Here is a 144179-nt window from a genome sequence, read left to right on the forward strand (position 1 = left end):
CTCCTCCTCTCTCCACATTCCAAGACAACGGCAGCGAGAAAACGCGCGCAGTGTGAGCGTCATTCTGAGGAGCAGCGAGGCAGCTTCGACGTTGACGCTGTGCCGGTGCGGGAAGCTTCCCGCTAGTGTGAGCGCGCCTTTACCGGACCCATCGCTCTGCGGGACGGCACAGCAGGCTGTCCGCGGGAGAAAAACCGGCTTGCGCGGGAAGCGGCACGCGGAAAACGTCCTGCGTTGCGCGTTTTCCCGCTAATGTGAGCGCGCCTGTACCTATTTTTCCCGTGCCGCTGACGAGAACAGCCAATGGGCGCCGACAGTGAACCGTGACGTCGGTCCCAGTTCAGTGACGCCGTCGGCGGAGGCTGCGCGCGTCCGGCCGGCCGGGCACTCGGCGGCTTCTTTGCCAGCATGAACATGCGACTTGAGACGGTGCAGAAGCAGCGAACAAACAAGTATAAGTACGTTTACTGTAGCCAACAGCTTATCGCTCGAACCAGCCATCCTCGAGACAAAAAGGGCGACGGGAGGGGAGCTAGCAGACGATCAAGACGACGACGCGAGAATCCTCGAGACAAAAAGGGCGACGGGAGGGGAGCTAGCAGACGATCAAGACGACGACGCGAAAAAAGGGTGCGCTTTCCAGTCTTCTCTGGTGTCACGTGACTATCCCCTTCTGCTCGTTCGGGTCCTCCCTCAGCGCCTCCTCTCTCCACATTCCAAGACAACCGCAGCGAGAAAACGCGCGCAGTGTGAGCGACATTCTGAGGAGCTGCGAGGCAGCGTCGACGCCGACGCTGTGCCGGTGCGGGAAGCTTCCCGCTAGTGTGAGCGCACCTATTTTTCCCGTGCCGCTGACGAGAACAGCCAATGGGCGCCAACCGTGAACCGTGACGTCGGTCCCAGTTCAGTGACCCCGTCGGCGGAGGCTGCGCGCGTCCGGCCGGGCACTCGGCGGCTGCTTTGCCGACGACGCGAGAAAAGGGTGCGCTTTCCAGTCTTCTCTAGTGTCACGTGACTATCCCCTTCTCTTTCTGCTCGTTCGGGTCCTCCCTCAGCGCCTCCTCTCTCCACATTCCAAGACAACCGCAGCGAGAAAACGCGCGTCATTCTGAGGAGCTGCGAGGCAGCGTCGACGTTGACGCTGTGTCGCTGCGGGAAGCTTCCCGCTAGTGTGAGCGCGCCTTAACAGCTGCCTATAACCTACCACCACTTTTGCCGCGGAGATAATAAAAGAAAAGCAATGACTAGAATTTCTGATTTTCGATTTGAAAATGAGTGGGCTGACATGTACACCGCCCAATAACAAGGCCCGAAGCTGATAGCAAACGAGTTGAAACTGACACAGCCGTTAAAAGGCCGAAAACTCAGTAGAGGCTTCCAAGAAACTGATAAAAAGTGCACAAGACTGCACAAAAGACCCACTGTTCGGAGTCCCTTCGGTTGACCCTCCAACTAGCCCGTACCACTGCGTAAGCAAATAGCGACAAAGCTCTCGAGTTCTAGCACCTGTTCTGATGCGCCTGCTCCTTCAGCACACTGCGCTCTGGGAGCACTTGTCTTCTAGTGAAAAGAAGCTAATAAATCGCTAACCTGCTCACAATTTTGAATGCGATCACTCAGAATCACGGCAATGAACGGCTACTCAGGTGGTCACCCTGGCGGTGTCGTCGCGAAGCCCGAAGGCGTGTCTCCTTTCCAGCCTTCATCGAATTCAACAAAGCCAAGCCAAGTCGCCACCGGATTCAACAAAACATTGCGTCACGGCGAGGCCCCGTCACGTGAATTTGGACTTCGGATCGTTCCTGTGGTTTCGTTTGTGTAGGCATTGCTTGCAGACGTGCAGTTTCGACCTTTCTTTCCTCAATACCAACGCTCACATAGCTGAAAAAATGGTGTTCTGCACTGCCTCAAACTGCAGTAACTTCACTGCAACGGAATGTAACATGCTCCGAGTGCCGTCAAGTAGCGAACGGCGCAAGTATGTATACTATACTAGGCCGTTGCGATCCGCTGGCAGACTGCCTGCTACGAGCTCCACGGACAACCCTTGGCTTTGCTTCGAGCATTTTGTTGGTGGTAAACGTTTCAGAGCGTTGTGCAAGCTTGAGAATTTGGTTAAGTAGGCTGTTTTCTCTCCTTGAGGAGCACCAATTTCTGTATCGGACAACTTCGGCCACAGCCGGTCTCGCATGACGGCGGCAGACGCGGTCGTTGGTGTGCAGATATGTGCTATTCGGCCTCCGTCACTACAGCTCGACAAGATGTTAAAGGACAGAACGAGTTATTCCTCAGAAATTTGTGCTGGATGCGAGTTGCTGGAATTCAGAGCTGACACTTCATGCCTATGCGATCACAACTGTCAGCTGCCGAAACGGCGACACCGGCCACGGCGGGGTCCCGTCGCCTGTGATTGCTGGTCGCCGTATATGTTTACGACCACTTTTAGGAATTATTAATTGTTATATGAGAATATATTTGCTAACTTCATGCCCAAAGTGAAACACACATTTTCACCAGCAGACCAGTCGACATGTGCACGCAGCAAGTATGGAAAAATTATAAGCGAGCTGTTACGTTAAGGTTGACCGTTTGTGTGGACCGGCATGTTGCAGTTATGCTTCTCCGTTTCCTTTGTGAGGAGAGGGAGGGTGACAGACAAGGTGATCGCATTACAAAGTGATAAGAATTATTCACCACCATTCTTTTCATACTCTGAGGCAGTAAGTTATGAGCACGGTAGAGCGTAAAAAAAATCATGCTTCGGCTGTTCCAGCACACACAGAAGCTTGATCAGAGTTGTTTTCAGCACATAGGAGAATTGACATCTGAGACAAATGTTATAAAACTGAACTGTCGCTGCGCAGCAAAGCATCATTTGAAAACTGTCTAGGTGCTGAACATGCATGTGAAGTAGATAAATGTCTGTGTCTATAGCTTACGTGTGATGCATTGCATGCTTGCATGTCGGAATATTGCACTGAATGGTTGACTTATTTAGAGAGACGTTGGTGATTTCAAGAACATGGCCAGGATTCTGGTTCATCCGCTCCTAGTTCACAACGCCGCCACCACGGGCCGCATGAAGTTGAGCTCCTCCTCCTTCTCTTACATTCTTCCTCCCGGTTTGAGAGAGAGACGCTAGTAAGCTTCGCCCATTGTCCGCTTTGTGTGTCCTCCCCTCAAGCCATGCTCCTCGGGAGGGGGGCACCCTTCGCGTTTCTGTTTTTTTTTTCCACCCAGCGTGTTCGAAACGGGCTGACTGTGCGGCTCCCCTAGTCTGTTCCTTTACTGCGGTGCAAGAAAAGAAGTCGGGTTGGGGTTGAAGCGGTGTACACGCCCCGTCTTTGTCCGACTTTGAGGGGCCATTTGTCAAAAACTACTGGCGGTATATATGCACATCACACAAGATATGGCTAAACGTTCCCAGCTATCACTCAGTGAGTCCAGAGCATAATGCGTGGAATAGAATTTTTTTAGCGCTGCACCCAACTTCTCCCCGTGGGACGGTCTATGTCTTCATGGTAAATGGTGTTTTGCTGTACAGAAAATCTGATGACTGGTGACAGAACAGAACTAGCGGCCGTATAAGCATCAGTGAGAACCTTGTGTTGCGCATTTGTTTACACGTCAGTGTTTTTATTTTTTCGAAAGAGGTTGCAGTTATAACCTGACTCACCATAATTGTCAAGTTTTTTCGCAACGGGGAAAAAAATTACGGACAACAATTAAGTCTACTGACGAGCTGTGAAGGAGAAAGCTTGCAGCGTGGTGTACGGCTGCGGCGATGGCGTGCTGCTCTAATGCAATGGCCAGCCAAGCTGATCAGTTCACGCCGCCCGAATGGAAGTTGATGAAGGCGACGATACCCAAACCCAGCTCGAGCCCCTGTGCTTCCTTTTTTCGAGTTGAGTTGTCGACAGAAGGACGAAAGAAAAAGCACGGGCTTGCTTACTGGCTCAATGCGGAGCCACGCCCAGCTGCCTGCGTGCTGATAGTAGGAGGTGAAAGATGGGAGTAAAGAGACAGAAGAAAAGCGCGCGCAATAGCCCGTAGGCCACGGGCCAATCCCGGAGGCAGCGCAATACCGGGCTGACCTGTGCCAGAGTGCGTTACGCCAAGCACTCCGCCATACTTTCAAAAATATGCGTAACACCAAAGCCTCAAGGGCCCAAATGAGATATTAAGCCAGGTATGTGAATGGCATCCCCCTTTGAAAGCGGACCGGGGATTGAGCCACACCCGAATGCTCGATCCTGTGCTTCCTTGCTATCGCTCCCCTTTATATTTCTCCTCGATATCATTTCCCTTTCTCCTCCGCCGGCTGCAGCTCGGGTGGTTAAGATATTAGATAGCAATTGCCACGGCCGGCAACATTATTTTCCTTCACTTTTGATGCGAAAGCTTCACTATGCTACCTCGTAACGATTTCGCGGTGCTTACGGTTTTGACCTTCAAGTGGGCCAGAGGTCAGTCCTCTCACGGCGTGGTTCGAGCGTCCACCGATATATGTGAGACAGTTACTGCGCCATTTCCTTTCCTCAAAACCAATTTTAGCAACTAACCTTGAAAGTAAAAATTGAAAATTGGTTTTTTGAGAAAGTAAATGGCGCAGTATCTGTCTTTCATATCGGCTGACACCTGAACCGCGCCGTAAAGGGAAAATGGAGGGAGTGAAAAAAAAAAGAAGAAAAAGGTGCCGTAGTGGAGGGTTCTGGAATAATTTAGACCACCTGGGGATGTTTAGCGTGCACTGACATCGCGCCCTATCCACTGAGCCAATGCGGCGGGTTCCCTTCGTGGGTGCGGAACCCACTTCGGAAAGTATTTTATTTACGAAACTTAATTTTTCTTTTTCTGATTAGGTCACGTGGTTTTTCCAAACCTCTGGGGAGGACAACGCCTGATTTTCCTCCTTATGAGCTGCTATGCTTTCGCAAAAATGAAAATATGCTGCCTTCTACTTACGAACGGCGCTGATCATTTTACCTAGGCTGCTTGCACACAACATGTGTTTCCTGCATTTATACACAAGTATGGTGACAGGTTGCTCAGCGTACAAATTATTGAATAATACCATTTAAACGTGTAACCATTTTCGGGATGCGCTTGTATAGGAATTGTACCTGCATGCACGTGACTTTCTGGCGCCCTAGTTCACTGCCTTTTTATGCATGTGTGTGTGTGTTGGGTTGAGTGTGTGGGTGTGCGCGCGCTCGCCACGGTAGAGTCCATTGCATGCAGTGGCGCAAAAACGCGGAGCTCCCACTTGGCTTGTCGCAAGTTTGGCTTGGTTAGGAGGGCGAGGGCCGGCTCAGGATGTGAAGCTTTTAAGTTCCATGGCTGATCACCGGCCTGTCTTATGACGTAGGGATAATGTAAACAGGAAATTCGAGAATGTAACATGCAACCAGATCCCTCGGATTTTTTTTTTCATCACATTACTCCGCATAAACATGTCCAGATATCGAGAACCACACGCTCGAGACAACACAGGCTTTCTGCGCGCGTGGTTTTCTTCCACCGGCCTTGAGGAAACGCGCGCGCCCATTTTCATACGACAGTAATTCATGTCCCCATAAAAAAGACATGCTATGCTTGATGAATCGTTTATCTTCAAGACAGTCACGTTTCCATGCCCGCCCCCCAAGTCGCCACGTGCTCGTCGGCCATGGCGGCCTCGTCGACGGCGACGTGCGCAAGCAGTCATATCGGAAAAGAGCGGGCTTTCTGCGCACCTATCCGCTCGCGTCAGCCGGCGCCTCATCAACCGTCGTCAGACGACGTGCGAAAATTATCTGGTAGGTGCACATTGGTGGCGGCGCTCACCATCGGGTGAAAATCGCCGGCCTCACGCCGTAAAAACGCCTCATGCATCCCGGCATTAAACGCTGTGGCTGAGCGGGGTTAAGATACTAGATTACGATACCTGGTGACATGACCAAGCGCCGTCACATGTCCGAGATGGGAGGTGCACTAGCGGGTGGCTGTTGGCTGGTTATACGGTCGAGTGCTCATTGCTCGCCGGGCTAAATGTTACGTCATGAGACCATGCGAAATAGCCTGAAATTTCGAACACAAAATATGCAGAGGACACCAAGCCGCAGAAAAGACCTGTTAATGCTATAGCATCATACCAACAAGGCGGAGTTAAGTGTTCCCCAAATTTCTTAATTTCAGCGCGATTTCTTTTCTTTCTTCAAAAGTACTGCTCATAGTGCTGCCGCAATGTGTAGTCAAGTCATCAATGTTGTACTTTGCGATCGTTATGGAGCGCTTGGATTTTGATGTAGGCGAAATGCTAGTGGTCCGTGTACTGTTCGATTTCAGTGCATGTTAAAGAACCTCAGCTGGTCGAAATTTCCGGAGTCTTTCACTACGGCGTTCCTCATAGCCTGAGTCGCTTTGGGACGATAAACCATAAACCAAAACGCATGGAAATATTATACGGCTTATGGAAAAGCGTGATGAAGGAGATTCCACAATTATTTTTGGGTGTGGCATAGCTATGAGGGATCGGAAAGCAAGCATTGCTTTTTCACGTTGTAAGAACTCGCTCAGCGGCAGCTGGAGCTGTGATGCGCCAAACATACCTTTTCACGTATTTGAAAGCACTGCCTGACAAATGTTTCAAAGACGATTAGAGATCATATAACGGCAGCAATGCGTCCCACCCGGTCCTCTTCGTTCCTTCTGTTGTTTTTCGTAACTGATCTAAATTGGGATCCAAGTGGAGACACATCACTTATGTTAAAGCTGAAATTTACTAACGTACCCTGACGCCCGGATCTACATGACGTTACTCACCAGCATGGTGACGTGACTCGATTACGACCGACGCTGAATACCCCCGGGAATTCGGTCCCCTCGCCGTCAACTGTGAACGCTGAGGCGGCCGCAGATAGAACATGCCATCGCAAATGAGAATCTCCAAAAGGAGGCCATATTAGGTTCAGGAGTGAAGTTGAAAAAAGCGAAAATTAAATGTAGCAATGCGTACATTCAGTTTAACTTCTTCAGCCTACCGAATTTCCTAACCTGTAGAGTGTTTTGCTCAATTCTTTGTTCCTGTCCTTTTGTGCAAGTTGCAAAAAAAATAACGGTGGTTTAGCTTTGGTTAAACCTGGAGTGACGCGATAGCTACAGCTGCCCGAGTGGAACTTGGTCACGTGACCAAACACGTGACCAACAACGTGATCAGCCGCACCACGTGACCAACCACGTGACAGGGTGGCGGCGCATCTACAGGGTGTCAACGCAGCCACAGGGTGGCGGTGCCGCCACCACCACGGCGCCGCCACGTTGAAGGCTCGAAATGCTGCCGTAATAATCGCTACAAAAACTAGTACAAAAAAATCAAAGCGGCAGTTTACTTGACATGACAGAATACATTTATTATCGCATCACATCATGGCGCAGAAAAAGTCTAAACGATACATTTCGACAGTTTGCTAGAAATACACAATGCACTTATGCACAGAACCAGCTTGAGAAAGTGTCGGTAGTAAATATTAAGTATGGCAAAACTTTACACTTTCTACATAGACGTGTACCACTTGCAACCGCCACACATCACTAGGCTGGTTGTGAGGAAAGGAGAGGTGCAACTTTCGCGCTACAATGAGGTCAGCCACATGAACCGCGCCGTTTCGCAGGGAACATAGGCAGCCAGAGGTGCACTGCGAAGGCATTTCAAGCGTGCACTGCAGTAATTTTAAAACACAATTGGCCTAATCTTGATGAAACCCAAAAAACACAAAACAACACAGCGTGGCGCGATACAAAAAATATAAACATATCATACATGAATACAGATACAGCGTGTAAATATTGCACATCAAGGAAGATTATCACAAATATGGCGAAGAACGAAGAACATTTACTGCACATATAAGTCGCCACAAGCACAAACAAAGCATTTCACTCTCGTTTAGTCGTACCAGCGAGAATGCGAGTTTTAGCATTGAGTGAAGAGACATAGTAAACCGTTCAAGCTGCAAGTGTGCACATACTGCACTACAAAAATTTTTGATGAATATTTCATTAAAAAAGTAAGAAATGATAAAAACTGAGGCATACAGACTTGTGGAACATCGCGAGCAGGCAATTGCTAATTGCAGGCAATTTTTGCTAATAGAAGTCAAGTCGACTGCTGAAAACATCGTTTTTCTCTTTCTTTGCGAAGCATTTCACGCAGTTTTTGAACTGATTTTACTTTCGTTGAAATGCCAGCAGCTTTCAATTCGGTCCGCAGTTCAACCGCGTCCATATCCTCGATGCAAGCGGGAGGTGTATCCTCGCGCTCCATTTCAGGAGCGCTTCGAGCCCTATTTGTGCGACTCTCTTCAATCATACCCTCAACCCAGTATGAACGATCGCGTTTTTTGTACGCTCGACTTGTTGTTACGTGCGCGCTATTCTCAAGGCTTTTTGCCAGCTTCAGCGCATCGGCGGCCGCATTCCATTTATTGGATCTTGCATGATGCAAATGCTTCAGAATATCATTCTTTTTCTCAATGCCTTCGCTCGAAAACCACCCCAAACACTTGAATTCTTTATGCTTATTTGAGGCATGACAGACAAGAATATGCATATATGGCGTCATTCTTTCAGCCCCGTAACCCTTATGCCCTCGTTCTCCAAGTTCTAAGTACGTTTTGTGGAATTTGGCTATTTTTTGCTCGATGCTTTCGCCGGTCGTGTTATGTTCAAAAAGATCAAAAATGCGACTAAGCATTTTCCAAAGTGAGATGATTTTTTTTTTCTGTTTCCGGGCTGAGTTTTCCAGTGAGCCTCTCTGGCAGCATTTCGAGCAGGCGCTCGCAGGAGTCTCCTTGAATACAGGTGAATTTTTTTCCTTTTCTTTCGTCCTGCCACAGTTCAAATTTTACACCACAGCTATTAATTGCCTGCACAATTGCTTCCACGTGAGTGCTCTTGGTGTTTAAGTTCGTAACTTTATCGCGGTTGTCTTTGTCCATTGCTTCGACAATCAATCCATCAACCAGGCGATTAACGACTCTAATGCGCATGTTTAAAATGTCTGGAACCACAAATGTAGGTTCAATGTTGAATAGGGGAACGACTTTCATTCCGAATTCTTCAACAATGCCGTCCTCCCTCATGTTTTTTAGAGTGCGCAGAAGAGGCGACTTATTACACTCCTCTGTGTTTGCCCCAGCTCTGCTTCGTTCCTTTAAATTAATACGACAGAAAGGACATGGGTGCCTAGAAGACGCTGACTGCAATCCTTGAACCATGAGCAAGAATTTTAGATCTGAGCCCAGACAGACTATGACGGGAACTTCCTGTCCCTCCAAGCTGACACTGCCCCTTTTCACAACACTGTTAACTTCGTCTATCAAATCCTTCAAACTTTCTCTAATCTGAAAATAGTTTTCAGAGACTTCGACGACTGCGAGCAGGCGATGTAAGGTATGTCTCTGCAGCCTCCGGCTGCTGTCGATCAGGAGAAAAGATAGAGTTGTCCAGCTTGTTCGTGTGCTGACTACACAGCCATCTCCTTCTATTTTGACCAAAATTGGCTGCGACCTGAGCTGTTCTCCTGTCATACCTCTATTCACTGCGTACTCCGCAACGGCAGTTTCAATTTCGTGCGCAAAAGACACCTGAGCGCCAGCTGCTTCTCCTAGGGTTTTAAACACAGCAGTGCTTTCGTCTAGTTTTTACCTGTATGAATTGATGACACGAAGCGAGGGTAAATTAGGAACAGCTGAAGCCATTTTTTTCCCAAAAAACATTGCTTACAAAGTGGTTGTCTAAGAGCGCGGTGATTGCACGGACGCTTTTCTTCTCGGGGGAAGAAAGATCCTGATAGTCAGTTTTACCATTACTGCGGTATTCTTTTTAGATTCCTCGCTCCACGGAGATTCCGTCAATGTCAGAAAAAGTAATTTTGTGCAGTAGCCCTCGAAGGTCTTCTACAACCAACTGGCATAAGTCCAAGCCATAGCTTTCCAAAATTTCTTCTAGCCCTTGAACTATCACGTTGCCTACAGAATGCAGCTTTCTTCTATCGGTGCTTTTCGAGCCTTCCCCGACCCTTTTTCCGCAGTTGTTGAGCAAGCGGCAGTTTTTTGCCTGTGATGACAGGCTTTTGTTTTCTTTTTGCAGCTGAAGGCATTTTGCCTCAAAATCCTGAATGGACTTACGCAGTTCAGAAAGAGACCGTTCTGATACACCCTCCATTCGCTTCACTTCTTCTTGTAAAGCTTGAATAATGATGTCCTTGATACTGTTATTTGAATTTTGAACAGAACTTTCCTTATCGAAGGGAATTTTTACATGGCGCTCTTTTTTAAGGAACCCCTCTTTTGCTCGGCCATTAATTTTTCTGTACTGAGTATCTACCTAGGAGCAGAGGCTTCTAAATCTTGTCTCTACTGCAACCTTTAAACTCTCTGGGATGGACATGCCAAGTGGAATAAAAGATGTTATTGTCTCAAAATAAGATTTCTCCAAAACCGTTTTGTTGCTAAAGATTTCCAGAACTGTCTTATTTGTCAATGTAAATGAAATTGCACATTCAGAAATCTCTAAGCGCAAAGCTCCCGAACTCATTTTTAAGAAATTCTAAACAACACAAATTGAAATGCAAGAATCAATACTATATCGAAAAAAAAAACAAATTTCCAAAACGTTTGCTGGCAACATATATGTGAAAGGCGGAAGGCTCACTATTTCTGTGGGTTAGGTTCTGCATGCAACAACCTTCGACACAAGGAACATTTGCAGACTTTCCACAGGATAGCCGTTTGGAAAGAGCTTGCAAGCTTTCTGTCGTGTCACAGCAGCCTTCACACGCACTGGGAACTCAATTGCCACTACACTGCCAAGTTTCGTTTCTCGAGTATGCCACCCAAAGGGAAGATTCAGCTTTGAAAAGTCTGACTCATTGCAAACAATCCAACCCCTTTCGAGCGGCCTTCCTTTCCTACTGAAAACCCATCTAAAGATGTCCAGGTCTATGTTCACCTTGACAAGCCCGCTGGATCGACGGCTGTTGGAAAGTTTCTTTTGCACAGCGTAAATTAATTCCTCAGCAGCAGCTTCCAGTCGTTGTGGCGATGGCTTGCTTGGGTGCTTAAATTCCCGGAGACAGGCGCCGTTCAGATTTTTTCTTGGTTCAACGGAGCAATGCCACTTGGATTATCCTTTCCATTTTATGAGGTATCCCTTGCTCTGTAAAAAAAAAGATGGCATGGTGAAACATTTAGCGCAAGAAAACTCACACACGCCGAGGAACGACAAAACGAAGCACAAGTGAACCAAAGAAAAGACAAAGGAAAGATATGTCACTACGAAATGAAGAGCCAATGAACTTGAATGGTAATTTATGCAAATGTTAACATATCCATTTGTGACGAAATGAGTGTCTTAGAGGACTTAAGTTACTGGGGATTGAAGGGTTTGCTCAAAATCTTGACCGCGTTATTTACCTTACTGGACTCAGGCTGCCCGCTTAGCGCGAAAAAATATATTTATGAAAAATGCTTTGTCTCTGGCATCATCACTAAGTTTGGAAGTCGAGTGTTCAAAACTGGCGGTAGTAGTAGTAGTAGTAGAAAACATTTATTCATAGAAAGGTAGGATAAAGAGGCGGGAAAAAAACAGATTTTGGGTGGAGTCCTTATTTCAGGACCCCAATGTCCACCGCAGTTGCTCTTGCTTGGGATATCAGGCTACGCTGGGTCACCAAATCGGAGCTGAGCAGGGCAGACTCCCACTGTTCCTCGGATTGATGTTGTCTAGTTCGGGGGGCTTGCTACCGGAGCAGCCCCATGTTACATGGTATGTTGTTGGAATTCCGCCACACCAGGGGCAGATTCCGTCGTATCTATCGGGAAACATGATATGGTATTTGTGTAGGTTTGGGAAGGTGTTCGTCTGTAGTTGTCGCCAGCCCCTCGCCTCTGCCGCCGTTAGCTTCGAGTGTGGTGGGGGATAGACTTGCCTTTGCGTTCGGAGAAGGAGGAGGCGTTCGCCGTACATAGAGGGAAGAGGGGTGACGTCGGGGAGGTTAGTCGCTCGGTTGGTGTATCTCGAGCTAGACTGTCCGCGGTCTCGTTTCCCTCGAGCCCCTCGTGCCCAGGAGCCCAAGTGATTTGGTGCTTGCATGTGGAATTTTTAACATGTGGGGTAGTCAGAATGGGAGCGATGGAGTGTGGAAGTCTGCCAGTGAGGAAGAGCCGACACGCCGACTGGGAGTCTGTAACAATTTTTAGTCCGTTTCGCGTGGTATCGCCGTGCTGGATGGTGAGACCGATTGCGGCCGTTTCTGCTACTGTGGGAGAGCAGTTGCGTAGAGAGGCGCTGGCGATTTCCTTGAAGTTGGTGTCCAAAACTACCGCCACCGCGTTCGTGGAATTGGGGTACATGGCTGCGTCGACGTATACAGCATTTCGTGCCTGTCGGTGTGTGCGGCGCAGGTAGTCCACTCGCGCCTTTCGTCGTCCCTTTTGTGAGTCCGAGTGAAAACTGGCGGTATACCAATTGCGGAGACATTTTGTTATAGGAAATCTCCCTGACTGCCGCGCTTTGGGGCCTCCTACTGTGCAATTTTACCAATTTCTCTAACACATTTTAGTCAATGAAAACCTAAAAACCTAAAGAAAACGTGACCAAGACACCTCTTAAGTTTATATTCCTCGCAGCTTATTTATATGCAAGCTAACAACATTTTTCCAAACATCAATAAACATATGCAAAAGAAAAAGGTTTGAATTTTTCTGGGCTCTCTTATACAGATAACAGCAGTAACACATACCAGGTGTTACAGAGAAGACTAAGTCATCATCAAAATTAAGCTTTCTCGGATTAGCTCAGCTAACAAAGCGAAAGTCGTCGGCGTTCATTGTGTTCATTGGTGTTGGCGTTGACAACTTTCTTGGTGATTTTGTGGAAAGGAAGGGCGCATATAACTGGACACCTGTGTAAGTGGGCGCCTCAATAGCGCTTTGAGGTACGTGATGGTGGTGAGAGAAAGATATGGGCTGCATGCATTAGCGCTGACAACGTTGTGGCACGTGGCACTGCAGCAATAGGCCGCAGCCTGACCAACCTCTCGCGATCAGCCATTAATTCAAATGCCACCTGCCAGGGTGGCAGGTTGGGCGCACTGTTCATCCAGTGTGCGGAACGCACTCAACGCTACAGATGCTAAGCCGCGTCTGCTTGCACGATACATCACAGCTCTCGCTCTCTAACAAGGTTCAGCAGTAGTTGAGCAACAGCTAATATTTTTTTATCCAGCTGATACTCGGCTAGATAACGTGGTCAGGCAGCAGCCGCTGCACGGCTGTGGAGCCCCTGCGCAGAGACGGCGAAGACTAGGCTTGGCGGCGCGGCGAAGTCACTTGCTGGGTTGCTATGGCAGCGGCGCCGCAAGGACGTTCAAGATCAAACGTGAGGTGACGGCGAAATCGCTCCGACGAAAGCAGGAAAAGCTTTCGCTTTTAAAATATGGATTTTGCGACATAGTATACCAGTGCCCGCAAACTGTAGCTAACCGGTAGTTACACAGTAGTTAACAGGCAGTAAACCGGCAGGAAGCTGGTTTACTAATTCTGATATTAACTTTTAACTATTAGTTAGGCGCCTAGTTGCAGTTAGAGGTAGGTTACTAATGTCCCTATCAGTTTTTAGAATTTCGAAAACGCGATTACCCTCATCGCAGTGGCTCGACAAAATTTGGCTACATCATGCGATGGCTCAGTGGTTAAGGTGCTCATCTGCTGTGCCGGAGTACCCGGGTTGGCACTCAACCGCAGCGGCTGCGCTTCTATGGAGGCGAAACGCAAAAGGCACCCATGCGCTGTGCAATATCACTGCACTTTGAAGATCCCTAGTTGGTCGAAATTATTCTGGAGCCCTCCACAACGGCACCTATTTGTTCCTTTCTTCTTTAACTCCCTCCTTCATCTCTTCCCTTACGGTGCAATTCGGGTGCCCGCCGAGATAGGCGGGACAGTTACTGTGTCATTTCCTCTCCTCAAAAGCCAATTTTCAAGAACCAGTTAGCGCCAAAATACATGCGCTTTCGAAAGCATGCAAGCAAAGAAACCTTTCCAGTGCGCGTAACTAGTCGAAACAGCCAAATTTTGTCGATCCATATGGCCAAAGGTAACCATGTTTTGGAAATTCTAAAAACTTATATGGCTATTACTAACTACCGGCTACAAATCTAAAATTACGACTAAGCGCCTAACTGCAATTGTTAAAAGTTAATTATTAAATCTAGTTAACCAGCTGAATAGTTAAAACGATTCACCGGAAACAATTCACACTGGTAAAGGCGCGCTCACACTAGCGGGAACTCGCAGCTCCTCGGAATGACGCTCACACTGCGCGCGTTTTCTCGCTGCGGTTGTCATGGAATGTGGAGAGAGGAGGCGCTGAGGGAGGACCCGAACGAGCAGAAAGAGAAGGGGATAGTCACGTGACACTAGAGAAGACTGGAAAGCGCACCCTTTTCTCGCGTCGTCGTCTTGATCGTCTGCTAGCTCCCCTCCCGTCGCCCTGGCAAAGCAGCCGCCCGGCTGGCCGGCCGGACGCGCGCAGCCTCCGCCTCCGCCGACGGGGTCACTGAACTGGGACCGACGTCACGGTTCACGGTCGGCGCCCATTGGCTGTTCTCGTCACCGGCACGGGAAAAATAGGTACCGGACCCATCGCTCCGCGGGACGGCAGAGCAGGCTGTCCGCGGGAGAAAAACCGGCTTGCGCGGGAAGCGGCACGCGGAAAACGTCCAGCGTTGCGCGTTTTCCCGCTAATGTGAGCGCGCCTTAATACTGTGCCGTAAAAGCCATATTTTAAAGCCAAAACGCATATTTTTGAAACGTCTTCCAGGTAACACCTGGTATTCAGAGTCGCTCAGCTAATGCTAAGGAAAGCTTGAAGAAACAAATGCGCGCGCTGCAAATATTCTGCACTTGCAAGGTTTAGGTTGTCATCTGTTCTATCCAAACATATTGTTGTGCGCTTATTTTTATTCCTCGAGATAGGAAAGCGAACCAGCTGCAGGTTTTTTTTTATGTGTCAAATCTTGCCGCTTCATTCCTCTGTCAGTAGGTATGCTATACTGTTTTACATCGCCCACGAGCGATTCCTCTTTAATTCGCTCGCCTTGCATGCTTTGCATCATGTCTACTTGTGAATGACAACGTATCCGGTAACACTGGCATGCGTACATTAGTAAATAAAGTCCTCACTTGGTCTACATTTATGTTGAAAATGTTGAGCTAAAGTTATGAATAACAAGAGAGATAGCGCTACTTGTTAATTACGTACTTCAGAAATATTATGTCCAGCAGAAGGCGCCTGCTGTATTTCTGCATTATTCGGACTTTTGCATGTTATCTCTTTAAGCTTCGCTAAATTATCTGCAGTGCCTTGCATATCCTTTGGAATAATAATACATTTGCTCCGATGTCTCCCTGTACTGCTTTTTTCTGGCCAAATGTTGTAATTTTACCTAATAAAATATGAGAGCACTACGTAAACCGCAATTAGCACCATGTAAGCAAGGGCCTTAAGCTGTTTGCATGCTATAAACATGAACGACCGGTCGTTGTGTACATTTTTTATGGTCGTTGTTTTATGAGGGTTTAACGCCCCAAACCGACTCAGGCTATGAGAGACGCCGTAGTGAAGGGCTTGGGAAATTTCGACCACCTGGGGTTCTTTAACATGCATCGACAACGCATAGTACACGGGGCTCTCGAATTTCACCTGCATCGAAATTCGACCGCCGAGGCCGGGATCGAAGCCGCATCTTTCGGGCCAGCAGCCGAGCGCCATAACCACTCAGCCACCGCGGCGGCGTGTCACGTGTCGCATGTGCAATGTTGAATGCTAACTGTGATGGGTGGCAATTCTATGTAGTAGTAGTAGCGGTGATTTTATCCAAATAATAAAAAGAAAAGAAGGGAAAGATTTTTCCTGCGGCGAGCACCTGAGCTGGGGCAGCGCAAATAAAGGGATATCAGTCAGATTAGAGAAATGAAATAACTATAGCCATAAACTATAGGAGGGAGAGTGGTCAGGAACTATGTACAAGTATTATCTTTACAAATTCGCAGTTATATGTCAGAAAAAAAAAACGAAGAAATTTTGAGGACACTGAAGACTGCTTGTGAAATCATGGAATGCGAAAGAATTAATGTTTAATCGTGGCCCTCGTGGATAGCTCCAAACGAAGACGCGTCCTTTGTTTGTTCTTGTTCCCAGATCATTAACCGCCACGGTGGCTCAGTGGTTAGGGCGCTCGACTACTGAGCCGGAGTTCCCGGGTTCGAACCCGACCGCGGCGGCTGCGTTTTTATGGAGGAAAAACGCTAAGGCGCCCATGTGCTGTGCGATGTCAGCGCACGTTAAAGATCCCCAGGTGGTCGAAATTATTCCGGAGCCCTCCACTACGGCACCTCTTTCTTCCTTTCTTCTTTCACTCCCCCCTTTATCCCTTCCCTTAGGGCGCGGTTCAGGTGTCCGCCGATATGCGAGACAGATACTGCGCCATTTCCTTTCCCCAAAACACCAAAGCGTGCTTGTGGCCTCGAGCGCGTTTGGTTCGCAACCTAGTGGTTGTGTCGAATTCTGCCTAAGCCTCTTATCTTCTTTAATCGAAACGATGACCCCACACTGAATTTGCGTGACAGTCCTTCCACACAAACCAAATCCACAGTGATTGCACACGCATGTAAGCTCTACGCTTGTCATGCTGTAGGAATTAAAAAAAAGTTACCAACAAGCTCTACAGACCGCCCTGAATTGTGTAATCAGGACATGCAAACACAAAACGTAACATGGACCGAGGTGCTTAAAGAAATGGCTTGGGAAGGTTGTTACTTACCGTTTTGGCAATGACTCTCTCGACCAGGTGGTACATCAAAACTTCAGCAGAAGAAAGTCAATGGACGCAGGGAACTGGCTAACCAGATGCAGCTGATGACAGACAGTAGCGAGACAGCCAGGTCCTGAGGAGCTTAAAGGATGCGGGAGACGAGGGCAAGGTGTATGGGGGGCGATGGCGGTTACATGGAACTGGCTAAGGGAAAATCTTCCTTCATTGGCACCGCCGAAGATGCAAGGGATCTAAATCTAGCTCAGAACGATCTCCCATGGCTCCGGACCCTGGTTTTAAAGACCTAGAAACCCGGCCCACCTCTTGCATCGCCCAATCAACAGCAAACTAACCCATCATTGGTTTACAAACTTCATGGCACGCCCTCCAATTTCGGCAAGGTTCAAACCCTCTCCCTGAAATACACAGCACATCTAAATTGCTATAAGAAAATGTAATTCCGGGAATGAACCCTCGAAATGCTTGGGCCAACAGGTTTACGTGCCACGCCCCATTCTTCCACAGTATTACTCAAACTCTCTCCCTTAAAAAGTAAAAAGAGAAACATATGAAAATACATCAAAACATTCCCATGCGGCTCCCAGCTTTACGCCAATTACCGATATTCAACCGATCGCTACCGCTGCGAGTAGTAGACTACTCGTCTTCGGGACGACTGTTGACAGGCGTGCCCGCAAAATCTGAAAAGAGGCGCCAGCTGAACACGCTTCAGCGTTTCGTTAAGCAGGCCCGCTTCTCGGGACCCGTTGGTATGCCCCATCCTCTGACTTCGACGCCGTCGCGGCTTAGACGCGGCGTCTGCTTGCCGCGTCCGCGCTGACCATGCGCTATGCTACGCTATCACTGCGGTGGTTTCCTTAGACGGGCGAAGGGGGGCGGGCGGTTTCGGGAAAACGTCTTGGCTCCTTTCCTCTGGCTCGGTCTTTGCCTTCGCCGGTCTATGCCCGCTTGCCTCGCCATGCACGCTTCCTGCTGACGGGGATTAACAGGGAAATCGCCGCATCTCGGCGCCGGGCTGTTGACAAACCCTCGGATGGTTCGAACCTCGGCTTTTTAAGCCCTCGTGTTGAAGACATCCGGGTCAGTGGCTGCAAACCATGGATGTAAGAAGCGGGAAGTGTCCCCAGGGAGCGATTGGATGTGCCACGACTCAATTAGAAGCCTCCTGTGCGGGTTAGCTTCGGTTTCCAGTACATTAGTGCCGTCAACGTCCATTCGGTGGTCGCATGCCTCGCAGTGTTCGGCCGCAGCGCTGCGGTCACGGTTCATTTGTCGGACGTCCGCTTTGTGTTGCCTCATTATTTCGGCGAAGTTCTTCGTTTCCCCTATGTACGATTCCGGGAAGACCGAGCAGGACATTTGGTATACAACCTCTTGGGCCCTTTCTTTTGGGTGACGGCCGTTTGGGGGGGGGGGGGGGGGAGAAGGCGTCCGATGGTGGTAGTCGTAAAGCCACTCAATAGACTGTGCGTTGTTAGCACCCTTCTTTACCGAGAATGCGTGCCAGCGTCTCGCTCACGCCTTTCACGTATGGAATGCAAAACGTTTCCACTTCTGGCGTGTGTTTCTTCCATGCACATGTGTTCGCCCCGGCTAAACCATTCTTATTTTCTGAGAATTGAAAATTGTCCACCCACCCCTTCCACCAATGCAGACACCTTTGCTGCGCCTTCGAAGCTGATTTCCCGGACTTGGCCGAATCACCTTTGACTAGGGAACAGTAGCACCGTTAGTGCGTGCCTTTCAGTGTCACTTTGTACAGCGCCCAGAAAAAAGCCTAACTAAGCCTGTCCTAGCACAGAAATCCTTCAGTGGTTTTGAAAGCCGCAGTCGTGATAACGTTTGCCGTAAATGAGATGTTTTTTTTTAGTTTTAAATGTCTTTCGTTGTGCCGCAGCCAAATTTGCGTTGGTTTTTGTCTTTTGCTAACCGATAGTATGTCTGTGTATTTTCAAACAACTATATTGACGGGATCATAGCATGCAGCGTGCCCTTGCCATCCGCACTTTCGTACGCGCTGTTTTTGTGAAGATGTTTAGGATCACCAAATAATTCTACACATGCTGGAAATATATCTTTCAGTCCTACAGCATCGCCATCGTGGAGAGACACGCTGCAGCGAAGACTACACCACACACATGCAGCACCAACTTCCTTTTATTACAAGAGTGCCGTATAGACATTAGGCTTTTCCATAAAAATCATGGGAGTCATGGACGATTAACAGAAAATCAACAGCTCAGCAGATACAAATCAACATAAAGACAAACTTTCGGTTAAAGTTATGCACACATGAGAAGACCCGTAACCGTCACAGCTAAGTACACTTAGCCTGTGAATATGCAGCATTAAGAAGACAAAAAGAAATAGTTACGAACAATAAACGACTCATACAAAGCATGCTCCTAGCAAACGCCCGGGAAGATGCCCGGCGCGCCAAAGAAAAGCGCGGTGATAAAGTAGAAGCTTCAAGGCACAGCCGTGCCATAAAACTAAGAGAAACGCGCAATAACAAATACCAAGCCCAAATAACGCATAAAATAGAACCGAAGCGGAAAACGTAAGAACCAAAAAACGTTACTGGTTACATGTCTTTCTGGTCGGTGCTTACGGTTTAGTATACGCGTACATTCCTACTAAATCTGAAAGAAGCGAAAAACGCTTTCTTTTATTGGTTTCCTTCCCAGTACCCACCTGTGATCAAAACGGTTACTATGAACTATTTCAATATATTTAAATGGCTTGCTTGCTGATGCTAACTGGAGATGTAATTCTTCCCCAAGGGCCTACCACCCACTCCGAGTCTTCACTCTTACAGATGAAATCATTTCAACTGCAACAGGTAATTTTAGTCGGCTCTTGATCAAATAAAATTCACGTCATGATAACATAGTTTTCCTTGACTCTCTGAGTCGAAACATTCCTGCAAGAAACTCAAATATACTGAAAGCTCTAATAGTTTGTTTTTCCCTTTTTCCGCTGAACACATTCAGGTTGTCAGGGCTCAGATGCAACCACGTCCTAATGAACTACGCTCAGTAATAGGTAAATTATAGAGCTTTAAAATAAGAAAAATGTCACCGCTACGTCAGCAGTTCATTTCGATAGCATCATACGTGACGACAACTCATCCGCGAATCGTTCAGCTCGAAAAGAAACTAACTTCGCTTGCTTCATTTTTAGCCTCGTCAAAACTAGATTTACAACAAGCCTCGTTACACCTAGCCTCGTTACAACTAGGAATACAGCATATATATATATCGTTCATAAGGATCAGGGAATTAAGGTACGTTGTTAGGAGAGCGTGAGGGGCGATGGCCGCTCAAACCATCCGCTTCTTCCTTTTCACCACCGCTAGCAGCATGCTCTATCAATGCAGCTCTAATCATTCATGCTATAGATACGTTCTCACCTCAAGTCGTAGCGATGCCCGGTACGCGAATTTCTACAAATGCTTTCTTTGAGCTGTCCTTCGGGCTGTCTAAAATTATTCCATCGGCAGCTATAAGTGCGCAAGCACTAATCCGGAGGTTGAGAGCCTAGAAAAATCATCTCTTGCCTATGTATGTCCACTGCGTCCCGAGCATAGAAAAAAAAAAGGCAGAAAAGGCAATCACAAATATCCACGAATGGGAGTCGAACCCGCGGAGACGCGAACAAAGGCCACTGCGCGAGACTACTTGGATATCGATCGGCGCATTTTATTTCCATTATGGTGCTTACTGCCCGAGGTTATGTATGCATATAAAGGGGCTATGTACATATTATTTACTAAGCACTCAGCTGGTGGCTGCACAGCACTAGCTTGACAAAAGGCAACACAACTAAAAGCCGGCAAAGATAGACACCGCCTCAAAGAGGAAACCAGTCCGGTGGAAAGTCGCTTCTCTCATAAAAGTCCTAAGTTGTACCCTGTGATGGTACACAAATGAGACTATCGCCGCCCGCGAACACGCCTCGTAATAAACTGCCCCGCACTCTGTACGTTGCAGAGCGTCGTCTTCGTCAACTTCCATCTGCTCCGTACCGCGGCACTGCCCGCTCATCGTTGTCTTCTACATGCATCACAAATCTGTGCTTTCGCAATGATTGGGATGTAAACAATCACTGTAGATTTTTCTTGTCAACGTAGCGTGGACAGGCGTTTCGAATTATCGCTTAGCATAAAATAATTTCCAAACGTTCGCTATCTTTTGCTGACTTTTGAAACGATCTTCATGTCAACATTAAGTTTGGCGGCTTTCTTCATTTCCCGAGTACTTTTTCGATGAATTTCGTTAATCCAACGCTATGTACAATGCTGAGCCAGGTTTATTTTATCGTTTTCTCTATCGAGCGCAACCGCTTCTATGCCTGTGTTCTGTATTCACATTTTTACAGCTAACCAACCTACAAGATTTCACACACTGCCTCAGACAGAAACAGTAATTTAACTTCGTCTAAACCTAAGCTAATTAAATAGCACTTCGTGCTTGCGAGGCATGCGTCACCGCTTTTTACTTAACGTGGCCAAATGGCGCTTGCTTTAGACTTTTTAAGGGAATCGCTTTGGGATCGGTGGAGTGGCTGGCAATATGCACGTGTTGTGCGTCTTGTTCCCGTAGCCTTTTTGGGAGGAACAGTGCTGAAAATTGTGCCCTAAGGGTAGGGTGGAATTCAAGCAAGTTTTGGTTAAGACGATTCCCAATTCTTGCATATGTGTTTTAAAATCAGCGACATCAGCAATGACACATCGCTTTGAGCATGCGGCTCGAGGACGGTGTGTGATTCGTTCCGCAGTGTCGCCGTGTACCCACTGATTTCCAATGGGTAGAAGTTTTCTCGAAGCCTGGCGCTTGGTTTCTTTGAGTTGAAGTGCTCGGAAAATGGTCTTCCACCTAACATTGTGTTGAAGAAAACACTTCAACCCATTGCGCTTGGTGCGAGGTTGCCAGAGCGCCATTAAAACTCATCATCAGCAAAAGAAAACATTTCTAGGCAATGGATACCCAAGATTCTTCACTCGATGTATCATCTAAAACTGAAAAGGATGCAACGAAAACAACTCGATATGCTTATGCTAAGGACACGCTGGTGGCAAAAACGCGTATGCAGTTAGTACGTAAAGGGTGTCTGCGAAACCTTGGCCAGTGTTCTCAGAAAGGAAGGGATGCAAACTACACACAAGCCGGACATCATTATCGGAGACCTCCTGTGCCACTTCAAAGACAGTCATCCCACCCCAAAAAAGGCCTAGAGGCGCCAACTCGAATGGCCCTTCCTGGGCGTACGCACTCAGCGTCCGCGCTCTTAGCGTAAGCCGAAACTGGTCTGCGCATGCGCACTGCAGGAGACGCCAGCGAGAGGCGTCCGTGCTGGATGTCGGCATCAGCGCGCGGGCGCTCGTGTACGCGTTGGAAGGGCGGTCCGGTTTATAACAATGGAAGGATCGCCGGGCTCTCGGTGGCTCTTTTCTTCATGGCTTGAAGCTATTTCAGGTTCCCCGAACTTTTCTTCGCGGTTTAAGTTGTTCTTTCATCGCCCCCCAACCCCTTCTCTCCACGGCTTGAAATTCTCTCCGTCCGCTCGACAGGGGAAGGGAGCCAGCACCAGGAACATGGAGATGCATGGCACATTTAAAAGTCGCTGGATCGTTCCGTGGAAACGGCTTCCTCTTCTGACTCCCGCGGTTTGTGCGCTTAAAAAGCCGCGCTAACTCCCCGGGAGTCACACATCCAAGAAGTAGTAGTTTGCCAACAGTTCAGAGGCAACAACTGACGAGAATACAAAAAGGAAGCTAAAAATGTTGCCGGTCCAGCGATTGCTATCTAATCCCTCAAGCACTGGAACTGCAACCGGTGGAATTAAAAGCAAAGAGAGAGGATAGCGAAAAGTAGATAGGAGAGCGGCAGAAAAAAAAAACGAGGGTAGGTTGGAACTTATGCAAAAAAAAAAAATATGTTCGCGCCACTCGTGCGAAAGTGCTTATGGGTATTGTTGCACATATTCGCAACACGGTAAATTCACTGCATATTCAGGGCCGCGAGCATGTAGCGTCCTGTCGCTAATGAATCGCGCTAGCGGCGCATTGCACAAACGGGTTGGGTGGAGCGCCGAGTCACCGTACTGGAGAAAACCAGTAATCTTTTAAACATCGTGTTATCCGACAATAACTTCTGTTCATTTCTTAGCAGATTTAAATTATAATCAAGAACATTTAACTAGAGTTTGACTCTTGATTGCTGCTCTGGGTAACGGCGTAGTTACTGGCTTGCCGAACTGATGGCACACTCTTCAGAATAGTTCCCAGCATGCCACTCTATGAAGTCTTCGTTAGCGGTTCATCCTTCACGTACATCTTTGACAGAATTGCCGAAACTAGCATCGATTACAGCAATGGTAAACCCCTTCTCGACGGCGAACGATCGAATCGTGAGAAGCACTTTACCAACCTAGACAAAAATGTGAACTACCACACTACTAATTGTTACATTGGACAAATAACCTACTGGCATAAAACGCAGCATCAGGTTTGCCGCCAATTATGTGCAACACATGCAACATTCACTTCAACGCATCCTTGCTGCACTTGCACCACATCGACAAAAGATTGGAAGAGCTTTCTGCTATTGAGGCTAATAACATGAGTGTTGAAATGTAGACATTAAGACACGATTTTACAATTTTTAATGCACAGTGCAAGAACCATATACAAGTATCGGTGAGTGAGCTCTAAGTATGAGCGTCCGGGAATTACAAATTTCACTGCTTGAACGAAAGTACCTAGAAGATTCATTGCTTTGCACTGTTATTGCGTACGCAATTCCACTATCACCTATGCCGGTGTGGTCACTGTACGCGCTTAATGAAAAATGTACCTGTCAAGCAAAAGAGTCTTCTTATAATTTCCTCTATATACCTCATAGAAGGCACACGCTTTCTTGTAGCATTTTATGTAGCAGCCCATGGCCATAGCCTCCCTCCGATGGGGGCACTTTTGATAAAACTGCGCATTCGTACGGCAGGCTCAACCTCCCAAAGCAACCTACCAAAGCAGGGACACTGTAGCAGGGCACGGCCGGAATCGAGCCGCCTCCGCTACTCGAGTCCGGCCGCGAGCAGGGACGTGTGCCTTTCCAACGCACCGAGAGAGGGCGCAACACGTTTCATGAAAAAGCTGATGATGCATGATCAATAGTGAAATAGCGCAGGAAGACTTTTACGCCATTGAAATGTAAAATACCTTATACTTCCTTAAAGGTAGGACATTACCCTACGTGAACCTGCTAGAGCTTGTCGATACATTTTAAAATAGGGCTGTAGTGAGCGATAAATTGAAGTCAAGTGGGGTATTTTTCAGGACCTCGCCATAGGCTCCATGCTGTCATAGATCATTGCTCATGGCAAACGCAATATGTAAGCTACATCGATGAAACTCGACTAAATGAAACTTTAAGATGCATTTAACATCTAGGCGAGAGAGCTAATTTCTAACTGTTATGCGCGACGAAATATCAATTTTTATTTTTCGTCGCCATTGAGTTACGCGCCGCCGCGCCGCCGGCTGTCGCGAGATGGCGCGACCGGTTTTTCGAGGCGCATGGTCCATGGATGGATGGAAAAACTTTATTTTCGTCAGAGAGCATGTGTGGACGATTCCGTGTCAGATGGCCATCAACCCATGGCTGACGGCGACCTGGGTGGCCCACTCCACGGCCCTGGTCTGGACGACCGGGTCTGAGCTGGCCAACACGGCCTCCCCCTGCTCGAGGGAAGGATCACGCATAATGTCCGCCGGTGGCGGTGCTATGCTACAGCTCCATAATATGTGGTCATAGGTTGCCAATTCGTGACACCATTTGCACTCCGGCTGAATGTCCGGGTAGATTTTGCTCAATACGTATGGGTTGAAGAAACATCTAGTCTGCAATCGTCGCCAGACGCATTCCTGCGCCTTCACCAATTGCTTGTCCGGGGGTGGGTAAATCCTCCGCTCAAGTCTGAAATGATTAGTAATGTCATGAAAGGATACCAGCCCATCTCTCGTGGACCTTCCCGGGACGTCCAGCTCACCTACTCGGCTGACGAAACCTCGAGCATTCATGTGAGCCGTCTCGTTCCCAGGGTTCCCAGAGTGTGCAGGTACCCAGACAATTTCCGTTTCCGTAATCCCTCGCTCCGTGGCCCGATTCAGCAACCGCGCCGCTGTGACAGATATTCTGCCCCTCGCCAAATTTCGGATGGCTGTTTTTGAATCGCTGAAGATCAGGTCAGCATTACTACTAGTCATAGCTAGTGCTATCGCCGCTTCCTCAGCAGTTTCTGGGGAGCGGGTTTTGACTGATCCAGAGGCGATCAAGCGTCCTCGCCCGTCCACCACCGCAATTGCAAATGCATCCTTGTCCTTATACTCGGAGACATCTACATAGACTGCCCCGTTGTACTTTCGTACTTAGCATGTAAAGCTTTGGCTCTTGCCTTCCTGCGGTCCTCATGATGTATTGGATGCATGTTCTTGGGCAAAGGTTTTATGTACAAGCTCTTGTGCATTTCCCGCCTCATCTGAATTTTCGTGTCACCGGCTGGAACGTCAACTCCAATGCCGATCCTTTCCAATATGTCCCTTCCTGCTTTTGTTTTTGAAAGCCTACCGAGCTGCATCACCAAGTGCGCCTCCCGTAGTTCTTCTAGGGTGTTGTGCACCCCTAATCCCAGCAGCCTTTCGGTAGACGCATTTTGAGGCAACCCAAGGGCCGCTTTATACGCCTGCCTAATCATAGCCTCCACCTTTCCTTTTTCCGCCGCGTCCAACTTCAAATAAGGCGTCGCATACACTATTCTACTGAGCACAAATGCCTGCACTAGCTTACACAAGTCTTTTTCCTTAACACCTCTCTTACGATTGGCGATTCTCCTGATTAGCCGCACGGTAGCATTGACCGTATTTTTAAGCCTTTGCAAGGACTCGCTATTCTTCCTGTTAGTCTGCAGATACATACCCAGGATCCTGATCGTTTGGACCTCAGCGACCGGTACTCCCCCCACTTTCACCTCTAAAGGTGGTGGCGGCGTATAGTGCCTCGCATGTATCCCTCTTGGTTTATCCCTCAGAACAAAAAGCTCGGACTTGGGCTGAGAGCACGAGAGTCCTGCTTCCCCTGCTACCTCCTCCACAATATCCACCGCCTGTTGTAGAGTTTCTTCCAACTGTGCGTCACTGCCTCTTGTTACCCATAGAGTAATGTCATCCGCATAAAATGTATGTTTAAGTCCCGATATCCCTTGCAGCCTGGGTGGTATCTTGATCAAGGCGAGATTAAATAGGAAGGGCGATAATACCGACCCTTGCGGTGTCCCCCTGCCCCCCAATGGGAAGGGATCCGATTTCATTTCTCCGACTACAATCTCCGCAGTCCTACCCTCCAGAAACGATCTGATGCACAGGAAGGTTCTACCCCCCGGTCCTATGTCTGATAGGTTCCTCAATATTGCCTCATGGGTAACATTGTCAAAGGCCTTAGTGAGGTCGAGCCCCAAGATAGCCATGGTGCCCGTGCCGTACCCATGATCAACCACGTCTTTTTTGAGCTGTAACATGACGTCCTGCGTCGATAAATTAGCCCTGAAGCCAATCATTGTTTCAGGTATCAACTCATTGTCCCCTACATAACCCTGAAGCCTGTTCAAGACCACATGCTCCATCAATTTGGCCAAGCACGACGTTAGCGAGATGGGACGCAGATTCTCAATGCAGAGCTTCTTCCCTGGTTTAGGAATAAATGTAATCCTAGCATGTTTCCACTCTGGCGGAATCTCCCCGGCCGCCCAATATTTATTCATCAAATTCGTGAGTGCCCCCACTGACTTGAAATCCAGGTTCCGCAGCATTTTATTAGTAACCCCGTCCGGACCCGCTGCTGACGTGGTACGAAGCTGGCCCATTGCAAACTCCACTTCCGCCACCGTAAAGTCTGCATCCAATTCAAGGTTTTCCTCTCCCGAGTAATCCGGCAAGCAACCGCCCGCCTCTCTGTTTATGTAACGACTTCGGAGTTCATGTATGAATTCCCCAATCGTGCCTTGATACCGATGCACTAGCCTAGCCATTTGCCCCTTTTGCGCAGATTTGGTTGCGGCCGGGTCTAAAAGGTGCCTCAACAACTGCCATGTTTTTTGCATCCGAATTGCCCATTCATCCGGTCACAAATCTGCCCCCACTGTTGACACTGCAACACCAATGTGTAGGCTTCGATTTGTCGTTCTAGCTTGGCCATTTTCCTACGGAGGACCCCATTATGCCTTTGTTTCCTCCACCTCCGAAGGAGACTCGCATGTGCTTCCCACATGTGTAACAATCTAGAGTCAGCCGTAAAGCCCTCCCCCTCCGTCGGAACCTCTTCTGTGGTACTCTTCACGGCCTGCTTGAGCGTGTCAATCCAGGCTCCTAAGTCCTCGATTTCCCCGTTCACTATGTCATTCCTGTATTGCCGAAATCGGTCCCAGTCCGTCACTTGAGTTCCTTTAACCGTGTCTTTGTGCTTAGCAGCACTAAATATCGTGGAAAGGATATAGTGATCACTTCCCAGTGGCTGTCCCGTGTTTACCCACTGTGCATCCCTGATACCATTCACAAATGTGAGGTCTGGAGAGGTGTCTATGCTTACGCTGTTGCCTATCCTGGTATGATCTAGCGGGTTGTTTAAGATCGTCCATCGCAGGTCCTGGGCAACCTGCCAAAGCTTATTTCCCTTCGGGCTGGCTCGGATGTAGCCCCACTCCGGATGAGGCGCATTGAAATCTCCCACCACGATGAGTTGAGACCTAGCCGCTAGCCGTTGCGTCTTTATCAGAAGGTCTGGCAGGCCCACCCCCTTATCTTTTGGAGAAGAGTATACATTAAGAACAAATAGACTCTTATCGTCCTTTCTTTTGGGCAAAATCTCCAGCAGGACGTAGTCCTCCCTGCTGCTATCTATGGTATGCTGAATCACTGTGGTGTTGCGATGGACTAACACGGCCGTGAAGTCGCTCAATACGCCCCCTCGATCAATCTCTGGTGGTGTAAATGTCTTAAATCCTGGTAATTTCACCGAGCCGCTAGCCTCCTGCAAAGCTATAATGTCCGGCTTACTATCCAGATTTTGTATGTGCAACTGCAGGTTCCCCCGCTTACGACGGAAGCCCCTGCAGTTCCACTGCCAAACCTCAATTTGCTGGCGAGGGGCCATGGTGAAGCCCTAGGTTCTCTAACATCGGTTCTTGGCCGACTACGGGAGGCAATCTAACCTCTAGCATAGCATTTAGCTGTTTAAACATGTCTATTACCTGGGTCTGGAAACCCCGCATGTCATTGGTGAAGGCGTCAAGACGCTCCTCAATGTTGCCTAGTCTAGCTTCTATCCTGTCGACCCGGCGATCGAGCCTATCCTGTCTTTCTTCCAGTTTTCCTACTCTCTCCGCAAGGGTAAGCATGTCTCTCTTAAGACAAGTGACTGTAAATACTGGCTGCGGCGTGTCCGCCGCCGAAGTTTCTGCTACTCTCTTTGCACGAGCTCCCTCATCTGCCGGAGGTGGCCTTTTGACCGTCCCCCGATTCTCCACTTTCTCCACTTCCATAGCTGTGTTATCGTCCACGCGAGAAGCGTTCGCCTGCGCCGCTTGCTGTGGGGCTTGGGCCAACGGCGTCTGTACCCTGTCTACTCTGCCGGTTTTAAGCGCGCGTTCCATCTCTGCTATCCTAGCTTCCATCTTTTTGATAGTTTCGGCTTGCTGCAGCACCTGCCTTTGTAGCTCCTTCTCTCGAGCAGTCTCATTTTGGGAGCCCGCGTTGGGCCAGCTCACCTTTTTCCTCGTGGCACTTGGGCTTCTTCCATGACCGGAACCTTGCCCTCCTCCTTTGCCAGGCTCGGGTCCGGGCAGTGGCGGGAAGGAAGCTGACCGGTCCCTGCTCTTGCTATCGCCTCTCGCACCGCTAGATGACCGCTTCCTGGGCCTCGAACGCCGCTCCTCCTTGCCCGTTTGGCTCTTGTCCTCGTTGCTCTGCTGCAGACCCGTCGGCTGCTGACGGGCTAGGCGAAACTTGCAGTTCCGACTTCCCGTGCTGTGCGCCCCATGACACACGATGCAGTCCGGCGTGCCAGAATCCTGGGGATGGTGCAGAATGCTGCAAGGACGGCAGAGGCCGGTCTGGCGGTCATTGGGTCAATTATCCGCAAGAATAAAAAGTAATAAACACCCTATAAAATTGCTAGTTATAAAAGGCCAAGGAATACATTGTGTTCACAGACATTCCAGATTTTTTGGTACCACGTGTCTTAGGGACGGTTTACCAAAGTCAGTTAAGATACAAGCTATGCCGCAGTGTTCATGCCAAAACTCAAACTGGGTGGGAACGCCTTTGATTCAACATTGCAGAAGATTTGGTGAAAGGAACTTGTAGAAAATGCTGAAAACAACTCCGATCAAGCTTCTGTGTGTGCTGGAACAGCCGAAGCATGATTTTTTTACACTCTACCATGCTATTTATTATAATTTACTATTTGTCGCTCAGATCTCCTGCATTAAACTCATTTATTACGTGCTGTGCTGTATAAAATGTGCCTGCAAGAGTTCTTGCAAGACAACGGTTATATCAGATGTTTTGTTACCTACATGACAAGAAGAGTTACCAGTTAACAGCCGATGAACTTTCTCATTTTGCAGTTCAACAAACAGTAAAGCTGCCTAAGTGAAGAGTTAGTTCTGCTTTTGGCTGCGGTCTGCTTTCTGTTTTGTCTTTATGCCTGACTATGTTGTGGTGCCTGTAGCGTAGCTGTTGCATCAGGCTTTGATGCCTTCCTCTGACTTGAGGTTTTCATTAAGAAAAACTCAAAGCAAGCTCATTTTCTCCCTAGCTGCTTGTGTTGTTAGTTGTTACTAACCTACCTTACCTTGAACACTTTGCACACAATGCATGAGCTATATATTCCACATTTCTGTACATGTGTATCAACAGCTGAGGTGCCTGTCATTGGGGATATCTGTCCGTACATTGGCTGGTGGTTCTTCTTCGACCAGGCTCCGAGCACTAAGTTCACCACTAAGTTCACGACAGCAAAATGGCTACAGGCTCTCCTCTGCCTTGATGGGAAGCCACATTGATTTACTTTCTGAAGCTAGTGAACATTGATCAAGAGAGGCCATAAAACAAAGCATTTATTTTAGTACTTCTTTTCATCTACAAATGCAGCAACCAGCATTTGGGAAATCAAGCTCAGGAATTCTTAACATTCAGAGCTGCGAGTTATATGTAAATGGCATGTTATGTCCCACACCACCATGCAGGCCATGAAATGCATTGCAGTGCATAACTACGCATGGTTAATTTTGTGTGTGAGAAGTTCTTATGCATGTGCCAAAGCCTCAGTAAATGGGTGCACCTCTCATTGCTGGAATAGATGTAATGTCACTTGCCTATACATGCCCTTGACGCACATTTGTAGAGGTTTTCAGCCACAAAGTCTCGGCACATGCTCGGTGCAATTCGTACTGGCAGAAATAATACAGTAGGGCTGAAAATGAAACACATTTGTCATGCAGTTGCATTTTTGCATTATAGACAAACTGAAATTCAGTTGCTTGAGACAGTTGTTATGCATGCCAGCTTGTGCAGTAATTATTCCATAAGCCATAGCAAATATTCGACAAAAGCAGTTGAGCTGGCAAGAACATTAATCGACAGCAAAACAGATTGTGCACCTTTGCTAAGGTCATGAAGCATTAAGTACGGACTTGTGGGAAGAGCTCAACACGCCGCATGTGCCAATTTTAGCGCAGAAAATAAAACGCGGTCTACCTTGCTTGCAGGCAACGACAGCTCCGTTGCTGCCGCATGGCAAGAAACCCGCCGATGAAGTGCTCGTGAAAGCTTTGTAAAGGCTATAAAATCACAAAATATTCTAACTTGCATGGTGTTACGTCTAGAAGTGATACATGGGAAATGAGGGACGCCATAGTGAAAGGCTTCGGATTAGTTTAGACGGGTTCTATCGCACAGCACACGGGTGCCTTTCGCATTTCGCCTCCGTCAAAACGCAGCCGCCACGTCCCAGAGTTGACCCAGGTCCTCCGATTCGGTAGCCGACTGCCCTAACCACTAAGCCACTGCGGTTGGTGTAGAAAAAGCACTGCAAGTACTCAGAGGATTTGCATGATGCAAGCTCTTCGCCATCGCAGCCACTGTGCTACAATGTGCGCAGCAGTGTGCTCGTATGTAATGCTAGACTACGGTTGCTGGTAGTCCATATATTCAGCGCCTGGTAGCGTGTAACCTCTCGGAAATATGTACCCTAGCATATATTAGAGATCAATGTAGCAGCCTCATGATAATTGCAACATGATAATTGTGCATGATAATAGTAACAACAGGAAAACTTTTCAGTGAGTGAATGAAGCGTCTTAGACTTCTGCGCGAACAGACGACGCATGCCGAAACGATCGCACTTGCAACGCTTTTTCGCCAATACTTCAAATACGGAACGTTGAGCGCGGACATAATAATGCACGTACAGTATCCTGATTGCTTCTACGGCTTCATTCGCGCGTATTAACGCATGAAGAGCCGAATTCAAGTTTGTAAGTTCTGCATTTCAAGCAAAGCGCTGTACACAAGCATCTCGCCTAACGACCTGGAAGTCGGAGTACCCAGCATGACTTGCGGCCCGTTCACATTGGGCACCACCTATTACATCACGCTCAGCATAGCTGTTCACTGCAGATTCTAGAGACTGGATAAGTTTAGTGTCTCTTTTTAGTGTCGCGGTGGAATTTGCGTGGTCCAGGTTGCTCCCGAGCAACCTCGCACGACCAAAAAACCCAATAATACCTGCTATTATGAAGACGCCATCTTTTATGGGTACCATCGAGTGTCAACACGCACACACACACACACAGTGTGCGCAGGCAGGTTCTATAGCTCAATAGCGAGAGAGAGAGAGAGAGAGAGAGAGAGAGAGAGAAGACTTTATTTACACCGACATGGATCTCGGGGCAGGGGCTCAGCCAGGAGGGAGGGTCTCCTCCTTGCTGGCCCTCCTGCATCGTGACCGCAGAGAAGGTTTTGGAGTAAGCCTTGTGATGACCCCCATAATGCGCAGGTCCACACGGGATGGAGAGGCAAAGAGACACCGTATGGCTCAGTTTAAACAAACAGGTATATTCAATAATTACACATGATTAAGATTCTACATCAGAGGCTGGGGCGTCCGAGCTTACGTGCCGACGACTTCATGGGGGCGATGGAGTGGCTCCGGAGTTGGGCTCGAGCGGTTGCTGGCAGAAGCTGCACGCCGTCGGGCTTCGGCGCTGAAGGCCCTCTTGGCGAACGATGTCGTCCTGAGCGTTCTTCTTCCGTACTGCTTCTCGATTTTTATATCCTCTTCTCCACACTCCCTAGGGTGAGGACGCCCACGCCGGAGGGGAAGGAGGGGGGGCTAGGGCTTTCACTTGGGCGCACAAACATACCACCGCCCTTATCGTCTCGCTCCCCTCACGTGTTGAGTCCGAGGGAAAGAAGGTTGTCTTCGCGGTAGCGCATAGCGTCGGCTGTGGTACGGCGCGCTCTGGCCCGCTGACAGTTCCCGCGGGTCACCGGCCTCCATTCTTCATCCATCAACTGACACTCGCTCCTCAAGGTAAGGCGCGCTCTGGATCGCTGACAGTTCCTTTGTCCTGGAATGTGCTCGGAAGGGCCGCCCCTGGAACCGCCACGCCAATTGGGGAGGATAAAGCCTGTTTCCCCGCGGCGGCGGCGGCGGGTCCGGTTGGGTCCGGTTGGGCTTAAACCCCTTCGTTCTGGTTGTCACTCTCAACGAGCATGGCTGGGTAATTGATGATGCCTGTCATCTGGGTCTCCGTCTACGCCGCGCCGTCGAACGTGGAACCTCGTAGCACACACAAGGAATGTACCTCGTAGCACACACAAGGAATGTACCTCGTAGCACACACAAGGAATGTACCTCGTAGCACACAAGGAATGTCACACTCGCTCACCCTCCAGAAGAATGTTCTCCGAACATTTGAGTCCCTGCAGCTCCCCTTGTCTTTCTGAATCGCCTCGCACAGTGCGTCCGACAAAACACTTTTCGCTGCACTCAACACCACTGCACAACACCATATGCCTCCGCTGTCATAACTGGCGTCTCCAGGGGCAGCACTGATCTTCTTTTACAGATAAACATGAAACTCAGCACCCAAGCCTCTCCTTTCTAGTCCAAACTGGACGAAATAAATTTACCACAGTTACAAAGGAGCTCCCACTTCTAGCACGATCACGGCACAGACAAAAATATAGATAACGAAAGGAAGTAGGGCAGGTTCTGCATGCGCTCCGCATGCTCTCCTGTGAAGGTGTTACTTAATGACAGAAAGGTTTAACTACCAACTCCGATAACTTAACACATAAGCCCATAGCAATGTTATGAGCTGCGGCATTACACAATTCTAACCAGTTCACAACTCCGCTCCGTTTACGCCATTAGTCCGACTTAGCTTTCCGATTTCGCAGCGGATATCGGCCTTCATGAGTCATACTAAGTAAGTCTGTGACCCTTTGTCTGCTTTGGGACTCGCGAGGGCTCGTGGCAGGAGCCTCTCCTGGCGTTATCTGCGCGGCAACCTCGCGCGCTTCTTCTAGCGATGCATGAAGTAAATCCGGTGGCATTCCGGCCGTCACCTCTGGCGCCTGCCGAACAAATGCAGGAGAGGGCGTTTCTTGCGAACTATCTGCGCGCTCCGCTTCACTTCTGTCCCCATCAAAATCCGCGCTTTCCCTTTCCTCATTTCGTGAATACTGAACCTGTGCCGACTTGAGGCGATTTGCGTGTATCCTTATCAAGCGCCGGTTTACGTCTCGGACTCTGAAGTTTACCGGACAAAGCTTCTCGACAACCTCGCACGGTCCTCTCCACTTCGTCTGGAACTTACGAGCTAGCCCAATCTGCCTTTGGCAGTTTTCAATGTACACGCTGTCCCCCACATTAAACGGCGCGTCTCTAGCACTGCGATCGTGCACCTCCTTCCTGCGCTTCGCCGCTTTCTTTAAGGCCTCCTTTGCGATGTCCCTCGCCACTTGCAAGCGCGATTCTAGCTCAACCTTATAGTCGTCCAGTGAAGCGTATGGGACACGACGGGGGCCCTCTGGCACTTCACTAGGCTGGTCCGGGTCTCGGCCGTAGAGAAGAAAGAATGGCGATTCGCCAGTGCTCTCGTGTGCTGCGGAATTGTAGGCAAACATTGCATACGGGAGCCACAAGTCCCAGTCCCGCTGGTCGCGCGAAACAAAATGCGACAGGAACCCGGCCACGGTTTGGTTCAGTCGCTCCACCGCGCCGATGCAAGCCGGATGGTACGGTGTTGTCTGCTTCTTAGCGATCTTAAGCAGCTCGCAAACTCTCCTCATTAGCTGCGACACGAAGTTCGTTCCCCGATCTGTCAAGAGTTGCCTCGGGGGTCCATGTCGGAGCACGATCTGTTCGACAAATGCTCTTGCAACCGTGTCTGCCTTCTGATCTGGGAGTGCTACCGCTTCCGCGTATTTTGAAAGGGACAAATACTAAAATGTACTTGTTTCCGGAAGTGGTCGTGGGCAATGGGCCCATTATGTCCATACCTGTCCGCTCGAAGGGAGCCGAAACCTCAGAGAACGGCTGAATTGGAGCTGGTCTTCGTCCCTTGGGTGTTTTTCTTTCGAGACAGGAATGACACTTCGCACAGTAGTCTCTAACATCCTGTCGCATGCCACTCCAAAAGTACAAACGCTCCACACGCCTGCGTGTCTTCGCTACGCCAAAATGACCGGCGCATGGCGCATCGTGAAACGCGCGAAGAACCCTTTCTGTCCACGACCGAGGTATGACGACTCTCTCCCAAGCGGTTTTCTCTAATCTCCCTTTCCTGGTTGGCCTCGTGCGCCGACACAGGGTGCCGTCTTTGTCAATGAAATAACCTAGCTGTTCGGGGTGAGACGGTGCGCCCTCTAAGCTTTCGATTATTCGCTTCAGGTCAGGATCTTTGCACTGCTCTGTGCGTAATTCGGCGGGGTCGACTGCGGGGACAAACTCATCTATAGCTGCCACGGCAGCTGCGCGGCTGAGTGCATCAGCATTCAGATGTGTCTTTCCTGACTTGTGCTCAACTTCAAAGCAGTATTCCTGCAGGTGTAGATTCCATCTAGCGAGTCGCGAGCTAGGGTCCCTGACACTCATCACCCATTTCAGAGGATGGCAGTCTGTGACTAGCTTGAATTTGCGGCCGTAAAGGTAGCATCTGAAGTGCTTTACTGCCCAGACAACGGCGAGGCACTCCCTTTCCGTAGCTCCGTACTTTTGCTCTGTGGGGCTCAGCTGTCGGCTAGCAAAAGCAACGGGATGTTCTTTGCCCTCGATAACCTGAGATAGCACGGCACCAACTGCGAACTTTGACGCATCTGTGGCCATAACGAAGGGCAAACTAAAATCCGGGTGGCGCAACAGCGGTGCACTCATTAGCTTCCTTTTCAGGGCCCCAAAAGCATTCTCCGCGTTTTCGTCCCAGCGAAAGGCGACATTTTTGGCTGTTAAGGCGGTGAGCGGCTTAGCGAGCTTGGCGAACTCCTCTATGTGCCTTCGGTAGTAACCGATCAGGCCGAGAAACTGCCGGACCTGGCGGACGCTAGTCGGGGATGGAAAATCCGAGACACACCTTAGTTTCTCAGGGTCCGGTCGCACGCCGTCAGCTGAAACAACGTGCCCGAGGTATTTCACCTCGTTTTTGAGGAATTGGCACTTAGAGGGCTTCAGCTTGAGACCCGCTGCTCTTAGTCGCACCAAAACCTGCTCAATATCGCGCAAATGGTTATCAAAACTGTCACTGTATATGATAATGTCATCCATATACACGAAGCACAGCCTCCCCAGAAGACCTGCCAGGATAACATCAGCGGTTCTCTGCCAGACAGCAGGGCTGTTGGCCAGACCCATCGGCATTCTTTTCCATTCATAGTGCCCTGAGGGCGTGTTGAATGCCGTTTTCTCGGCATCTGCCGGATCCATTGCTATCTGCCAGAATCCCGCCGCCATGTCCACTACCGTGAAGTACCTGGCAGAGCCCAGCTGAGAAAGCGTCTCCTGTATATTGGGGATGGGGTATGGATCGATGCGAGTTACGGCATTTAGTTTGCGGTAGTCCACTACCAATCGATACGAGCCATCTGGCTTTTCCACCAATAGTGCTGGTGCTCCCCAGGGTGACTTTGAGTGTTCGACAATGCCGCGATCAATCAGGTCCTGCACCTGCCGCTCCATCTCCTCACGTTGGGAGTAAGGAATCATGTACGCACGCTGGTAAACGGGCGATGAAGTGCCGGTTTCTATCCTGTGCTTTATAACGCCACAGCAGCCCAAATCCAGGTTGGACGCGGCGAATACCTCCGAGTAGTCGTTCAGCAAACCAGCCAGAACCTCCCTCTCCCTGTATTTTACGTGAGAAAGATCGAACGACACCTTTGGAGCAGCCGAAGGACTAGCATGCTCTACAGTTGCGAGTACCGTATCGGTGGGCTCACGTTGCTCTATCGCAGAGGTGAAGAAAGCCAATGTTTTGTTCTTGGGAAGGCTCAGTGGCTGCTGGCTACAGTTAACCACCCGTAGGGGCACTCTGTGGGCGTCATTAACTGTCACGAGGCACGCGGCTGCCTTCAGGCCATTGCTGAGAGAGTCGACCGGCTCAAGCACTCCCACGGCGCCGCTCTCTACATCTGAAGGCACAAACGCGTACAAAATGTGCTCCGACCAAGGAAGGACGACCGCCTCCTCGACCAGCCGGACGGCAACCCGCGAATATACCTTCTCCAATGATCCCACTGTTTGACGGGTGTCAATATCGGTAATGCGAATCTCAGCCCCTCTCCTGTTCAAAAACGGAACTTTTGAGCCGCCCGCATTAACCTCTTCCTCAGAGAATGAGACTACTACCTTCCCTTTTCTCAAAAAATCCTGCCCTAATATACCTGACACTCCGTTTGGCAGAGACACCGTGTCCGGGCATACGTAGCAGGGGTGCTCCAATGCAATTCCGCCGAGAGAGAAGTGTAACCGGTAGAGTCCACTTATGCCAAGAGGATCCCCCGTTATGCCTACAAATTTGGTTGCCATACCACCAGACGCTTCCAACACCTCGCGGTCCCCCCTCCTTCGAAGCGTGTTAAAACTGCTCTCTTTAAGCAATGTCACCTTTGACCCCGTATCTATCAACAATTCCATGCAACAACCATTTAACTTGCAACGCACAACAGGGCATGCCTCGTCGGCCACACAAACTACCACCACCCCATCATCCACTGCTCCCTCCCCACGCTCCTCAGGCTGGGGAGGACTATCTAGTTTTTTGTCTCGGTATGTGGAGCCCCGCTGTAGGCTTGCTTAGGGCGTGTCTCGCCTGCTTCTCTTTGTGGCTCCCCACGGCGCACGTTTTGGCAGAACCTGGCGATGTGTCCGCGACCCTGGCAAGCGAAGCATACGATTTCTTCAAAATCTCGCATACCGCGCCTGTAGCTTTGTGGCGGTCTCCGGTTTCCAGCGAATGGGCGCTGTTGAGCGCGCGCTTCAACCTGGCGTTCTACCTGCTGAGATAGCAGCTGTTCTAAGCGATCTAACCGCTCTGTCAAGAGAGCAACCTCAGGGTTGAGCACCGCTCCCTCTATGACGCGTACTCTCGCTGCGGCTGTCGTTAACGCCTCATTTCGTTCCTCATCCAATGCGGCCTCCACGGCTTGGTCGAAATTGCTCGGCTTGCGCGAGAGCACGAACCGGCGCACGGGGTCTTGCAGACCAGCCACGAACAAAGCGGTCATTTCCTCTTTAAGTAGATCCTCCACGTATTTCTTCCTTAGCTGGTCTCCTTCCTCCTCCCTGCTTAACGTATCGCGTGCTAGGCGCTGAAGCCGCGACGCAAATGTTCGCACGTCCTCCCCTACCATCTGTCCGGCGTCACGGAACCTCTGTACCCGCACGTGACGTGGTTCAGTGTCGAAATGCTCAAACGCGAGCTTCTTAAATTCCGCAAATGATTTTGTGGATTTTACTTTTTCGTCTCGCCATGCAAAATCATGAGCAGCTCCTGCCATCTTACACCTCGCCATTCCCAGCATTTGAGCATCGGACCATCCCCCCATTTTCCCAATCTCTTCTAGCATGGAAAAGAAATCGCAGATTGGAACCCCTGTCTTATCTCCCGTAAACGTCGGAATGACGCTTCCTAATGCCAGCATGCTTGCTCCGAGCGACGGCTGTGGAGTGGGAGCTCCCTCAGATACAGTCATTTTTTTTCTCAAGCCCTCCAGTGCCTCAAGCCTCTCAAATGGGGGTAAAAGTCCCGCACTCACTCCCGTGATTCCCTTTTGATTACAATTTTGAAGTCATGAATGTCACAGCATTCAGAGGACATTTGCTTTTGAGACCCCACTTCTGACACCAGTGTGATGACCTCCATAATGCGCAGGTCCACACGGGACGGAGAGGCAAAGAGACACCGTATGGCTCAGTTTAAACAAACAGGTATATTCAATAATTACACATGATTAAGATTATACATCAGAGGCTGGGGCGTCCAAGCTTACGTGCCGACGACTTCATGGGGGCGATGGAGTGGCTCCGGAGTTGGGCTCGAGCGGTTGCTGGCAGAAGCTGCACGCCGTCGGGCTTCGGCGCTGAAGGCCCTCTTGGCGAACGATGTCGTCCTGAGCGTTCTTCTTCCGTACTGCTTCTCGATTTTTATATCCTCTTCTCCACACTCCCTAGGGTGAGGACGCCCACGCCGGAGGGGAAGGAGGGGGGCTAGGGCTTTCATTTGGGCGCACAAACATACCACCGCACTTATCGTCTCGCTCCCCTCACGTGTTGAGTCCGAGGGAAAGAAGGTTGTCTTCGCGGTAGCGCATAGCGTCGGCTGTGGTACGGCGCGCTCTGGCCCGCTGACAGTTCCCGCGGGTCACCGGCCTCCATTCTTCATCCATCAACTGACACTCGCTCCTCAAGGTAAGGCGCGCTCTGGATCGCTGACAGTTCCTTTGTCCTGGAATGTGCTCGGAAGGGCCGCCCCTGGAACCGCCACGCCAATTGGGGAGGATAAAGCCTGTTTCCCCGCGGCGGCGGCGGCGGGTCCGGTTGGGCTTAAACCCCTTCGTTCTGGTTGTCACTCTCAACGAGCATGGCTGGGTAATTGATGATGCCTGTCATCTGGGTCTCCGTCTACGCCGCGCCGTCGAACGTGGAACCTCGTAGCACACACAAGGAATGTACCTCGTAGCACACACAAGGAATGTACCTCGTAGCACACACAAGGAATGTACCTCGTAGCACACAAGGAATGTCACAGCCTCCTCTGCCAAGCGTAGGACGATTTTTTGCACATTCGCATTTGGGCTGCGGATGTAGGACTCTCAGGCAACTTGATCCACGGGATCAGTCTGTTTAGCTCCCGGAGATTCGGGGCATTGCCAGATCAGATGATTTTGACTTAGAGGTACGTTGCAGAGATTGCAAGCCTCTGGGTCGCCTGTAAGCCCACTATGCAGAGTAATATAAGGGAAGAAGCGCTTGGCCCGAATTTTTCGCCAGGCCCTACATTCTCTTTGGGACCTATCTAGTGGTGGATAGATCTTTCGGCCTAGTCTGGGAGTCTCGGAGAGCTCTTTGTAGGTGATGAGGGGGTCTTTGTCTCCAGGTAGTAGGGTCTCTACGGCTGCTCGGGTGCATACATCTCGAGCGACGCAATGGGCAGCCTCATTGCCTGGTAGACCCTCATGAGCTTGAACCCAGATGACTGAAACCTCCCGGCTTAGCGGGTGCTTCCTCAGTAGACTGGCCGCCTGCTTGGAAATTAGGCCCTTGCCAAAGTTCCTAACAGCCGCCTTATTGTCTGTAGTACCTGTACATGCTAGCGCTATCGTAGCCTTTTCAGCTATTAAAGCGTTACGCATATTGACAGATCCAATTACCTTCTGGGAGTGGTTACCATCTACCACTGCTATGACCACGGCCCCCTCTAGCCCACTGGCAGCATCGCAATAGGCTGGTTCCTCAGGAAGGTCTTTCATTAGTTTACTTTGAATAAATTTTGCTCTAAGGCCCCTTCATTCCTTGTCATGGATCGGGTGCATATATTCTTAGGAATTGGTGCAATTTTGAATAGTTTCCGCGTCTCAAGCTCCAGGGGTTCAGCACAGGGGTGGCTCTTGTGACGGAAGCCATAGTTCTTGTAGTATTTTTCGGGTGGAGTTGAGCCGCCAGGTCTGTTACATGTATTATGTGGCATGCCATATTCCCATTATTAAAATCTGCCCTTGTATGCAAGTTTATGGGGGTAATAAAACAACTTAATTTTTGCCATGTTAAATGTATTGATACGTGCCAACTGCTATTTTTCTTAGGTGCCCCTTCAGTACTTTTTCTGGCCTGCAACTTAAGAAGAACCACGCATTGGATAGTACTGCAATACCTTCACCTAATTGCACTGGCAGCCTGATGCACCCCAATGCTCCTGCTCTCACATTTTGGTCCCAAGTTTCGATATAGTTTAATTTTTTCTTGCAGAAAATATGGATTCTGGTTCTCGAGAAGCAGGTAGCGAGCTTCTGGGGCATGCTGTTACAGGATGGTATAGTTGCAGCTACGTATCTTATAATTTATTTCTCACTGTGCTCCAGTGTAGCCCTGTTGTTGAGGGTGCTTTCAGTATTCAGCATGAAGGCGGCTTCACATAACTTGAGCAAGTCAAGTGCTGCCTTTGATGGGGATACAAGAGGTATGCTACCAGGCACAAAATACTTCACACATAACCAGCTGTTTTCAGGGAGGTTCACATTGCTACCTGTGATGGCTGGAGCACAATCATGGCATGTTTTAAAGTTCTTCACCTGGCTAACTGCATGGGCACATATGTACAAAAGCCCTCCACAACATCCTTATCCTTGCTCTGAATTAAAGACTATTTTATTTTAGTCATTGTTTTCATATTACATTAAAAGGATATAGCTAGCATGCTTGCATATTTTTTTTAGGGGCGCTTCTGATAAATGAGTCATAGACACCTAATTTTAGGTGCGTGTTTTATTCTTTCAAGTGATGCGCTATACAATGGAAAACATGGTTCACCATGTGGTATTTGCCTAGGACCATTAAATAATATATAATGCAATTTCTTTTCTCATGCAACATGTTTCGGTTTCATCAACTGAAGGATGGCTGTGGAGCCATCGGAAGAAAAAAAGAATCGTGAGCAAGGTTGCTAGGCCGCAAAACATCCATCCCGTACTTCAGAATACTGTGCAATGACACAACAAATACCCGATAGTGTTTTTTTTCTCTGAATCTATGTCACGCTGATGCGCTAGCGATGGCGCAGACTTCAAGAGTGAGCATTTGCTCAAATTTTAAAATAGGATTAAAATATATTCTAGACCTCCCTTGAGTTTAATACTTGGCTCCAGTGGTCCTATTTGGTCCTCACATGCAAAGGAAACATAAGACAGCTTTGTAAAACCTTGTAATTTGGTATCTCTACCCCTTTAAAGGGAGTCTACTGTAGTAACAGTCAGCTGCGAATCCTAAGTTCTGTAATCTATCGCTGTGAATTATTAGAATTTAGCTAACCAGCCTACTATAGTTATCACATTCACTGTTTTCACACGTCTGCCGCTACTCGCACTATTACGTTTCGCAAAGCCATTTTTTGATGAGAATGCAGTTTTGTTGCATATCTACAAAGAAACCATGTTTTGCAACGAAAATTACATTAACACAGCGATTCCAAGAGGCAGCTTTCTTTGTGGTGCTATTTTCCTTACAAAATGCTTACACCTATAATTGATGCTTACAAATGCTTACAGATTTCACCTACAAAATGCTTACAGCTTTTTTTTATGCATGCAGTGGAATAAAAATGCTGTTAACCCTTTCTGACTCAGCGATTTGGAATCACAGACATATGCATGAGATGAGGAAGAAAACGCCAACTGTTTTTATGGCAAATCCAGCATTTAGCTGTTTATCTATATATATTAAAAATAAAGACCGTAGGCAAATATTATTTTGTAAGAAGGGAGTGCGAAAACTGCTTGCACTCTGCTGCCACCATTGATGGATACCACTGCCTCCCTTCGGCCCTATGGAAAAAATAAATTGGCTGCGGCTTAGCTCAGCTAACCCTGGTTATGCAAGCGAAAGCTTTGGTACCGCCCAGTTAAGCCTTGGTGTAGCTGTGGTTAGCAACGAGCGAGGTGAAAGTCCCGCTCTTCATTGGTTTCGGCTGCCTGTTTAGTGCATTTACGCTTCCTATCGATTGCTAAATCCCTTACACAGTTGGCAGTGTCGACCAGATGATCAGACTCGGCCTGATGCCTGCGAGTACCCACTCTTGAGGACGTTGGCTCCGGCTGACTTGCTTAGTCTGTAGCAAGACGCTGGATAGGGAGTGTGCAGCGGTCTGCAACGATGATAGCGCACATGGCTGCACCTGCTGCGAGGCACGTGGTACGTCACGTGGTTACTTAAGCAGCTCCGCTCCTGTTCAAGGTCATGTGTGCAGACAACAGCGAAATGGGCGCAGCTAAGCTAGTAAAGCTTTCAATTTAAAAAATGGTGTTTGTTTTAGAGGTGGACTAGCAGGAGACGTTATTCCTTCAAAGTAAATTCTTTCGTAAAAATAAGTTAACGAGGGCTACAAGGGTTCGCAGAGATCAGTGATTCCAAATGGAATGATTGGAAGGTATAGGCCCTAAAGTAGAACGTGCCTTGCAGTTGTGTTTTGTGTTTGAGTTCCGTAACAGTTTGTGTTGTCTAAATGTCACCTTTTCTGACATTTCTGCACCTTATATATCAGGAGAAATGCTTTTTCCTCCAAAGCAGACATTCAGAACACGAGACCTTTAGAATGCAAGAGCTGCCCACCTCATGTGATGAGGTGTTGGACATTGATTCACCAGATGCTGACCAAGCAGTCGTTGCATGAACCCGACAAAAACAAGCAGAAGATGATGAATTTTTATGGCGCAAGGGCATCTATGGCCAAAGAGCGCCATGGAACAAGGTATTTTTTAAATTCTCAAGGTGGGGTCGAAGACCCATTTCCCAAGCATTTCACCCTAAATAAGCCGAGCACCAGACCAGGGGAAAGCTTGTACCCATTGTATCACCGGTGGGTACCCGGAGGCACTGGGGATCGAACCCCGCACCTCCCGCATGCGAGGCGGATGCTCAACCACTTGGCCACCGCTGCGGTAACAAGCAGAACATGAAAGCGATGAACCTGAATGCAATTTCTGCCCTCACATGAAATTGAAAACTGCAATATAATGAAAAACCAAGTGGTTGTGCAACGACTGCTCTAAAAATAAACGCCAAAAAACTCAACAGAAAAAAACCATTTTGACACAGCGTGGTAAATGCTTACTATGACAGAATTTTAAAAATAATGCATAATGCAAACTCCAACAACAGGAAGCACCAGCTTTGCCTCCCTGATATGGTGAAAAAAATTCTGCCGTGATTCAATCTTTCAGAATTCCATTTTACCTGTGGTGAACTTCATAAACGTTAAAAAGTCCAGAGCAAAAGCCCGATGTATCCGCCGTAATGCCAAAAGAACTTCATGGCAAGATTACGTGTCTATAAACAGCTCAACGACATCAAAACAAATGTGGGAGAAGGTTGGAAAAATGAGTGGCAGCTACTCCCCACTCACAATTCCCTTTCTCTCAGCCCCTGGTATACGGACCAATATAGAAGAACAGGCAGATATTTTGGGTGAATATTTTTGTACAGTCTCCAGCTCATCTCACTACACAGAATCATTCCTAAAATACAAAAGCACAACTGAAAAACAGACCGCCGACAAGTGGCGGTACAAATGAATCCTATAATAATTTACTTGCAGTTCAAAAAATTCATCCAGTACTATCCGCCGGCAAGCAGACTGCACCTGGCCCTGGCGAAATACATTATCAACTGCTAGCCCATCTTTTTAAACCTGCTGTAGAGGTACTTTTAATATTTTTTTAACAAAGTTGGGTATCGGGGGAAGATACCCAAAGCCTGGAAAAAAAGCCGTTATTGTTCCACTTTTGAAAACCGGAAAACCACCTGCCCTTCCTAGCAGCTATAGGCCCATAGCCTTCACCAGCTGTCTAGTGAAATCCTTTGATAGTGATGTGAATATCAGATTAACCTTTGTGTTAGAAGTCCGTGAGCTTCTGGATGTCCACCAATGTGGTTTTAAAAAGCGTGCTCCACTACCAACCACCTTGTTCGTCTTGAAAATACTGTCCGAGAAGCTTTCATACACAACACTGCCTTGCTGTCTCCAATTTAGAGAAAGCATATGACAAAACCTGGAGGTTTGGGATTCTTCAGGACCTGGCTGAGCTTGACATCCACAGCCAGAAGTTGAACTGCCTTAAAGACTTCTGTATAGCCATCCATTTAATGTCCACCTAGCTCAACCCTTTTGAGGAATTTTATTCAGGAAAATGGAATACCTCAAGGATGAATTTAAGCACAACACTCTCTATTTTAAAAATGAATTCTATAAGAAAAATAATCTCGCCAGGTACGAGCTTCCCCTGGCCTGGTGCTCAGCTTATTCAGGGTGAAATGCTTGGGAAATGGGTCTTTGACCCCACCTTGAGCAAATGAAAATACTTTGTGCCATGGCGCTCATTGGCCATAGATGCCCTTGCACCATAAAAATACACCATCATCATCAACAGGAAAATAATCTCAAAGTCCATTATGCATTCAGTCTATACAGCTCTCCCCCAAATGATCAGGCTAAACACATGCTGTTACATTAGGTGGGAGACCCCGCCTGCTCGTTCTGGTTTTCTCGCTTCGTACATGTCGCTCGAAGTTCTGTTGCCCATGGTTCCATATATGAAGCAGGTTAGAATAAATGGGCCACATTCTCCTACTGTGCGAGGTGAAGCCCTGGGCTGCAGCCCCCTTAGCGCCCCCTCCCCTAATCCAGCGCTGAACATAACCACGTGAAACGTGGTTCCCCCACAAAGAAATTTACAGGTCACACCCCCGAAGAGGTTGTATACATACATTTCAATCTTTTGGCGCGCATTCTCTTCTCGGAGCCACAAAACTACAAAATCAGCGCTTCAGGCATCACGAATTTCTACCCTTCCCACTTCCTTGTCGAGGGCGACGCGGTAATTCAAGAGAGAGAGAGAGAGAAAATTTTGTCGGGGAGATGGTGATATTCTTGGGTCACTTCAGCCGCTCCGGTTACCTCCTGCGCTCTTGCTGTGGCCCGGGACTGAACGTCCGGTTTCGGGCTGGCGAGAACAGCTTCCCATTTTTCAAGCGTGGGAGATGCGACTAGATCTGCCGGAGGCGGATCCTCCGTGCAAACTTATTCAATCGCAATGATCGCAGATTTCCTTTTCGTGGCTCCAAGAGGTTGACCACCGCTCCCTCGGCAAATCAAGAAAGCCTTGGTCTAACAGCAGCAGCGTGCTCAGTAGGATGCGCCGCGTTGAGAACTCGCTTGCACAGGGTAAGAAAAGTAAACAATTGCGACGCCCACCCTACAGCATGCTGCATGGAAGGCTGTAAAAGTATAGTATGCTAAAAACATCTTCTGGCTTCAATGCGGCAAACTGTCGTCCGAACACCCATTTCAGCGCGAGGCACTTGCTGCCAGTGACATCATAAAAAGAAACGCGCTTAATTATTAACTAGCACGAAGTTCGAATAGGGAACGCCGTCGTTTCTTTCGATGACAGTTTTAAAAACAGGGCCCATTCCGACGGCGCACAGCTTACCTATGTGCTGCCGCGATCTTAACGCTCATGCACATTTCCTCCAAGACTGGCCGAGGCGAGAGTTCAGCCAGGTTTGGCAAACCCTGCCTTCTTGTCCGATATCGGAGATCGTGGCAAATTTAATTTTCCTATGCCTATGACATGACGCTCATGAAGCTAATATACTATACTGACATTATGTAGCGCGTCCTCTAGTGGAGATCAGTGATGAGTCTTTCTAGAGCTACAACTTTAATTCCATGAATTACGCGCTGCTGGTAACGCTTCGCTGTTTTCCATGAATATTCGCATGCCTAGCGAATAATCCCACAAATACCCGATTCATACTGATTCAGTTTTCAACTATACTATTCATATTCGATTCGGCAGCAAAACTACGTACACTATCCGTGTTCGATTCGCTATCGAAAAAGTACTATTTGCACACACCTAAATTAATTTCCCACGCAGAGCGCTAGTGTGACCTCCAAGCGAAAAGCAGTCGTAGAGAACATTACTGCCTTCTGGATGCAAGTTCTTAAAGTTGACTGCCTTTAAATATAAGAAATGCTTTGCTTAGCTTCGTTCGTGATTATTGCTAGCTGAAGTTTCTGAACGTAACATCACATCGTGCATCAGAACGTGGTTAACTGAAATAGGCGAACTGCTACGTAATAAATGAAATTCGCAAGTGAGAGTGCCATAGGGAAGTTGCGGCAAAGACGGGTACTTCATTTCCTTTTGCAAGTCAGAATTCTACCCCTGGTGCATGTAGCAGATGAGCTCGCGCGCGTCCCTCTCCGTGGGTCCATGGTCATGGTAGTGAAGCCATTGTGTACGCTCCGTCTCACAGCTTGTTCACAGTAGTGGAAGCTGCGAGCACGAAGAAACGACTTGCAACCCTGCGTACTTGGCTTACGAGCGCGTGCGAGCAGCACACCTGTGGAAGCCGTCGCCTCGTGCTGGTAGTAGCTTCCACTCCGCTGCAAGTCCGAGTATCAACATCCACACAGCAGCACGTGCTCCTCCCTACACACCTCTATGACTTCTCGGGGGTAAGTTTCGGTCAACTAAGCAAACACTTCTGCACCCTACATGAATGATATCTGCACGAGCGGGCACGCTGGCGAGGCTGTACCTGTCTAACAGCTCATGCTTCACTCCAGCTTCAGACTCCTCCGCTCTTGCGAAATCAAAGAAGCTTTTATAGGACTGATCATTCGGTTGCGGCTGCACACAGCTTGATGAGCTTCCACACACGAGGAGGCGGTAACTTAAATGCAGATAAAAATCCTGCGTTAGCAGTAACGACTGCCGACAGTAAAGACAAACGCTCAAGGCAAGGCCAGCAAGGCGCAGCGCGAATCGCCGCTGCCTGCTAATAAAGGCATGGAGGAGGAAAAAAAAAACAACGGTCGCACGCGTCGCGCCCTCTGGCGCCACGCTGGCGCGACGCGGTGAAACCCGGCGTAACTGGAACCAGCCGGCGGCCATGGCACGCGCACACTTGCGCCCAGTGCAACCCGTCAGCGCCGCAGACAAGATGCGTGCCGAGACAGCACAGCACTGTTCGCGAGGCATGGTACTTACTTCTCAATGTGGTAGTACATGTAGCCACCCCTGTCACTGCGCTTGAGAACGCGCCGCTCGGCGAGTCAGTCGCTTCGTCGGCAGACTCCAGCTTGACGCGCTGTCGCCCCGCAGCAGCACCGCAATCGCCCGAGCGCGAGCAAGCAGCAGCACTTTTCCTCTCTCGTCTCTGCCGCACTGCCCACCAAGCTAGCTGGGGTCCCCCTTTCCCACGCAACCTGGCCGTGCCCTTCCTGCCACATCCCCCTCGTCTCTTCTCTTGGATTCCCCCCTCCCAGCCCTTCCGAAAGAGACAAAGGAGAAGGAGGGGGGAGGCAAAAAAGCGGATCCCGCTGCAAACCAACGACGCACCGCCGTGCGCTGAAGGCGAGCCCCTCGCGAAAGGACGCGCGTAGAAGAAGCGAACAACGAAAAGACAGCAGCGAGAGAGGACGCGAAGCGAACGGGGACGCAGAAAGACATCGAGGAGGAAGGAGGCGGAGGAGGAAAAAAAACGAAATCAAGAGGGAGTAGGGGGAGGACCGACACCGCGGGAGAGATGAGGGCCTTCCGCTCGCTTCGCGCCCCTCGTTCTCGAGCTTCGTGTTGGTGATTTTCATCGAACTGATTTCCTGTGAGGCTACAGGACCACCAAATGGCCACTGGGTCGTCGTCGAGCGGTGCGACACCGCCATGCGGCACCTACCCGAATGCATGCTCTCCAAACCCGTTGCACGACGACTCCGAGATAGATTCCCGTGACACTCCCCCGCAGAACCAGGATCTTCTGTCCTCTTCGTCGGTGGAGAGTGCGAGCTCACCTCTTGGCGGTGGTCCAGGCTGGCAGCACGCACTCAACAAGCGACGGGCAAAGAAGCTCCGCAGACAGGCCAGGCAAGCCCAGAATCCATCCACTCTGGACTCTTCTGCCTCCGTGGGCGGAAACCCGCCGAGCACGTCAGGACAGTCATCGAACGCAAACCGTCAACCGGGCACTCGCCGTCCCAAGCTTCAACCCCTTCTAAAAAATGATATAAAAGTCGTCATCCGACCGACACGTGGGCTAGCGCTCAAGACCTACCCGACCCGTGTCATTTCGGCAGCGCTCGTTCATTCCTGCCGAGACCCGACCAAGGTGAAAGGCAAATACATACTCCGACCTCATGTCGGGTCCAACATCCTCGTAATCAGCACCCCGCACGAAGAAACAGCGGCGGAGCTCTGTAAGATCACCCACCTCACCCTGGACGAGAGCCCCCACCCCGTGCGAGCGTACGTCCCTTTTCCAGCTACCACACTCCGAGGGGTCATTCACGGACTCGATCCCCAGGAGACACGCGACACCCTCATGGCGGGGGTGCGCATCAGGGACAACCGTATCGAACTGTTAGACGCCAGAATCCTCGGCTCTTCAACGACAGCCCTTCTCACGCTCGAAGGAACCCAACTCCCCCGATCCGTATACTACGACGGCTGCGAATACCCGTGCTTCACGTACAGGCCAGCCAGGCAATTCTGCCATATATGCATGCAACCCGGACATTGCCCGGACGTCTGCCCGATACCAAAAGTTAGAGTCTGCCGCCTATGCGGGGCCCAGGACCCGCCCATAACACACCAGTGCCAACCCAAGTGCGGACTGTGCGCCTGCCAGCACGAGACGGGATCCCGGGAGTGCCCAAAACGTCTAAAACCAGCCAGAACACCACGACCCGCTACTAACAAAGGCGCCAAGAAGACGACTCACCAGTCCCGTAAAGACGCGGGACCCAGGATCTACAACAACAGATGGTTTTCATCGGACGACGAGGAGACTACAGGTTGTAACCAGAGCAGCAGCCGCTCACGGAGCCGTTCCAACTCCAGACCCCGGACGAAGACACCAGTCCCGCCCCCAGCCCTTCCGGCCGCGGACGAGGGAAAACGAAATAAGAAGACGCCACCACAAGGCCAAAAGCAGGTGAGCTGGGCAGAGAAAGTGCAGGGACCTCCCGCTCCTTCAAACGACCCCCGTTTCGAATAGCTGCGGGCTACCATTGCGTCGCAAAGCGCCAAGATAACCGACCAAAACACGAAAATTAAGGTCCTAACGGCCAAATTAGAACAGGTCCTCATACAGAACCAAACAAACAAAACACCTTCGCACCCACATAAAGACTCAGAGCCACCCCTCGCAAAACCGACAGAATCCGTAACCGTCCAAATGATCCGCGACACTGAAGAACGGATAATGAACTCTCTGCAGGTCTCAATGTCCACACTTCTCCAAACACTAACAGAGAAAATAGAAACCATTCACCATACACTCGCGCGACATGAGACTATTCTCAATCAGCACACAACTGCCATCCAGACGCTTCAAACTCAATACCGTAAACGAGCCTCGTCGGACGAACATGGCCAGGGCCCCTCGCAGTTACGCAGTCGCACCAGCTCAGTCAGCAGCGATGCGGGTCGCACGTCATTCCGACACGTCCAAGATGGCCACGCACCCTAAAAGCAGCCAAAATGCAGAACACATAGAAATTTGGCAGTGGAATTGTAGAGGCTACAAGCGCAAAGCGGGTCTTCTCAAACAGTTCATTGCCACCACTCCAATCCGTCCAGACCTTATCTGCCTGCAGGAAGTGGGAGCCGATAAGGCCCCGACGCTGGCGGGATACTGTACGATTAGTCAGCCCCTGATGCCATCGGTTGGCATCCTAGTGGCAAAAGATGTAACTGTGGTCGAGCACGCCCTGCCAGTACCGGACGCCGAACACTTGACGGTCGACATTGTGCCCAACAAGCGCGGCCGAGCAAGCACCTTTGTCATAAACGTCTACAAGCCCCCCAAGCCTAGGAAAGGGGACTTTACAGACCTACTATTGGCTGCCTCTCACAAAGCGCAGTGTAATCAGCTCGTGATCGTAGGAGATTTCAACGCACCCCACAGAGAGTGGGGGTATTGCGATAACACGGTAAGAGGTCAGTCTATAGTGAAAGCGATACACACGCTAGGACTGGAACTTCTAACTAACCCTGTCTTGCCTACACGAGAGGGAAACAGCGTGTCTAGAGACTCCTGTCCTGACCTCACCCTGGTCAAGAACGTAAGCCACTCGAAGTGGACCAACCTAATCGAAACATTGGGGAGCGACCACTGCATCCTAAGCACCTCTATCACTTCATCCAAAATCCGGAGAAGCATTGGACCAGCCAGAATAACGGACTGGCTAAAATTTCGCAATTCGGAATTCCCTACGGGACATATAGAATCTATCCAGGATTGGAGCGCGGCCCTTCGCCAGGCTCACAGCACCGCCACCGAAGTCGTACAGCACACAAACGAGACACCTGAGGTAGACAGGCACCTACTCAAATTATGGGATCAGCGCGCGAAACTCGTTCGCCGTTGGAAGACCCAAAAGTTGAACCGCCAACTTCGAACCCGCATAGTCGAGCTCACGGAAGAGGCACAAACGTACGCCACGCAACTCTCGCATCAGAACTGGCAACAGTTCTGCGAGTCTCTGCGAGGCACTTTGGGCACGTCTCGGACATGGGCAATTCTCAGAAACTTGATAGACCCAACCAAGTCCAAGTCCGAAGGGACCCGTACACTCAAGCGGATTTCCCACCTGTTCCCGGGTGACGACGCAGCTCTTCTCGCAGCGCTCCGCGACAGATACATAGGAAGTGCGACTACAACACCTAGCACGATTACCTACCAGGGCAGCCCAAATCGAGCTTTGGACGCCCCCATAACGACGGCAGAAGTATACGCTGCGGCGCGATCCTGCGTTCGTAATACGGCGGCAGGTGCGGACAAAATCACCAACGCCATAATACGCAACCTCGGCGAGGACCAAATTCAGGATCTAACTCAGTAAATTAACGATGAGCTCTGGGAAAAGAATATCATCCCTCAAGAGTGGAAACACTGCGAAATCATCGTCATCCCAAAGCCGGGGAAGCTGCCCACACTTGAGGCGCTCCGCTCCGCCCCATCTCGCTCACGTCGTGTCTGGGCAAGCTCTACGAGAGGGTGATCCAAACTCGTCTGCAGAACTATATCGAAGACAACAACCTCTTCCCTCCTTCCATGATCGGCTTCCGATCCGGGCTATCTACTCAAGACGCCTTCCTTCTACTCGAGGAGGAGGTACTGGCGCACGTTCCCAGCGGAGGGGAGCACCTTGTGATGGCCCTTGATCTCAAAGGTGCCTTCGACAACGTGTCTCACGATGCCATCCTCAGAGAACTGAACAACCTAAATTGTGGGGAACGCGTCTTTCACTACGTCCAAAATTTCCTATCGAACAGAACAGCTACGATCGGCATAGGAGGTACACGGTCGGACCCCCAGGACATGCCGCACAAAGGCACGCCTCAGGGTTCGATCATCTCCCCTCTCCTTTTCAACATCGCGATGGTTGGCGTGGCCAGAAGCCTTCAAACAGTACCGAACATCAGATTTACACTGTACGCCGACGACATAACTATCTGGACTACCAAAGGCTCTCTGGCGACCAAAGAAGAAACTCTGCAGCAAGCTGCTACCTGCGTCGAGGACACGGCCTCCCAGTGCGGACTGCGCTGTGCGCCGGAAAAGTCAGAGATCATCCGCATAGAAGGACGTAACTACAAGTCTGCAGGAGACATTCAGGTCCTCCTACACGGCGTCCCCGTCCGAGAGACCCGACATATACGCATCCTTGGCTTATGGCTCCAGAGTAATCGAAAAGCCACCCACGCTATCAAGCTGTTATCCACCACAACACAGCAAGTCGCCAAAATGATCAGAAGAGTGGCACGCAACCGGACAGGCATGCTCGAGGAGGACACGCTACGCCTCGTCCAAGCACTTGTGGTGAGCCGCGTTTCTTACAACCTGCCGTACCTGCAATTAACTAGACAAGAACTAACCAAAGTCAATGCCATGTTACGTACTGCGTACAAATATACGCTGGGCAATCCTATCTACACTTCAAACGCCAAACTAGAGGCCCTCGGCCTCTCTAACTCATTCGAGGAGATCCAGGAGGCTATTCTCCTCTCGCAACGTGCACGCCTCCGGAAGGCAAACTCTGGAGCGGGTGGGCTACCCGGCAGACGTCCAGATAATACAGAGCACGACCAACCTCCCAACAACATATCGCTCGCGGGTGCACATCTCCCCGATCCCCAAAAAACATGTCGAGCGGAGCCGGGTCGGGCAGACGCTCAGCCAGAATAGATTACTTGAAGCGGACAGCGGCACGCAGCCCACACACGGTGTACGTCGACGCGGCACCACACAGCGAGGTCACGCGGGCGACGGCAGTTGCGGTGAACTCCTCCCACAACGAGGTTGTCAGCGCCTCCTTGAAGCACACGACGATCACGGAAGCAGAGGTGGCAGCAATCCTGCTGGCGATCCAGTACGGCGACGCCCGCAGCCAGGGTGTACACGTTATGACCGACTCCCAAGCAGCCTGTCGGCTCCTACTTGCAGGCAGAATACCCAAAAAGCTGTTGGGCATAGTAACCAACTCTATGAGCGCCCATTCCTCCCTAAGACATCAGATAACGTGGGTGCCAGGTCACGCGGGATTATAGGGCAACGAGGTCGCGGACGCACTAGCTAGAGGACATACCAACCGAGCGCGCTCCAACCCCGACTCAAGCTTTCTCCCCGAAGTTCCCGTCACCTACAACACACGACTCCACTTCCTAAGAACACAACGACAGCACTTCCCCCCTCCACATAAGAAGCTTAACGCTCAGGAAGCTCGGGACTGGAGGCAACTCCAGACCGATACTTTCCCCAATCTCTATAAATACAGCATCATTTTCCCCGAGCGCTACAGAGGCGAATGCCCGTGGTGCGAAGACCGGCCCGATGCATACCACATTACATGGGGATGTAAGGGCCCGAAACCCCCGGACATCACAACACATAGAACGAAGGAGCAATGGGAGACCTCTCTGCTCAGCTCGGAGCTTGATCAGCAGCGCACACTCGTTGCGCAGGCTAGAGCGGCGGCCAAGGCCAGTGGAGTCTTGAAATGAAGACACCACCCATTGTATATTTCTCCTAGTGTCTTTTATTTTCCTTGTGAATAAAGTTTTCTACTACTACCGCGGGAGACGGCGAGAGCAGAAACGCACCTCGCTGGAAAAAAAAAGAAAAGAAAAATGCAAGCGAAGGGGGCGAGCGAAATGAGGAGGAGGAAAGAAAGGTACAGACGACAATTGAGGGAGAGAGAGAAGCAGGAGGCAGGAAAAAAGTCGAGAGAGAACGAGAGACGAAGTCGAGGGAGGAGCGGAGCGGTTGCGCTAACACGTCAAACAAAAGACAAAAACCAAGTGCACACAGAGAGGAAGTGAGCGAGAACCGGCGAGCCAAAAGAGAAGACCAAGAAAAGCTCAACAGAAAGAGTGAAGCGGGAGACAGAAGAGGAAGCGAGGGAAAGAGATGGCAGCGAGATGAGGGTGTGCGACTCACAAGAGAAACAACAAAAGACCCAACGCGCCGCCGCCACCTCCTCCTCCTTCCTCATCACCCGTTTCCCACCGGCTTTCCGCCACCCTTCACCTCGCAGAAACGCCAGCACGAGAAAAACGCAGCGTCACCGTCAATCGATGCCCAGCATCATCACGATGGCCATCCCAGCTCCCTTACTGCTGCTGGCGTAAAACTGACACGCTCAACTTTGCCATGAAGGCACAAATATACAACGGGGACAACCTAACCAACCCAGATATCACAGCGTCGCGAGTGAACGCATCTTACTGTACCCGTTAGAGCAGTCATTATACAACCGAGTGAAAGTCGCAAAAAATTCGTGCCCAAAAATATTTGTTGCAGAAGTTTATTCCCTTTATTTGCCACATCCCAGAATGATTCACGTCTGCAAATGAAATTGCTCATCACAAACTCCCGCTCTCATTATATACAAGGCACCCTTGGTAGCAATGTGAATACAACTAAGCGGAGTACTGAAATGAAATGCATATGCCCTCGTTAAACCACGTTTTACGGCACACAGCACAATGCTACCGTGTGGTACCCGGCAGTACAACAAGACAGTGGTCATGCAGCCACGCACAAAACTTGCTCACCCAGAAATTTCCAACAGCAACAACAGCACACAAAGTGTGCTATCAAAAATAGAGTGCTCCCATGTGTCAGAAACAACAGCCTCTCATGCATGACAGCATTATCAAAACAGAAGGCATGCATCATTATGTACTAAAACACAGGGACAGACAGGGGCAGGAGAAACCAAGTAGGTAGGGAGTGTGATTCGCATGAACACACATCTTCCAGCATTGCTGAAAACTGCAAGGAGCTAAACTTGAAGCGCAGGAAATATTACAGCGAAAACTCTGCAGGCACTTGTCAAGGCTTATGAAGGCTCCAGCATGCCAACTGGCAAGCCATTCGGCAAGTGTTACATACCTTTGGACAGTCTGTCTTGTTTACAGCAACAAGGAAACGCATTAGCGCGCAACAAAACACACGCGAAGTACTGTCCCACTGGATGCCATTGCAGCAGCACCAGGGTCATGCGAGGTGTGCATGGAGGTGTGGGTGGCTGCTAAAAGCAAGTCACTGGAACGTGGAAAGCACCGCAACTATTTTGTATTCGCTGCCGCGCCACGCATTGGCCAGTTCTTCTCACGCGGCCATATATCGGCAGAGTGCGTTTCCAGCGAACATGTGTGTTCGCAGCGGCTACATTTCAGTGTGCATCGCTGGGCATGTTCATTTCTCATGTTTGAGTGGCGTGTTTTAAAGTTACCAAACACATTACTGTTTTCGGGCCGAATGTAGCAGCGGGAATCGGGGATGACCGTTTTCGCCACATAGAGCCAAAAGTGACGTACCATGCCATCTGGCTGCCCCAGGTTCGTCGTAATAAATTTGTTACTACCAGCGATACGTGGCTATACGAGGCAAATTTGCACAGGCCACTTATATCATCCTATGACCGCTACTCCCACCCCACCGTCTTGCATAAGGAACCAAGACGGGCAGCCCATTTCACGTTTTCATATGGCCAAATGGGATGCTGCTAAAAGCATACATTTATTCAGGACACGGTCGCATGCAATCCCTAATGAATTTTAGTGGAGGTAATCAGCATCAAATGTTAGGAAAATAAACTACTCACTGCTGTTTCTTTAAAGGCATGGTCTGTTTCTAGTAATTCACGAGTTTACTCCCAAAGAAATGCAGACTACCTTTTTTTTATCAAGAGCTGTCAATTATTCTTTGTAGCACCAAGAGATTATCTTTCAGAAATAACAAGCAATGCCTGAGGAATGAAACAATTATTGCACTTCAGCCAGCTACGACTTGCTTGAGCCTGTGGCTGTCACGATGCAATCGGGAAAACTTCCCCGTTTCCATTATGTTTTCTTGTACATTAACATTTGCACTGCAGAAGTGGGAATAGTTAAGGTTTTAAAAATGCCCTAATGCACCATAAAATTTGTGGAGGTGAAAGCAAGTGTCAAAACAAATTAAGTAACATGAAGTGCCAAACCAGAATCGTTTTGAAGATACCGGCAGAAAGGCACAGCGGTGAAATGCAAACGAGAGGAAGGAAGAACAGGATGAGAAAAAAGGAAGGACAGGCATCCTGTGTTTCACCTTTGCCTCTATGCAAGCTGTGCCTCTCAATGTGTTACTAACTAGCGGAAAATTCGACCTTCCTCTGAATCGAACAATGTGCCAAGTGGCTGTTGAAACACTGACATAGCCCCTTTTTATATTTCTAAAACAGGTACCACTCAAGTCTGCTTTATTCATAGAATGTCATTCTCATGCAAGATGCTGTGCACCCTTAATTGCCATCAGTTTAAAAGCAGTTACCTTTAATCAGGTCAACTAAACTGCAAGGTACAGTCTGCAAGTGCCATTTTATCTGCAATAGGTAATGTGGCAGAAAAGCACAGGAGTAAAATCCCATGTTCCAGTTAAGCAGGAACCTCAAGTCCAGTTCATGTTGGTGAAATAAGTCATAAATCATTAGAATGTTTTACTCCCTGAAGTATATGCCAGTCCATGACAGTAATTATTTCAAATTGAAGTATTTCCATGCGTGCTGGGGGCATTATCTGATATGCTACTGGTTCAACAAGTACAGATTTGAAGTAAGATGTCACTTTGGATGTGTAATAAAAGCAATTCGCTGCATAGTACACAATAGGACTTAAAAGGAACTCATCCTTTTGCCTGCCTTGTCATTCATCAGTGGTACTATTCTCCACTATAACCACACAATAGAAAACTAGAGTTTCTGTGTGGATGTTTTTGTGCTTCCAATGTGTCAAGCTTGCGTTCATTTGCTGTGTTGAGACAAACCTGGCAACAACAACAAGAGTCCAACATAGCCTGGAGCTGTCTACTGATTGTGATACTTTCCAGGTTCCAGTGATAGCCATGCTCACACATTTTCAGCGAGCATGTAAAGAATGCTGGACACTCGAGCAATGTAAACTCAATTCAATTCGTATGAACAGTTAGTCTTACCCATAAGGCAAGGACCACTTGAAATTATAAAAAGCAATACAAAACCAACACAACCTTGTTTTCACAAGCCACACATTTCACTTTGGCAACAGAGCTCAGGAAGCAAATATCAAAATAAATTCACATTCGCATGGTCCCTTTGGATTTCATGTATCTTGTGCACACTAAATCTGAATATTTGACAGCACAGATGACATACGCATTCATAACTTCCAGCATAGATGGAAATTTACACCAGCCTTTCATTTATAGTAAATATCACTGACAACTAGAAAAAAAATAACAATGTCAAAATATGGCAGCATAACGCAAACACGTTGACAATCCAACTACATCAAAACAAAATTTTTCGCATCTGCAAGTCAATAACTGCTCGTGGCAAACACTATCCAAATATTTAAAAGTACATACATCACCACAAGTTTACACAAATATGTCTAAATAAAAAGTTCTGAAATGTGGCCTCTCAGTTCTCAATATGTGGGCAGATGTTGCAGTTGACAGCCAACACACTCTCAATGCAAGGATTCTTATAATACAGGAACAGCCACAACATAGTGTTCCCAATAAGAAGCGCGACTGACCATGCTACAGCAATCAGTCCACATGCACCACTGCACTCACAATGAACTAGAGGCTCTTAACAATACCTATTGAAAAACTGCAGTCCAATATCCGCGCATACCCAGTGGTCATACTCCAGAGATTAGCAGCTATGATATTTGCTGCCTGCAGCACCCTGAAACTTTTTATGCATGTCAAGACCAATGCCTTGTCCTTCATTTACCCACAGGAGATGGCGCCACAGGCTGCTAGAGTTGAAATTTGCAACAGTGAGCTTCCCCAGTTTTGAACCACTGCACAATGCAACGTTTGGTGAAGTATTTAATAAACCTGAAATTATAACTGCCAAAACACGCACAACAGCCCTTTTAAGCCTTCTGCAAAACATGAAAACCATTCCTCCATTTCAGAAATAAAGAACGGGAAAGTAAGAACTATACCACATACCTGTGCTAAACTTGTGAACAATTTTCTTTGGCTATGCAATGGAGGCTATGAGTGCGAGCTACCAGCTTGTAGGACTTCATTTGGTGTGTGAGCATGTCAAAGCCATCACATCATGCTCATCGCTTCCATTGCATAACCACAAAAAGTCATCCACGAGTAGATTTGGCTCAGTACAGATGATTTAGCACATCTACCCACGCACACACGCTAGGTTCCCATCCATGGCAAAGTGCAAATTCTCGGTACTGAACACCATGCAGTGGCTGGAAGCATCAACAGGTGCATCTATTTCACAAATGCCCCTCAGCCCACACATACATTTCAAGGTAACAGTTACGAGGGAACAATCATTGCGACCTTTCGATCACATTAAAACCAACGTTATGTCTGATTTTAATGCCCAGCAACAAAACACACACTATGGCATAACTCAGTTCAGAAGAGCTAGCTTAAGTAACTGCTGTTACCTGGACAATTTGCTGCAACATTTGCACAGAAAAATTAACTGCTTCTGGTGACATTAATATTACTGTACCTGCTATTTATCTTAAGCCAAGAAAAAAAAAGGCTGAAAAGTATGTGGAAATGTGTGCAAAACTATCCGGTACACACGTAGTTGCCACTTAATTTATTCCTATGAACTATATAAACACAGTGAAATATGTGTGACAGGATTGCATATTAGCCTAATTGCATTTGCGGCCACAAATTATTAACAGTACCATTACATTATGCACCTAGATATAACAACAGCTCTGGCACCTATGAAAAAATTCATGGCCTCATAGGGAGCAACGCGAAAGAATTATTATAGTTAAGAAAAAAACACCTCGTGGATGTCACCAGACGGTCTAAATAGAATCAAGGTGAAATCACAAGCATAGGGCCCTATCTTTCCCCCATTTCCTTCAAATGAAATCTAATAATCCAGTCATATATACAAGCACACAACAAAGTGCCAGTATGTAAACACTAACATCAGAAGCGCTCTGTCTTGAACTTAATATTTTCACATTACAATAATGTGAAACTTGCAAAAATGTCTTTTGGACACCTCAGCTTGTTTCAAACAGACCAACTTAAGTACAATAGACTATGACACAAAAAATGTTCTTTACAAATCTTCTTCACCTCAGATGCAACATTTCCAGCACCCTTCCATGCTGTCAACAAGCAATAACAAATGTATACTATATTAACTGAAGCGCTAGAACTCCGAAATGCTGCATACAAAGTCAGAGACAAAACAAACAAATAAAAGAAAAAAGCTCTTACATCATCACTCACATTTTGCATATAACCAAATACAAGTCAAGGTAATGATTATAAGAAATAAAAAGCACTATTTGAAGTTTATTCCACTGGCATTTTTTTTCTTCTACACTGAACCATATTCTGACAAACCATTGAATATATCGTAGAATATAAAATATGTGTAAAAAGTGTTCATGCAAAGAGTTATGCTCTTCAAGACTAGCATAACATGTGCCTCATAAAGATGGTAATTTCAAGTAAGATGAGAACATGTTCCAAGTGATGAATGCATCTTTCCTGGAAATTCTTGCTCTGTAGAATGTGTGCTGTTATTCATTTATCCCACCTTGTCTTCTTGGGGTCCACTATACAATATTCTCTGCACATACTCTGTCACCACATCTGCAATCAGAGATATAATAAATGCTACATCATCACATTTTAAACACTGCAATACTTTTATTGAGAAGCCTTCTATATGCACTCCAAAACATCCAAGAACACAAACCTTAAGCATAAAGTTCTTTTGTAATGATGGTTGGCCACATCATTCTCATTTCAAAGAATTAGCCTCAAAGCTCCTCAGCCATATACCATGATTGTGACACTGCTTTTTTTTATTTTGCTTGCAAGGCATGTTTAGGTTTAAGTAAATGTAGCTGACCTTCTCTTTAAAATATCACCATTCAGCAACATTATACATGGCATACAGTGAGACTAGGTAACAGCCAGAAAAAGTATTTACTTTGGCAACTATCACAAGCGCCTTTCAAAGAGTGCAGTAAAGCCAGAATAAAACACAAACACTCATTAAGCCATACTTTTCTACTTTGCAGTGAGATATTACTTTCCAACAGCTTTATGAATATGTACTTCAGTAGATCCTTTGCCCAGAAACATGAATCACGCTAATTGTACACTGCAGCTAAAAGCACACATCAAATATTTTTTTTGTTCACATGCACTGTTTATGTTTCATTCCAGCCTGGCTGTACAACAATTATCATTGGTTCTTTGTGCTGCAGACTAACAGAAAAAAAAAAAAAAAACTTGGCAAGAGTACCGGCGGCATTTAATGTCAGCATATAACTACCAGGCCCAGCACCTATATCAGCAGGTTTATGTACCTTTCTCAAGGCCGTAGTTGCAGTTTCTATCCCCAAGTGTTTATATTTTAACAGTAATTGCTTCTACATTGATTTTTTTCTTTAAAAAAGCAACTTTTATCCTTGGCAAAATTTTAACCACAAATTGTAATCGCTATAATAGCATAAAAGCCCATAAGTATGCCAGCATCAATTACTAAACACTGCCCTTTTTTATGTCACGTTCAAGCCAAAAAGCCTCTCGTGTAAAACAGTAGTGCATTCTCTTCGCAGTTTGGCTGACATCTATATGTGCAAAATGAACAATTTTCTGCTTCAACCCACGCAACCAATATCTCATGTGTGACTTTAGATAAGCTAAAAAAGCAATACAAGTTGCAGGGCTAGTTGGTGATGCATTTTTTCTACAAAAGTAATTCAGCACTACTTTTTTAAGCATATGGCTTACAATTTTAATTTCCTTGAGAATATTAAATGCAGCTACCTGACAAATTTGCTAAATAAGTCAGCTAGAATTCATTCTTTTAAAAACAAACAGGCGTCATGCAAAGGCAGACTACTGAAATTAAGTGCACTGGTACTCTGGCTGACTATGTGAATAAGTAAAAATAATATTAAGGAAAATACCAGTATACCACACGTAGACTACACATGTTTAAAGGTTCAAATTCTGGGTATTGAGTATTGTCTATAAGTGGGGACTATAAAGCATTTTCGCCCAATATAGCACGAAAATCCCAAAGAGATTATATGCTTCGGGTGCAGATTATATGCCAGCTATGGACTATGTACCTGATGCAAACAATCTAGTGAATACAAATCTTTTCACGCAAAATTGTGCACTGCACACTGTGCACTAGGTGCAGAGTGTATACTGAAAATTAATACTACAAGTGTGAAAATTCCCATGGCCAAGCTCTGTATGGATGAGATTATGGGAAATTATGTTGGTGTTTTCGAAAAGCATTGTTTTTCCATGTCTTATTCTGTACAAAGCTTTCAACAAAACAATACAATATATTCAGATACATATATGCATTCTGACCTACTTATTAATGCAAAATAAACTTTAAGGAAATACTGCATCACAAAAATGATGCTGATTAATAAAACCTATTTTCAATATTTTAAGAATTTCATCCAGATGTAAGCACTACCATATAAAAGTTCAAGATCACTAAAACCATGTATTTGGTGTAGCTGTTATAGTTACTGGCAATTTTGCCGGAGAAGTTTACATCCCATTTCTCACATGCAATATGTCCAAGGAAAAAGAGAGAAACCATTACTAATTACCCAGGTTAGTATAAAATTGGATAAGTAGGTTCTTGAACAGACACAGTGCCTATGCACGTTGCCAAGCACATACAAACTTCATTCTTGACCACAATAAGGTAGTGAATACTAAAGTACATGACAAATGTCAAGTAGGCTCCAATGAAACATGACTTAATATGAATACAATGCAAGAACCTTTTAACCTGCATTCATTTTCTAATGTTACAGACATTTGAACACAAATTCCCCAATTCCCAGTAATATGATTCCTTTGTGCATAAAGACCTCCATCAATGCAGACTATCATTTCTGTTGCATATAATTTCCACATAAGTTATGCTAGTAACGATTTTTACAGTTGCAGCACATTCTAAGAGAGTGAACACAAAGGCAGGCATCTTCAGTCAACTCATATAATCCAGTATCATCCAATGCAAATACCTTGTATACAATCATAAATGCAATATGTACACCTGAAAGCTTCACAAACAGAAAAGTTTAGAGGCCTTTAGCAACTCAAATGCACTTCAAGAATTGCCAGTATGCAAAGTATTAGTGCTTGATTCTCAAGGATGCTTGTGAATCTCTCCATGTTCAGTTCTTGTAAAGGGTCATGAAGTATCTGGGCCATCAGTTTTGTTTTTTTATTAACCAGCAGTTATTTTTATTTGCCACAGCATAGTGCAGCCACATATGAGTAAAGCTTGACAAAAGTTGTTAGTGAATACAAATCTATTGATAATTAATTTTCTGTCATCATAAAGCCTGAAAGAATATAGGCACTTACTATTTGTGCCAGTGCTAAACTTGAACTTCTGTTTTGCAGTAAAATCCAAGCCAATGCTTACATATTGCATGCACTCCCCTATCTGCGGGCAGCTATAAGCTTGAACCCACCAGAAACAAACTAACAATACACCTTGCTAGTGGCACTGAGTCCTTTAAATTACGTCAGCAAAAAATTACACTGCAACTACTACTCTCACCTTTAAGAATATGAAGTTCCCTTGATATGGGCAAATGGTTTTTTGAGAGACTGATTCCATTAGTCTTCGTACCACATTATTCACCATGTCACAGACTTCATTGTTATTAACAATGCAATGACAACACCACATTTATCAACATAGGTTTTTCTATGTATTTCTTCAGAAAGAAAAGAGCCCTAAGTTCAGCATAATTCGTGTATGTGCATAGCTGACCTTGTGGGCTCAGGAAAGCATATCCCACTCTGTCACACCGTTTTATTATTCATAGTTCCTGTGCTCACTAACACGTATCAGATAAGACCTGTAAAATGTTCTGGTAATAATTTGACTGGGAACAAACTTGCTTGCAATAAAAAAAATTCAGCAGCCTTTTCAGTATAATTCTGCAAACTTGTAAGACTGAACACAGTGCGGCACATTCATTCTACTTTAAAGGAAAAGGAGGCAACATATGATAGCTAGGGTATTCAAAAAATGTGCGTTTGGCTCAGATATCTTTTTCAGGCACCAGTTAATGTTATCATCAAGCACTTGCTCCTGGCTGCAAAAATAAGACATTTGCAACAAAAACATGCCAGCAAATGTCTAAAGTTTTCCCATACAACAATCAACATTTTTCAGGATTGAAATCAATTCCACCTGCTTCCTGCCTGCTCTGTGCTCTGCGAAGTTACTTCTAGCGGTTACAACAATTCAGCATAATAGTTTGCCTGGCATAGTGACATGCACTTTAACAAAACGTATTTAATATGCCGAAGTTTTACTACACAGCCTAATGGCCTACTGTGTATCTCTTTCCCAGAACAACGCCATCTTTCCTGTACCCAAATTAGAGAAGGTGGACACTCACAAATTGTTTTCCTGTATGCAAGAGGTTTATCCTTCCAGTAGATGGTGAAAAAGTAAACTGGAATTCCAGAAAGCATTATGCCTGCACCAATGGATGTTTCTAGGGGCTGGCTGAAGAAAGGCAGCACCACGAGGAACAGCGAGATGAGGAAGAACACCACCGGCAGAATAATGTTCACCTGCATGGCGATAGTTGTCAGTAAATCACGCCCAAAACAGAGAACAAAAATATTTGCAAATAAACACACACAAAAAGATTGGTGCCACTGCTGAGCAAATTCACTTCAAGAAATTCTCTAAAGAAGCTCCTGTATACTATAGAGGCTATCTTCTCCATCTGCTAGTACTTCCTCGTCATCCTCCTATTCTTCCAGGATCACCTGGATGACAGGAATAACCTACCCTCCAACCTATGTGGCCATGTATTGATGTACACTAAGCATAGTCATATATACACAAAGCCCTTCATTTTTGGGTTTAATTTTTCCGGAATTCAGGGGGTAAAAATCAGGCGATGTTTTTTAAACTTCAAATCTGGATACAAATCAGGTTATTCAGTCAAAATTTCCATAATTTGGGCTCTTTTGGGGCTCTTTTGCAGCAAAAGACAATTCACCATTAGCGCTTGTTTTTGTGTGGGACAAAAAATGGCCTTGTTATTGGTCAGTATTCCCAGACAGCATCGAAATGGCAGGTTACCTTGAAAAACTACTTACCAAACCAGATTTTTTTCCTCAAGTATTACGATTAATTCTTTGCATTCAATAACAATCTCCAAAGCAGTATTTCCACATGGGTGCAAGACCTGCCTGTTTCACACACTGAGAAAATAGTCACTCAATATCACAGTGGCCATTTTAAAATGCAAGAGCCCAGGAGGAGGGTGTCATTAGCCTGCATACTGTTTGATACAATCATGTCAAGAATAAGAAGTGCTAAGAGCGGTTTAAATCAACATTTGAATAAAAACAACCCTCTGCAATGAGCATATGATATCCGCTTATTTCCATACAGTGTCTTCAGCTTTGTGCACTGAAAAATGTATGTTCTCTAGATGCTTTCACAGGTGCACTTAATGAGCCCCTCATCTTTCTGCTTCTATGTGAAATCGAAATCTGTTCGGGGTGAGCTGAGACTTGGGACAGTTATAAGGGTGAGCTCTGCAGCGCAGATGCAACAGTGTTGCCACAAAGTGCAAATGCAAAAGTGTTGTGAAATGCGGATGCAAAAGTGGGTTAAAATTTGACATGAACCACTGGAGAGATGATATGCATCTTTTCGATAGCCCCTAAGCTGCAGAAGAAACTGTAGGAATACAGGATTATAAACTAAAAAGAAGAGCTGAAAGTTGGTACTTCATGAAGAAACATTTTTTTTTTTACTTCCATTAATGCTTACAAGTGCACAAATAGTGCACCATTTAATTAAATTTTTTTCTGAGAGAGTAACCAACCAATTCACATCATAATTATGTGCTTCACATAAATGAAATGCAACTTGCCTGTCATATTCTTGAGGAAATGGTGAAAAAAGCTACATAAGCATACATAGGTAAAATGCTGCATAGGCACACTGCTTAAGAAGGATGTTGTTATGTAGAATAGTGAACAACTGTCGAGTAAAAAATTGCACACATGAATGTCGTGCTTATTTATTAGTTCTTTGTGCTATATGCAGTTGGATAGGTCCATCCATCGTGGTTTATCAGTTGAAGGCCACAGCAGTGCCAAAACACTAAAGAGCTCAAAAGTAGCTCATGGACCTTGTGCGTGCATTGCTAATCCATTCTACCATCTATCAAATGAGAATGCTATACATCAATGCGATGTATTTTGGATCAATGATGGTGCAAAAACAGGCCCTATCACATTCGGGAGTGGGTTTCATCAACCAATTTTCTTTTTAAATCAACTAAACCCAATTGAAAATATCATAATAGAATCTAAAATCAAATTAAGATTATTCAGATTTGTTTCAATTGCTACTTGCAACTGAAAAACAAGCTTATTAAAAAGGCAAGCAATAGGTCGTCAAGGTCAAATCAGATTTTTTAGATTTATTCATTCCTCACCTCTATGGTGAGCTATACATCCGTTAAATAATGTACATTTCTATAAACATTCCCAGGACATCAACAACTAAGACCCCCAGGTAGACCTTCAATTTTTCTCTCAAGTTGATGAGGTGGATACCTATCAGGTCCCCAGCAGATCTACCAACAAAAAATTTAAAGTTGTCGAGTATCATGTACTCCCGTTCTGCTGAAATAAAATTTTTCTAAAAAAAGGTGCTATACCTTGAGAAATAGACATGTAGACTGAATCAGTCTGTTGCAGGTATGTTTATGGTTTGCAGGGAGAGAGCATCATATGCACCATCATGTTCCAAATATTTACTGTAGCCGAATTCTGACACTAAAATTTCAGTCTTGATTCTGAAGAGCCAGAAGCAAAATACACACTATTCATAGGTATCAGTATGGGTTGGTATTGGTATGCAAGGTTTACCCTGAAGCAACACATCGGCTATTTGGGACGCCGTAGTAAAGGGCTCCAGATAAATTTAGAGCACCTGGGGTTCTTTAATGTGCGCCAACATCGCACAGTACACGGGCGTTTTTGCATTTTGCCTCCATTAAAATGCATGGCCAGGATTCAATCCTGTGACTTTGGGATCAGCAGCCAAACAGCAGAGCCAGTGAGCCACCACGCCTACATCATGGTAGGTATCCAACATGGAACCTACATGACACTGACGTGCTATGCTGTAATTACCTCAGTTGAATAGTGTCACAACGATGGCAATTTTAACAGGTCAGCAGTTAAAAGCCAGCTGAGAAATGTGGACTTCAAGATCAAAATAAATTATTCATTTTAGCTGTTACATATTGGTTATGCTTTCCGAAAGTAACTGTGAAAAGCACAGTAGGCATATGCTGTCCCTGAGGTAATGAAAGGAGTTAGTCCAAGTTCTCTGAACTACTACACACTTTCTATTTTGCAAAGAGCATACCTATTTATTGCGAAAACGCCGCCATCATCAGAAACCCCAGTCCGAAACACAGTGCGCAAATGATGTCATCACCCCTCCTGGAGCAATAGGCCACCATCATCCCCACCACCACATACCTGAAAGCACGATTGAGGTGTCCACTGACCCTGGGAGCCAGTTATGCGCCTTTCCTTTCCTCAATCATAAATGGAGTCTAAACCTTCCACTTGTTTTGAAAAAAAGGAAAGGCACATAACTTTCTCAATATGTAGGTGGATGCCACCCCCTACTCACAGCCCGACTGAGGTGTCCACTAATCCAGTTAGTCAGTCACATTTGCTCTCAAATTTACACAAGAATTGCTTAGGTGCCCCCATAATTTTTAATGGCTATTCAAGTGCCTTTGTTCATATATATAACATGCTTACTTTCACCTCAGTATAAAAGAGTGCACCTTTCAATCTTTTTTGCGTATATTATAAATAGTGCAGTATCCACCACAACTCAGCAGGCACAAAATTCTGTAGCTAAGTAATAGTCCATTGGCTCAATTTTTGGTCAAGGGGCCACATTTTAATAGGAGAAATTTGAAATCACTGGAGTAATGACATGTTGGTGCACAGTGAAAAAATATTAGATAGTCAAAGTAAATCCGGAGCCCTCTATTTTGGCATGCATTAGAGTCTGGTTGCAGTGCAACATGTAAATATGCATTAATATTAAAGAAACAGTGTAGCAATGTTACCTTTGCTACAGAGTGCGAATTGGCTGAACAACTGAGAAAGCAATAGTGAAATAGCAAGTGATTCGGCATAAATAACCATCAATGGCAGTATATAGTACAAGGAATGTCCCTAAGGAACCATGATATGAAAAAGAGGGTTTATTTTAGAGCTTATGGGGGTTTAACATCCCAAAGTGACTTGGGCTATGACGGACGCCGTAGTGAAGGGCTCCGAAAATTTCGACTATCTGGGGTTCTTTAACGTGCACTGACATCGCACAGTACACGGAACTCTAGAATTTCGCCTCTATCGAAATTCGAGCGCCGCAGCCCGGATTGAACTCATGTCTTTCGTGTCAGCAGCCAAGCACCATAACCATTGAGCCACCATGGAGGCTAATACAAAAAAAGAATAACTGCCTTTAACAACTTAAGCGCATGGTTACACACTAAGCTCAATGTGCAGTTGAGGGTGTTTTGTAACCACAGCGGCCAAATGATTTTTGCTTTATACCAGAAATTAGGACATCTCAATTATTCAAACCGCTTTATTGTTACCATGGTGTAGCCCAAGCTATGATGGCTAAGTACACTACTACACAAAATTTCAGTCCCATTCAGAAGACAAATCATATACAAAACTGTGTATAACTGAGGCAAATATAGCATATGGCAGAAAATAATAAGAAATGAAAATGAATTGCTAGGTTTTGTAATGCCATCTAATATTTCACTGCCCATATTTAAAAAATGTAATTTTTTAAGACTTTGAGGCACCTGTGCAGTTACCACCGATTACTTCCACCTCTGCCTCTTAAATGATCAACCACTCCTAGATCACCAGTAGATGGGATCATTCAGATACTGAAGGAACAAGCATTACGCAGACTTGTTGCAAAGTAACCGAATAAGATTTTAACCTACATACAGCTTTTGAACCACTAAAACCTTTGTGTATAACAAAACAGTTTAAATAAAACATTATAAAGCTGCACCATTCTGCACGCTTCTGATAAAAATAGCCATAATTTAACAACAGTATGTGAACTGAACCCTCAGCACACCGAAAATTGTATTCAAAGGAATTTTCATACCTTAATTGGTCGTTTCGTATTAGGCTGCTTTATCCGAAGCCAGAGAAGCCCACCCACAGACAGCATGATGAACATGGCCTCACTAAAGGCAGTGTACGTGATGAGAACAAACACATCAGTGTTTGTCAGGTACAGCAGGCTGAGAAGGCACTGAAAATGTGAGGGAAAAGAATGTAGATTCATTATAAAGAGTGCAAATCAGTAATAGCTGCCTTGTAATTTTTTTTCCCAAATTCAAGATATACTGTTATTGAACATTATATAGTAAGCAGAGCAAAGCAACCAGTGCATGGAACTTTTTACACAAAAATTTCAACATTAGCAAGCAAAATCTCAATCTGGAGTTGTTCACATACACTAACATATTCCAATTTCAATGGTACGATAACAAACATGGCTGAAACAATAAAAAAGTACAGCATAGTCCTGCAATAGTTTCTGTTGAACCTTGTGCTTCTATACTGGGTTTCAAAAAGAGTGATGGTACTGTATTTACTCGCGTATAACCCGCCCATGCGTGTAACCCGCACCCGTAACTTCGAACTCCACGAAAAAAAAAGAAGAAACCTCGCGCACAACCTGCACGTTTACCTGAGAAAAAAAATGAGCACTACAAAGATACAACTGCAAACTCAGTGATCATTTCGTTTTCAGAACATTTATTCAAACGACCGCCACCACGTCACTGGTTATCCGGTTCTCAATCATTGCCACTCTCACTGCTGCCATCCAAGGCTTCATTGCCACTCTCAAAGACGTAGTCGTCCTCAGAACCCTTCAAGGCACTGATGGCATATCTTTTAAAACTTTTGTGCACCAAGTTGGCCAGTATCGCTTTCCACGCATCCACGATCCACTGGCACCGCAATGGAATATTGGGCCTTCGCAAGTGTCCCGTCGGTGGGAGGCCGTAAAGGCCGTCGGCCATCCACTGGGCATACAGCCGCTTCACGTGTGCCTTGAACTCCTTATTCAGGCACACGTGAAGTGGCTGTAGCATGGACGTCATGCCGCCAGGTATTATAACGAGGTCAGTGCCGGTCTCGGCAAGGCGAGCCTTCACCGCATCAGTGCAGTGGCCTCGGAAGGAATCCAGTATAAGCATCAAGCATCCAGTACGAGCAGCAGCTCTGTTGGCGATTTCTTCAGCAGTGGCTATAATCTTTAACTTCTCTTTCGCTGTGAAACACTGTTGCTGAGTCGCACTCATGACGTCAAAACAAAGCAGGCAAACAGTGGAAACTGGGGTGTAGTACACGAAACAGCACCTGACACAAGGCTCAACAACGCTGGCTGAAGAAAACGTGGCCAATGGTGTGGGGAAGAATAAAGAGACTATGAATGTGGATTTGGCTATGCGTTTCGTTTGACCCTCATCGGCTTGACAAGAGTCGATGACTATGGGGATGACGGACTACACGGGGGGGCCGCCGTGCATTGCAGTGAACCCGACCCCATCCCCCAAAGCAAAAATTCATAGATAACCCGCACCCCTACTTTCTAAACGCAATTTTTTTTTTCAAAGTTTGGTGCGGGTTGTACGCAAATAAATACGGTATGTCACAGGTGGAAAAATTAGTTATGGCTAAAGCAGTACAGTTAAAACTTATCACTCTTAGCTTGAAGCCATTTTTTTTGTAACTCTTGTGACCAGTTCACCAGTACAGAAAAAGGAGTAAAGACACCTAATTTTTGGGTGTGTGCTTTCTTCTTTGTAATGATGCGTAAGGCATTAGTATAGATGAATTACCATGTGGTATTCGCCTACAAACGCAAAATAATTTACAATCGAATTTCTCTCACATGCTGTTTCGGTTTCAACGGCCAAACGGTGGCTGCATGCGACTTCAAAGTTGTGTTTGAGTCACGCAAGGCATGAAAAAATTGCGATATGATCGCCACATCATCAGTTTAATTCACTACGACGCTAAATCAAGCTTGCCTCAATAGCTGGAATGACAACAAATGAAGAAGCAGTGATTAAACTGCAATTTTTAATGCCTCACATGACCTCAATGTAACTTCGACATCACAGAGCGGTTTAAACCGGAACAGCATGAGAGAAAAATTCGGTTACAAATTAATAGGCAGTCGGTGAACACCACATGGTGATCCACGTATAGTAATGTCTTATGGCATCCCTCTAAAGAAGAAAACATGCTACCAAAATGAGGTGTCTATACTCCTTTATTACAAAGCAACAATAACACAGCAGTAATCAGGGCAAATGGCTAAAATAGCAAAAGCAAATACAACCAGCAGTGAACACTATGACTTGTATTGGATATGCATACCAAAATCCATCATGAAAAAGATTCCAGTACAGGGCTTCAAATATATCAGTCATTTGAAACTGACCATTAGTATGCAAGCCTCAAGCAGGTTAGAATTGTGAGAGTTACAGTAGCCAGTACTTGTCAGGAACACATGAAAAGAACTCAGAATAAAGTTGTTGAGTATGCGAACATTATTATGCAGTGTTATTATATTTTGCAGTGTTGAAAACCTTAAGTGAAATCATTAGGAAGCATGCGACATCTAACTTTACACTTACCAAAAAGACTAGGCTGGGAGCTGGTGTAAAATGAGTCACATTGATCATGGCGAGACAACTAGGCAGGTGTCCCTGTCTTGCGCCAACAAAAAATAGGCTGTAAGGAAGGAGTAAGCTACAGTCAGTCATACAAAATGGAGAACAATAGCAATAGTACAGCAAATTCAAAGTTTTTGTAGAGAAAGGCATAACACTCCACTATCCCACACTATTCCTTTAAAATAGTTTGGTTTATGGTTTGGTTTATGGGGGTTTAACGTCACAAAGCGACTCAGGCTATGAGAGACGCCGTAGTGAAGGGCTCCGGAAATTTCGACCACCTGGGGTTCTTTAACATGCACCGACATCACACAGCACACGGGCCTCTAGAATTTCGCCTCCATCGAAATTCCACCGCCGCGGCCGAGATCGAACCCGTGTCTTTCGGTCCAGCAGCCGAGCGCCATAACCACTCAGCCACCGCGGCGGCTATTCATTTAAAATAAAAGGAAATGGAAACACCAGAGTTGTAGCATAGTTATAAGAAGAATGTTCCAATCATAGTAAAGCAAAGTAAATTAGTCCCAGTACCATAGTGAAAAGTCAGAAGGAATAAAAAGACACAATATAATATACGAGTTCACCATTGTGGCGAATGAAATAACTCTCATAATACCATACAAGCCTGCCTTCTGCAGCTCAATTATCACAAGTATCGGGTACAGCAAGGGTTTTTTTATTACCAGGTGACGAGCCATAACTAGGCTACAACAGCTGCCATATATCGCATGTTTGCAATTATAGTGCCAGAATAGTCTGTGGCTATGAAGCCTGCTTCTTTGTTGAGAGCCCTTACTGACTCCACTAATAAGCGCTGCTTAAAGTTTCTTTATATAATGTACATGCCACAAATGTCCAAGAAAAAAAAAGCTTATGCATTAAACTTGCAAAGTTGCATCAATAACCTTGGTAGTGTGGCAGTATAAGTCAACTGAGTGAATAACTCTGAAGCTAGCTGCACGCAAACAACGAAACCCACAAAGCTGCCAACCACATGTTGAAAACCCAGAAAACCAAAATTATTATGTTAAGGCACAAATCGCACGGCTTTGTGATGATATCACAGTCACCATACAAACATGCTAGGAAATTTTGTTGTCCAGATCCATAGTACAATGTGCATTAAAATAAATATTTAAACTTTAAATAAAGACCAAAGGCTCCTATCTGTTTTACTTTTTAAAAACGTCCATATTGACAATCAGCCTGCATTTTTGTAGCATGCAGGGCATCAGCTCAAGAGAAAAAAAACAAAAAAGTAACATGCAGGACAACGGGGACTAACAACAACTTTACAGACATGAACAATGTATATAAAGGCAATATAACGAAAAACAGAAAAGGCTTTAAAAAATGTCATTTTCTGTACCTAAGTTTTGTGAAATTCTTTTTGACTGTCAAAGAAAAATATATATGCTGCTGCTCATGTTAATAAAACTGTTATTCAGCAACATCCTGTATTACTGCCACATGTGCAGCGTTCCTTTGAAGCTGATGTTTTTCACTATAAGTACCAAGCAGCTCAGTTTACACCCATCTTACATTTTTATAGCCTCTTTCCATACACAATTTCACCCACCGGGATGATGCGAAAATTCCACCATTGAGGCCGCCAAATGTAGACAGTGCCACAGAGACCGGCATGATCCACGACACCACACCAAGAACCTTTTCTCCAAATGTCTGCAATGCAAACAGTAGGTCCAATAATAAGAATAAACCTACAACATTGAAGTTAACATATGTACAAGGAAAAACGTGATGCACTTATAGCTTTTCTTGTCACAACCATGCACTGGCTTATGTATAACCACATTGTTATGGAATATGCATTAAAAACAAGGTACCTTGACAGCTGCATTTTTTTACATATACTAATAACAATCCCATGAATCACATCTAAAAGGCATTCCACAAATACTTGTGGCAGTTATGAAAAGTGAATATGGTGAGAATTTTTGGAACAATTTTTTCGCACACATCTGCTCAACTCTTTGCATACCATGCTCACTGCCCATCATTGGCCCGTTAACAATGGATGCAAACGCCAATTTCAAATGCTTTCGCACGATTCCTGGACATGCTGATCCATATGCCTTGAGGCTAGAAAACTACAGTTTCATTTTCTCTTTGTTCTGTCTTTTTTTGGCATAGCAGCACCTTTTGAACCACTTGAGAAACAGCAGTGTGGAAGTATTTAGCGAGGTTTTTTAACAGTGATTTGTTCTGAACGTATCTTTGCATGTATGTCCATGTACTTGACACAAACAGTCAGCAGATGTGAACTAACGCCGCAGTGAACCTAAGTCCAATATGCATTTTTATGCATCTTTTATTTCAGTGATTAGTGACGACAGAGCTAGTCATGTACATGACTTAGCGCCAATTAACATAGGATAATTGTGCATGGCCGTTAGGGCAACAGGAATGTCCACGTAACGAACATTGCAAATAGCATTCTTCTTCGAAGTCAGTATAAATAAGAGTAATAAGAGCAATTTAGAGTGCGCATCAGACGTACCTACGTAGTAGAGCGCGAGAGAATTTCTACAACTATGCTGGTTTCAAGCGCCACGCACACCGCTGGCAGAAACTGATGAACTGATGAAAGTATGGCAGAAACTGATGAAGGGGGTTTTCTTGCCTCATTTGCATGTGTATTTATGCTGCAAAGGGCAGCTGCCCGCCCTTTGCAGTTAGAGCTGTACTGCACATATCTGAGCAAACAAAATCTGCAGTTCTAAAAAAAAAAAAAGGCCGCCACCATCTGGAAGACGAAGTAACGAGTGTTAGCTTTATTGACCCCGCGTAAAAACGAAAGTCTTCCGCATCCAGCGGGGCCAGTGAAGAAAACCCTGAGCGGTTCGGAAAAAGTTTCCACTTAGCGGAGCGATTGACGCCTAGTGCCATTTATCAGAGATTACGATGCACGTCTACCCTTTGTCAAGTTACACCCCCTCAAGATAAGTTCCAAACAGAATTTGCTGCGTTTGGGGCGGTCAAGGTGGGCCTAGAATTCGGCTTGCGGTGTGATATGGTAACGCTTTAATTAGTAATTGCATGTATACAATGTTTACCTAATTTTTAATTATGGTTTTATTTCTATACAAACACCCATAGGGTTTTATTTGCCTACCAAATTAGGTACGAAACTGTACCCGGATGGGTGCCCCTTGTCGGAGTATATATAGCGGAACGAACGCATACATTATACATGGCGCTTCAAGTCTCAATGCAAGATGTGCTGTTTTCTAGTTGCTGCCACAGATGGCGCTGTGATCTCAGTGTGATAGCGGACCCCACGAAATCTCTAAACAAGATGAGTAAGAGCTAACGCAATTAAAAGCATGAGCACTAAACCTAATGAAATCCCACTGGTTGTCTCTAGAGGGTTCTAAATATAGAGCATACTGATCTTGAGTCTATAGGCTTCACATAACCAGCCACTCTCAGAAAATAAAACTTTCTTAACGAGTTCTTGCAAAGAAGTTTTCTAGATCTTTTTTGGTGGAGCACTAGCAGGCATATAACACCTCTTTTTGCTCCATTGTCTGCAGAACATCTTAAAATAGATTTCTTCTAGACATTACCACATACTTTTGCAGACGTTTGTTACACGTTGCGTAGCCCTTCCTGTGTTTTGTGGGAATGCAGTTATTTTTCCTACCTCGGGGTAAGAGTAATATGTTTCTCTGAAAAATGCTTCCCCATGCATAAGGTAGCCAACTAGACATTATCCCGATTAACCTTCCTTTATGCCCTTTTCCTTTCTTGCATTACTTCTCATGTACAAGGATTTCTGCTGGTTTCTAAAAAACTGCATATCACATTTTTCCCCTTCACAGCTGTTCCCTTCTTACAAGATAGCTACTTAACACAACGAGCAGTACATAGCACACATGGTGAACTCTATTAATGTACTCAAATCACAAATTCCCCCCTTTTTTTCAGTAATGAAATTATTAGTAGCTATACCCAGTCATACCAAGCTCACAAAAAATAATCAACCAATATAGCACTCAATTCAATATGAATGTTCTACGGTATATGGAGCCACAAAGATGCTTTGAAAATCCTCAGTACAAAGGATAATTTCAACGTAGCATCGAGGCTTGGTTTAATAAAATTCAACAGCACGAGAAACTGCATGCACTTAATGCTTATACTATACAGCAAATTTAAACAAAGCACTTCTTAGGAAAAGTTATTTGCAGGTAGTACTACATGCAGTGCGCATCAAATTTGAGCTACCATACTTTAATTCTAGCTCATGTGGCAGCTTTCTCACAATACAGTAATCAAGCACGCAATTATCAGCAGACATTTATAAGGAGTCAAAATATTTTTCAGAATATGTGCCATTTTTCATTAACTTAGCAAGTAAATGCAAGAGTAAGCTAAGAAATATGATGAACTTCACTTCAACAAGTTGCTTCGGATGAACTGCACTTACCACAGCCACTGCATTTGCCGACTGAACTTCGTCAGCAGTGAGGACCACAAAGTATGAAATATTGGCAAGAAGATAGATGATTGTCACCATGGGTAATGAAATGTAGATGGCAAATGGCAAGTTCCTGAAGAAAGAACACACATATAAGCATAGAACAAGGTATAGTCATGCAATAACAATAACAAGCTCTTCAAGTTCTAAGGCAGTACTTGAGCTAGAGGGGTACAACTGCCTTAAACCCTACAACTGACTTAAACCTTACAAATGCCTTAAACCCTACAAATGCCTTAAACCCTAAAAATGCTTTAAATGCTACAAATGCCTTAAACCCTACAAAAGCCTTAAACGTACAATTGCCCTAAACCTACAATTGCCCTAAACCTACTTGCAAAATTTCCACAAAAAGGAGGAGAGCGCAATAGAGTGAACCCCGCTGAAAAGTTTAAGGGCTACACAACACTTGGCCTGCTAGCTGATAGCCGAGTCATGATCAAGAAACAGTATCTTGGTACCCGGTGCTTTCCAGTGCACTCATGTAGCATAATTTGCCTAGCAATGAGATGTTGCTTTCAAAAGAGCACTAGCATGCATAACTGTAACCACGTCTGTTCCAGAACTTTGAAGTGTACTATCCTCTTCATAAAATTTGTACATAATGTACTGATGTGAAGTCCACAAGTATCCACTGTTGTCACATATTCAGGTGTGCACCTTAGGGTAGCTGTCTCACGGACAGAATTATTTTGTAACTGAAATGCACTGAATTTAAACAGGAATTCAAAGTTGCCACAAAAATAAAACAAAAGCACTTGAATAAGCAGCCATAGTGAGCATGGTTGCTTGGCGGGCTAGTTGGTTCATATCTAACATGTGCTCTTTTCACTCTGTCTGTCGTCGTCCCTTCTTGTGGTTCGCGCTGCAACACATGTTAGATAGTGAGCAATATTTTGTAGATGTCATTGCTTAGTGCTAATATTCATGTTGTACCACACTAATTCTCTTTACAAACAAACTCAGGAATATAGCCACCAATTTCGCTCTTGGCAAGTATAGCATGTAACAAGTAACCCTGATGCGAGTAATACAATTTTCGTAAACAACTGTACTCCTTCCTAAAACCACCTAAAAAAAGAAGTGAAGGAAGACCCCCCCCACAGCCCTAATGTATAAAACAGCAACTGCTTACACAACACAACAGCATGAAAAAGTGTTAATGGAAGATACTGCCAGTGTATGTGACTGTGCGTCAAGTTGTGCTTACTTTACTTTTACTGTTTGCATATACCCAATGACATGAAAAGTAATATAAATATATTTTAACAGGCAACACCAATATTAAACTACTCTGCAAACTTCAAGAAAGGATGTCACTAGCATGTTCAATGAAGACGTACAATAACACAATGTTAGTTAACAAACATAGAAACAGAACTAAGATGGAAATTTCTGAATAAATTATTTCGTGGCCTCATGCACTCAAGTGTATGTGCCTTATCTTGACATAACCTAAAAACTTGGGCAACGAAATTTCATTCATTAGTCTTGAAATATCAACACTAATGGTAATCGTGGATTTCTGACTTACAATAGCATGAAAAAACTAGCAGCACATGCCAAGTACTGACGTGCAATGCTTGTGCACGCTTACGAAGAAAAAAAAGGCAAATGCCAACAACGAGGCACTATTTGGTAGAGTATGTGACACTAAACACAAGCTATCACTGCTGAGTCACTGCTGCTACGGGCGCACATTTCCACTAACTGAATGAACGATATGGATCCCAGCATGTTTCAATGACATTCCTCGCATAAGGTTACATTTACAGACTGTACAAGTGTCACATATCCATTGCACTTGACAGCCTCTTCTAAAGAAGCAAACTGCAACAATTATAAAAAGATGCTCAACAGCATAATATTAATCAGACATCACTACCCATCTAAATATTCAGTATCTATGAGCGATACAAAAAAAAAAACAAGATGACATGGCAAGAAAAGATCATCGCATCAAAGAATAAGTCATGATCTATTAGAGAGCATAACACACAAATAAAAATAAACACCTGAAGACAAGAGCATTTATAACTAATGCAAGGTTTCCTTATTTTTCTTTAATATTTGACTCCTTGCAGCAAAGTTTGATTTTTATGCAAGTCCTGCACATTTAGTTTTGATTGGCAAACACTCTGTGCACGTTTGTGGCATGGGCCGAGGCTGATTCCCGATTACTTTCTTTTGCCCACAATGCATACTATTTTCACTATCGCCTAACCCTGTAACCACCGATCCCAATTTCTTTCAGATCTACAAGATACCTCTAAAACACTAATATGAGGCAACTTGATCAGCTTATTATAAAAATAAATTGGGATGTGATAACTACAAGAACCATAACATGCCTGATATTGCTCAAATGACAAGTGGCCCAGACATATGTGCACATGGATCAATTTCTCTGACTGCTGTGTAGCAGAAACAGCACAAGCTGTGCAACCTCCAAGGAAACAAAAACTATAGCATTTTTTACAATGCTAATCTACAGCACCCGTACTATTTCCGATCACTGGTGCAATGTTGCTATCAACCTCACACATTCATCAGTTATGCATAACTGATCCAACCATCTACCTCATAATGCATAAACTTCAGGTGCTTCACAACCAATTGAATTTGAGATGTAAGAGCCCACATATCTAATATACATTGCATGAATATACTATATAAGAATGGATGTGCCATTCACAAACTATAAATCATAATTTGCATGCATGTCAGATTCTTTTGTTATTTTCTATAAAAATTATAAGAGAATATTTATCGGCTTAATACAGATCTGAAATACCTGCATCAGGCCTTGTGTATCATGTCAGGTTTACTGTTTTTTTGGTTGCAAAGTCACCTATATCAGACTAATCAGTCTTGTAGATCTGTTAGATTCATGATAAACCCTGCTATACAATCTACAAACAGATCGATTACAGTTGTGTGAATGTTCTAGTAATATTTTGGTATACATTGTTGTAGTGCTTAATTTTAACAGAAAACTACGTTAGGATGTTTTTTCATCGCTTGAAACAACCAAAAAATTATTTCAGAGCTACCTTGGTTACCACAGTAACACATTTACAGGCCAATACAGCTATTTGCAACTTAATGACCTAACTGCTCTTCCACCTGACATTCGTTAACCACAGTGTTCCACAGAATCTCCAGCATGTTCAGTAGCAGCATCTATATATTACATCAGTTAAACATTATTTGGATGGCTACATTGCAGTGCATGGTACCAAGCTTTTCTTTCGTTTTTTATAAAGAGTGCTGTGGATGTCCAAAGGATACACATAATACCTGCAAAGTATGCCTTCTAGACAGTCTGTAAATGATGGATGAGACTCACATAATGAAAGAGAGTATACTCTTAGCTTGAACAAAAGAAACACACATACCTAAATGGATTCTTCAATTCCTCTGCCACAAAGTTCAGATAGTTGCTAGAATAATACGAGAACAATATTATAAAGCATTCAACACAAGTCTGGGCATCATAAGCCAATATAGAAAAGCATGCTGCTATATATTAAGTAATCCAAATCTGAATACCAATAAACTTGAGCATTCTTCTAATGCTGACGTTTATGCAGAGTACTAGGTACAATTCCACCATTCACACATTTCTAAAGAATTTAATAGCATGGCAACACATATTCAATGTGCCTAGAAAGGGGTCGCTCAGGTTTGTTGCCGCAAACAAATAAGGATAAAGGAGCTACAGTTCTGCTAATAGGTAAAGACACTTTTCCAGCTTACCATCCTGCATAAGAAAAAAGCCCTGCATAAAATGACAAACAAATGAGTCCAGGATCCGTTGTTGTCCCTTCAAACATGTTACTGAGGTTTCCTGTGTTCCCTGCAACACACAACAGACAAGATTGCCAGCAAGGTCTGAAATGGGCCATGTGGTACGCAACTCAAAAGCAAAGAAATAATGAACACAAGTTGCAATTAATGACACCTGTCATCTCAAAAGAACAGGGTACTTCAGCATGTGTAAAGAGAGAAAAAAAAGAAGACTTCTCTACAAGCTTTTCTAAAAATAGTGTTTCGAGGCAAATGGAAAAAATAAAGTTCACGTGGTGCCACCTTGTGTTTGCTGCTTTGATAAAAGGAATTCATCTTGCAAACGATGACATTAGTAATTATGGCCTCTCCTACTTGTGCTATCAGTGCCTGCCTTCCTCACTCTGTAGTATTGGCAATCACTTCATTCTTTGCCTTCCTTCAAGACTGCCATGCAACTCATAAAACTGCCCAAAACAGAGGCAGAAGCACACCTAACTTATTAGTTTGACTTTGAGCAAAGCAAGGTGAAAACTATATGGCATTCACCTGTTTTTTAACATAAAACACTCTCTTAGGAATGGTTATCATGTGCAAGCAATCATATTACAAACATACAATGAGTGAGGTCTTTTTTTTACACCACTTCAATTCCTTTATTTTTATGGACTGTCAGTGTACCTGATCAGCAGCATCACCCAAGCTGCACTTTATTCATGTAATGGTGTGTATAAAACATTGCTATTCCTATTTACGTAAGAACATCACATAAAAGAAGAGACTCCAGCATGGTAAGTATGGGCGAGGAGGCTAATGCGACGCTGCTGCAGAAGCATATGGCGTGCGTGACGCAGCCACATATATAGCGTCATTGTCACTTATGCCTGCACCCATACTGAAATTTTGTCTACATCCACAGAATATGCTTCCTTTTCGTGTCTTCCTTCTTATTAGTGCGTAAGCACTAATGTCCGATGGCTACCAACCTTGAGCACAATCGTCCGTTGCCTGTTCGCAACTGGTCTAGCGCAAGCGCTCTGTACTGCGGCACTGCCCGCTCATCGTCGTCTTCTACGTAGCACAAATCCGTGCTTTCACACTAATTCAAATGTAGTAAACATTCTCTGCAGTCTTTAGCCGCTTTCTTATCATACATTATTTTCACTCCGCCAGTTTCATCAGTTCGGGAGACTGAAATATTGCTCACCGACAACGCCAATGAGACAAAATCATGCTTCATTAGCCACCCCACAACAAAGTTTCGTTGATGAGAAGGCTGGAGAATGTGCTGCGACAGTGATTACGAGCGAGCAAAAAGCGAACCTACCTTGAGCAAGGTGCACAAAGCCCGCAATAACGATGATAACCAAAGCGATGACCTTGGCAAACATAAGGGAGTCTTGCACAAATGTTGCCCATTTGACGTTGTAGCAGTTGATGAACGTGAGCAAACCTAAAAGCAAAAAAAGGGTGGGGGAGAGAAAGCACAACATGAGCAAGCTCCACACATACACAAAAAAAAAAACAGTGTGTATGCAGAGGGCATGAGAATGATTATGGATGACAAAATTACTGTTAATTATCATGATGCAAAGGGGAAAATGAGTCATCTGTCAACAAACAAGAGGCATTGAATGCCTTGCTCGCAGTACAGCGGAACGCATGACCGTATAGAAAGAGGAAGCCACAGTTTCACACTAATCATATAGCATAGAAGAAGATTATCAGCACACAGGCTCCGGATGGGAGTGCGGAGTTGGTGGCTCTGCTCACGAGACTCCATGCATCAAAATGCATGCACATAGACACATGCGAGCAGTGATCAATCCGCGTATTTGTCTCGCAAATAAGCTATTGCTCATTAGTCTGGTTGACAACAACTAAGACCAACCTAGAAAAAATTTACCTTCTGCAAAAGAAAGCTATACGTCACATTGCTAATCTTGATTACCTAAGCCACACACGGCAAGCTTTTGAAACATTCAGTGTGTTAAAAATTCAAAGTATGTATGAATTCCGAATATTGCTTTCATTTCATCTGTCGTCATCCTTTAGGTCTATGATAGAAGGCACTGCGCTACTGAAACAGAACGATCACACTGTTAATACTCGCAACACAGACACTTGGTTAGTTCCCCATTTTCGCACTGACTATAAGTTCCAAGCACTACAGCACAATCTTCCAGTAATCTTAAATAGATATAAAGACATAAATAACCCTACTAAGAAAGCATTGCGTGAATTATTTCTTCAAAAATAATTCGTCACGTATAATTCGCGCCCAAGTACAGCTGCTCCCTTGTATCTTATGTAAATATGTTTTCTGTATTTCCCTATTGTAATTTATTGATGATTTTGTGCTTTCTGGCTGTCCTGTTTTTTGTGAAAACTGTAAGCTGACTATGTGTTCGTTTTTTTTGTGTGTGTATGTAAATGTTCTCAACAAAGTCTGCTTCTATGCCTTGTAACGGCTGCCTGGGCCTCGTCAAGCTGTATACCTACAGCTTTTAGTCCAGGCAGCCGCCAGAATTTTCTGGAAAATAAATGGAATTGAATTGAATTGAATTGAAGCTCAAAACGACTGCTCATTCCTCTTCCTTGAACAGGGGCGGTACGCACAGCACACACGCACTCTACACAGCCCCGCCGAGGTGACTCAGGGGTTAGGGCGCTTGACTGCCGAGCCCTAGGATGCGGGTTCGATTCCGGCTGCGGCGACCGCGTTTTGAAATTAATGCCAAGCTCTCCACTACAGCGCACCATATAAAGCCCATCTATTTTCGGGACATTAAACCACATATACCATACATACCACACACGCGCTACACTAATTCGGTTTGCAGCTTTATGCAAGCACGTGCGCTGCACGCCTCGCATCATGAACAGAAACGTGTCCTTCATTGCAAGCATTTAGCGCAGCCTGCCTGCTGCGACGACACCTATGAACCCACCTCACACGTCACGTGCATTGCAAATAAGCACAGATTGTACAAGGTATAATCATCGAAGATTTCCAATATTAATAGCTGATAGAAAAACCTGAGATGCTTCGCATACTAAATGGCATAGTGAAAGCAGCACAAAAAAAAAAATCACACGAGAGCTAGAGGACAGGACAGGGCTGTCATGTCCCCATAGCTTTCTCGTCCCTTTTTCACGCTACTGCCACCCCGGAATAACCCCCCCCCCCCCCCCCCCCCCACCCTTCACCCCAACTCGCTATTCTCGTTAAATGACTTGTTATTCGCTATAGCACTGACAGATGAACTGGGTCGGTATAGAAAGCTAACGAGATTCTAGCAGACCGACTCGCGACGTATTCCATCCTGACCCAAGAAATCCAAAAACAGAAAGGAAGTAATTTTGAATTCAGGCATCTCACGAAAGTCATTATCGGAGCACCATCAAAGTTCAACCGTCCGAACGGGACACAGTGGCTGTACAAACTAACGTTCTTGGACCAAGGCCTTGGTGTAAGAACGTTTTGGTAGAAACCTTCGCGCCGCCGACTTAGAAACAAACACACAGCAAAAATGCCCTGGATCCTTACACAACACAAGGGCAGCGATGAGCATGACTGCCGATGAAGGCGGATGACAGTCCACATCATCGTAGAACGGTCGCAACACGTAATTAGCAAATGTGAGCGCCACAATGGCATTGCCAGCCGGCTTCACTATAACCAGCATGGTCCAGAGCTGAAGGAACGCGGGAAAAGGTCCGAATGCCGCCAAGATGTAGGCGTAGTCGTAGTCTCCTCCCGACTTTGGAATCATGGTGCCGAGTTCGGTGTAACACAGCGCGCTGATCAAGCAGACCAGGCCCGTCAGCACCCACACGACCAAAGCCAAGCCGATGGATCCAGCGTAACGGATAACGCCGGCGGGCGACACGAAGATTCCAGCTCCGACAATCGTACCGACAATCATTGACACGCCATTGGAAAGGCCGAGCCTCTTCTTAAGCTCCACGGTAGATGTCCAAGTACGGTCTACCGGAAGCACATCTTGCTGGATAGAGGGGCCCTTTGGCAGAAGAGGCGATGTTTCGCTTTGGAAACCGTTCTCGGCCATTCTTCAAGCAAGCGGCACAGCAGGACGCAGAAAGTTTGTACTACGACAAAACCCGACTTTTCTCGCAAGGAACTGGTACGAAGGCCGCAGCGATAAGGCTAAGCACACAGCACTGCAAGCGCCAGTGCCGGCCCTCTGGATATGACGGACCAACCACGCACATGGAATCGACAACACCCAGGGATGCAGTTCTTTCTGCACAAAGATGATCTGCTTCTCTCGCTCTCTCCCTTCTTTCCCCTTCCCTTCTTCGGTTTATCCCATCTGACTTACGCTCCATCAGCTTCGCTCGTGGTTAAGCCCAGGCAGTAAAGATTATAAGCGATAACGCCGTGAAATTGCTCGAACGGCTGATGCGCCCATTTGCCGCGTGAGGAGCCAGCACGCCACTGCAGCGGAACGCCGGATGAACAAAATTATATTGCGGGGAACATAGTATCACTGACGCGACGCCAGAAAGGAAAAAGCGAACATTCACCTGTTTCTCACTGACTGTCAGCTAATTTTGTTTTGTTTTTTAGAAAACATTTTCGCTTTTTTCTTTCGCGCAGTTTTTATGTCGCGCCAACACATTTCAGGACAAGCATTTATTTTTTTTTTTCTGGCTGAGCTCTCTTGTCAAGCCAGCTTTACCAAAAACTTCACCGTCATCAACACCTCCAGTCGTAGAAAAAGGCTTAATTTATGCACACGTGGCTGTTCCATGCTTCCACCACCAGTGGCCCGGTGAGCGCTTCGCGGACAGCTGTTGCAAAGCCGAGCGAACACCACTTAGTTCAGCCTCAGTAGCCTTGGTACGTTAAAAAAACCCCACAAAACCAACCATTTAGTTCAAATTCTTCGCTCGCGGTAAATAGTCCCCCCCCCAAAAAAACCCTGAGCTTCACGAGAAATGGTTTGCGTCATTGGCATACATCTATAGCTAACATGGAATAACGAAGCCACTGACAGAAGTAATTTTACAAATGTCTGGCATGAATTAAAAATTTTCGCCACTCAGGATGCGTATCCGCTCAACACTTGTTCCTTGCTTGTTCTGCGAGGTAATATCAGCTCCAAATACAGTTTTAAACAAGTTACATCCAAAAGCTTACTGTAAAGTCACAGTAAAGGCACCTATCCGAATAAGCACTCGGCTTGAAAACCGCTGGGAGCCGGTTTTCAGCGCGCCACCGAGCGCGGTTGCTGGGCGGCTAATCAAAACGGCGCTCGCATGAGCTCGGGCGCATGCGCAATGAGATGTCGCGTTATCGCTGAGTGCGACGAGCAAGCTGCACCTTCACCACGGTGCAGTTATTCTTACACCGTGACCTTCGCCAATGGTTTCACTCCTTGCCCACGATTGAAACGTTCTCGCTGGGATGATGTCGGATTTTTTATATCTGCAATGAGAACAACGCGCTTCACCACTTTCATGCCTGAGGCAAAAAATGACACCTCAGGTTTCCATCATAGGGTTACATGTGTACGCTATAGCAGCGTCAAATGGGGGTGATTGACCAGGACTGTACGCAGTAGGCGACTTCATTTCACTAAGGTGTTCCGCAGTCCATATGCAGCGATCTTTTAGTGTATCCTGGCCCGACAACGCCATGCCGGCCCTCAGGAATGACCGCGTACCAGTCCATTTCGCACCGACGGTCTTGGGTTCGATTCCTGATGCGCTGAAGCCTGTGTATTTGTATCCTGCAACTCCTGTGGCTGAGCGCGCATGTAGTTCTACTCTCTGGCAAAGCATTGCTGAACGCGGTATTTACTTCCCGTGCAACGTAGGCCAAATAAACACCTGCTAAAAAGAGAGTACAGCATCCGGTTTGCATTTTTTTTCTGTATTTAGTTTTTAAAGTGGCATTCGGCGGTATTTGGCCGGTTTCAAACACGGCTAGGCAACTCTCGGCGGTAATATCGCAGCCGCGCATTACCAGAGCATGCTCTGTACGCCGTCAGTTGCGTGCCCATAAACTACGCCATCTCATCGGAACGAATCCGATGCCCAGTCAGGCCTGCGCGCGTGTCAGCGTGTCCACTTGCAGAAGGATGCAACACGGATGAGAGATGCGTATGGCGGAAACTGCGCAGCTATACTATACAGGGCGTCCCAGATAACTTTAGCCAGGGTTTTAAAATACGCCGAGGCACTCTAAGGCTACGCGATCAAATGCATACTGCTGGCTATTGTACGGAGCATGTCACGCTATTTTTATATTGTGCTTAATTGCGTAGTTAGCAGATAATAATTAACAAATTTTGCAAGCAACGGAGATAGGCGAAAAAGGCCAAAGTGAAAGTTGTAGAGCGGTCCGCAAAACTTCCGTTTGAACACATTTAACTCTCCATCTACTACGTATCAGCTTTTTTTCCGCTGGCTGCAAATGCCCGCGAAATGCAAAAAAAATACCACATGACATGCCGGCTTGCGCACCGCGATTGAAGCGCTCTCAAACGTTCCGGATAGGAACTAACAGATCTTTTAGCCCCGTGTGTTGCCCTTTGAAAGGGCAGCGATGCAGCAGCTGGCTGTGCGAGTTACGCCAGCGGTACGCTTCGCTCGCAGCACTTGATGATAGCGACAAGAAGACGCAGTCCTTATCGCTTGCGCCCCCGTAATCGCACAGGCAGAGCACGCGTCGCAGCCCTGTTACTTTTTAAACAGCAGCACGCCCGGCTAAATGAGCTGTTCGTTTGTTGGGCGCAACGTTTGAGAGCACTGCAGCCGTGGCGCGCAAGCGGGCATGTCACGTGGTATTTTTTTTTTGTATTTCGCGGGTGTCTGCAGAGAGCGAAAAAAAGCCGATCCGTAATAGATGGAAAGTTAGACACTGTTCAGTTCGACGTTCCGTGGACCGTTCTACAACTTTCTCATTGGACTTTTCCGCCTATTTTGATTGCTTGCGGAGTTTAATTAATCTTGACTAATTGTGCAGTTAGGGCCAATACAAAAACAGTGTGCGTTGCTCCATACAATAGCCAGTAACATGCAATGGGTCGCGTCGTCTATAGTGCCGCGGCATATTTTTAAACCCTGGCTAACGTTAGCTGGGACGCCCTGTATATGGTGGGAAGCGTCGTCGGTGCACAAACTGAAATGAAGCCGGTTCACGCTCTCTGCTATATATTCCAGTGGTTGTAATCGCGTCGGCAGTGCGACACCGGGTCTATCAAAAAAAAAAAAAAAAAAAATCTTAGGGCACTTAAGTCTGCTTATGTGGAGGAATGCGAAAGCATGTATTTTGAGGAAAGGAAAGGACACAGTAGCTCCCAGATCTAGACATCTCGGTGAGCACCTCAACTGCTTGATGCGCATATGTCGTCGGTCCGAACCCCGGTCGCAAGTCTCAGAAAGCATGCAACTGAAGATGCATACGTCATTGGTCCGAACCCCTGTCGCCAGCTATAGCTTTCAACTTTACTAAAACATGTTAGATATATGCAAACAATGCTATCACACCAACCAGAATGCTGTACGACGAACAGTCGCTCGAAATTCGAAGGTCAACTGGTGCGACACCATGGTGGACCACATATGGCAAGGCCTATATCCACACTTGACCTCTGGCTCGCTAGAAGGTCAACCGCCAACGCACGGCGAAATCGGCTTTACACAGCGTAGTGAAGCTTTCGCTTCGAAATGCCTCGAGTGTGGATTCACTGCAGATAGTACTGGCATGCCCAATACCAATGCATATTGCATCGAACAAAATTTGCCCCATAGACTTCTTGCAAACCTTTCCCCTTGCAAACCCCGCCACCGCTATCACGCCCTCGCGGTCATGAACGCGAGATAAACAAATACCGACCTGCATGCACAAATCTCAGTCTTTATCACGGACATTGTAATAATTAAGACATACAGGAGCTGAATATCGCTCAGAACATCAGCGAGAATTTCCTTCGGAGTGATTTAGCCGCCGCGGTGGCTGCGTGGTTATGGCGCTCGGCTAATTTCATTTACTATTTATATTTCATTTACGTATATTTATTTACTATTCCTGCCTTCAGTAAGCGCGCCATCGAACCACAGCGCAAAGCATAGGCTTTTTTCCTTGCGCATTGCAACACCCACGGCCCAGTAAGAAAAAATTGTTTTTTTGTACTTATGGTGTATCATATACGGTGAGTGCATAGGCTGCTAAGCACTAAAATTATATTTTAGGGAAAATACGTACACGGTCGTCCACTTCTACCTTGAACACCGCTCTGCGTGGCCAGCGCTCCGTGGAGCGCCTCTCGCGGGCACCTGGGGAACTAGCGCGCAAGCGCACTGACAGCTGTAGGCGGCAACGTTTAGGTGGGGCCTCCGCTGCGTCGTCTGCTTAAGCGCGGCGGCTCTGCGAAGGTACGCTTGCTTTGCTGTAAAGCTAACTTTGCTCTTGCTATGCGCACGAAAATCGAAAGTCCGGCACGGTTCCTGAAGGCACAGCAACTGCGCTTGGTTCAGTGCAGCACATGGTTGTGTGCAGCACAAGAGGAGTTCATGTCTTGGCACACAATTAAAAACGTGGCCATCGCAGAAATTCCGGTACTTTCGGTCCTTAGGCAGTCGAGGTGCTCTTATGAGTGCCAAAATTTCCTGTCACTCATTTCATTAAAAAAAAACAATAGTCGAGCTCAGTTTACAAGCTAAGGTCATTCTCCAGCGAGAGCTAGCTGCATTACAGTGCTAAGCGGCTATGATTGGCTCAATGGGTCTTTCTGCTTTCAGTAACTGCAGGTGTGGCTTTTCGATAACAATAAAAAATACAAGCAATGCACAGTTGTGGCGACCAGAACATTTTTTAATTGCTTTCCAGAATGCCGGACTGATACCTTGTGGTGGCTGAAATGAGTGTATCAATGCACTCCATGCCAAGGACAACGGTGCAAGTATGCTGAAACGCTAAGTTAATTCCCGTATCTCATGGAGTCGTGGACTAAGGCTGCATTCGAAAGTAGCATCAGGACAAGCAGATGCATTCATCTAACTAAAAAACCCAAGAACCAACCAAGCTAGGTAATCCATAGCTTAAAAGGACATTGAGAACAAATAGAAGTTGACCTGTATAGATGGAGTACCGCGCATTAAGCGAAAGGAGATCCCTCTCCACTAAAATGGATGTTTTATAAGCTAGAAAAGACCATAAAACGAAGTACAGGTGTCGCCATTCCCGGTCGATTTCGCATGTAAAATGCGCACGTCGACACCGAAGCTTGGGCGTGGATCCCACAGGCTACGCAAAAACGCTATTCACTTCAAACAGTGGCAACCCGTCCTTTTCAGTAACAATGTCACAAGGTCGATTCGACTGATGGCGTCTTCACACTTGGCGCTCTCTTTCCACAACACCCGTACCGGTGAAAAAATACCCCCAAAACGAAGCAAAAAACTGTGAAACGGTGTCGCCCACAGAGAGGCGCTTGATTTATATGAACTATAGGAGTCACGCACTGCGCTTGCTAATGCGAAGGTGGCGATGTTTTGCCGAGTTCAGCTGCGCGCTACTGATGCGCCGAGTTTAACGCAATCAGCTTTTGAAGCGTAAGAGAAAAGGACGAAAAGCTTGGATTGTGACATTGTATTACACTGTCTATCATTGCATACTGCTTCCAACTTCTTCCATGTAGATTCGTGCTTGAGCGAAGCTCTGATTGCTGGAAAAATAAAACTGTATGGTCGTGAGACGGAGCGATTGGCAGCGGTGAATAGTCAAGTACATACAATGCCAACGCTCGTCTCGTTATGTGGGTTTTTGCAAACAAACCAATCTTCATTTCCTGATATTTTGATGAAGAAGTACGGCACAGTGGAAACGCGGGATTCATGCACCCTAGGTACGCTTCTAAATTGATTAGATTACAGCACAGCAAAGTTACCTCTCAAAAGAAATTCTGGGGCCGTATTACGTACCGCTCTCAATACTAAAAGGCTCACAATGCCCCGCTCCTATTGGTCGGCCTTGGCCGGCGGACATCAGAATTTTTGCGTCACTGGCGGCTTCTATTCACGTAGTGAACACTGCTGCAGTGATGACGTTGCGCACTTAATTAGGCGGGCTGAATGTGACTCAAACTTGCAAGCAAAAAACGTAGCCCCTACAGTACGCCCACAATCTTTGCGAGGGAAAATGGCGACAAACGTAGCAGCGTGCTGCGGCGGCGCGAGTATCGAGAAGAGTCCGCGAAGACGCTTTTGGTTTGCCGGTCGAGTTGCTTCGAGGCGAGTGTCGCCTGGACAGGGACACTGCACGGTGGTCGTGTCAAGTACAGCGGAAGTTCGTGCCTAAACCTGTGTGGTATCTGTTTTCTTTCAAGTCTGCGACTCCAACCTTCGAATCCTGGCCGCAGACCCGCTGCCCAGGCTCGTGCCACGACGCATTCGCCTGGCGCTACTTGTGGCTCCGATTTGAGGTGGTGAGATACATGTTGGAGGAAAATGAAAATTGATTTTTGAGGAAAGGAAATGATGCAGTAACTTCCTCACCTATCTCAGCGGGCACCCTAACCACTCTGTAAAGGAGGGACAGAGGAGGGAGTGAAAGAAGAAAAGAAGGAAAAGTTGCCTAGTGGAGGTGTCCAGAACGAATCCGACCACCTGGGGATCTTTAAGAAGCACTGACATCGCACAGCACACAGCCGCCTTTTGCGTTTCGCTTCCATCCAAACGCGGTCGCCGTGGTCGGGTTCGAACTCGGGCACACCGGCTCAGCAGACGAGCACCTCAACCACTGAACCACCACGGCGGGTGCATGTTGGAGGACGGAGAGTTTCTTCGGGGTAAGCAGTAAGAAAGCCCTGTCTCGGTGACATATATCGAGCTACAGTGGTCTGCACGCACCGAAGCTACAAAAATGGTGCGTGCTCGTTGCACTTAGGAATACGCATTGTGGTACGATACATACGTCTTGTGCGAGTTGCGCCTGTGTTGTTACTGAATGCAGCAGAAACACAAGGCACATAAAGCATTGTTGAAATGCATAGTACCCAGGCTCAAACCAAGCCAGAAGGCCTTTGTACGGCACTTGAGGCGTGTTGGAAATACCAGTGAATGGTTTACATCAACATGAGCTTCCAAAGGTGTCCTTTCAACGGTGTTTGCCTAAACATCTGAGTCGTGCAAAGGTTTTCAGACGCTACAAGCCGGAGCGAGCGGCTGTCATCATGGCAGCATGTGCAGCGCTGCACAACCTCTCCTTGGAGGCCCCTACTTCAGCGGACAACGAGGATGCCCCCTGCCCCTGAAGACAATGGCCCGCCTCACCTATACTTCCGGGGGAAAGCCGTGCGTGTACATGTGAGCCAGCTGCGGAGGAACTGTCTCCAGCAGCGACTGGTACAGTTGCACGGGCGATAACATAGGCAATGAACTCGCCGGCCAAGCCTTTGCAGGCAAGGCAGTGTCCAGCCAATGCTTGTGTGTATGTCGTGGTTGTTTTGGCTGCAGCTAGGGAAGTGGCAGTTTTTTTTTTTTTTCTTCTTCGCGCTGTGTGTCTGGAAGCCTGCAGTGGCGAAGAAGCAAGCGTGCACACCAGCTGCCATATCATCATAGAGTTCCCCGCGCAGCCACTTCCGTCTCGGTCTCCACTTGAAATTCAAGCCGAAACAACTCCTCCAGCAAGCCAAACGCATCTTCATGCGCCCTCCAGTGCCATTGCCCGTGTGGACCCAGCTGCCCCTCTACTGCCGTCATCTTGAAGCCTGCCTGTGCTGTTTGGAGAGCCACCTGTGCTCGCTGTTTGCATGACAAAGCACGTGAATAAAGAGTGTATTGTTGAAGCAAGGAGGGCAATGTTTGATGAAGTCAGAAAGTACCACCGAACATTTATTTAGTGCATACTGCACCATTTCACACAGGTGGTCACATGAGCACACGCATTAGCAAAACATACAGCATGCCATAACATTGACAATAATTCCACATGTCTTGTCAAGGGCAACACAAATTGTTATGCTGACATGATAAAAGCAGATTGCAAGACTACAAGCTCAACTGGTAATTATTACAGCTTCTGCACAGCTTGTGCAGGCAATAAGCCCAATTTTGCAGCAAGTGCACAAACCTAGTACACAAGTAGTGCAATGCTCAGTAAGCACTACATAAAAGATTTTAAATGACTACAAAACCTTTAACATATACCAAAGCGTTGATATAGATGATGTAGCCAAAATTGTGTTATTTATGCAGAAGACACGACATTACTATTTTCTGTTACTTTGCCCAATCATGTAATTAACCAGGCAAACAGAGCACTCATAAGTATTGAAGAATGGTCTAAATGAAACAAGTTCAACGTAAACGCTAATAAAACAAAAGCCGTTCCCTTTCGTCCAAAAAATAGAAACATATTCATCGATAAAGATATCTGCCATAATAATTCATGGAAATTGTAAGCTCATTTAAAATACTTGGTGTCGTCTGCACGGAACAGATGTCATGGGATGCCCAAGTGGATCATATTTTACAGAAGTTGTCATGACTCGTTAGCCTGACTAATATAAACAAACATATCTTCCCTACCAAGGTTAAAACTCAGTTACACCACCCATTGTTCTACTCGCACATAAAATATTGTCACTTTGCCAGGGGAACGACAACCCTAAGTAACATGCATAAAACATATGGACTGCAGAAAGAAATGCTAAGAAATATTTCCAGCGCTCCTGATGACCATCCATCTTTTCCGCTCTTTCAGAAACATAACATAATGGCCATATATGATATGTACGCTTACCATTTAGCTTCAGCCTACAAAAACGAAATTAAAAGAATGTAGTTTCTGAACGAACTAGCTTCCTTACAGAGAAAAGTTATGCATTATCCTGCCCATAACCCACATATATGGAATAAAGAGTTATTTTGCACAAATTACGAGATCACCTTCCTCACTTGTTGAATTTACAAATTAAACATGGCCTTCAACTCCAGCAAGCAATGAAACCTGATATCAGATTAGCTTTAAAGAGGGCTGAACCTCTTTCCTGATATTTTCTAGATAAGTTCCAGTAGGAAATGTTTTTGTTCGATTTATTTTCTGTGATTGTGATTCATCATTCATTTCTCTTCATGTAAAACCTGTGTTTTGTAATCTAAAAAGTGGCATTTGTATTGTTGCATTTCCTTATTTTCAGAGTGCAAAAGTTCGACATGTGTTCAAAGCTTTGAACTTTCACGTTGTCTAACTGTTTTGGGGATAGTGGGCCCAAAATAGGTCCTTTTATGTTCGCTTGTCTTTTTTTTTTCTTGCATAAATGGTGACCTCACTTTTTTTGAAGAACCAAATTTCTGCGAATGTTTCGTGCAAATGTCCTCAATTTTGTTTGCGAATCTCGAGCGACAATCCATGATTATAATGTGTCGTCGAGTGCGCCTTTATTTTCTGCACATGCTACACTTTTGCTGATGCCTCTTTCTCACTTTTTTATTATTGCTGGAGGGGGGGAGCCTCGCCAAGCCAAGAGCCCAGTTTTTTCTTCCTACCTCCCCTATCACTGATGGAATATAAAGGTATTACTATTACATTACAAATGGCCATTATCACTGCAAATGACGAACAGTGCAGCAGTTTCAATGAAAATGGTGCATCCCTAAGTGTACGGCACTCAATGCAAGTCGCAGTGCTCGCAATGAATGCAGCACTAGGAAAAAATCCTCATACATATATAGAGACATGTAAACATCACAGTTACATCAGTTAGGTGGTATGCTTGTAGAGGTTTTCACTGAACAGCAGAACATGGAGCACAGTCATGCCGAGCCGAACAAACCATGCAGCTTGTTACAATGCAGGCAATACTGCATGAAAAGTCCCACGGCAGCAGCTCCATAGTTAGGCCATTAATACTACAGCATCTTGCAGAAGTAAAACAATAACATCAGAAAAAAGCAGATACAGACTTACTAGATGTCAGACATCTCCATCTTGCAAAATTTAAAAAGGCACCATTACAAATATGCAAAAACAACTTGACTAGAGAACATCATATGCCTTCTGCGTCACACACTGACTAGAGAGTATCACACACCTTCTCTATCTTGCAGAAGGTAAAAAGGCACCATTTCAAAAATACACACAGTTCGACTAGAAATTATTACAGACCTTCTGCGTCTTGCAGAAGGTAAAAAGGCACCGTAAGAAAAAAACCACACCTCCTACGTCTTGCAGAAGGCTGCAAAAAAAAAGTGTGCCAGAAAACAAGAATGAAAAACAATAATAAAAAAAACTTATGTTGATGGCGGCTGTAGCTGGTTTTGCAGCAGCACCACCATGAAGGAGATGGCCAGTACAAGCTGCTCGTGCAGGCGCACCGATTTCCTTCTCGCGTCCCGCAGTGTTGTTGCTGGGGTCTGACATAGTGGCTGTTATGGGCCTGTCACACTAGGGCAACAGTCGGCCGATTTGGTCTGCGAAAACCATGTTGGCGTGATGTCTGGCCCTATATCACACTGCGACGACTAAAACAGTCGGCCGACTGTCGGCGTCGGCGCCAGGTCTCATACAAGACGGCAGTTGGCCAATGGTGCGGCAACTCCCATGTCACACTAGCGAGACAGCATGCGAGACCTCCTGCCGACTTGGCCCTTTCTCGTTCTCACTCTTCTTTTGTCATTTCCTGCTATGCAAAATTCATGGGCTGGGACGCTTCATTTTTAACTCTTTTAAATAAATCCCACCATAGTAAAACAAACTCATTAGCAATCGTGATTATGAACCTAGGCTGAGTGCACCCCAGTATTGAGCGGCACTTATTGATGGGTCAGAAAGGCGTGGCTCGAAAAATAAATCCAGTCGCTCGAGGATAAACAGTACGGGAGAGATTATTGAAGGCTAAAATAATAAAAAGAAAAAAGAAAATTCTCGGCAACGCGGATTCGAACTGGGAACCTTTGGAATGCAAAGCTACTGCTATACCCACGACACCAAGGAGAACAGAGGATTTGTTGCCTTCAGAGGTGCTGATAAGCACTCTGCAGTGTGACACTCGCGACAGAAATAAAGCAGGCGATTCATGTGCGAAAACTCGGCCGGCGCGCTACACCGGTCGCTGCTTGCGAACTGCAGCCGCACTGCAAGCAGGGACACACGAAGCAGCAAGCATCGCTGCGCCGCTCGACTCAAGCACTCGAGCTCAAAGCATATGCTTTGCCACCCGCAGCAGTCTGATTACTGCTTGGCTTGGTGTCGAAGTTCGCACCAGAAAAGACAAAATAGCCCTATCATCAGACAGACCGCCTGCTATACACGAGTAGCGACAAAGCATGCTTGCGCTAGTAGCGAGCTTTCGGCAACGGCACCGCCCGCAGCCCCGCCAGGCGACGTACTGCGCTGCTGCCTGGCGCAGCGGCCGCCGCTTCGCGAGTAGCCTGCGCTATATCATCTCTTAATATCGCTTTGCTGTTAACAGTATAATCGCACCATAAACTAAAATTATGGTCAATTTCCGCGACACCTTTGGCTGCGGAGTTAGCGGACCGCTGCGGTCGACAGGCGAGCCGGACCGCAATGGCGGGCCAGCGGTAGCTTGCGAGGCGATTCTGGCGAGAAATTTTGCTCGTATCAAAGTTGTTGCTTTTACCAGCAACTCAGCGTTGATCAACGATAATCAGAAATGATACATTTGTCACATTTCTCTGTGTCATCGTTTATTGCTTACGTCAAAACCAATCTTAATCTGATTTTTATTACGGCAGCAGATGGGGTACAGGCTGGCCTGCCGGTGAGCAGGCTCAGTTTACTTCACGTTTGCACCAAAAAAGGCAAAAAAGGCATGCTATCAGAAAGGCCGCCTGCTATAGTCGAGCAACGACAGCATGCCTGCGCAACAGCCGCGCTTTCGGCAACGACGCCGCCTGCGGGAGCGCCAGGGCGATGAACTGCGCTGCTTCCCGGCTGCCGTACTCGCTGCTAAGCCTAGCTGGTTTCGCATCAATCCCGCAGCTCAGGGCGCTTTGGAACTAGCCAGCGCAGTAATAAAGGAACTTCCCTAGTCACCCCATTACTGCCAACTTGTCCCATAATAAAATAAAGTTATGCTCAATTTCCAGGACGGCTTCAGCAGCGGATCTAGAAGGCGTCAGGCGAGCTGCACGAAGCAGCAGCAGCACCAGGCGGTTATAGGATGAAATTTGCTTGTATCGTAGTTATCACTTCAACCAGCACCTTGGCATTGGCCGACGATCCTCAGTAATGATACCTTTTCGGACATTCATCTATCCCAGTGCTTGTTATGAACGTAAAGAAACAGTTCTATAGCGGAATCGTGTTCGTGTCTGGTGAATGTTTTTGCTCGGCAACCGATCTCGCGACGATGCGGTTGGCAGACTGGTTTTGTCGGCGTCGCGGGCGTTAAAGCATGTCACACTACGAAGACATCTGGTAGTCGGACGCGTTGGCGTCGTTGTCGGCCTAGTGTGACAGCTTGGTCTGCCACAAACAAGGTCTGCCGACCGGGTTGGCCGATCTTTGGTGTCTTTGTCAGGTCGGCGTCGGCGGCGTGTCGGGCTAGTGTGACAGGGCCCTTAGCTGCCTTCTGTCTGCAGCAGCCTCGTTGAGGTGCTCCACATACAAGAAAGTTCAATAGCAAATTTTAGCTCCTGACACATTCAAGGCTCATTTCACTTCCATGTTATATATAGATCACCTGCTGAAATATACTGCGCCATATCCTACAAAAGGCGGTCACAGTGAGGTTAAGCACAGGTTCGGAACGGTGAACGTAGCAACATCACGTTGCATGCAGCAGCTTCTGTTGCACAAAATGTGGTGCATCCTGTCAGCCCATACCTCCAGGAGGCATGCCTAAAAATTTGGCATCCTGCCTGTTGCGTGCCTTAGCGAGGTCTGCTGTGCGCCTTGTCTCCCTAAGCAGCTTGTCCACCTCCTCGTCCTGCTACTTCCTCCACCGCAATGGACGGCCTGGAACTGCCGATGCGGGTGGTGCCGTGGGCTGCTGCTGGCGGGTGCCTGTCGGAGGGGAAACAGACTGAATGTACACTTGTCATACGACACAGCACGATGTGCAATAAGCAAGCTGTTTGCTGCAACGTCTGAAGGGAGCAGCAGCACATAAAAGCAGTTGCACTCAGTGATATGACAAATGCAGCATTGTTTCAGTGAACTCAATATGCACGTGAGCCATGTCACGGCTCCTGCTATGAGAGGGAAAAAGCATGCACAACGTGTCAATATGCCGGATCTGAAGGAAACTATTGTGGACATTGTAAAACAACTGTGACTGTATGGTGCTCCTGCATATGGTATTTATCAGAAGCACCTTGAAAAGAGGGCAATGTGCAGCCTGCATACTGGCAGGTGAACTGACTGGCTTTGTCAGCACGCTGCCGATGCTGTTATGCTCCTCCACCAGCAGTTCAGCAGATGTCTCCCCCGTCTCCTCCAGCCAGGACATTTCACTGGCGTCGTCTACATGAAATCATTACACAAACACAACTGCATAGTAAACAGTTTTAGTAAAGTGTGAAATGTGTATGACTAAAATGTGTTTAGTCGGTACTGTGGCTGAAGGCAAAAATGAACTACCAGAAAAGAAAGGCAAAGAAGCTGAGGCTGTATTTGCAATCTCCAGTTTACGCACTACAACATCTTCCAAAATTAGCAAAAATGCAGATGACGTCATCGGCAGTGTACACAAGCTATAAAGCATACACATAAAATGGTTTGAAATGCAGTTCACCTACCAGCTGCAGTCTGGCCTCCCTCTGCAGGCTGTTCGTCCCCGGCTCGCTGCCCACTGAAACTCTGACGGAAAGAAAGGTGTGCTGGGGGGGTGAGGTGCGCTGTGGTGCTCCTGCAAGAAGGCACAGTGACTCATGTTCAAACATGAATGTCTCGAAGTACATCATAGGGTTGCATTGCTTACAGCACATGGCCCTGAGGTTCGGTCAAGAATCCTTCATCCCCACCAAGCTGCAAACTTTGCAACTGTCTGCAACATCACAGCAGTTGACTAACGACAGTGGTCATACCTGCTGTTGGCGGGGGAGGGGACAGCTACCTGCTCAAAATAAGATCCCGCGACGCTCACTGGCCCGATCGGCTGAATGGCTTGGTCACCCAGAGCCGGCAGTCTGCCGCCACCGGCGCCACTGCGACAGGACCGTTCACGCGGACCTCCACAGAACAATTTTGACAGGCTTACCCTGGCCAGCTTGCAGCAGCGCCAACTCCGCTCTCCGCGAGCAAGCCACTACTGCTGGACTGCTGCCAACGCCACGAGCAAAGCCCAGTTGCGGTGACCCCTTCGACGGAGGCAGTTACTGGGCAGAGCTAATCCCTATTTTCCTCCCCCATCCCCTGACCAGTACCTAAAAATAATATATATATATATATAGAGAGAGAGTCACTGGCTGTGAGATAATACTCTCAGTATGTTTATGGCGGCTTACGATAGCTGGTGTGCGGCTGACTTTGCTTTTTCTCTTGGGCCCGATCGCCTGTGCCCTCGCGCGCTCTGCATTGCAGTTTTCTTATCGCAGGCACCCGACATTGCGAGCTAGGCTGCCTAAGTTTGTGCGCCTTGCGAGTTTGGTCCAAAGGATGCAGTCTAAAAAAAATAAATATTATGAGCAGTGTGGTGCGCTGCATGAAATTATGGCATATATGGGTGAACTTGTTAGGGCACTAAACTGCTCAAAACATTAATTTTGTTGGATCACCGGTTCTCGCACCAAACTCGCAAGGCGCGCGCGCTGCGGCAGCTTAGCGCGTTATTTCGGGTTCCCGCGATAATGAAACTGCAAGGCGCTGCCTGTGTGTGCGAGCAAGCATCGGCGAGCAAAACACAGACAAACGCCCCCTTAACGCGTGTGTGCCTATGATTGTGCTGTCTACGCGGCGATCGGGCACAGGCGAAAGAGCAAAACGAAGCAGCGCACCAACTATCGCTAGCCACCGTGAACGTGCACACAGCATTATCTCGCACCGATGACTATCGCTTGGCGGCAGTGGCGCCTGTCGAAGACACGGTTTCCATCATTCGTGTTAAGTCTTGTGGCCTCCTGTATACATGCCACGAATGGCGCCAATGTTCAGCCGAGTTGAATGACAGGCCTTCTGTATTTAAGGCGGCGGCAGTTTACCCCCAAAGCTCCCGCTTGCGAGCCGCCGCGTACTCAGGCGAGAGCTCTGACGCAGCCCGTGCCAAGGGCGGGTGCTCTTCGAGCAATTCGATGAGCACCCGCTTTTGGGCGACGGACATACGTGGCCTCTTTGGTGGTGTCGCCATTTCAAATGATAACCGTATTTCACCCCTATTCCCAGGGCGATTTCTTGCTATCGGCCAAGGAAATTTATTCTTTGGCCTGGAATATATATTGGGGAATCTACAATAGTGTTCATTCACTTGCATATGCGTGCGCTGCATTAAAACAACTTGCAGTAGAGCTACGAAAAAGCAAGGACGAGCGAAATGGTTTAAACTGTGCACCTGACCGTTTTCCTCGCCCTCGTTCTTTCCCACAGCCGTATTCGTTCAGTTCTGTCATCGATAGTGAGCGACCACCGACAGCAAACTTACCTCAAGAAGTGGTCTTCATCGACTTTCGTGCCAAGAGCTCCTTGCGAGCCACGGAGGAAGGAAACCTTCTTTCCTCCATTTTGCGAGCTTATTTCTGTGCACCTACGGCCTTCACTGTATTCAATCACATTTTTTCTGCGCCTAAGACATCGGCACAATGCCTTTATTTTAGACGACACGAAAAAAAGCAGGAACTTGCCGCCGAATCAGCTGTTTTCAAGCAAGTCGCCATGCTCTCGCTTTACCACTACCAGCGCGCCCTCATGGCAACAAAACCTACCCTATAGGCACCCTGCATCCGCCAGGCGCCACCACCTTCGGTTGTCGTGAAGCGCCACCGCGTAGCCGCTTTTGCGTTCGCCGGGGGATAGCTGCAGCAGACGACGCGCCTCACGCGGTGCAGCGGTATGGCGGTAAACGGCGTGCCCCTTGTTTTATCGACGGATTTCCTTGAACTTCAAGACGTTGACGCTTTTTTTCGTGGTGCAAACCTAAAAAAGGGTCAACTACTACTGCAAGCGGGCCACGTCTATGACGTCAGTGAAGCTGTGCTTGCTGCTGGCTCCGAAATCGTGGGAAAATGCATACCGCAGACAAGAATAAACGCAGCGACAAAACGCGTGACGCTTGAGGTAAGTTTAGTTTCTTCGAAAGCACTGTACAAGTGCTCTAAACAAATGTGAGATTCCAGATGCCGACTTACAATTTTTTATCGCTGTACTGGTGCTTCAGATCGACGGAAGCCGAGGAATCCGCAGAGCTAGCTGTGACTGCCGCGCTGGCGTGGTGGGAAAATGTAAGCACACGGCGGCCGTTGCTCTCTACATTCAACAGTACAAATGTAGCTCCTGCACGAGCCAACCGCGAGCCTGGGGCCTTCCGTCATTGCGCAAAACTTACCCGAAACTGTCCAAAGTTCATGGGCCGAGAAAGGAAAACGGTAACTTGTTTTGGTCACGCTCTCAAATGCAATCACCCCACTCGTTCCGAAAGCAAGATCCCTTGATGATATTTGCGAATGTACATTAATGTAATCTTATTTTACTTTTCAGTGCGTGCGAAAAACATTGATGTCGGCCATGTGATAAGGTTTTTCGCGGACATCAAATGTCCGTTGACTGACATGCTTCGCGCAGAGGCACTACCCAACGACGAAGTCGCCCCAGCGGCTTCCGAATGCTCTGAAAAGGAACTAGAACTTTTTGGATGGCCCAGAAAAGGAGAAAGCTTTCACTGTTATCAATTACAAGAAAGCGGAGGCAGAATGATTTTCAAACGACTTAACTTTCCCGAGAGGTTTGAGTAATTTATATTCTTTATTCAGCATGTCATTAATTAGGAATTAAGGAAACAGCGATGCTACTCGGTCGGCGCGCTTGCTCGCTGCGGCCCCCAAGGGACGCTCGGGCCGCCGCTAGAGGCGCCCGCGTCGGCGCCGGAGTTACATCTGCAGGGTGCCTATAGAAAATTTAATTCCACAACTGAGAGCGCCTCTCATTTTCCTTCCTGTTTTTTAAGTTTGCAACACACTTTATTAGCAAAATAGAACGTTATTTTTTAATTCATTGCGTTTGTTTTTTTTTATGCTGACTTGTTCACGCAGCTCTCAGCGCACCTTCGCCGCAACAAATGTTCTTGAAAGAGCGAATTTCAAAACTGAAAACGCTTCTTGTTTTGATTAAGAATTTTGAGTTCGAAACGGTTTTTTGAGAAAACAAAGCATTGCTAATTTTATTTGCGACAGCTTCACAACAAAACGTTAGCACATGGCCCCTTGTACAAATAAATGCTTCATTGGCGGAGCCTTGCTCGTGTCTGGCTGATTTCATGATCCGTCAAAAGTGCTGTCAAACACTGTTTGGCAATTTTGACTTCACGCTCACAAACTTGCGGTACGTAATATGGCCCCAGAAAACTGGAAATTGGTTTTGGGGGAAACGAAATGGCGCAGTATCTGTCTCACTTATCGGCGGAAGCCTCAAACCGCGCCGGAAGGGATGGGATAAAGGAGGTACTAAGAGAAGAAAGGAAGAAAGCGGTGCCGTAGTGGAGGGCTCCGGAATAATTTCGATTACCTGGGGATCTTTGACATGCACTGACATCGCACAGTATGGACCTCCTTCACCCCGCGACGTCCCGAAGATGCGGTGGCGCTGATGTTAGCAGCGACTTTCGCATGGTAGGTGGTGGTAGTGGTTTTATTAAAAATAATAGGAAAAAGGAAGGAAAAGATTTTTGCTAGCCCCGGCATCTGCCATCGATACTGAAGCACCTGAGCTGGGGCAGCGGAAATAAAGGACAGCAGGCAGAATGGAGAAATGAAATGAAAGAGGTGAGGGGACAGGAATAGAGAGAGGACAAGGGGAGAAGTAATATGTACAAACTATTTACACAATAAGTAATGTGTCCAGGTTGTGCGCGTGATTACTTCATTTTAGAGGATCGCATGGTAGGCAAAACAGGTTCCGCTTGCCTGTGCCTACCGCAGCTTCCGCAGTTACCGGCGGCTGCTTCAAGCCTGTGCACTGCAGAAGCAGCATATATTGACCAGCTGCGTCACTGCTGGATCCGCGTAGTAGCATAAAAAATATTAAATTAGCCTCGGTAGGTTTCTCGCGCATAAATGCCGCATTCGGAAACTGGCTAACAGACATTGGGCCACGGTAGTAAAGCGCGAAGTCTGGGAGTCGATAGGCACTGCCGCTCAATGCACTTAATAGGATGCAAGTTACTGCGTTCATTCACCTGAACTTCAGGATAGTAGGCTGATAATTGCTCAAGGAAAAAAAAGACATGTAGCTGCACATGTACTTATCACCTTGAGCCGGAGTGCACGGGGCGCCGACAGGTTCACTCGCCCCCAAGGAATGCGTGTTTTGTTAATAGCACACCATGTTTTAATGGCGCGTTTTGTGACATTTAATATTTACTTGAAACTGTTTCTTGATATGACGACGTAATTATTTCATTCGAGTAGAAAGAAGTCTGGTAAGTTGTGTCAATCTTGCGCGGTCGCGTTGGTGTCGTGCTTAGAATAGCGTACCTTAGCATGTGCTAAACGCCATATGCTTTTTCATTGCATCATGCATGTGTCATGTTTCATGAAATAATACATGATCGCGAAGCTTGTTTGGAAAGAAGCAGCCGCAGGCGTGCTACTAACAGACACGTGGCGAGATTGAGAGGGGACGCGGCATGAAAAGTGTTTTCGTTATTCATGCATGCGATATGTAACTAAACTTGGTGCAAATATGAAATTCCTACGCTAGTTTCAGTCATTCCTTTTATTTATAGCTATACCTGGTGCAGTTCTGTGTAATTATAATTATCACCGTCGTCAAGTCCCCCCAAGGTCTCAATTAATTGAGTAGATAGTGTGCAGTTTTTTTTTATGCCAGCATGTACATAAAGCCCTGTTCTGTATGATGACGCGATTATTTCTTTTTCTATATGATCAGTACTTATGCATGCATATATGAAAACGTTTCTTACAAAAAATAACTAACACAATACTGCACGTGTAGGGAAAAAAAATCGAGATTTATTACGCTCCTCAACGTCTCAGGAATAGTTTGCGACAAATGGAATCATTTGATTTTCATGCGAATTACGAAGGTGAGTGATCCAGTCGCAGAAAATGTGAGAGGTCAGAAAACGAGCCTGAAAAATATTATTCCCTCGTTTATGGCATCTTCGCTTTCGCTTTGGTCAAAGAAATGCGGCACTGAAATCAAAGAAATTACCTCACAATTTTCGACGACCACACTTCTAAAAGGCGTAATTTATAAGTTTGTACTCAATATTTTGCTATAATTTTTCGTCACGAAACTAGACTTCAGGGCTAGAAAAGAAAATAATTCTAGAAATAAAAAATTTTCACCAAATCGACCAGCTTAACAAGAGGACAAGTCGGCCTGGCTGGTGCGTGGTCATGCGGCTAAAAACAGCGCTAAGCGAGACAGGAGATCCGGGACACGACGCTGTCCCCACTTCTCGCGCAGCGCTACACGTACGTATGTCAGCAGACGATGAGCGCATGTCTGCTCCGACGAAACAACGCCAGCACTTCCCCTCACTACTGTCCCGAAGTAAAATCATTCCGGCTAGTGCAGAGTGTCAAAACTTGTTTTATTCAATGCCTAGCGCATAAATAAACGGCAGGAACGCTTTCTACATGTTTACTACTAACCATATATACAATACACAGTGGCAAACTATTTCTCTTTATAGGCCGCACGTGGACAACGCGAGCTCGTGTACTTCGAAAAATTACTAAGTTGGAAGCATCGACCATTGCTATGATTCGCAGAAACTGGAAACGCGCCTACAAGCCTTAATAATAATAATTGGTTTTTGGTGGAAAGGAAATGGCGCAGTATCTGTCTCATATATCGTTGGACACCTGAACCGCGCCGTAAGGGAAGGGATAAAGGAGGGAGTGAAAGAAGAGAGGAACAAATAGGTCCGTAGTGGAGGGCTCCGGAATAATTTCGACCACCTGGGGATCTTTAACGTGCACTGACATCGCACAGCACACGGGCGTCTTAGCGTTTTTCCTCCACAAAAACGCAGCCGCCGCGGTCGGGTTCGAACCCGGGAACTCCGGATCAGTAGTCGAGCGCCCTAACCACTGAGCCACCGCGGCGGGGCCTCCTACAAGCCTTGAAAACTCGCGCTCAACACCTATCCGCGACGCCACTCCCCGACCTTTTTGCCTACCACGAGCTCGCTAGCGACTGCAGCGCCACCTCGTTTGTTTACAAACATGCAGGAGGTCCATACGGGCGCGCCTAAGCGTTCGCCTCCATCGAAACGCAGCCGGGATCGAATCCGGGTACTCCGGATATGGCCTGGCTGCTTTTATTATTGCGAAGCAATACTACTTTAGGTCGCACTTCAGCCCGTTCCGTGGCGAGGCGGTGGTAGGCACCATTGACCTTTAGCGTGACCTCGCTGCGTGACGTCACACCACGTGACCTAGAGTGACGTCACACCAGCCGTGTAAAAACGGGGCCCCATCTCACGCCGTCGCGAGGCGAGGCGGTAGCCACCAACGGTGGCCTAACTCCCGCTCCTCTCACCAGGGGCGCTACGGTCGGTGTGACGTCACACCAGCTGTGTAAAAACGGGGCCCCATCTAACGCCGTCGCGAGGCGAGGCGGTAGCCACCAACGGCGGCCTAACTCCCGCTCCTCTCACCAGGGGCGCTACGGTCAGAGTGACGTCACACCAGCAGTATAAAACAGCTCCGCTCCTCTCGCCAAGGCAGTCATACAGCCAGATGTTACGATGGTGCCTACGAACAAGGCAGCTCGGCAGAATGCAAAGAGGAAGCATCAGCGAGCTACGGAGACGGAAGAAGAACGACTTTCTAAGCGGCGTGCCCAGTATGCAGCTCGGCGACAACGTGGAACCTCCTCTGTGGAAACAGCAGAAGCAAAGGAAGCAATTATGAGTTTGCCCGACAGTGAGTCTCCTTCTACTAGTTCAGAACGCGACTAAACGGCAGAGGCGTGTCCAAGAAACCCCGGAACAGCGGCTCGAGAAGGAACGTGCGTTTCGTGAGAAGGAAAACGAAAAGCGAAGAAAACAGCGTGCAGAAGAAACACCCCAACAGAGACGAGAGCGTTCGAAGAAAAGACAGGAGAAATCTCTCACCAAGGCTGGCCCTGCTTCGCAATCACCAGGCTTAACCAAGCTAAGCCACCGCCGTTTTTTTATGTCACGCTCTCAGAACTGAGAGATATATTGAGAGCGCTCCGTAATTCGGCCCCAGGTCATGTTAGAAGTCGAGATGGCAGTTGCCCCTTTAATTTTCTTGCTTGTATTCTTTAAAATGCTGCCGCGCAAAATTATCGCCAAAATAGCGCTAATAGCTCTCGATATTTTAAAAGGCTTTTCGTCTTGCAGTTTAGGCAGCACGATTGTTGGTAGTGCAGTGTACGAAGCGCAAAAGGACGTCGGACTCATTAGAGACTAGCAGAGCACGCGTACAAGGTGTTTCGTAGTTCGCATGTGTATTCTTCTCTCATCCGTGTTCAATGCCTTCTTGTGCTTTGGTGACCTCATGCAACCTTAGCAATCCCGCCCAGCAACCTTTGTTAATAGTTGCAGACCTCCAGCACTAGAAGGGAGATTGTTCAGGCTAGTAGGTAATTCACACGAGGATCCATAGCGCAAAAGCAGGGACTCGAGAGAACACGAGCGCATTAAACACATCCGCTTGATATTCTGTTCGGCTTATGAGTTTATTTTGTGGGAGTTTAACGTCCCGAAGCGACTCAGGCTATGAGGGACGCCGTAGTAAAGGGCTCAGGAAATTTCGACCACTCGGCCTCTTTAACGTGCTCTGACATCGCACGGTACACGGTCATCTAGAACTCGATCGCCAAGGCCGGGACCGAACCGTTGTTTTTCGGGTCGGCAGCCGAGCTCAATAAACAACTGTGCCACCGCGGCGGCTTGCCCTTCACATTAAGAGAGACTTGGTTCAGGACAAATCCTTTATTTCTTCGAAAATCAGCGCTCCAGTAAATATCAGCAACAAACTGAAGAAAAATTCGGCGTCAATAAAATATGTAAAGAAATTAAGCGAGAATCTCAGAAATTCAGATAACGTTTACACGATTAGACCGTAAAAAAAATGCGTCTATACTCCGGAAGCACATGGAACGTCCAAAGATTGTTCCGGAGTTCCCGGGTTCGAACCCGACCGCGGCGGCTGCGTTTTTATGGAGGAAAAACGCTAAGGCGCCCGTGTGCTGTGCGATGTTAGTGCACGTTAAAGATCCCCAGGTGGTCGAAATTATTCCGGAGCCCTCCACTACGGCACCTCTCCCTTTCTTCTTTCACTCCCTCATGTATCCCTTCCCTTACGGCGCGGTTCAGGTGTCCAACGATATATGAGGCAGATACTGCGCCATTTGCTTTCCCTAAAAACCAATTATTATTATTATTAGGGACCTTTAACATGCACTGACAACGCACAGCACACGGGCGCCTTAGCATTTCGCCTCCATCGAAACGCAGCCGCCACGGTCGGGTTCGGAGCTCCCGGGTCCGGCCTTGGTCATAATCAAGTAGCATTCGGCGAAGGCGCTTATCGAAACTGCGGTAGGCGCGGGAAGGAACTTTCATTTGTTGTGGTAGCCCACCATGGTACGTAGTGTCTTTCGTCGCTTTTGCCTGCTTCGTTTTGAGACGGCGGATGTATGCGCCCCTGTGATCCTTGGAGGCTACACTGGCATGGCTGAAGCACTACCGCTCACGTTTTTCCTGTTGCTTTTGCAGACACATGGCGTCTCCGCTTTGAAGGAATGTTGCGGTTGCGCCGTTTCGTGTTCATCTCCTACGATTTCACCCTTTTCGTCTGGGATATGCGCCGACGGATCAATTAACGCAACATCGTCTGCTGCTGCCATGGGGAAGATTCGACGTGCGTCGCCGCTGACTTCGGCAGATGTGCCGTACCGGTCTATGAACACTGGTGCAGTGATTGCCTTATCGACAGCCTACAAATACCGGGATCTGGCAGCCAACCAGGGGGGCGTGGAACCCGCATGGCTGAAGCACTGCCGCTCACGTTTTTCCTGTTGCTTTTGCAAGTTAGTAACACAAACTTGCACTGTTTTCGCGCGCATTTCGTTTTGCCGGTTCCACCCCATGTGTTATTTGCTTGTCTCAGAACTCACTCGCAACCGAAAGGTTACTCGCTTCGTCGTTTTCGGTTATTGCGTCGTATTTCCTTTTATCTGTTGCTGCTACTTCTATGTGGTGATGTTGAGCCTAACCCAGGTCCGCCTACCGCAGAAACTCTGCAGATGCTCCTAGATGGCCAAGATACGATCAAGGCCAAGTTGAGTGCAATAGAACTGACCCAAGTTGAAAGTAAGAGAGCCATGCATGATCTCGGTAGCCGTATTGCATCGATAGAGTCAAGAATAGCGAGCCTTGATGAAATTAACTGTGCAGTTGGTGAATGGAAAAAACGATTTGAAGATCAGCAGCGGATGTTGAGTTCAGTAATGGCAAAGGTTGAGCATCTGGAGAACCAGAGAAGGCGTTGCAATTTGCTTTTCTTTGGTGTCGAGGATACAAAACCAAACGAGTCAAATGAGGACTCAGTAGAATGCGTAACTGATGTGTGTAATTCGAAATTAGGCGTTCAATCCGTAAAACTAGAAATTGCTCACAGGTCAGGCAGATTCAAGTCTGGTAGCAACCGTCCTTTAAAAGCGATTCTCGCCTCATACGCTGACAAGCAGAAGGTTTTAAAGAGGGCTTATAAATTAAAAGGAAGTGATGTCAGTATTTCAGAGGACTTTTCTGAGGAAGTACGTAGAAAGAGAAAGTTTCTATGGCAGTTCGCAAAATCACGAGAACAAAGTGGCGACAAGATCAGCCTCAGGTATGACACTCTTATTATAAACGGCGAGAAGTATTTGTTTGATGATAATAAAAATGAGGTCGTACCGATAGTAGGTGATAAGGCCAGTGCTACAAAGGAGGTAGTACCGGTTGAGTGACGGTGTCGGCGTAATGCAACGCTTATTTCCTTTCTTGTAATTAACTGTCGTAGCATTAAAAACAAGGTTGATGAATTTGCAGCTCTAGTTGATATGGTGAAGCCGTCCGTTATTCTCGGCCCTGAATCATGGTTAGCAAATAAAATTGCAGATGATGAAGTATTCCCAGATCGCTTTAAATGTTATAGAAATGACAGACACTTGCATGGAGGAGGTGTATTTATTCTTGTGGATGCTACAATTTCTTCTCACCAAATAAATGTTGCCGATGAATGTGAAGCTTTATGGTGTAAACTGGTGCTTAATAACAACAAAGTTATAACTGTGTGTTCGTTCTACCGCGCGCCTGATTCATCAGTTGATGTGTTTGCGCAGCTGGCGGGGACAGTTGACGCAATTCAAACAGATTTTATGGTGATCGGAGGTGATTTCAATCTGCCTAGCATTAACTGGACTCATCAACCTCACTTCCAGTCCTTTACGAGTCGCTCCTGCCAAGAACTGATCAACCTGGTTGAACTTTATGCATTGCGTCAAACGGTTCTGGAACCAACACGTGGGGATCACATCCTAGATTTGTTGTTCACAAATCAACCTGAATTCGTCAATTCCACTCAGGTGCTACCAGGAATAAGTGATCACAGTGCTGTGCCTTGTGAAATGAAAGTTGAACATGTAAGGAGCGCTGGTACAGCACATAGGCGAGTATATAACTATGAAAAAGCAAACGTAAGGGAGATAAATGAAGAGTTGAATAAGTACCGAACGATCTTTGAAACGCATGCCGATAACTCTGGAGTGGTTGAACTATGGTCTAGATTTAAGGATAAGATGTTTGAACTGAGGCAGTGCTTTGTTCCGGCATGGATATTAACGAAAAGGAGGAGTAAAAGTAAACCATGGTTTACTCAGGAGCTACGCAGTATTATGCGCAAAAGGCAACGTGTTTACGTTAAATTTAAAGGAAATCCGACGCGTGAGAATTGGTTCAAGCTGCCTGAAATTGCCGGAAGAATGAAAGTTGCTGTGGCAGCTGCAAAGAATTCGTTTGGCATTTCAATGGAGACGAAATTAAAAGAAAATCCAAAGGAATTTTGGAAACATGTAAAGAGAAATGGAAAAGACTCTGTAACTATACCACCTCTTGTTTCTGGTGACACCTTTGTTGATGATGATGCACAAAAAGCTGAGTTCTTTAATAAATATTTCAGCTCTGTTTTCAGCTCTGAAATCGAACATGCTGATATGAATACCCCGAGTTTCCAGCCAGTGGCGAGTGTTATGGATGATGTTGTGATCAGCATCAACGGCATACCGTCTCTGCTGCAGAATCTGAAGATTGCTAAGGCTGGCTGTCCTGATGACTTGCCAAACAAATTCTACAAACTGTGTGCTGAGTCGGTTGCACCCTACTTAAAGATAATTTTTGAAAAATCGCTTGAAGAATCCTGCCTTCCAGATGACTGGAAAATTGCAAGTGTTGTGCCAATCTACAAATCTGGCCCTCGCAACACTGTATCAAATTATAGACCGGTATCTCTAACTTCAGTTGCGTGTGAGACACTCGAACATATTTTGTTCACCAGTATAGCAGCACATATGGACGCACATTCATTGTTTAATCCTCGTCAGCATGGTTTTCGAAGGGGCCTATCGTGTACTACGCAGCTGACTGAATTTGCGCACGATCTGGCTGAGGCACTGGACAGGCGACTTAGCGCGGACTGCATGTTTTTGGACTTTAAAAAGGCCTTTGATACCGTGACGCATTCTTTACTAATTCAAAAAATGTCTTTTTACAATATTAGCCCTCAAGTGATATCATGGGTAAAAGATTACCTATGTTTACGGCAGCAGTTTGTGGTTATGAATGGCGCCGAGTCTCAAAGAGTGCAGGTTGTGTCTGGTGTTCCCCAGGGCTCCGTGTTGGGACCACTATTGTTCCTGCTCTACGTGAATGACATTGGTGACAGAATAGTATCTCAAATGCGGTTATTTGCGGATGGCTGCGTTCTTTATAGTGCTGTCACTAGTGAACGAGATGTGGAAATGTTCCAAGAAGATTTGAACAGAATCTCAGAGTGGTGCGTTAAATGGAATATGAATTTGAATTTGTCCAAGACTGTCCATAGGAAGTTTACAAGAAAGAAAAACCCTGATGTGTATTCATATGTTGTTAGGAACACAATGTTAGAACAGGTATTTGAATTTAAATATCTAGGCGTTTATTTTACTCCTGATTTGAGCTGGCGCCGTCACGTCGATTATATCTCTGCTAAAGCGTGCAGAAACTTGGGATTTCTTCACTGAAATGCAAGCACTTTTCCACTGTCATGTCATGACATTTTATTCAAGACTTATGTCAGGTCGGTTCTGGATTACGCGTGCACTGTCTGGGACCCGCCTACTGCTAGAGATAAAAATAAGTTGGAGAGGGTGCAGAACATTGCCTCTCGTTTCGTGTCTGGCACACGCGGAGCTCTTACAGTGCATCGCGTACGAAGGATGAACTCAACTGGGAATTGCTTGACACGCGCCGAAAGAAGTTGCGTCTGAAGCTATTTCATGCTGTTTATTATTCAACTGCTCGGGTTGAACGCGAAAGGTATGTGCAGGACCCTTTTTTTAGATCCAACCGTGTTGACCATGTTTTTAAAGTCCGCGAATTCGGGGCAAAAACTGAATTGTTTAAAATGTCTTTTTTTCCGAAAACCATTAGAGAATGGAACAGACTACCGAGCGATATTGTGAGTGTGACATCAAATGATGCGTTCTTTCGTTCTTTAATGATGTGATGCGATTGTGATGTGTTCTTTTGAAGTGAGATGTACATGGAGAGCGCTTTATGCTTGTAACTCTGCCTGCGAGCGGAGGTGTCATGTGTGCTTCTTTTTTGTACATTGCCCCCCCCCCCCCCCCCCCACTGTAATGCCACGGCGCTGTGGGTTCCTTACTAAATAAATAAATAAATAAAAATATGCTGTTATACTTACATCGGGTTCATCGTAGTCTCATGTTAATCGCAGGGCTAGAAGGATAACTTCAGCAGATGAAGAGAAGGGGCAAAGTTTTTCTTCAGACAAACTGTGTCTATATACACACCCTCTGTCTAATTACAGAGGAAAGAAAACCAAATCTAGCGCACACTACGAAGACTATGCTTTTTGTGTTCTTTTTTTTCCTGATATATGTTACACATGGTGCCACTGAAATAGAACTTGTTCCTCTGTGCCATGTGTCACGTTTCATTCCTTTTCTTTGAACTGTGTCTCTTGGATCAAGGTGTGTATTTAATGATGCTTCCGAACCAACTATCCCACCTTAATGCAGTGTAAAGTACTGCTTTTAAACTTAAGCTGCCTGAAAAGTTGTAGTACACGGCTACCCTGGAAGCTTTCTGTGTCCAGCTTGCTGGCACGAGGCTTATATCTAAATGGCCCCCTGCAACACTTTGTATTTGAGAGCATATTGCGTTTTGAGTGTAAAGCTGTAAAATGCGCTCATGATGTTGTAAAACAAACCTTCCTTTGCTAGAATCAATTTATAACTTCATGCATGAGATCCCTGAGCAAGGTTTTTGATGTCGGGTTGTTTGCATGCTATAGTAGAGTAAAAGTGGCCCACATTCTGGCCACACTTTAATCGTGCTCTCTGGTGAATAGCACAACCCTCTGTTTTTTGCTGAGTGAGTATGCACGCGCATGTTTTTAGCGGAGTCCTGAGTGCTGCCATGCATGGTCACACCTCACCTTAATGTTCAACCTGCCTTTTACCTTATTTATTTATTTCAACTTCAAGGGTCCCTGACGGGACATTACATGAGGAGCGGGCGCAAGAACAGCGGTTAACAGTGAATGTTACATGGGAATCAAGACGATGGCATGGCTTCCTCGATGGCAATCTTGAATTGGGCTGGATCAGGGATTAGTGCTAAGTCGGAGGGAAGGTCATTCCAGTCGCGAGCTGTGTGAACAAAAAATGATTTCTGAAAAGTAATAGTGCGGGCACGATGCGGGATGACGCTGTTTGGATGGCCTGTGTGGGGTGTTCGACGTACTGGTAGAATGAGCTTGCTGTCACGGGGTGAACAATGGAAAAACCTGTGATAAAGGCAGAGACGTGAAATTCGGCGACGGGAAGCGAGAGAAGTAAGTTTTAGTTGGAACTTCAAGGCGGATATGCAAGAGTATCGCGAGTAGTTTGAAAGAATAATGCGAGTGGCGCGATTCTGAACAGATTCAAGGGCTGAGGTAAGGTTAGACTGACGGGGGTCAAATATTGCGCAAGCGTATTCAAGTTGAGGTCGCACAAATGTTTTACAAGCTAGTAATTTTAAGGAAGAAGCTGTCATGCGCAGGTTACGCCGGATATACCCAATTGCTCGATTAGATGAGTTTATTATGTGGTTAATGTGGGAAGACCATGATAAGTCACTAGCGAGGTTAATACCAAGATACTTAAAAGAGTTAGCGGAAATAATGGCAGTATCGTTAATTTTATAAGTAGGCGGAGTATAATTTCGGCGGCGGTGAAAAGAAATTTACACAGTCTTTGTAGTATTTTGGGACATCAGCCACGTAGTGCACCACTGCTGTATGTTATCCAGGTCATTTTGGAGGATGTAAGCATGCTCGGCGTTAGTTATGGGGCGGTAGAGTACGCAATCATCCGCCAAAAGGCGGATGCTAGATGTTACTGTGGAAGGCAAATCGTTAATGTATATTAGAAAGAACAAGGGGCCAAGAACTGTGTCTTGGGGTACTCCTGAAAGAAAGGGTGAGTAAGATGATGAGAAGCCATTAGCGGAAACAAATTGTATGCGGTCAGTTAAAAAGCTTCAAATCCAGTTCAAGACGCTAGGATTAATTTTAACAGGGACATTTTAACTAGAAGGCGGGAATGCTGCACTTTATCGAAAACTTTCGTGAAATCTAGAAATAGCGCATCAGTTGGGATATTGCGGTCAAGATAGGAATGAATGTCATGCAGGAACAAAGCTAATTGGATTTCACGCGAGTGGTCTTTCCAGAATCCGTGTCGGTTTGGATGAAAAAAAGTTGACCGATGTTAGAAATGTGGCAACATTAGAGTAAATGACGTGTTCGATGATCTTAGAGCATACACTGGTAAGCGAAATGGGTCGATAATTACCTCGGTTTGATTTCTCACCTTTGTTAAAAACTGGAATCACCTCCCCAATTCGCCAGTCATGTGCAACGGAGCCTCTATCAAGCGACTGTTGAAAAATGACGGAAAGAATAAGACTGCAAACATGTTTAGTATTCTTCAAGAGTTTGGAATTAATTCCATCGATACCGAAGGAAGATGAAAATTTTAGCGAGTCGATAATATTAACAATACCATGTGCGTTGAACGTGATGCCATCCATTGGTGGATGCGGCAAAGGCGCGGGATCAGGGACATCACGAGTTGTTTCATTAGTAAAAACTGAAGAGAATGCATGGTTCAAGACACGGGGTACGTCGGATACGCCGACTGGTGAGCCAGTGCTGTAAATGAGAGAAATAGTATTATCAATATCGGGGATCATTGTTTTCCAGAAGCGCTTAGGGTTGCTTGGTAACATTTCAGGGAGGGTAGTGGAAAAAAAAACAAACCGGAGTTTAGTTTGGGTAGCGAGATCGGAATATTGCATGGCAGTGGCGTAGTATTTGTTCCAGGCACATTTGGTGTTAGATAACTTGGGAGAACGGAAAAGGCGCTTTTTCTTATTATTTAAACGCTTTAGTGTTACATTAAACCATGGAGAACGTTTTCGCTCTGTTATGCTGATGGTGGTAATGTAAAGTCGAATCAAATGCAGTATTTCTGACTTGAAGAGAGACCAGTTCGACTCAGGAGAACGCAAGGAGTAGGTAGAAGCAAAATGATTATGAAAAACAAGAAGGTCACGATTCATGCTATTGTAGTCTCCATTGTGGTATAGCGTTAGTACTTTTTTGATTTAGGACTTTTGGTAACGCTGGTAGAAAAGGTAGTGTGAAGTACAACGTGGTCAATAAGGCCCGTAATGTACGAAGGAGCACTGAATTCGTCAGGGTGAGTAGCTAAAATAAGGTCAAGAATGCTTTATGTACGGTCAGTCGTGCGGGTGGGCTCAGAAGCAATTTGAGACAGGCCGATAGTTAGGCATGAGTTTAAGAATTCACTAGATGCCTGACTTCTTGCTAGGGTGCGGGACATATCATTCCAATCTATGGACGGAAAGTTGAAATCGCCGAAAAGCAAAATGGGGGTGCGTGGATAAGATGAGATTAGCGAATCGAGCGTGTCATGAAAGAGCGTTATGATGGAACTGTCCGTACCAGGCGGTCGACACCATATACCGATGGGTACGAGAGGGGATGAAGCATGACAGCACACCCAAATCATTTCCAACGAGGTTAGTACGTTAACAATGGAACAATTTAGAATGCGCTTGGGAGCGATCAGAACGCCGCCGCCATGACAGCCGTCAGGTCTGTCTTTTCGGAATGTATCAAAGTGAGGAAGTTCGGTCAGGATTTCGGAATCTAAGATTGATGAAATTAGCCATGTTTCAGTCAGCAAAACGACGTTACTGGATGATGGGCTGATAAGACTACATAATGAATCACGCTTGGGTATTATACTGCGATTGTTAGTGTAAAAGAGGGACAGATGATCGCTTTTGGACCGTACGTTACTGCTGAGGGGAATTGGTGGCTGCTATGTTTTACGTTCGAGCACCTTCTCAGCGGTGTGATCAAAGATGTACGTTTTACCGACAGAGATTAGCCTATTGTGACGGAGCTTGTAGGGAATGTGGTTAGCTTTCGCAAATTCAATGAGGCGTTTACGGGCGAGTCGGGTGTTAGGGGAGAAGTCCTCGCTGATTGCGTAATCAGTCGATTTAAGCTTATAAGCTGATGATAAAACGCGTTCTTTGTCCTTGAACTGCAGAAATTTAACTATGGCTGGTGCTTTTCTCTTTTGAATGTGCCCAGACGATGCGCTCGCTCGATATTATTAATTTCAATGATTACATTCAGTTTCTCCTGGCAGTGATCAATTATTAACTTTTCAGAATCACTCCAGCTTTCATTTTCTGTATCTTTGAGCCCATAGAACACCAAATTGCTTCGGCGAGACATGTTTTCAAGGTCATCCATTCGGGCAGTCAAAGTAGATACCTGAGCTGAGCAGTTGTTGGTAATGCTTTGTACTGTCAATTTGAGATCGTACATTTGAAATAGACTGGAAATCTGTCTCAATCTTTGCAAGCCTAATGTTTAGGCGCGCAAATGCTTTCTCATGCTCTTCAAGGGTGGACTTGATAGAGCCTAGCTGCTCAAGGATTGTTCACTGCCCGGATTGTAAAACTGTAAGCGTGGCAAGTATATCATTGGAATTGTCAGCAGCAGAGGAGGGGGGAGGCCCTGGATTTGTTTCCACATCCCCGGCCAGCAATAGCAGTTTCAGCAACATGTGGCAACACTCGTAAAACATAGCAATAGATCGCCGTGGGCCCGGCAGCACAAACAGACAGCGGTTACTGGAGCGCTTGGCGTAAAGGCTGCGATAATTCATTACCTGCGTAACGAAGAAGCGAAGGCAGTTAAGGCGATCCATTTCTGTAGCGCTGCCGAGGCCAGTAAGCGATGCGACGGTTTGGTCGGGCCTTATGTAGCCAAATCCAGCGGCGGGCACGGTGATTGTCGCAGATAGCGATGACGGTGGCCAGGGGCTATGAAGATAATGCAGCGGGAGCAAAGTATCCGTAGTTGTGGGCAAAGGCCCGCACTTCGCTGTCCAAGCTTGATCGTGCAGCGGTTGTTCCATGTCGGTATGGGCATGCGCAGAGGGAAGCACAGGCAACGGGACGACTGTCGATGATGTGCAGGCGGACAGCACTCCGAGGACAGCGAGCAGACGGGGCCAGGAAAGTGGGGTGAACCGCGCAACGAAGAAGCATAGGCAGTTAGGGCGATCCATTTCTGTAGCGCCGCCGAGGCCACTCTTGATGTTGAATATATCAACCTGCCGCCATTGCGTATTCTTCGGCAGCTGGCTTTGTCAAGAGTGCCTTCTGCTGCAGCAGTGAGGACAAGAAAAATCCTGCAGTATTTTGTTTTTGGTTTTGAATTCTGTATTTATCTTCATAGCATGTTTTCGTGCGATGACTTTTGATTCACAACTCCAAGAGCCACTCATAGAGGTGACAAAAATGGAGAGGGCCGTGTTACAACCCTGCTCGGGACGGGACGTTTTACCATCCGTTGTCCCCATAAAAAAGGATGCCTGGCTGTGAAAGTACCTATGGGGGTTTTCCCACGCTTGACTCGGGGGGAATGGCCTTCCCTTTGACTGGTTCCCAGCAAGAGGCGACCGACGATGGACAGACGACAGGGGAAGGCGGAAACGGTGCCTTCAAGCAAGTAACCGTGTCTGACAGGATCCGGCCCTCTCAGGAGAGAGCTTGCCGCAGTTGTGGCGCGCTCCGCCGCACGAATGACCTGTGTGCCGCTTGTAATTCGGTTTCACTACTGTGCGAAATAGCAGCGGACTTTTGATTTCTCCTCGCCCATATGTGCTGGGACTCCGCTCACCACGAGCTGTGCGACTTTTCCCATCTTGGAGAAATGTGCCTCGTGTTGAATTGGCCACCACCTGGCGAAGGAGCGGACCTTAGGGGATTTAAGGAGCGAGCGTGCCGAGTGAGAACAAACGCTCTGGGCCCTGGCGACAAGGCTCATCCAGTCGCTCGACGCATGAACTCTTGAATTTTGACTGCTTGCTTTTCTTCATAATGTAAACAACTTTCTTCAAAAGTGCCAGTAAACCCGCTTCTTTTCGTTTTCCCAAACATTGTGTTCCATATTTCCTCAACCCGAAGTCTGGGACACGCTACCCAACGGAGCCCGTGTTCGAGTAAGCCCCTGCCCCACGACAGCCGACAGGGCTTATATTATCATGACATGAATGATTCATGGGGGCAGGTGTGTAGTACCTCCACCCCTTCCAAAACGTGAAATTTTACATAAAAAAACCACTCTGAACCCCTTTTTCTCCACGAAAAGTACAAAACATACATGCTTGAAATGGGGCCGCCACCTTTTAAGAATGATCCATAAATGAACCCTTGAAGCACTGGAACATAACATGTCTCCCATCCACAGAACAAGTTTGGTGCATAATATACATGACCGTAGCTTGTCAGACAGCTTCTAGAAGTTTAGCAGGGCCTCGTGGCTGCAATATAAATTTCACAGTGTTGTGCGTTACTTCAATGCTCTTTTTCATGTTTAACGCGCACAGCTGACTCTGTACGTGCCATTTTTCTCTGTTTGGTGAAGTACTAGCTTATAAAGCACTGCATAGTAGCACACTTTACTTGTGATCCAGAATACAGACATTCAAAGTCAATTTAATGGATGTAATGAAGGGATCAAATTATTTACCATCAACATATATAACCACATGCATCACTAAAATTCAATGCACATGTGCATTCTCAGTTCACTAAGTATATTTTTTCCACATATAACACTATCACAGGACATGGACACAATAAACACGTGTGAGAAAAGGCATCCAGATTCAGTTAGACCATCATTACACTGTGAAAGCTCAGGGGAGCAACATTCCTACAATACATGAAAGGGGCTCTGAAAGGGGCTCCATTAAAGTTGCGGTATGCCTGGGATGTTAAAGCACGCCGCTTCTGGAAGAATTGTCCCGGAAGAATTTTTTAATGCTCTTTGTAGAAACAGGGTTATCTCTAGTCAAAATTTGAATTTCAGCGTCTTCGCGCCTTTTCCTCTCCTCTCGTCACTTATTGAACATTGGAAGGTCCGCCGGCCCCACCTCCGGGGGAGAGCTCCCTGACCTGCCGGAGCTTCGCGGCTTATTGACCGCGGCCTTGGTAGCTGCCTGACGTGGGAAATAATCTAACCAATAGCCATCTCTCAACATGTGTACCTAGATGCGAGCGTTGGAGGAGGGTGCGAACACGAAAAAGTCGCCGGGAAGGGCTCGCCAAGTTTCGTGCGTGACTGCGGGTTCTCTGCTGCTTGTAGAACTGTATTATTTGGTTCAGGTGTTCATGGCAACGCAATGCAGTTATTGAGCAAGTTGATGTCCTCTACTCGTAAGGTGTTTCAGAGCCCCTTGAAGGGTGGCAAGCGAAATCCAAAAATTATTTGGACAGTTGAAACATTTTCGCGGTCGTAAAGTGCGAAAATGCGTCGCTTTTTCGCACTTTTTAATATAACCTCAGCCAGAAAAGGAATTTCACAACCAGCTACAGGAAGCGGACCTAAAAACAGCGCGCGATCAAAAATACAGACTTGATTCTGATATCAAAAAACGCACTTGAGCCTGGCACGTCCCAGAGGCAAATAGCTCGCTAAAAGGTTCAAACGTTACACGCTTCAAACGGGCATGCAGCCACGTTTCTAAGAACAAAGGGAACGCAGCTGCTTCCTTTGCAATATATTTGCAATAGGGTATAGGTGATATGATGATGTAATGCGAATTCTATTTCATTATGATTATTTTAACGTGACAGCGTTACGGGTAATTTGTTGCAGAAAACCGAGGCCATCGTCGTCCGTGAGCGAACCACCCATGAAAAATCCTCAGAGGAGGAATCTAGGAGGTAGGTGGACCACTTAGATCACGTGACCTTGAGACGTTATCACGACCTACCCACCGTGCCAGTTGGCAGTGAAATTAATGATTGGTCGCGAGAGCTTGATAATGACCAATGCCGCATATATCAATCAGGTTTATCAGTTTGGCAGCAGTGCACATCTTGACACAGTCACTAACGTTTCCTGCACTTTGCAGCTACAAATCCGGCATTTCATCGACCCAAGTTCCCGGGATCAGCTGTTCGCCGTAACCGGACACGCGCCAGATCACCGCCCTGAAGGATCGCGGACCTATCGGTAGCTCCTGCGCATGCGCCAACTGCTGACCCGCCACCTGGATCACCGTTAAATAGCTGCAGCACGTCGTACGGCACCGTAGTTTGGCAGCAGTGCACATCTTGACACAGTCACTAACGTTTCCTGCACTTTGCAGCTACAAATCCGGCATTTCATCGACCCAAGTTCCCGGGATCAGCTGTTCGCCGTAACCGGACACGCGCCAGATCACCGCCCTGAAGGATCGCGGACCTATCGGTAGCTCCTGCGCCTGCGCCAACTGCTGACCCGCCACCTGGATCACCGTTAAATAGCTGCAGCACGTCGTACGGCACCGTAGTTTGGCAGCAGTGCACATCTTGACACAGTCACTAACGTTTCCTGCACTTTGCAGGTAAGCTGAATCTTTCTAGGCACTCTGTCCGTGGTTTTTGCATGTTTGCACTGCTGCCAAATAGTTTCATGCTCTGCACGTATTTCTTTGTACAATCGTAAACCATCTTAGCGCGAGAGTAGTGTATTTTTCATTGGTGCTTCCAAGTGTGCATCGTTTTCTTTTTTTTTTTCCTCGTCATCTGCTGTGAACCATGCCTAGCGAACTTGAGAAATTACGGGATGAATTAAGGAAAGAACTTGCGAAGGACATTGCGGCATTGCGAAGCGTTCTTGAACGTGACTTGAGGAAGGAGCTGCGAGAAGTTTCACAGAGTATAGATTACTGTAGCAAGCAATACGATGACATGGTCAATGAGTGTGCTGCGCTGAAGGCAGAAAACAAATCCTTAAGGGCTGAAAATGCCGCGTTGACCTCTGACCGTAATGCGCTACAAAGTCAAGTGTCTGACTGTGAACTAAGGCTCAACAGCTTGGAACAATATTCCAGGAACCGAAACGTAGAGATCACCGGCCTGCCGGTAACCGAGAAGGAAAACCTTCCTGAGGTTATTGAGAGGATCGGGGAGGTTTTGAATGTACCCGTGACATCCGACGACATTGAAGTGTGCCACCGTGTGCCTACTAAAACCTCTTCGTGCCAGAACATAGTGCTACAGTTTCAGAAACGCTCAAAACGCGACGCCTTCCTTGAAAAAGCCAGAAAACAAAGAATTACCACAAGCGATCTTGGGCACCCTGATGAAGATGCAAATCCTGTCTATATAAATGAGCACCTGTGCCCTTCACTCAAGAAGCTGATGAGACTCACTGTTCCTCGTAAGAAAGATAAACAATGGAAGTTTGCGTGGACGAGGAATGGCCGCATCTTTGCTAAGAAGAATGTAACTTCGTCAGTGGTCCGGATCGATTGCGTCAATGACCTGGAAAAGATAGTCTAAAGATTTCGTGCGCCTACTGAGATTTCCCTTTTGATTAGGCATGGCTTCCCAGTTCTTTCTACCTGCAGATATCAATAGCCTTTTTGCAAAAAACAAAAAAGTAACGTCATTCTTTCATCTTAACGCACAATCTCTGCGCAGTAAAGAGGATGAAATAATCGCATTTCTTGGCTTGTTTGATTTCGAGTTTGACATAATATTTTTCACTGAGACCTGGTACCGAATTGATCATGAAGCCCTTATCATGCCGCATTATAACTCATACGTGCTAAACCGCCCAAACAAAAAAGGCGGTGGAGTAATGATAGCTGCAAAGGAATCCGTTCGGTGTTCAGTTCTTCCTGACTTTACTAAATCATGTGAAGATTTTGAAATACTTTCTCTAAAGGCTGGGCAGAACATTTTTTCTGTTTTGTACAGACCTCCATGTGGTAGCATCCCAAACTTTCTTTCATTTCTTGACACTTTTTTAACATGGATAACAGAAAACAGATTTTACTTAGTCCTTGGCGGCGACATCAACATAGACTTTTCTACACCCTCAACTCAGCAGCGTCAAATAAATAACCTGTTAGACTGTAACGGTTTCATTAATGCCATCATTGATCCAACACGCCTGTCCACATCGACTGCAACTTCAATAGATGCTTTCATTACAAATTTGCATGACAAGTCAATCGTGTCTGGCGTTATCTCTGGCCAGGTTAGTAATCACCTACCGATTTTTTACTTCATAGATAGTCGTATAACAAAGTCCAATAAAACTACTCCGCAACAGCGACAGTTAGTGAATAAGGATACCTTGACACGCTTTCGGTCTAGACTTGAGCAAATAGACTGGAGTCCAGTTTATGAGGTTACAGATCCTGACAAAGCATATGATATATTTATAAGCATCATAAAACCGGTATATATTGAATGCTTCCCATATCGAAGCACCAGAAAACCACAGAGTGCTCGTAAGCCATGGATAAACAAAGAATGCTTAAAGATGATAAAACACAAAAACTACCTTTATAATTGTTTCATTACGAATAGAAGCACTGATGACTTTCTTATATTTAAGGCGTACAGAAACAAGGTGACATCATTTCTGCGTCAGGCAAAGAAAGAGTACTTCCATAATCTATTCAACAAGGATGTTCTGAAGCGAAGTGATAAGGTATGGAAACAACTTAATACCATTATTAACCCATCCAAGAGCATTAATGAACTGGAAGTAATGATAGATGATGAGACGTTATCAGGAAAAAAGCTGGCTGATTCTTTTAACGATTTCTTTGTGTCTGTTGCGCATACTATTCATGACCCTACCTGCATGAGATATCTTGGTCAATCAAACTCGTTTACCGCTTTCCTGGCTCCAACAGACCAAAACGAGATTATGCGATGCTTTAATAGCCTCAAAAATAGCAAGTCGAAGGACGTGGATGGGTTCCAGATCCTACCGTTCAAACATGCAATTGATGTCCTTTGTCCTATCTTAGACCATGTCTTTAACTGCTGTTTCGCCCAGGGCACCTTTCCTAGTAGGATGCAAACTGCAAGGGTCATCGTAATTCATAAAGGAGGGGATACTAACAATTTATCCAATTACCGTCCGATATCTATACTCCCGTTATTTTCCAAATGTTTAGAAAAGCTGTTACATAGCAGGATTCTAGGTTTTTGCGAAAAGCATAAGTTGATCACACCCAGTCAGCATGGATTTAGGAAATTACACTCCACTGAGACCGCTCTTCTTACACAGAAGGAGCTGATTTTAGAATCTTTCGAACACAAAGAACTAACACTAGGCATTTTTATAGATTTTTCTAAGGCGTTCGATCGCGTTAATCACGAAACCTTATTACTAAAACTAGACAGATATGGCTTCCGAGGTTGTTTTTATAGTATCATTAAATCATATTTAGAGGCCCGTTTTCAGCAGGTTGTGATTGATAACACACTATCTGACCCCAAGCATATTGCTGCCGGCGTACCCCAGGGTAGCATACTCGGACCGCTACTTTTTAATCTCTACATTAATGATATTGTAAACATTGACCCTAACACAACTTTTGTTATCTACGCTGATGACACCAGCCTATTTTTCAGGGCACCATGTGTATCGAGTCTGGAAGTAAATGCTACGAGGTGCCTACGTTCGCTACACCACTGGTCACTTTCCAATTCGCTGAATATCAATATAAGCAAAACAAAAGCTGTGCTTTTTAGACCCCGTAATAAGTCTGTTTCTGAGTTAACGTTATCGATCGGTTCATCAAAAATACACGTCTCCTCTTCCGTTAAAAGCCTTGGTGTCACATTCCACGAGAACTTATCTTGGGATGTTCATGTTGATAATACAGTTGCCAAAATTTCAAGAGTAGTAGGTATCCTGTCCAAGTTTCGGTACTACTTTCCACAATGCATAAAAAAACTTTTGTACGACTGTTTGTTCACTAGTGTTATAACTTATTGTTTCTTAGTCTGGGGTACAACCACTGTCTCCAATATTACAAAACTCCATGCACTACAGAAAAAAGCAGTTCGTGCAATTAACAACATCCCAAATGATGTACACACCAAACCTGTCTTTGAGGCATTACACATTGTACCTATTGTGCAATTGTACTCTGTCATGCTCCGCAAAAAGTACACATCAAATATTAATCAAGGAACTGCATTTCTCGCTGATTTGTCTCGACTAACATGCAGAGAACGCCCCTACAATACGCGCATCGGAGACAACTGGTATTTACCGCGAACGCGAACTAACTACGGCAGACAAATGCTGTCCTATAATATCCCGTCCATTTTAAACAATTTGTGAAAAACTGTAATCAGTGAAGAGTAACAGCATATAGTTTCTTTCTTTAGTGTACTAACTCAGCCTGCTTTTATGCCTTCCCTCTTTACGTGATATGTTTGATGGTTATGTGTTTTTTGATGCCCTGAACGTGTTTTATTTTCGATGCAATGTGCTTTTGTTTTAAATATGTCACAGGCATAACATATAATGTACCGTTGTGTGATTGTGGGTTTTTGTGCACAATGTAGTTGCTGTAGGGGGCGGGGACCTCCGTCAAGCCTCTATAGGCTTTTTGTCCCCGCTCCCCACATCCTTGATGTGAAATAAACCTGATTGATTGATTGACTTCCTTTGGTTCCATAGTTGTTTTTTCTTTATGCGTTCTTGGAGGCAGAAGCGCCGGCACGCGCATGACGTCTCCAAGCGCAGCCAATGACGACGGAACACGTGCAGCTCGCGGAGAAGCATATGAGCGAATCACGGAACGGAACAGGTCACCATAAAAGAGTAACAACGCAGCCTTTTAGCCTTTCTGCAGTGGCTCGGCAGGCAGGCAAGACGTCCGTTCCGGTGGTTGCCATTTGTGTTCGTGGCCTGCTATCTAAATGGGGAAAGGAAAGCGCAAAGACAAGAAGAAAAACGACTCAGCTGGTGGACCTCCAGGTGCGTAGCGAATTTGCTTTCGGTTCTGTGGCCTCCGCCGCTCTCGTTTGGGCGCTCTCGTTTGCGCCAGAGAGAAGTTTCGGCCTTGGTGACGCTTGACGTTGCGAAGGCCTACGACAGCGTGGAGCACACAGTCCTCATTAACAAGCTTGCTCAACTACAACCACCGCATTACCTCTACGCCTGGATTTGTGAATTTCTAAAAGATAGATTTTTCTTCTGTACAGACGGATCTTTTTGTTCTAATACCTATGGTCAATCAAGAGGTGTGCCGCAAGGCTCTGTTCTTTCTCCGCTGCTTTTCAACATATTAGTTCGGGACATCCCCATTCATCCTAACGTTACAGTTCATGTATACGCAGATGATATAGCTTTTTTCGCATCAGCAAAGGATATTCATGTGCTCTACGGGTATTTGCAGGCATATCTGAATGCTCTTGAAGTCTGGTTGGACCAAATCAATTTATCACTTAATGTCAGCAAATGTGGCGTGCTGGTATTTCCACCCGACGCTCCTATGTACATCTCGCTAGCCTACCGCTCCACTCCAATTCCGCAGGTGGAGTCGGTTAAATACCGAGGTGTTACTTATGACCAAAATTTGGACTGGCGACACCATATTAAGTATAATGTTATTAAAGGGGAACGTGCACTGGGCCGTTTGACCCGAGTTGGCAATAAAAAGTTTGGCATGCGTCGTGACACGCTACTGTTGCTCTATAAGGCTTATATGAGACCAATTCTGGAATTTGGTTGCCCCTTGTTCTCTGGTAGAGCGAACTACAAGCTGCAGCCATTAGCCTTACTGGAAAGGCGTGCCCTACGGCTATGCCTCGGGCTCCCAAAATCAGCTTCCAACGCTGTCCTTTATCTGGAAGCCCGTATCCCCAACCTCTATTCCCGCTTCCAACTTCTAACAGTGCGTACTTTCCTCAAGTCTTTTGACCCGGCCCCAGGCGTTAGTATTAAAATTTTTGTATCCCAACCACACCTTTTTTGACTAATCACTGGCCACGTTATCAGCTTCCGCAAGCTAGGTTCACGCAGAATCTGTTAGCTCCGCTTCAGGTTGATCTGATCTCCTTGCAACGAGTTGCTGACACGCAGGCTGATCCCGTCTTCTATTACGACTTTATTTTCCCGTCCCATGCGAAGCATATCGCCCGCACATACCCTAAATGGTCTTCTTTCTGAACACCTACAGAATTTTCCACATCATACTGGTCTCTCCACTGATGCCTCCGGCAGCTGTGAGAAGGCGGCGATTGGCATATATTCGCAGGATCTAGCTTGGAGCTACTCCGTTTGTATCCCTGATTATACTCCTATATTCTTCGCAGAGTTTTTGGCCATTGGTTTGGCTCTTCTCAAAATTCTCAGACATGTCGCACGGGTTCTTATTCTTACAGACTGCCTTTCAGTTATTGTCTCTCTCCAAAATTAGGAAAAATCTTTCTTGACTCGTTCACTTAGGTTTTTTGTTCCGAGCACAGTGCGCGAGATCCGTTTGGTCTGGGTACCTGGGCATTCAGGCGTCTATTTTAACGAGGTGGCTGATTTATTGGCAAGGTCAGCTCTCAGCGCACCTGTAATATATCCCGTCCCTCACCTCATTCTGTTAGCAGCTTCACGTTTCCAGCGGTTCTAACATATTTCAGCCACTTTGAGTGATCCGTTGCTCAATACCGTGGACTTTCAACACCTAAAGTACCCATGGAATATCCGGTGGTGTAAGTCAAGGCTTTGTGAAGTGTCCATGACGCTCCTGCGATGTCGAATCCCTCACTTAAACTTGTATTAATGCAGGTGCGGGTTCGCTGCGACAAACCTTTGTGTATCATGCGGGCAAGTTGAATCAATCGATCATTTTCTCCTCTCTTGCCGGCGGTTCGCGGTTCAGAGAAAGCAATATCTGGAGGTTCCTCTCTCGAGACTAGGACTGCCTCTGTCTCTTACAGTTCTTCTATCGTTCGGTGCGAGTGCCAAGGGATTCCCGTTAAGCAGTGTATGCGGCTACCTTCACGATTACATAAGTGTAACTAATCGATTATCTTGTTAGCTATATACAAAATTCTTTCGCATGTCCAAAAAAGGCTAGATTGATTCTATTCCGGATGACACATACCTCTTGAATTCATTTTATTTTTCCAATTTTTTTAATCTTGATTCAGTCTTCTGACGTTTCCTTCCCCGCGCAAATGCTTCATTGGCATTCTACTCTATACCTTGGCCAATCCCCCCACGTGGGTATGTGCCATATTACTTGAGGAGAAGAAGAAGAAGAAGAAACTGTATCGCATTTTGGACGGGGAAAATAAACCCAAAATTTATTACGGCGTAACGCTACCGTACTTTAACGAAAGCTACTGCAAGCACCGAGTGGGCATATCTTACTACGCGGAGAAAATGGAGTGTTACCGCACAATCGGCCAATCGATACTGGAAGATTTTGTAATGGGCACGCTGGTGAGGGAAATGCTTGTCGGCATACACGGATTCGACGGATGACTTCCTCTTAGATGATTCTCTGTAAGCCGTAACACTAGCGTAACCCAAGACTACCACCAGCCACACTACCAGCTTATCCGAGAATGACACGCTATTGCTTCGCAATCACCAGGCGTAACCAAGCTAAACCACGGCCGTTTTTATTTTCCTTTTTATTTTTACTTTTATTTTATTTTATTTTAAAATATTTTTATTTTTGCTGTTCTTATTCTGTTTTATTTTTTACTTTAATTTACTTTCCTCGCCCAGGTGCTATGTCGGCGTCCGTACGTGTCTATCGCGTCGTCGAAGTGTAGCTAATTAACTAATCACAATTCGTCAACCAAATGTTTTCCACAGCAAGACCTCATCACTTACTCTCTAACATTACCAAACTTTTGCACATCCATGTTCACAGAACGACGTAATCGTGCGGATAATGTTTTGCTGACACGAAACACGCCACATAACCATCTAATGCTTTCGCATTAATAATAAAAAGAACGCCGTGGCATACCAGATCCGCCCGCCGCTACTCCCTCCGGGACTCCTGCGGGTGTCGTACGGAATCCTCGTCCGCCTGTCTACCGCGTTGGCCGCGTCGCCCCATGCGCACAGTTCGGGTACGTTGCTTGGCGCCGGAGGAATAGCGCCCTCAGCCGGGAGACCAAGACAGCCTCTCCGTCGGCCGTCTGGCCCTCCCAGAAGCACGACCCGCCATCCTGGCGCAGGCCTGCCTATGTGCAGAGAGGGTTTGCCTGCTTCCAAGACACAGCCAGCAGCCGAAATCACGGAGCTTCTCAGTATCACTACCGTAAGAGAAAAGAGACGCTGACGTCTGATAACATGCACCTAGGGGACGTCGGGAAATATGAACTCCGTACTAGGCTTGGCTAGTGCTTGGCCGAAGCGATCGAGCCAGCTCCTTAAACACAGCTGCGCTTCGGTGCTGCCGAGAGGACAGATGAAACTATCTCACTTGTACGTCTTTCAGTCCTTTTATAATTTATTGTGAGCAAAGGTATGGTTTTTTATGGGTGTTTTTAACGTGCCAAAGTAACTAAGGTTATGAGAGACGCCACAGTGAAGGGCTGAGAAAATTTCGACCACCTGGGGTCCTTTAATGTGACCAAAGGTTTGGTACCAGCCGTGCATGGAAATTACCAGCGTATTGCCAGGTGCGTTGTCTCAAGGAGTCTAGTTCTTCCTACTGAATCCTCGTTTTCTCGGCCAGTATCCAGCCAAGAAAAATACGATGTTTCGTGTACGTTGTGCGATCTACCGCAACGCCATTTTTGACTCTACAGGTATTCTTGAGAATCTCTGCGATAATAATAATAATAATAATAATAATAATAATAATAATAATAATAATAATAATAATAATAATAATAATAATAATAATAATAATAATAATAATAATAATAATAATAATATTTGGTTTTGGGGGAAGGAAATGGCGCAGCATCTCTCTCATATGTCGTTGAACAACTGAACCACGCCTTAAAGAAAGGGATAAGGGAGGGAGTGAAAGAAGAAAGGAAAAAATAGGTTCCGTAGTGGAGGGCTCCGGAATAATTTCGACCACCAGGGGATCTTTAACGTGCACTGACATTGCACAGCACACGGGCGCTTTAGCGTATTTACTCCAGTGTGCTGTGCGGAGTCAGTGCCCGTTGAAGATCCCCCGGTGGCCGAAATTATTCCGGAGCCCTCCACTACTCTCTGTGCTCATCTCTGTGCTAATAATAATAATTGGTTTTGGGCGAAAGGAAATGGCGCAGTATCTGTCTCATATATCTTTGGACACCTTAACCACGCCGTAAGGGAAGGGATAAAGGAGGGATTCAAAGAAGAGAGGAAGAAAGAGGTGCCGTGGTGGAGGACTCCGGAATAATTTTGACCCCTTGTGGATCTTTAACATGCACTGAGATCGCACAGCACACGGGCGCCTTAGCGTGTTTCATCAATAAAAACGCACCCGTCGCGGTCGGGTTCGAAACCGGGAACTCCGGATCAGTTTTCTGGCGCCATAACCACTGAGCCACCGCGGCGTTGACATCATCTCTGTGCTCAGAATGCATTTCATGGTGTACTGAAGGCTATACTTACTTGCCAGTGCAATAAGTATAATGTAACTGGAATGGAGGAGGATCAGGAAGGGAGATTAAACCACGGAGCTAGCCTGTAGTTACGCTGTCCAGAGCTGGATCAAGAGCGAGCGAGAGAGACAAAGAGAGGAGGATAGAACACGCACGCACGCACGCACGCACGCACACACACGCACACGCACACGCACACGCACACGCACACGCACACGCACGCACACGCACACGCACACGCACACGCACACGCACACGCACACACACACGCACACGCACACGCACACGCACACGCACACACACAGACACACACACACAGACACACACACACACACACACAGACACACAGACACAGACACACAGACACACACACACACAGACACACACACACACACACACACACACACACACACACACACACACACACACACACACACACACACACACACACACACACACACACACACACACACACACACACACACACACACACACACACACACACACACACACACACACACACACACACACACACACACACACACACACACACACACACACACACACACACACACACACACAGGCCGAGCAAAGAGCTTCGCTGCAGACATGTCTTCTTAGCCAGAGGTGTATAACTAAGGAAAGGGGTTTGCTTTTCAGCGTCATATTGAAGCTCTGAGGGTACCACCAGACGAAAAAAGTCCGCAAAAGGTGAGAATAGGGTCGTCATTGCACTAAATTAGAGCTGAAAGGACGTGACAAGTGCTCCACCACACGTGTTAGAAACAAACTGAGTTTCTTGGATACTTTTGCCAAAGGCCGTTCACTGTGGCGTCCCTCATAGTCTCAGTTGTTTTGGGACGTTGAACACCTTAAAACAAAGCAAACAACGTTTTATTTGTTTTTTTTTATGTTAGAAACGCTAGATGACTACGAAACGCCGCTAGGGCAGCGTTGTGCTTCCGCCACAGTCTTCAAAATCACTTCTTTTCGAATGTCGTGTAGTTCGCAAAGTATGAGACATGATGCCGTAGCGCTGGGCTACGAAAAATTGGTTTTCAAGAAATAAAACGGCGAAGTAATGGTCTCACTTATCGGCGGAGCAACCCGCTTTCAAACCAGCGCCCGTTCGAAAATAGAAGCGCTGGCACCGCCGTAGCGTTCTGCCCCAATAAGGTGGTGGTTACAACTTTATTGCCACAAAATGGAAGCCTGGATTATTTGGGGATGGTGCGAGGCAGTGTGACCTCCACTGGGGGGCGGCCTCTCGAGTTCGCGTGATGATGGCCAGCTGCGTTGTTTTCTTGAACTGGCCAAGAGCTTGTCCCATTCCTCCGCCGAGGGAGGTTGCAATAATGTCATCGAAGAGGGTGGGCTATCGCATTCGGGCAGTGAGGACGCCCTACGACCAGAATTTCACGAGGGACGGGTTGATCTCATTTCATGACAAAACCCATCACTTTAGGCTGGAGAGGCGCGCATATCCCCATCCCCACAGATCTTCAACAAAAGCGCAGGAAGTTACCTGGCGCCGACTGCAAACACGCTCCCTTCAGAATCCGGCAGTGCTTTCTCTCAAGGACCCTGGCCAGTACGACCCAAACTGCCATAAATATGGTGAAAGGACCACATACGACCACATTCTGTGAAACTGCGCAAATAATTCGCATCAGGCGGAGTTGATACAGTTAAATCTCCCGAGCGGTGGGACGCCGTGCTGGTCAGCTCGGATCCCAAGATTCAAGTACGGGCAATCGAGCGGGTCAATGAGGTCGCCGCCAGCCATGGGCTAGCGGCCATCTAGTATGTGTCTCCTGCAATCTGCCCTCGACGCAATAAATGTTTTACATAATAATAATAATAATAATAATAATAATAATAATAATAATAATAATAATAATAATTGGTTTTTGGAGAAATGAAATGGCGCAGTATCTGTCTCATATATCGGCGGACATCCGAACATCGCCGTAAGAGAGGGGATAAAGGAGGGAGTGAAAGTAGAAAGGAAGAGAGAGGTGCCGTAGTGGAGGGCTCAGGATTAATTTAGACCACCTGGGGATCTTTAACGTGCACTGACATCGCACAGCACACGGGCGCCTCAGCGTTTTGCCTCCATAAAAACGCAGCCGCCGCGGTCGGGAAGGAACCCGGGAACTCCGGATCGGTAGCCAAGCTCCCTAACTACTTAGCCACCGCGGCGGGTAAATGTTTTAGAATCCAATCCAATCCATTAAAATTGAAAATTGGCTGCTGGGGAAAGGAAATGGTGCAGTATGTATCAAATCTCGGCGGAAACCTGAACCGCTCCTTAAGCGAAGGGATAAAGAGGGACTGAGAAAAGAAAGCAAGAAAAAAAGCCCGTAGTGGAGGGCTCCGGAATAATTTAATAATAATAATAATTGGTTTTTTGGGGGAAAGGAAAATGGCGCAGTATCTGTCTCATGTATCGTTGGACACCTGAACCGCGCCGTAAGGGAAGGGTAAAGGAGGGCGTGAAAGAAAAAAGGGAGAATAGGTGCCGTAGTGGAGGGCTCCGGAATAATTTCGACCACCTGGGGATCTTTAACGTGCACTGACATCGCACAGCACACGGGCGCCTTAGCGTTTTTCCTCCATAAACACGCAGCCGCCAGGAATAATTTCGGCCAACTGGTGATCTTTAACGAGCAATGAAATTTCACAGCACACGGGCGTTACCTCGTGTTCGGGAAAGAGGCGACGCTGGGTCCAATACTGCTACCGACCACAGCAACGCCGCCTTCAAGGAAGCGCCACGGGGCAACTTTTTCTTTATTTTTTAAAAATGTTAGGAACGATAGATTATGGTGGGACTCCTGTCCGCAGCGTTGATTTCTTGCTTTATGTTTGACGTTAGGAACGCTACATAAGGGTGGAACTCCTATGGCGCAGCATTGGGCTGCCACAACAACCTTACAGACCGCTTCTGTTCGAATAGTGCTATGGCGCTATGAAAAATTTTCTTCAGAAATAGCCGGAGAAGCGGCAATCACCTTGACGTTGACAAACCCGCGAGCAGAAGTGATTGTCAGGGATTCAAAAGCAGCCATTGGCAATTTCGCCAAGGGCAGAATATCTCCCATCTCCTTGGGAATTCTCAGGAATTACCCGGAAGACAGGACAGACGTGTGATTGGTTTGGGTACCGGCTCACTCGTCAAACCCGGGGAACGAGGCAGCCCACGATAAAGCTCGAGAACCTATCGGCCGAGCTGTGGAGGCTAACTCGGACGTCGAAATCACGAGAGATGGTCTTAATACTTACCATGAGATTACTCAGCATTATAGACTAGAAAGGCTAACCTTCCCTGCTCCGCATAAAAGCCTAAACAAAGAACAGGAGGTACTGTGGAGACAACTTCAAACAAAAACTCTCCCTAATCCAGCTGTCCTAAGCCATGTGTACCTGGATAGATATAAGTCGGAGTGAAGCAAATGCGACGACAAAGCCACCGTAGACCACATTTTCTGGGACTGTCCGAGAGATCCCCAACCAATATCGCTCAAGAGGCTCGCGCTCCCGGGCCCGTGGGAGACCTTGTTGCTCAGCTCTAACCTGGAAACCCAAGTACAGGTGGTGACGAGAGCCGAAGAGGTCGCCGCCAGCCTCCACTGACGGCCACCTAACAAGATCAACAAACCGATTTATAACTCAAGACGATAATAAACGTTTTCCAATTCAATCCAAAATTTTAGAATGGAAACCGTCCCCCTATCCTCTCTTCCTCTCCCCTCACCTTTTTCATTTCATTTTTCAATTCCTCCAAATATCCTTTATTTCCGCAGCCTCAGCTAAGGTGCTTCAGCATCGATGGCAGATGTCGGGGCTAGCAAAAATCTTTTCCTTCCTTTTTACTATTATTGTAATAAAAAAACGACTACTACCAGAAAGGAAACGGCGAAGTAATCGTTTTTATGAAGGAGAAACGCTAAGGCGCCCGTGTGCTGTGCGATGTTAGTGCACGTTAATGATCCCCAGGTGGTCGAAATTATTCCGGAGCCCTCCACTGCGGCACCTCTTTCTTCCTTTCTCCTTTCACTCTCTCATTTATCCCTTCTTTTACGGCGCGGTTCAGGTGTCCAACGATATATGAGACAGATACTGCGCCATTTCCTTTCCCCCAAAACAAATTATTATTATCAGCACAGAGATGAGCACAGAGAGCAGTGGAGGGCTCCGGAATAATTTCGACCACCGGGGGATCTTCAACGGGCACTGACATCGAAAAAGCACACTGGAGGAAAAACGCTAAATCGCCCGTGTGCTATGCAATGTCAGTGCACGTTAGAGATCCGCAGGTGGTCGAAATTAGCTCGCAGGCTCGGCCGCTCGTTTTCGGGAAAGAGATGAAGCTTGATCCAACACTCCTGCCTACCACAGCAAAGCCAGCTTCAAGGAAGCGCCATGTGACGAAGTTTTCTTTAGCTTTAAATGTTAGGAACAATAGATTATGGTGGAACATCATTGCCGCAGTGTTGATTTCTTGCTTTAATTTTGACGTTAGGAACGCTACATAAGGGTGGAACTACAATGGCGCAGCATTGTGCTGCCGCAACACCCTTCCAGACGGTTCCTGTTCGAATGTCGTGTAGTTCGCAAGGTGCTGAGACCCTATGCCGCTATGAAAAATTGTTTTTGACGATAGGAAATGGTCCCCCTATACTCTCTTCCTCTCCCCTCACCTCTTTCATTTCATTTTTCAATTCGGCCTGCTATCCATTATTTCCGCCGCCACAGCTCAGGTGCTTCAGTATCGATGGCAGATGCCGGGGCTGGCAAAAATCTATTCCTTCGTTTTTATATTATTTTATAAAAAACCACTACCACCACAAAGGAAATGGTGAAGTAATCGTTTTTATGGAGGAAAAACGCTAAGGCGCCCGTGCGCTATGCGATGTCAGTGCACGTTAATGATCCGCAGGTGGTCGAAATTATTCCGGAGCCCTCCACTACGGCACCTCTTTCTTCCTTTCGTCTTTCACTCCCTCCTTTATCCCTTCCCGTACGGCGCAGTTCATTTTTACAACGATATAAGCGACAGATAATGCAGAATTTCCTCCCCCCCCAAAAAAAACGCAATTATTATTCAGGAATCATCTCACTTCACGGTGGAACAACCCGCTTTCAATCCAGCGTCCATTCGAAACTAGAAGCGTTGGTACCGTTGGAAGCGTGGGTTCTACTACAATAAGGTGGTGGTTACAACTTTATTGCCACAAAATGGAAGGGATTAGTTGGGGCAGGCGCGAGCCCAGGGTGGCAGCAAGCCGAGGGCGACCTCTTGAGCTCGCGTGATGAGGGCCAGCTGCGTTGTTTTTCCTGAACTGGTCGAGTGTTTGTCCCATTCATCCGCCGAGGAGGCAGGCAAGAGTGTCGTCGGAGCGGGGTTGCTAGCGCATTCTCATAATATATGGTCTTGTGTGGCATGCGTCCCGTCGCCACAGTGCGGGCATGCAGGGTCATATTCACCGTTGGTGATTAAACGTAATCGGTAGGGGCCAAGAATGGCCTTTGTTTGTAGGCGTCTGAGTGTGGCTTGCGCCCTGTCCAGGTCGGGGTGAAGAGCGGGATACGTGCAACTTAGCCCGCGATGAAAGTTTGTAATCTCCGCGTACGGCGAGGCGCCTCGGCGGGGGCGTCCGCTCCCGAGAGGTCTCCCGTCATCCGGTTCGTTAAACCTACAGTACGCCACTTTCAACTGTGCGTTTCTTCGAATCTCTCGCAGTAGCCGCAACACTGTTCGGATTCAATTCTACCCGTCATCCCTAGCTTCGAATGCCGTGCTGTTCCCTCTTGGTTTTTCTCTGGATCGCATGTGTGGTGGGTGTTTTCAGCTGTAGATTTGTGGAGGGCTATCCTTTGCGCAAACGGTGTTGCTGTCGGCGCAATATTGGATAACAGGAAAGTTGCAGACCAGGGAACATCCACATGTCCTTGAGCGATAAAGTGACCCGTGGCCCTGGCAAACGGTGCCTCGGAGATTGTAACTTCTGTGGCCGCATAACCCCGCTATACTATTCTGAACAGGCAGGGTGTCGGTATAGTTAGCGTAGGCTGGGAAAGGGAACGGTTAGATAACACACTCCTCCGTGGCTTCTCCGCGCTGTAAGCGAAGGAACGAAAGAGGAAGCGAAAAATAAAGAAGTGCAAAAGAGGCAGCGTAATTGACGGCTACGCAGTAATTTCGATCGGTTGGCGTTGTTCAACGAGGACTCATGTTGTGCAGCACACGGGCGTTTTTCGATATAAACAGCCCCTGAGGTGTCTGAAATAAGTACAGTTACTCGATTTAACAGCGTAACAATCCAAGGGGCGCCGATACACTAGATACAAACGCAGCACTACAGTGTTCCAAACGCCCTACGCCACAGCTGTTTCCGGCATTGAAGAGCAGGGATGAAAAGGAGGATCTTTTGCAGATGCAGCCGCTGACGCTTCTGGGGACGCAGTTGATGCAGCGCACCATTTTCCTCTCAGTAGTTTCCCTGACAGCACTCTGAACTGCCTTTGTTTGCACGCGGCAGTGGTTAGGCATAGCTGGAGCCCGTTGGCAGGCCCGTGCACTTTCCTCTATTATCCTGTAATCGCAACAACATGGAAACCTTAGGGAATGTATATCCTCAGACATGGATGTCTGCGATAATCTTACAATACCACCAAACGCCGATGTCGGAGATCGCCAGCGAGACGCGTATTAGTTATTCCGACTGAGCTAAGCCTGGGCTAGCGTCGCCGACTTGATTTTTTTTGTCGTCTCGCTCTCAGGGGGACGTCAAAGTGTGGCGGCTTCTCTTTATCGAGCGAGTGCTAAGGTTGTGACCGCGAATCGCGCATCGGGGCCTCCTTTGAGAGCAATGGCCACCGCAACGACAGGACATAAACTCTGAGATTGGCGCCCATGTGCTGTGCGATGTCAGTGCACGTTAGAGATCCCCAGTTGGTCCAAGTTATTCCGGAGCCCTCCACTGCGGCACCTCTTTCTTCGATGATTCGCTTAGTCCATGTTTTATCCCTTCTCTTACGGCGCGGTTCAGGGGACCGCGGATATGTGAGACAGATACTGCGCCATTTCTTTTCCCCCCAAAAAAATTTTTCAGTGTCGCCTGGCTTCACCGCGCACCGGACGGAGGCTCGCTGCTGCAGTGTATGCGCTCGCACCCGCGCTCACGAATGGGCGCGGCGCTGCTCGAGTATGAGCAATTGACCCAAGGCCCACCCCCCCCCCCCCTACGTCTCCTGCGCGCCCTGGCCTGCTGCCTCGGAGGTACAGCGAGAGATCGTTGGCATATCGGGAAAGCGGAGCACACCCCTCCGTGCTTTGCAGCAGCTGGCCAGAGACGTCATACACGAGGAGCTCTAGGACCATCTCCTCGTGTACACCGACGGCTCAGTGGCTCACGACAGCTGCTCCCTTGCTGCTGCGGCCACCATCTCCGCCCTGCGACTGCACAGCCAGCAACACGCAGCCTTCCTGGGCTCCTCCACCACGGCGGAGTTGATGGGGATCCGGCTCGGGCTGGACCTGCTGCTCACCATCGGCCCTCCGCCGCCCAGGAGTGCTCTGCTGTGCGACTCCCGCGCCGCCCTCAGCCGCCTGCAATTTAACGGCCGCGGTACCCTACTAGTGCGAGAAATTCGCTTGCGCATCGAGCGCCTCGCGCAGAGAGGTTGGGTTGTGCGTGCACAGTGGGTGCCCGGTCACTGCGGCATCGCCGGCAACGAAGAAGCTGACGACCTCGCGACCGCTGCACACCAACTACCTGCCAGCGATCTGCCCCTTGCGCTGGAGGACGTGCGTGCGGCCATCCACGACCATCTCCGAAAGCAGCACCCCGACCCACGCATCGCGGGAGGTGAGCGCGTCGACAGTGTCACCGGCTGTCGCGCACTTACACGGTCACAACGTGCAATGATCCTCCGCGCGCGCATTGGCTGCGAGTGGCCCGGGGAACGACGGGTGCATCACAGAATCGCGACGAGTGATGTGTGTGACGGATGCGGCGCTAACACTAGAACACCTGCTCCTTCTCTGTGCCGCGTTCGCCGATGCTCGTCGCGATATGCTCGCGGCCTATAGGGCGCAGGGCATACTACCTGACTCCATCAAGACGCTATTGTGGCCGCAGGGCAGTGCGCGCACTCGTGAGCGAACTTTGGTGAGCCTCTGTGCATTCCTCGAACACACGGGCTTGACGTCCCGTCTGTTCTCCGTCAGGTAGTTACACGCAGTGACCGAACGCTCCGCAAGTTCTACCTTGAACGATTAATAACTGGACGCCCCACTCCAGTTGTAACCAACACAGTGATGTGCGCGTGTGTCATTTAATTCCTCTAAAATGAACTAATCACGCGCACAACCTGGACACAATTCTTATTGTGTATATAGTTTGTACATATTACTTCTCCCCTTAGAAAAAATTTTATTTACATATGTACACATGCCAAGGTTACCGGATACATTTGACATTCACAAGTTGACATGACGCTCAGCATGTAAGGCGAGCCAATTAAAGTGCCAAAACATCTTTGAATAACTAACAGGAATTTCTTGTGTGCGATTTAAAGCGGCGTGGCATGATTATTAACAGTGAGTGATACCGGAAAAATCTGACACGGAAAAAAGGGGGGGGGGAATAAAGAAGAAGACCCTAGCGCCAGTTTGGTCTAAAGACCAGAACAAGACGTTCATTGTTAACAGAAATGAATGGGCATGACCACTGCCGGAGAAACTCTTCCTCTCCCAAGAAAAAGAGTTCCTCTGACAAGAAACTGATCAGCTCCCTTCTAAGACGGCCAAGTATTGGCCACACAGCTCGGCGTCGAAAGCCACCAGCGACCGCGGTGCATCGATTGCGCCATAAACTAAAGAGACCTGCAAAAATTAACAGGCGAGCAAAACGGCCGCTGGGGAAGCGGCCGCGGGAGACAAAGCTCGAAATGCCCTGCCCACGGAATCCCGCATGAACGGCGCGCCAAAAGACACGTGCTACCATGCAGGTGACTGTAGCATGGCGATTAGATTCCGGAAGCGGGCAATTCGGACAGGTATTGGAGCGTAAAACGTCCCACCGCTCCAGCCGATCACAAGTAGGCAGCACTACCCAACCAAGTTTCCACACAAAGTCACGTAGATGGTCTGGGAGAGGCGTCGATGTTATGCGCGCCCATTGAACGCGGCGCATCGGTGAGCGGCGAGCCGCCGGCACAACAGGCAACAACAGCGAGCCCATAATATTCACGACACGGTCTGTAAGGATGTTGACGTCAGGTGCTACTGCGCTTGCATGCCTGAAAAAGGCCACTGCCGTAGTATATATAGCGGTAGGCTTCTCTGATTGAGGACCATGATTAACTGGGGCCGAGGGATCCAAAAAGCGCAAGGAAGGGCCCAAAGAGTACCGCGCCAGGGTTCGCGCCGGAGACGCGTCCCCCAGCAGGATACGCAACATGCACTTCAATGCTAACAGTGAGGACGTGATGGTCAACGTTGGGAAGGCAAAACCACCTCTCTCACGTGGTTGTCCAAGAACAGCACGAGCCACAAGCTCGGTTCCGCCTGACCAAAAAAAAGAAAAAACTGTAGTCTGCACCCGCCTTATGACGCGCAGGGGTGGTTTAACAATGTGGCAAAGATACCAAAAGGCACCCAGCACGACCGACTGAACCAGGTAGCGCCTCTCAAGCAGAGGAAGGTCAAAGGTCTGTGCCCTCTGCACACGAGCTGTAATACGCTCTACGACCGAAGACCACATACCATCCCATACTCCAGCACAGTCGTAGGTCACTCCTAAAATGCGCATCTGCTCACACCACTGCAAAGGTATTGTACTCGTTATACGTCTCTGAGCTGACCCTACAAAAAAGTAATGACTCTTGGAATAATTAAGAGCAGCCCCCGACAAGGAGGCGTACTCACGAAACACGTTTAAAACTTCGAGCAGGCTGCGTTCATCAGCTAAGTATAGCGTGATGTCATCTGCATAAGCAGTGACGCGTACACTCTCACTGCCTGGCAATGCCAGACCGCTAATGAGAGAATGGTGATTGACTGCCAAAAGGAAAGGCTCTAATGCTAAGACAAACAAGAGAGGGGAGAGCGGACAACCTTGACGGACGCCGCGATCAACATCAAATGCGGTACTTTCCAGCCATCGAGGAACAGAGTGCTTGAAATATCTCTGTACATCTCTTTAATAAGTAGCACTAAAGAAGGTGGGAAACCGAAAGCATCCAGTGTACCGTAAATATACTCATGCTCTAGAAAGTCGAATGCCTTCTCTTGATCTAGAGAAACAAGAAGAACCTGTGCGCGCCGCCGTATAGTATACCCTAGGATATCTCTCGTTACAGAAGATAAACTATGTATTTCACGGCCAGGAATGGAGCAAACCTGGTGGCAGGAAATGAGGGACGGGAGAAGAGCCCGTAAACGGCGGACGAGTAATTTTGCTAATACTTTATAATCTGTATTTAGTAAGGTGATAGGGCGCCAATCTGCCGGACATGTCGAGAAAGAAGACTTTTTAGGGATCAGAACGATGCGGCCTCTTTTAAATGAATTAGGAAGGACATTCCGAGTGAAACAGATTTTTAACACTTCCGTGAAAATGGGGCCTACTATATGCCAGAATTGTAAATAGAACTCCACAGGAAGACCATCTGGCCCAGGCGTTGAGCCTCGTTTCATGGAATCTAACGCCTCCTTGATTTCATCTGTTGTTGGCGGAGCCATAAGGCCATCATGAAGTTCATCCGCAACCTGCGGCAAGCCTGCAAAAAAAGGGTGTGCGGAAACGTCATCGCGATGAACCAAAAAGTGCGACTGAGCAATATCCCTGAAATGGACGAAAAACGCACTGAAATTCCTGCCAACTGGCTGGGCCACAGCACCGACGGAAGAGGTAAAAGCAGGGGCACCTTGAGCGCACAACAGCTCCTGGCGTGCAAACCGAAGCACCTCTGGATGAGAAGTTGGATTGCGCCGACAACGCCATGCGGCCGCTGTCAGAGAGGACGATCGTAAAAGACGCTGGAGACGCTCTGAAAGTTCCTCTTTCCATGCACACATAAGCGCCGATGGCGACGGGGTGCGCTGAGCTATACGGAGCTTCGCCGTCATAACACGAACCTCAGCTGAGACGCGAGCTCTAAGGGCTCGACCAGAAGCGGCGCAATGGTGACGCCACTGCTCCTTCAGACGATCCCAGTCACCAGGCACGGCCCCAACAACCGAAAACCGCAAGGCCCGCGTTAGTCCTTCTCTCGTGCCGGCATCGTGAAGGATGCGTACATCCAAACGCCATGGTCTGAAAGGAGACACTGCAGCCGCCGGAACCCTGAGCGACAGAAGAAAGGGGCGATGGTCTGATATGTGTACTGGTGAGGATGGCAGCGTTATTACATTAGCAGCACCCACTGTCCTCGAAAGGCCCGTCGGTACGTACGCCCTGTCTAGCCTGCTTGACGACAATCCGCGATGCCAAGTCCACACAAAGACGCCGCCATGCAGGAGCTCATAAGCATCTGTTAACAGAAACTGGTTGACTAGGCGGCGCAACTCGCGCGCATTCCAGCTTGGTCTGCCTCTGCCAGGGCCCTGCACATCAGCGACCGTATCGAGCACGCAGTTGAAATCGCCCATCATCACAACGTTTCGTCCTCCAAGAAAATACACATCAAGATTTTTATAAAATGAGTTTACCAAATTAGAATGCGCAGGTGCGTAGATGCAAAGAAGTCTCAGACGAAGTGAGTTAAACGTGCAGTCGAACGCCAGCACGCGTCCAAGCGCATCGTAGGTAACATGATGGTCTCGCAGAAGTATTCGGTTCAGAACAAGAACGCCAACTCCGCTAGAACGCGTGCTAGCGTACGAAAAGAAAGCATCAATACCAAACCTACGCTTAAATTCCAACACGTCACTGAGGCGAAAAAAATTAGTTTCTTGCAGGCAGAGGATATCGCAGCCCGATGAACGAGCGAAAGCGACCACCTCGGTCTGCTTCATAACATTGCGAAACCCTTGCACGTTAAGCGTGATGATGTTAAGTGTAGCCATTTTGGTAATGAAAAAAACCAAAAAAACAACGAGTTGTGATGTCTAAGCAATACAATGCGCGCTACGAACGGCGCCAAACCATCTCACTTTTTTGTAGAGTCGGACCAGAGGAGGCACGAGGCCTCCTTGCCCGACCAGAAGAGTTGTCCGAGTCCGTAGTTGACGTATGTGGACGCTTTAAGCTGGAGCTCAAAGCGACCATCTCAACATCCGAAGAGAGAGTACTAGAAGTGCTGGCGCTAATCCTCGACGCAGAAGAGGACGGCGACTGCACAGATTCCACGTCAGGAGATGGCCTTGGCTCCTGCCCAGGCGAAATATTTGTGCCGACACTAAACTGCGATGACGAAGGAGATGACGACGGCGGCCTCGGCTTCTGCCCAGGCACGATGATAGTCTCGTCGATGACGAGGTTGACTGAAGAAGCTGAGGACGACAAGCTGCTCTCGTCACCATCGGCCTCAGATACGCTGGCGTTGTCGCTCAAAACCGCAACGCTGGCTGCAGGCTGCCGCGCAGGCTGCGAGAGCGGCCTGTCCCCAGCATCAGAGACCTGCAGGGGCGCAATGGGCTCGGCCTCCGCAGCGGCAGGTACACTTGGAGAGACTGAGGCTGACATAGCAGGCACATTTAATGCCGGCTTGCGAGGTGCATCACTGGACGCATCAGCCGTAGGCACCGCTTCCTCCACCGATACATTCAGAGACGCCGAGGAACCATTCACAAAGCCGTTGGTGTCGGAAACGCCGCGTTCCTTGATGGCTTCATCGGCTGCCTGTGCAGCCGGTGGAGGTGCAGGTCGGGCCGCAGCCTCAGAGTACGAGGGCTTGATCGCGCATGCCACGGTAGCGTGTGGATCACCACAACGTCGACACGGCAGCACACAACCTTGGCCTTGGTGCCCAAAGACGCCGCAGCGGGCGCAGAACGGAGCCGTACACTGTGCTCTGAAGTGTGATGTCGACCCACAACGTCGACAAACACGCTGCATGCCTTTGTAATCGCATGTCACGCGGTGGCCAGCGACCTTGATGTAGTTAGGCACGGGCGACTCGGGCTTCATTTCAATTCGGACATACCGCGTCCCGGTGGTGACAGTGGGACGCGACCCCACGATGCCGCGACTTATGCGCAGCACCTTGCCATAAGGAGAAAGAGCCTTGGCAAGGGCATCACTTGGTACTCGGGCGGGCAGAAAAAGAACAGTCACCTGAGTCACCTGGGGGCTCAGGGGAACGATGGGGACGCGTTCGTTGCCGATGATAAGGCAAGACGCATCAACGATGGCAGCCATGGCGGCTTCACTCTTTACGGTAACTTGGTAGTTGCGTCCACCGAAGTGCTGGACACAGTAAACTTCTTCCAAATGAACTACGGAGGCTGTCGCATCGACGACATCCTCCGGACTAGCCCCCTCAGGGACGACGACATCAAAGGCAAGGGCCTTTGTAGGTGGCTGGCTCACCATGTTGAGGCGCCCGCCAGCCGAAGGGCACCGGAACAAAAGATCACTCTTGGTGGTCGAACACCGGCCACCGACGCAAGCCGGCGGCCGGAACGCACGCAGGAACACAGCAGGCCGAGCACGATATGACGGCCTGAGCGCCAATCTAAGCCAAAAGGCCGAGAAGCGATTGTGTATATAGTTTGTACATATTACTTCTCCCCCTATCCTCTCTTCCTGTCCCCTCACCTCTTTCATTTCATTTCTTCATTCTGCCTGCTGTCCTTTATTTCCGCTGCCCCAGCTCAGGTGCTTCAGTATCGATGGCAGATGCCGGGGCTAGCAAAAAACTTTTCCTTCCTTTTTACTATTATTTTTAATAAAACCACTACCACCACCACCCTCTGAGCAAAGTAGCTTCTAGGAATAATTGGGTTTCGAAGCGGAGTCACCCTCCACTTGTTGTCTTCGACTTCCTCAGCGCGCGTGTTCGAGACGCGCCGGGACCTTGCGTTCCCATAAGGAGCAGTGGTAAAGCGTTATCGTACAATTCCCTTTGGTTCCATACAGTCTTTTTTTCTTTATGCGTTCATGGAGGCAGAAGCGCCGGCACGCGCATGACGTCTCCAAGCGTAGCCAATGACGGCGGAACACGTGCAGCTCGTGGCGTCGCATATGAGCCAATCGCAGAGCGGAAAAGGCCTCTATAAAAGAGAAACAGCGCAGCCATTTTGCCTTTCTCTAGGGGCTCGACAGGCAGTCAAGACGTCCGTTCCGTTGATTGCCAATTGTGTTTGTGGCCCCGCTATCTAAATGGGGAAAGGAAAGCGCAAAGACATGAAGAAAAACGACTCAGCTGCTGGACCTCCAGGTGCGTAGCGAATTTCCTTCCGGTTCTGTGGCCTCCGCCGCTGTCTCGTTTGGGTGCTCGATCCCTTTGTTCATCTGGCGTCACATAGTGGTCGCTTTAGGCCTAACCTCGTGGGCTACGATGATTGTGTTCTAAAGCATATTTTTGCGAGAAGCCTGAACGAAATGCACGAGCTTCGTTACCCGTTTGTTTTCGCTATTATGCACCATCGTTTTTACGTGAGCGTGAGTGACCGTGACTTGAGAGAAAAAAAGAACCTGGTTCGGTTGAGCCGAAGCGACCTCGGCAGCCTTCTAATCGCGTTAAGGTGGGTTCACGTGCAAGCAAATGAGCGAGCAGAGCGGTAGAGCGGCGCGTTGCATCGAAGAATTTGCACATTTATTGAACCTCTTTCCTCTGGCCGTTAGATGCGCCGCGACCGCTCGAAACGGCTTTGTGCGCCGCGGCGGCACAAATTGCTAGCGTTTCCGCTCCTATGTGAAGTGGCCTTTGGACTGCGTACGACTTCGCGTCTCCGGTCCTCGTGGTTCGTACAGTGTCGCCATATGCAACGCCAGTATTGGGCTCGATGCCCTCAGGCTGTGACAATAGCCTTGCTTTGTTCGAACAAAGCCCGCACGCTTAGTGAAATCGCGAAGCCTTCAGCTTGCTCAATCTCCAACCTGCGTTGTGGACAATGCACTCTTTAGATATCATTAATATTAGGCTATTTTGTTATGACAACCAACGTTTTGCATTGATGCTGCAGTCTCGGGAATACTTGATGTTGCGGTAGCATTGCTATACGATAGAATGTATGCGGAATGAAGAAAATTACCAAATTCCAGGCATGCTAGAACGTCAGTGCTAACAGGTTATGTGAAATACCTAACTGAAGCGCATAAACCAATACAAAGGATCGCGTCGCTTCGCTTCACGTCATCTTTTGTTTTTAATTTTTTCTGAGAGGACCCATAAAAGGGGTTCCAGCCGAGCCGCGCATTTGTGACCGGCGGCGCGTTCCTGCCGTGAATGCCTTGCCGAACGTTCGCCTTGCGCACGCGCACTGTTCGTCTCGACGCTCCTCGAGCACGCGCTGCTGCACGCGTCGCCCGTGCGCCTGTGTGTTCCGTCCATGCTGCTGACCTGACACGGGACGGGTGCTGTGGAACGCTCTTCAGCTTGGTCAGTGCCTTGATCCACGGCACGTTTCCGACCGCTGCTGTCTCGTTTTAGCCCGTTCTTCTTGGTGCACAGCAACCTCTCTGCAGCTCCGCACCCCAGTCCCCTCAGCGCATTTACGATTCCTTTATGGTTTATTTGGGTTTAACGTCCCAAAGAGACTTAGGCTATGAGGGACGCTGTGGTGAAGGGCTCCGGAAATTTCGACCACCTGGGGGTTCTTTAACGTGCGCTGACATCGCACAGAACACGGGCCTCATGAATTTCGCCTCCATCGAAATTCGACCGCCGCGGCCACCGAACCCGCGTCTTTCGGGTATCGTGTTTCTGTTCATTACTCTGTTACCGCCGCATTTTTGGCTTGGGCTATCCGCATTACCCGTCACAGTGGCTCAGTGATTAGGGTGCTCGGCTACTGTTCCGGAGTACCCGGGTTCGAACCCGACCACGGCGGCCGCGTTTCGATGGAGGCGAAATGCAGAGGCGCTCGAGTGTTGTGCGATGTCAGTGCAGGTTAAATATCTCCTGGTGGTCAAAACTTTTTCAGAGACCCCACTACGGCACCTCTTTCTTCCTTTCTTTTTTCACTCGCTCCTTCTATCCCTTCCCTTCCGGCGTGGTACAGGTGTCCACCGAGATATGCAAGACGGTTACTGCGTTATTTTCTTTCCTTAAAAGCCAATTTTCAAAAAATACCTCTCCCCGGATTGTGGTCGCTATTTCTCGCGACTGCGTGTTTTTTTTGTTGTTTTTTTTTGGGTGGGGGGGGGGGGGGCTGCCGGGTGAAGTCAAGGCAACTTAGCAGCTTGACGAGTTTGACCTTGAACCGAGGAGAAACCATGTGAGAGCTATGACGTCACTTAGCCGCCACCGTCGCGTTCATTGTGATCATTGGCATTGTCGTTCACGATGTTGCGGACTCCGTCGATTTTGAAGAAAGGAAGGGAATTGGGGAAGCGCGTTTCCCACAGCGAGCATGTGCTGACATTCTCCGTGACAGCAAGCGTTATCCGCGGCAAGGAACGTGCATTCTTTACGCCCGATATATAAATGAAAAAAATTGAAGGCTGATTCGACGGACGGTAATTCGAAAGTTCAGCCCAGGTCTCCGCAAGCCGCCAGCTACCGCTTGGCAGGTGTCGTGTTACGTTGCTAGCCCCCCTCCGGCATCGTCCCGTAGCAGCCGCCTTCCGGCTGTCCATTCCTCTCGCCGTGTCAGGTGGCGCTTCGCTCTGCTACTTCGTGCCAACACGTCACCTGTCACACTCCGTAACACGTCATCTGTCAGGTAGCATG

At 47.1% G+C, this 144179-nt stretch overlaps 2 protein-coding genes and 1 long non-coding RNA gene across 3 annotated transcripts; all 3 read right to left on the bottom strand.

Moving 5' to 3' along the window:
* Positions 1–24476: 24476 nt before the first annotated feature.
* LOC144115520 (uncharacterized) lies at positions 24477–47933 on the bottom strand. Its single transcript, XM_077649932.1, has 2 exons — positions 47268–47933; positions 24477–29021 (listed from the first exon to the last, which is right to left on the bottom strand). The coding sequence occupies exons 1-2, from the start codon at positions 47285–47287 to the stop codon at positions 28064–28066; spliced, it is 978 nt and encodes a 325-aa protein (XP_077506058.1). The 5' UTR covers positions 47288–47933; the 3' UTR covers positions 24477–28063.
* A 6123-nt stretch (positions 47934–54056) lies between these two features.
* On the bottom strand, positions 54057–83021 carry LOC144115522 (Y+L amino acid transporter 2-like). Its single transcript, XM_077649933.1, has 10 exons — positions 82484–83021; positions 80261–80386; positions 78904–79003; positions 78543–78587; positions 75094–75217; positions 72220–72323; positions 70602–70698; positions 68048–68197; positions 63240–63417; positions 54057–59418 (listed from the first exon to the last, which is right to left on the bottom strand). Exons 1-10 carry the CDS (start codon positions 83004–83006, stop codon positions 59354–59356), a joined length of 1512 nt encoding a protein of 503 aa, XP_077506059.1. The 5' UTR covers positions 83007–83021; the 3' UTR covers positions 54057–59353.
* Positions 83022–90458: 7437 nt separating this feature from the next.
* On the bottom strand, positions 90459–98762 carry LOC144115523 (uncharacterized). Its single transcript, XR_013311419.1, has 3 exons — positions 98514–98762; positions 96676–96785; positions 90459–95941 (listed from the first exon to the last, which is right to left on the bottom strand). It is a non-coding gene; the product is annotated as an uncharacterized LOC144115523 (long non-coding RNA).
* Positions 98763–144179: the final 45417 nt, after the last annotated feature.

This window comes from Amblyomma americanum, chromosome 1, assembly GCF_052857255.1.
Source record: "Amblyomma americanum isolate KBUSLIRL-KWMA chromosome 1, ASM5285725v1, whole genome shotgun sequence".
In the NCBI taxonomy this organism is placed as follows: domain Eukaryota; kingdom Metazoa; phylum Arthropoda; class Arachnida; order Ixodida; family Ixodidae; genus Amblyomma; species Amblyomma americanum.

What these genes read in the sequence shown, in the direction of transcription:
- LOC144115522 (XM_077649933.1), bottom strand. Translation starts at nt 83,006, where the DNA reads ATGGCCGAGAACGGTTTCCAAAGCGAAACATCGCCTCTTCTGCCAAAG. An exon ending in GGAATTTTCGCATCATCCCG is followed by an intron (nt 70,699 to 72,219) that starts GTGGGTGAAATT and finishes CCTTCCTTACAG; the next exon opens with CCTATTTTTTGTTGGCGCAA. An exon ending in ATACGAAACGACCAATTAAG is followed by an intron (nt 63,418 to 68,047) that starts GTATGAAAATTC and finishes ATCGCCATGCAG; the next exon opens with GTGAACATTATTCTGCCGGT.
- LOC144115520 (XM_077649932.1), bottom strand. Translation starts at nt 47,287, where the DNA reads ATGTACTACCACATTGAGAA. An exon ending in ATGTACTACCACATTGAGAA is followed by an intron (nt 29,022 to 47,267) that starts GTAAGTACCATG and finishes CCGTCCTTGCAG; the next exon opens with CATTCTGCACCATCCCCAGG.